Genomic DNA, 144,179 nt, shown 5'->3' on the forward strand with positions numbered 1-144,179 from the left:
GGGCCGTCCCAGTGCACCAGCCCCAAGCATCCAGCATCATGCATCGAACCTGGACTGGCAACTCGTTTCCTACATGATATTTTACATGTTTCATTGCCATTCTCCCAAATCTTCCCACCCTCTCCCTCTCCCACAGAGTCCATAAGACTGTTCTATACATCAGTGTCTCTTTTGCTGTCTCGTACACCGGGTTATTGTTACCATCTTTCTAAATCCCATATATGTGCGTTAGTATACTGTATTTATGTTTTTCCTTCTGGCTTACTTCACTCTGTATAATAGGCTCCAGTTTCATCCACCTCATTAGAACTGATTCAAATGTATTATTTTTAATGGCTGAGTAATACTCCATTGTGTATATGTACCACAGCTTTCTTATCCATTCATCTGCTGATGGACATCTAGGTTGCTTCCATGTCTTGGCTATTATAAACAGTGCTGCGAGGAACATTGGGGTACACGTGTCTCTTTCCCTTCTGGTTTCCTCAGTGTGTATGCCCAGCAGTGGGGTTGCTGGATCATAAGGCAGTTCTATTTCCAGTTTTTTAAGGAATCTCCACACTGTTCTCCATAGTGGCTGTACTAGTTTGCATTCCCACCAACAGTGTAAAAGGGTTCCCTTTTCTCCACACCCTCTCCAGCATTTATTATTTGTAGACTTTTGGATCGCAGCCATTCTGACTGGTGTGAAATGGTACCTCATAGTGGTTTTGATTTGCATTTCTCTGATCATGAGTGATGTTGAGCATCTTTTCATGTGTTTGTTAGCCATCTGTATGTCTTTTTTGGAGAAATGTCTATTTAGTTCTTTGGCCCATTTTTTGATTGGGTCGTTTATTTTTCTGGAGTTGAGCTGTAGGAGTTGCTTGTATATTTTTGAGATTAGTTGTTTGTCGGTTGCTTCATTTGCTATTATTTTCTCCCATTCTGAAGGCTGTCTTTTCACCTTGCTAATAGTTTCCTTTGATGTGCAGAAGCTTTTAAGGTTAATTAGGTCCCATTTGTTTATTTTTGTTTTTATTTCCAATATTCTGGGAGGTGGGTCATAGAGGATCCTGCTGTGATGTATGTCGGAGAGTGTTTTGCCTATGTTCTCCTCTAGGAGTTTTATAGTTTCTGGTCTTACGTTTAGATCTTTAATCCATTTTGAGTTTATTTTTGTGTATGGTGTTAGAAAGTGGTCCAGTTTCATTCTTTTACAAGTGGTTGACCAGATTTCCCAGCACCACTTGTTAAAGAGATTGTCTTTAATCCATTGTATCACCATATTTTTAAGTAACTTGTTTGTTTTTTCTTCTACTTTTTATTGAATTTTCCATTTGTCTGTTGAATACAGACAAAGCTTCAGTCATCTTCTAGCTTAATCATCTACATTTCCTCCTTTTTCCAGGGTAGTTATTGCACAATTTCAGTTAAATCAATAATAACTTCTAAATGTCATGACTGAAATAAATCAAGTAGTGTTCTGTAAGGATGTTCCTCTCTTTACAACTTTCTTTTGTTTTATTCTGGTGTTTAGTGCCCTCCTAGTGATGTTGTTTGCTTGCTAGCTTAGTTTTTTATATATCTATTTTCAATTCTTCTCAAATACTTCAAGAGATTTTTCAGTCTACCAGCATTGTTCCAATGTTCAGAGGTATAAGATGCTTATCTACTCCCTTCTAGACCATACAGACCTTCGTCTCAGAGCCCTCCATCCTCCTACATATTCTTAATTTGGGTTCCACTAGAAGCAGACCCTGAGATAAGAATGAAAGGATAAGTAGTTTATTTGGAAGGTTCAGGCAACACCCTATTCAGGAGATGAGTAGGGCAGTGAAAGGAAAAACAGCCAATAAGGGATGTGTCAAGCCACTTAGGATGCCAGCAGCCTAATGCCAGGGGAAACTGGTAAATAAGTTGAACTCACACCTCAGGAGAATCACCCAAAGGAGAGGGAGCTGGGGTAGTGATACTAACTTCCATCAGTTGTTAACTGAGAGCTGCTTCTGGGAGGTGTTCAGTTCAGTTCAGTCGCTCAGTTGTGTCCAACTCTTTGTGACCCCATGAACCGCAGCACACCAGGCCTCCCTGTCCATTGCCAACTCCCGGAGTCCACCCAAACCCATGTCCATCGTGTCAGTGATGCCACCCAACCATCTCATCCTCTGTCATCCCCTTCTCCTCCTGCCCTCAATCTTTCCCAGCATCAGCGTCTTTTCAAATGAGTCAGCTCTCTGCATCAAGTGGCCAAAGTACTGGAGTTTCAGCTTCAACATCAGTCCGTCCAATGAACACCCCCAGGACTGATCTCCTTTAGGATGGATTGGTTGGATCTCCTTGCAGTCCAAGGGACTCTCAAGAGTCTTCTCCAACACCACAGTTCAAAAGCATCAATTCTTCGGTGCTCAGCTTTCTTCACAGTCCAACTCTCACATCCATACATGACCACTGGAAAAACCATAGCCTTGACTAGATGGACCTTTGTTAGCAAAATAATGTCTCTGCTTTTCAAAATGCTGTTTAGATAGGTCATAACTTTCCTTCCAAGGAGCAAGCGTCTTTTAATTTCATGGCTTCAATTACCATCTGCAGTGATTTTGGAGCCCCGCAAAATAAAGTCAGCCACTGTTTCCCCATCTATTTCCCATGAAGTGATGGGACTGGATGCCATGATCTTAGTTTTCTGAATGTTGAGCTTTAAGCCAACTTTTTCACTCTCCTCTTTCACTTTCATTAGAGAAAAGGGAACCCTCTTACACTGTTGGTGGGAATGCAAACTAGTACAGCCACTATGGAGAACAGTGTGGAGATTCCTTAAAAAACTGGAAATAGAACTGCCTTATGATCCAGCAATCCCACTGCTGGACATACACACTGAGGAAACCAGAAGGGAAAGAGACACGTGTACCCCAATGTTCCTCGCAGCACTGTTTATAATAACCAGGACATGGAAGCAACCTAGATGTCCATCAGCAGATGAATGGATAAGAAAGCTGTGGTACATATACACAATGGAGTATTACTCAGCCATTAAAAATAATACATTTGAATCAGTTCTAATGAGGTGGATGAAACTGGAGCCTATTATACAGAGTGAAGTAAGCCAGAAGAAAAAACACCAATACAGTATACTAACGCATATATATGGAATTTACAAAGATGGTAACAATAACCCTGTGTACGAGACAGCAAAAGAGACACTAATGTATAGAACAGTCTTATGGACTCTGTGGGAGAGGGAGAGGGTGGGATGATTTGGGAGAATGGCATTGAAACATGTAAAATATCATGTATGAAACGAGATGCCAGTCCAGGTTCGATGCATGATACTGGATGCCTGGGGCTAGAGCACTGGGACGACACAGAGGGATGGTATGGGGAGGGAGGAGGGAAGAGGGTTCAGGATGGGGAACACATGTATGCCGGTGGCGGATTCATTTTGATGTTTGGCAAAACTAATACAATAATGTAAAGTTTAAAAATAAAATAAAATTAAAAACAAAAAACAAAAAACACTTTTAGAAAAAAAAAAAAAAGAAGCTCTTTAGTTCTTCTTCACTTTCTGCCATAAGGGTGGTGTCATCTGCATATCTGAGGTTATTGATATCTCTCCCGGCAGTCTTGATTCCAGGAGCTTTTGGGAGGTGTTACTTATCTCCATTTTTCCTGAAAATCAGAGTGTTTCCCCATCTATTTCCCATGAAGTGATGGGACCAGATGCCATGATCTTAGTTTTCTGAATGTTGAGCTTTAAGCCAACTTTTTCACTCTCCTCTTTCACTTTCATTAAGAAGCTCTTTAGTTCTTCACTTTCTGCCATAAGGGTGGTGTCATCTGCATATCTGAGGTTATTGATATCTCTCCCGGCAATCTTGATTCCAGGAGATTCTGGGAGGCGTTACTTACCTCCATTTTTCCTGAAAATCAGAGTGGCTTTAAACAGTCCTGGAAAAGCCTGGGCTTAAGGAAGCAGACTGACAGGTGGAAGTTGTCCAGGCTGAGCTGAAGTGGTAAGGCCTTAGTGATGGGACAGGATACTTAATGGTGTGCTACACACTTCAGCACATGGTGAATGCTCTCACACCTGCTTTTGTTACTTTCTCTGGTTCTTGGATCCATATTTTCCTCTCTCTTGAAGTTTCATTTTACAAAAGCCCATCCTTTTGGAACTGCCTGAGAAATGATGCATAGAAAGTAAAAATTTGGAACTTTGCATGTTTGAAACTGTCTTTACTGTCACATGTGATTTAGTTTGATTGTGTGTAGAAGGCTGGGCTAAAAATAATTCTTCCTCACATTTTAAAGGAATTTTTCTCTCATTGTAAATGAATTTCTCCTAATACTTGCAGTGTAGCTATTGAGAAGTCAGAGAACCTCCTGACTTCTGACCTGATTTTCTACACTCTCCTCTGGACTCTTTTAGGATACTCTCTTGTTGTCCGTGATGTTCTAAACTATCATGTTGCTGCAGTTTGCTGTATTTTGTCTATTTATTCATTTCCCCCATATTTGACTCATCTTTTCAGTCTATAAACTCATGTTCTTCTGGTCTGAGAAACTTTCTTATATGATTTCTTCTATAATAGTTCTTCACTCTTATCTCTGATTGAAGTCCAATTTGTCTGATAATTGGATTTCTTTGTTGATTGGTTGGTGATCTACCTTTGCTGTATTTCTGCCTTCATTCTTACACACCCAACCCTTTACACACTTCTTAGGAGATTTGCTTGGCTTTATATTCCAAACCTTTTGTTGATTTTCAGTTTCTTTTAAGAACATATAATAACGTTTTTCAAAGGATTTCTATTCTCTTTTTAAAAAAGTACTGCCTGTTTTTTCCTACCTAGATTCATTCTGTCTTCATGCAGCTATTTGTAATAGAGAAGTGTTATTTTTCTCCCTGAAAACTTTTATTAATGAACATGGTCTTTGAAGACTGACGCTTGAAGAATCTCATTTAAAGTTCTGTGTATATCAACAAATTTTGCTGACTGTAATCTTGCTTGCAGTCTGATGGTACAGGTGAGGTATTTACAATTCAATTGTTGTCATAACAGAGATTACTACATGTTTTTCTATTTTAACCACCACCCCCCCCTTTGATTTTAAGAAACAGAACCACTTCTGGTTCATCATTTTAAATATCAGCTGGACACATCACTTTTCACTAGGGCCTACCTATCTTGGAGCAACTTTCTAATGAATGCAACTTCCTAATCAATTACTTAGAAAAGAAACTGCTTGACAAAGTCATAGATACAGAGACTAAATAGGTGGTTACCAGAGGGGAGAGGGGTAGGGGAAGGAAATAAACAGATGAGGGGGATTAAAAGGTACAGGGTTTCCCTGGTGGCTCAGTTGGTAAAGAATCCCGCTGCAATGTGGGAGACCTGGGTTCGATTCCTGTGGTGGGATGATCCCCTGGAGATGGGAATGGCTACCAACTCCAGTTTTCTGGCCTGGAAAATTTCATGGACATTATAGTCCAGAGGGTCACAAAGAGCTGGACACAGCTGAGCGACTTTCACTTTCACTTTTAAAAGGTACAAACTTCCAGTTGTAGAATAAATTAGCCATCTGTATGAAATGTATAGTGTGGGGGAATATAGTAACTATGTTATATTTTTGTATAATGACATTTTCTAATTCTACTTATCATGGTGATCATTTTGAAATGTTTCAGTTCAGTTCAGTTGCTCAGTCATGTCCGACTCTTTGCAACCCCATGAATCATAGCAGCCAGGCGTCCCTGTCCATCACCAACTCCTGGAGTTCACTCAGACTCACGTCCATCGAGTCAGTGATGCCATCCAGCCATCTCATCCTCTGTCATCCCCTTCTCCTCCTGCCCCCAATCCCTCCCAGCATCAGAGTCTTTTCCAATGAGTCAACTCTTTGCATGAGGTGGCCAAAATGTTTAGAAATATTAAATTATCATGTTGTGTAACAGGAACACTATGATACATGTTGTGTACCATAATGTTGTTCTAAATCAATATACTTCAGAAACTAACAAAGAAAAAGAGATCAGATTGAGATGATTGGATGAAAGCAGTCAAGAGGTACACACTTCTAGTAAAAAGATAAATCTGTACTAGGGATGTGATGTGGGCTTTGCCAGTTGGCTCAGTGGTAAAGAATCTGCAGGAGACTCAAGAGCCACAGGTTCAGTCGCTGGGTCAAGAGGAAGAAATGGCAACCTGCACTGGTATTCTTGCCTGGAAATTTCCATGGACAGAGAAGCCTGGCAGGCTACAGTCCATGGGGTCACAAGGACTGAGCACATTCACACACAGGGATGTAAAGTACTACATAATAAATATAATGCATGTTGTATATGAAACATATGTTACATTGAAAGTGTTATATGCTATCACATATGCTGTATGCTATATATGAAAGTGTTAAGGGAGTAAATCTTCAGGGTTTTTACTCACAAGAAAACATTTTTTCTATTTAATTTTGTATCTATATGAGATGATGGATGTTCATTAAACTTACTGTGATAATCGTTTGGTGATGTATATAAATCAAATCATTATGCTGTACACTTTAAACCTACGCAGTAGTATGTGTTAATTATATCTCAGTAAACAATGTGAGAGTTGGACTGTGAAGAAAGCTGAATGCCGAAGAATTGATGCTTTTGAACTGTGGTGTTGGAGAAGACTCTTGAGAGTCCCTTGGACTGCAAGGAGATCCAACCAGTCCATCCTAAAGGAGATCAGCCCTGGGTGTTCATTGGAGGGACTGATGCTGAGGCTGAAACTCCAATACTTTGGCCACCTCATGCGAAGAGTTGACTCATTTGAAAAGAGCCTGATGCTGGAAGGGATTGAGGGCAAGGGGAGAGGGGACGACAGAAGATGAGATGGCTGGATGGTATCCCCGACTCGATGGACATGAGTCTGAGTGAACTCTGGGAGTTGGTGATGGACAGGGAATCCTGGTGTGCTGTGATTTATGGGGTCACAAAGAGTCGGACACGACTGAGAGACTGAACTGAACTGAAACTTGGGAAGGGGTGGGGAGTAAGAAGCTGCTTGCTCTTCACTTCCTTTGTCCCCAGAATCAGGGCTGAAATGCAGACATAGTGCTGGTGAGCGAATTTCCACCATGTTTAGGACAGCATCCTGTGGGATGCTGAAGCAACAAGGAAGAAGGAATCTGGTCTTTGGTTGAAGTGCTGCTCTTCATCCTGTTCACAGTGCCAGATGTCTTGTTGCTCACATCGTCTGCACTGTTTGCTGAACGCAGGGTGGGCAAGGTGCGAGCTTGGAGGATGCAAGAAGATGTGAGAACCGCAGGGACTGCAGGGGTGTTTGTTGGTTTTTTTTTTTTTTGCAGAGGTGTTTATTCTTTTCTGGCTGGCACAGCAGCTGTAGCAGCAGACATAACATAACACAGCTGCTCTCCTGGCTGACACAACAGCCATAACACAGTGTTCTCTCCTGGCTGATGCAGCAGCCCTGGCAGTATTCACACTATATTCTTTCCGCTTGTGCCTGACCCAACAGACACAGCCATGGCGCAGCAGTAATTCCTGCCACTTTATTGGTGGAGCTCATATATCTGCGCAGCACAAGGTAGTCGTGTGCAGGGCTATAAATGATCTCACTTCAAGTTTTCTATTTACAAAACTTGGGGCGAGAGAGCCTGAACACGCCATCTTGGCTAATTTCCCCACTGTTGATCATGTGGTCAGAACAGCTGACCATCCTAAATTCCTTTAATGCCTCCTCTTTCATGAAAGACAAATAAACTTCTGTCTACTTTGAGCCACTGAGCTTTCTGATGTCCTATTTCCTGACAAGTACAGGGTGAAAGTGAAAGTGGAAGTTGCTCCGTCGTGTCCAACTCTTTGCGACCCCATGGACTGTACAGTCCCTAGAATTCTCCAGGCCAGAATACTGGAGTGAGTAGCCTTTCCCTTCTCCAAGGGATCTTCCCAACCCAGGGATCGAACCCAGGTCTCCCGCATTGCAGGCAGATTCTTTCCCACCTGAGCCACAAGGGAAACCCAAGTACAGCGTAGGGACTCCCCAAATATTAGTGTTTATTAGTGTTTTCTCTGTTGCTGTCCCGTGTCTCCAGAGAAGCGGTTTCTGGTCTTCCGCCTACTTGTTTACTTGAACTTCTATCATGCAAGATGAAAAGGTTACTGCTTCTATATTCTCTTTGAATTCTGTTTTCTCCCTCCACCTCCTCGGCCTATCTCCATCACATTACTTTTGCACTATCAACACTGAGAGAACTTTCAGTCTTTCCTGAGATACTTGCTCCTTTTCTTAGAATGTAGAGGATTTGCATTTATCTCTTTGTTTTAACAGCGTTTTCCCTTCCACTATGATTAGTTCATCTTTGTGTTTCACTCAGAGGTTTGCTCATAGTGGTGCCGAATAATTATATTGTGAGTAAAAAGTGTATACAGTTATGTGAAATGTTAATTTGGTGCTAAAGTTTAGTTCAGCCTAAGAGAAGTTAACTACAGAGCCTCTGCTGCCAAATATTTTCTGACCACAGGAAAATGAACTACAACAAAGTGAATTATTTCTATTTTAGATTTAATAATCTTGGGGAGAAGTAAATTGGTAAACCATAGGTTCTGTCAAGCAAAATTTTAGCTAAAGGGAGACTATATTGATTGTGCTGACATTTTATATTTATGGGAACTAAAAAAAGGGCATGTTATTTTCTAAAATTCATCTGAATTCAGGAATTATTCTTCCTAGTTCTTTCACCAATTTTAGGCAAATAATAAATTTTCTGGTATGATAATGAGTCTATTAGCATAATTAAAAATTTGATGAATTCTCCTTCCTATGTTCAAAGTATATTGAAATATTCTACATGAGTTTACATAATTTAAAATTTTTATTTCCGAAAATACTTGTTTTTCTTAAAACCATTAGATGTCATCTAGCTCACCTGACAGGAGTTTGGGTATTATAAGTTTTAAATTATATCCATTTTTAATGTGTACCAAAATGTACATGTATCCATCTGGGTCTGATCTGGAAAGAAAGAAACGACACAGTGATTTAAATGGGGAAAGTTTAATATAAGGAATGATGAAATTTTGATACAAGAGAAATTTTAGGCTTTAAGAAAACTCTATATGTTTCGCTAGGGCGGCAGGAAGGTACTCAAGCAGGACAAACTTCAAAGGGGGCCCTTTTCTGATGTTTGGGTTTAGATCTTGTTGGAAAAGGCATAATTGTAACCTACTAGATGCCAGAGAAGTTCAGTAAGTTGCCTGAACCGGAGCTGGTCTGCAGAAACCAAACAAACCTTGGGAGTGCAGGCAGAGCGTAACTGAGCTGCAGCTGGTGACTATGCTTGTGGGGCTCCAGCTGGTCCGGGGCAGGACAGCATTCTTTGTTTGTGCAGGGGCTGCCCGTGGTAGCCAGGAGCATAGGTGTGCATAGTGACAGGGAACCCAGTTGCAAGCCTACAAGACAGAGATGGGTGTAGGCACATAGCAACTGGCAGCCAGGTGTGCAGACATGCATCAGAGTGCTGGTATGGCAAAAGGGCTGGCATAGCATCCCTGTCAGGAGAACCTATAGGAAGCTTGTGGCCAGGCCAATTCATGGCTGCAAAATTACCATGAAATTCTGCATTCTGGGCAAGGACCGGGGATGACTGCTGCTAGATAACCTCACACTCACAATGCTAACCTACTGTGAAGCAGCAGGAAACAGCTGGAGATACCTTCTTCCTACAATGTTCCTTTAGCACCCTCTACTGAGAAAGCTTATCATCATGCTCACTGCAAAGAGGAAATGTTCATTATCTCAGTTGTCTGTAATTGGAGTCAAAGGGCAATATAGTGAAAACTGGCAGAGGATTTATACCTTAAAGTTGCTAAAACAGAAATGTGAAGTCAAGACACTCCATGATTGCTTCAGAATTAAATCTATAAAGAAGGAAATGCTAGAAGAGAAGCAGAAAATTCATTAAAACTCAGGTTTATTTATTTATTTTAATTTTTGACTGCACCACATGGCATGTGGGATTGTAGTTCCCCAACCAGGGACTGAACCCATGCCCCCAGCAGTGGAAGTGAGGAGTCTTAACCACTGGACTGCCAGGGATGTCCCAAAACTTAGATTTATAATCTAAATGTTCCATCAAGGGAAAAATGAGAAATGGTTATATATTTTCTGTTGGTTGTTAAAACTAGACATATTTCTGACAGAGGGCCTTATTTACTCTTACTAAAACAGGTAATATTAAATAGAAAATTAAAATTGATCTCAGGTTACTTTATAAGAAACTGAACAACAGCATGGACAACACCATCACCAACTGCAAAGCTCTTCTTTCAATAGCCTTTTATAAAAACTGAGTTGGTTGATCTATTAAAGCATACGTTGAGATTGATGCATTTGAAAGAAGGTAAGCTACTGATATTCAGATAAATAGCTACTAAAGCTCTATTTTGAAACAAAGATAGACCATGGAATACATAGAGAAATGAATAAATAGCATCTCCATTAGATTTGTGGTTCCCCAATTTGTTGCATATGAGAATCACTAGGGCCATTTCAGGAATGTTTCAGATCCTTGAAGCCTTACCAGATGTATTTCTTTAGGGGATAGAGCCTGAGAATCTGGATTTTTAACCACCATAAGGCGTTTTGGGGGAACACCTGAGTTTTAATGAATAAAATAATAAATAATAAATGAATAAAATAATAAATAAACCTGAGTTTTAATGAATTTTCACCTAAATTTGCAATCTCTCCTTGAGGGCATCTGATAATTATTCACAGGTTGATACAGTGTTTCAAAGGCTCACCTCCCTTGACCTTGATCTTCCATCTTTTGAGTGCCCCGGGGGATCTGCTGTAACTTCTGATGCAACTGCTTCTCAGGTCAGCTTGTCCCTGCACCCAATCCTGTCGCCATCATGCCTTTAAGGCAATGTTCCTGAAAGGACTCCTGAATGACCCCTCTGCGTGCAGCCTCCATCTTTGAATCTATTTCTCAGGGAATGGAATGTATGAACTATTCATTGGTTAACCCAACCTATGAAATATCTCCTTTTCTGATTTACTTGTTCTTTGTCCATATTTTTATGTGCTAGTTCTATTTTTGGAATGATTTGTAAAAAAGTCTTTTCTCTTTATAGTGTTAAGTCTTAATTTGTTATATATGTTTTAATTATTTTATTATCTTTTCTACTGTTTGAGGTGTGAATGGTGTAAAAATTATACTTGAGTTAAGCATTTTCCCCTTTGTTTTCACCTTTGATATTGTGTTTAAAAACTTTATACCCCCCAAAATATGTGATTCTCCATGGACATTGAGAATGCTCCCAAAAGAAAAAAAATCCATAGATAAAGGAAAAAACAAAAAATTCATAGATAAAAGCAATCTTCAAGGATTGCCTACAATTAGATCCATAGAAAAGGACATGTCAGAAAAGTGAATAGTGAACAAAATGACAAAGGGATAGAGTGAGAATCAGAAGGAACAGACTGGGGATTCTAACTGTTACTTCTGAAGTTTTGCTATAAAGAAGAAAATATTAAAGATCTCATCAGCAAACGCATAAATGCCCTCACACTGAAATTACAAAGCCCTGAGAGGATCTGGCTCCAGCAAGAGGGCACTTATAGTCAGAACACCTTTGCCATGGGTAATATTTGAGGATACAAATGTTTAGTGATGACATTTGTATCATGCTTTAATCACAAGCAACAAATTTGGCCTCAGACAACAATCGATGTACCTATGTGATGGTTTTAATCAAGTCCTCACTTTCGAATCCAAATCTTTCAAGAGTGTTTGGGAACTAAGACAGTATAGATGCTCCTACTCAGCACGTAGGAGCTGCTGCTGCTAAGTTGCTTCAGTCGTGTCCGGCTCTGTGCGACCCCATAGACAGCAGCCCACCAGGCTCCCCCATCCCTGGGATTCTCCAAGCAAGAACACTGGAGTGGGTTGCCATTTCCTTCTCCAATGCATGAAAGTGAAAAGTGAAAGTGAAGTCACTCAGTCGTGTCTGACTCTTAGCGACCCCATGGACTGCAGCCGACCAGGTTCCTCCGTCCATGGGATTTTCCAGGCAAGAGTACTGGAGTGGGTTGCCATTGCCTTCTCTGAGCATGTAGGAGACTCTGGTTCAATATCATAGTATTTCTTATCTATTCAGTTTCTATCCACCTCCGAAATATATCTTCAATTTACTTCAGAAAGGCTCCAATTCTGTCTGCCACAACTTTGTCTTACATGATTTTGTTATGCCTCCATCATTGTCCTATCACTTCCCCCTAACCCCAACCATCACCACTCTCTTGATGTGTAAGTGGTCACTCCCTTTATATTATTTATGAAATAAGTATGCATCCTTAATTACTAGCTTGCACGCTCAGTCACTTGAGTCATGTCCGACTTTTTGCAACCCCACGGACTGTAGCCCACCAGGTTCCTCTGTCCATGGAATTTTCCAGGCAAAAATACTAGAGCGTGTTGCCATTTCCTTCTCCAGGGGATCTTCCCAACCCAGGGTTCAAACCTTCGTCTCCTACATTGGCAAGTGGACCTTTAACCACTGAGTTACCCAGTAAGTCCAATTACAAGCTTGGGGTTGATTTATTTCTTTTTATTATTGGGATCATACAATATGTATTATGGGCTCAGGTGGCTCAGTGGTAAAAGAATCCACCTGCCAATGCAGGAGACACAAGAGACACAGGTTGGATCCATGGGTCAGGAAGGTCCCCTAGAGGAAGCCATGGCAACCCACTCCAGTATTCTTGCCTGGAGAAACACATGGACAGAGGAGCCTGGTGGGCTACAGTCCATGGGGTCACAGAGAGTCAGACATGACTGAAGCGACTTAGTACACACATTCATGCACTATCTCAATTGCTGCTGGTGAGATGAGCTTTAAGGTGGATTTTATTTATGCATTGTTTAAACTTAATTATAGGAGCTAGTTCTTCATCTAACACTCTGAGTTAGGAGTAGCAGGTTTTAATGCTTTCATTTTTCAGCAAATAAAATCCAGACCCCAGGACAGGAAGATATCATAGATCCAGCTTTCCTAGCCTCCAGTTCTACATTTTTTTTCCCCAGTGAACACTGTTCTTTTTTGGTTAGGTCATGGGAATCATCCTTCTAATTATCCCTCATGGGCAAGGTAAGCAAAGGGAACAATGAACTATTATGACATGTTATCAATTTGAAGACTGGTTAAGGGGAAGGAGGAAATTAAATATCTACTGACACTTTTCTCTGCAGTTAATCATTTGCAAGGACAATTAACGGTTACTTCTTATCTGCGCCAACTGCTCATTTTTACCTGACCAGACAGCCACCAATCACATTGCTGGAACTCAGAGGATTTTCAGCTGAGCACTTGCTTGAAAGGCAAGGATGTTGTGATAAATTCTGTTGTAGAGAGGGTTAAGAATATCTGAGATCAAAGGTAACTCATTCTGAGAGAAAGAAATCAAGGCAACACTGTGGAGTCTGTTTCTTGTTCAGAAACCTACAGGTAAGTAATTTACTAAGCACTCAGATTACCTTAAGGAAGAGACTGATGTTTTTGTCTGAGGAGTGAAGGCTTCAAAGGATAAGGCAGAGAGAAATAATCAAGTGTCTGTTCATCAGAAATCCTTTCAGGATTCCTATGTTTTGTGGTAGAAATAAAACAGTTTGTGGGACTTGAAAAGTATTTAAAATTTTTTGAAGACTTGCCTACCAACGAAATAAATTGGAAAGTAAATCAGGAGTGTAAGATGCTATTTTTACTGATTCTAAAATATGTGTGTTTGTTGGTTTTTTGCCTATGTCTCACGTCTGGGAGAAGAAGCTGGAAGTAACTCAGATTTGCTGGAAAGACAACAGGGGTCCAGTGAGAAAGTAGGACATAGAAGGTCTGGTTTTCAGAGCCTGCATTCAGCAAATGTGTTAGGTTTCTCTTTGGAGATTTCATCTACCTGTCATCAGTCTTTGAAAGCAAAGATTTGTAGATAATAAGTGGATACTGGTAACCCTCTATTCAGTCTTTGAAGCGTGAAATCATAGTCTTCCTCACCTCTTTTCTCTCCTCACTTTCCGTAATTGGCATTGTTCTCTTCTGCCTTGAAATTCTCTTCTACCTTGGTTGAGCATGGCATACTTGCATTTTGGTTGTGAATTCATTCATTTCACCCACTCCTTTCCTTGGCTGCATCTGTTCTGACTTAAACTGGTAGTAAAAGGAGAGTGAAAGTAAAGTAGCTAGAATAAGCAGAAGCATTAAAACAAAACAAAACACCAAAACTCAGAATGGATCTCAGACAAGCAGAACTAAAACTGTGAAACACTTAGAAGAAATTATAGGAATAAAATCTTCACATTGAGTTAGGCAATGGTTTCTTCAATACATAAGCAACAAAATTAAAAAATAAATTAAAAATTCATCTAAATTAAAAACATTTGTGCTCCAAAAGATACTATCAATAATAAGTAGAAATCCCACAGGATGACAAGTGGCTTGTATCCAGAATATATAAAGACCTCATACAACTTAGAAACAAAAAGACAATTAACCCAATTAGAAATGAGCAAATGATTTTTAATAGAGATTTCTTTAAAGAAGATATCCGTATAATAATTAGCACATAAAAATATTCAACATCATTAGACATTAGAGAAATGTAAATCAAACCCACAATGAGGTACCACTTCATACATACTAAGGTGGCTAAATTAAAAAAGACAACCAATTTCAAGTGCTGAGGGATAATGCAGAGAAATTGAAGCCCTCATTCACTGCTGCTGGGAATGTAAAATGATGCAGTCACTTTGGAAAATTATTTGGCAGTTCATCAGTATATTAAACCTAGAGTCACTGTATGATCCAGCAATTCTAGTCCTAGAAAAAAGGGAATACACCCAATAAAAAAATTAAAACAAGTGTATATGCACAAAAATGTACATGAATGTTCATAGCAGAATTATTCCTAATAGCTCAAAAGTGGAAACAACCCAAATGTCCATCAGCTAAAGGATGGAAAAACAAGAGGTGGAATAGTCATAGAGCAGAATACTATTCAGTTATAAAAAGGAATGAAGTACTAAAGTTATGATATCAATGAACCCTAAAACATTATACTAAGTGAAGAAAGCCAATCACAAAATCCCATACACTATATGATTCTATTTATATGAAAAGTCTAGAATAGACAGATCCACAGAGATGGAAGGTAAGTTAGTGGTTGCCAGGGCCTGGGAGGGAGATAGACATTGGGGGGTGACTGCTAATGGATATAGCACTTCTTTGGGAGTGATAAAAATATTCAAAAATCAGATGGTGGTAATGGTTATACAACTCTGTGAATGTACTGAAAGCTGTGAATTTTATGCTTGAAGTAGGTGAAATTTGTGGTTTGTGAATTATTTCTCAGTAAATGTTTTTATAAAATGATTACATGTGGGATGAAAGAGGGTAGAATAAGGTTTTTATTTTATAAGATTTTTATTAACATACATGCCCCATAAAAACCAGAGATAGCTGGGCTCAGAGATCCGTGAATGATTCATGGATGATGGTCAGAGTCAGGAAGCTGATGAGCTCCTCCCAGGAAGACAGTTAAGGTGAGGGAAGAAGCAGCCCAGAATAGAGCTCTATGGATGCCCCATGGTCTGGGTATGGCACTGGGTTTCTCTATTACCATGAGCCATAGCGAAGGCCAGACCAAGGCTTCTGGCTGAAATCCAGCGTGCCTTCCTCTGCACCAGGGCTGAGTTAAAAACTCCTGGAATTGTAGCCACCAGTCGTTATAAGTTTAGATCATTATTGTGATGATGTTTTGTCTTCTAGGAGTTCACCTTCCAGCAGAGTCACATGCTAATTCCAGTTCTGTCCCTGTCTTCCCTAGGTTTAACAACTGCCAGCACCATGGCAGTTTCAGTGACTATGCCAAGCCCTTTACAGAAAATATTCTTATTTAATTTTCTCAATAATTGTCAGAGAATTGTGTAGTTTTTATAGAGGAAATTTGGGCTTAGCTGAGTATCTTGCCATGGGAACACATTTCCCATGTGGTGGAACCAGGAGTAAAATCCACATGGCCTGGGCCTGATTCCAGAGCTCACACGTGTGTACTGGCCACACACTGTCCTCCTCTGTAGATAACACTTTGGCTGTGGCCTTGATACGTTGAGATAAAAGGAGTGAAATCATTTCCCATCATTTTCCATTTGCCATCATTGCCTAACTTGGCTGTGAGCTGCAGAGAAAGGAGAAACATTTTTTATTACTCTCTCTCACTCTCCTTTTACTGGTCTTACGCCATTGCTCTCCATTAACTGGTTGATGACATTGACTCAGGTTAAAGATGGGGAAGGGGAACCTTGGAACCTACAATGAAATCACCTGGTAGTATCTTACTAAAATAAAGAGATGCTGGTTCAATCCCTTGGTTAGGAAGAGCTCCTGGAGAAGGAAATGGCAACCCATTCTTGCCTAGGAAATCCCATCTGTCCATGGGGTAGCAAAAGAGTTGAACACAACTTAGTGACTAAACAACATCTTTAAGATAAATACAATCTGACCACACACACACACACACGGATAGAAATGGACATGAAGCATTTTTTCCTCTTTAAAGCATATTTTGTCATAAATTTAGAAATATTTGTTCAGCATCTTTTCTGTGCAAGGCGGTCATAAGTGAGGGTTTTCACCCTCTCACTTCAAGGAGTTTATGGTTTAGCTGAAACACAGACTTTTGACTTTAGCTGTAATCCAAGTTGCAATTAAAATAGAATTATGAGCACTGAGCGCTGAAGAATTGATGCTTTTGAACTGTGGTGTTGGAGAAGACTCTTGAGAGTCCCTTGGACTGCAAGGAGATCCAACCAGTCCATTCTGAAGGAGATCAGCCCTGGGATTTCTTTGGAAGGAATGATGCTCAAGCTGAAACTCCAGTACTTTGGCCACCTCATGCGAAGAGTTGACTCATTGGAAAAGACTCTGATGCTGGGAGGGGTTGGGGGCAAGAGGAAAAGGGGACGACAGAGGATGAGATGGCTGGATGGCATCACTGACTCGATGGACGTGAGTCTGGGTGAACTCTGGGAGTTGGTGATGGACAGGGAGGCCTGGTGTGCTGCGATTCACGGGGTCACAAAGAGTTGGACACGACTGAGCGACTGAACTGAACTGAACTGAAATTGTAACTGGAATATGGAAGCTGGAATTTTGGATAGGACCAGTGTTTGAGATGTGTCTGGAAAATGGGTGGGATTTAATGGAGGAAAGGGTGAAAGAGCAGATGATGTAGACAGGTAAGATGTGAACTAGTAAGACAGTGGAAAAGTGTTTGAAAATTTCAGAATATATTGAAGAATACAAATAATTTCAATTGAAGATAGTCATGAGAATATACTTAACATCATTTTAAGACTGTCCAATGCACTGATCACGTGTCAGAGCTAGTGTTGTTAGAGTCTATTATTTACAATGAGTGTATTCAATGCATATATTTTCCTTATAAACTTAAGTACAAATATGGAGTTATTTAGAGGAAATTTTCATTTTAAAGTGTCATTACAAAAATTTAAAGCCATTTACTTTTTTTGCCAACATTTTAGTATTTTAAGATTTTTTATTCCTTTCATTAAATGACCAGTTTACCATAGCTAGCAAATTACTGGCTTACTGACAAACTACAGTTTTTTCTTTTTCTTTGGGAAGATTTAAATATTTTTGAATAGTCCTGTGAGCTTGGAGTTGTTTGGTTTTCATCATGTACAAATTGTCTTGTGACAGCTCCCTCTGCCTTAGAGGAAGGTGGTAAGGAGACATCCCAGATGGCGACTGGACAAAGGTGGTCAGTGGTCCCGCCTCTCCTGGGGCTGTCCCAGTTTTAGTATGGAAAGCCTCACATCCTAGAAGACCCCCTCAGTCTCAAGCAAACAGATGGTGACCCTGTGTCGCAGAAGTGGGATGGTGTGAATGCCTCAGAGACTTAGATTTCTATTTCTGCACACTTGCAGAACAGGCTGACTCATTCCATATATATTCAACATTACTTGTTATAGACAAATTTGCTATTATGTTGATTTAATTTTTGGCAGAATTGAAGTCATGAATAGAGCATGTGGAATGAGGCAGGAGGATTGGGTACACATGCAGGAGATAAGTTTGGAGGAGTGGTGTGATTGCAAGATTTAGGAAGTTAGTGTGATTTGAGTCTTCACTCAATCAAAGAGCTAAGCCGCTGCTAAAATAGAAAGCTAGTAGAAAGTTGCTCTGTATCACTGGTGGCTCAACCTGGTGCTCTGTGACAACCTAGATGAATGGAATGGGCTGTTCAAGAGGGAGGGGGCTATGTATACTTATGGCTGATTCATGTTGTTGCATGGCAGAAACCAACACAATGTTGTAAAGCAATTATCCTCCAATTAAAGATTTAAAAAATGAGCAAAGCATGTGAATAGATATTTCACCAAGGAAGAGATCAGATCAGATCAGATCAGATCAGTTGGTCAGTCGTGTTCGACTCTTTGCGACCCCATGAATTGCACCACGCCAGGCCTCTCTGTCCATCATCAACTCCCGGAGTTCACTCAGACTCACATCCATTGAGTCAGTGATGCCGTCCAGCCGTCTCATCCTCTGTCGTCCCCTTCTCCTCTTGCCCCCAATCCCTCCCAGCATCAGAGTCTTTTCCAATGAGTCAACTCTTCACATGAGGTGGCCAAAGTACTGGAGTTTCAGCTTTAGCATCATTCCTTCCAAAGAAATCCCAGGGCTGATCTCCTTCAGAATGGACTGGTTGGATCTCCTTGCAGTCCAAGAGACTCTCAAGAGTCTTCTCCAACACCACAGTTCAAAAGCATCAATGCTTCAGCGCTCAGCCTTCTTGACAGTCCAACTCTCACATCCATACATGACCACAGGAAAAACCATAGCCTTGACTAGATGAACCTTTGTTGGCAAAGTAAGGTCTCTGCTTTTGAACATGCTATCTAGGCTGGTCATAACTTTCCTTCCAAGGAAAGTAAGCGTCTTTTAATTTCATGGCTGCAGTCACCATCTGCAGTGATTTTGGAGCCCAGAAAAATAAAGTCTGACTCTGTTTCCACTGTTTCCCCATCTATTTCCCATGAAGTGATGGGACCAGATGCCATGATCTTCATTTTCTGAATGTTGAGCTTTAAGCCAACTTTTTCACTCTCCACTTTCACTTTCATCAAGAGGCTTTTGAGTTCCTCTTCACTTTCTGCCATAAGGGTGGTGTCATCTGCATATCTGAGGTTATTGATATTTCTCCCGGCAATCTTGATTCTAGCTTGTGCTTCTTCCAGTCCAGCGTTTCTCATGATGTACTCTGCATATAGGTTAAATAAACAGGGTGACAATATACAGCCTTGACGTACTCCTTTTCCTATTTGGAACCAGTCTGTTGTTCCATGTCCAGTTCTAACTGTTGGTTCCTGACCTGCATACAGATTTCTCAAGAGGCAGATCAGGTGGTCTGGTATTCCCATCTCTTTCAGAATTTTCTACAGTTTATTGTGATCAACACAGTCAAAGGCTTTGGCATAGTCAATAAAGCAGAAATAGATGTTTTTCTGGAACTCTCTTGCTTTTTCCATGATCCAGCAGATGTTGGAAATTTGATCTCTGGTTCCTCTGCCTTTTCTAAAACCAGCTTGAACATCAGGAATTTCATGGTTCACGTATTGCTGAAGCCTGGCTTGGAGAATTTTGAACATTACTTTAGTATCGTGTGAGATGAGTGCAATTGTGTGGTAGTTTGAGCATTTTTGGCATTGCCTTTCTTTGGGATTGGAATGAAAACTGACCTTTTCCAGTCCTGTGGCCACTGCTGAGTTTTCCAAATTTGCTGGCATAATGAGTGCAGCACTTTCACAGCATCATCCTTCAGGATTTGGAATAGCTCAACTGGAATTCTATCACCTCCACTAGCTTTGTTCATAGTGATGATATACAGATGGCCAATGAGCAGATGAAAAGTTGTACAGCATAATTAATCACAGGGGGACACAAATCAAAACCACAGTGAGATTCCATTGCACATTCATGAGGATGACTGTCATCAGACAGACCAACAGTGACAGGTCTTGGTGAGGATGGAGAGAAATTGGAATCCCCCAAGCTGCTGGTGGGAATGTGACATGGTGTAGCCATCATGGAGAACACTTGGGCAGTTCTCTTCAGAACTCAAACAACTTACCACATGACCTAGCCATTCCATTCCTAGGCATCCTCTAGAAGAACTGCAAACACCTGTCCTCACAATGACTTGCACACCATGCACACAGTAGCTCTAGTTTCAACCCCACATGGAAAAAGACCCAAATGCCTATTGATGGATGAATGGATGAACACATTCTGATGCAGTCATATAGTATTATCCAGGAATACAAAGGAAGCAGCCAATATAGCACAAATACACACAACAATATGCATATATCTCATAATAATTCTATGTGAGTGAGAAACCAGACAATTAAGAGTATACCTGTATGTTTCTGGTCACACAGCTTTCTAGAAAATGCAAACTATCCTTCAGTGACAGACAGCAGGCCAGAGGTTGCTGGGGAAGGGTGCAGAGGGAATAGGAAGAGGCTGGAGGGCTGGATGACGAGGGGAAGACTGTGGTTGATGGTGTAGAAGTGGCTTCACAGGTGCCACATGGGTTAAACTACCAGATTGCACATTCGTACATAGGTTTATTGCATACAAAATACACCTAAACAAAATGTTCAAAGGAGGGAGGAAATCATATGTAGCAGCAATCATTTCTTTTATGGATTCAGGATCTCATGACATTTTTCTCCTAGTATATTTTTGAAAGAATGGGCAAAGATTTCTTAGGAACAACATCTCAGATAGTTTCATTTTTCATGTGCATATTATTCCATTTGGAATTTGTTTGAAATACTGTGAGATAGAAATCCAGCTATTTCCCCCAATTAGGTCAACACTATTCATTGTAAAAATTCATCTTTCTACCCTTACTTGAAAAGCTACCTTTATCCCATAACAAAGTGTGTATACATTTGGAAAAAAAGAGAGTTAAGCTGCTGTGTACAATGTGAGAGGTACCATAAGCTTCCCCCCGTAGCAAGGAGCACAGTGACAGCTTTGGGGAAAATAGAGAGAAAACTGCTTTGACTTAAGTGGGCATCTGCTGACAATTAGTATAATTAAGGGTTAATGGTAATATGAAACCATCTCAATCTATGTCAGTTTTTAGAGTAAAAAGTGAAATTTTGGATTTTACTGAAACTTAATTTCATATATCAGGCTTCCCAGGTGACTCAGTGGTAAAGAGTGATAAACAAGTAGGAGATGCAGGTTCAGTCCCTAGGTTGGGAAGATCCTCTAGAGAAGGAAATGGTAACCCACTCCTGTATTCTTGCCTGGGAAATGCCACTGACAGAGAAGCCTGGCAGGCTACAGTCCATGTGATTGCAAAGAGTTGGAGGTGACTTAGCGATTAAACAACAACAATTTTATATATCGCTTTAGATAAAAGGACTATTTCTTAAGTAAACTAAGAGTATTTGAGGTTTTATCCCCCAATTACGGGGTAAATATGGCCCAATAGGGCCGGCCATTAAAGACGTCTGATTAATGAAAGACCAGAACCAAGAAAAACACCAGGAATGCCTCTCCCCTTTCCTCCTTCCTTCCTTTCTCCCCCTCTCCTCTCTTTCCCTCTCTCTCTCTTTCCTTTCTTTTTGGTGGCAAAACCAATGCTTTTAAAAGTTTGAATTGACCCAAAGGATTACTGTTCTTGTTGATAGCTGCCATAAGAAACGTACATAGCTACAGATAGATATATAAGTTCGTAAATAATAGATAGATCAATAGGTGTAACTCCTTTCCTCTGTCTCATCATTTCTCACTTTTCTTTCATTTGCTTCTACTTGCCTAATTCCTGTGCCATTTCCTTGTTCAGAGCATTTCCACTGGTTTATCTGGCCAATTGCAATAATTTTCTTAATCTCCCTGTCCTCTCTCTCTGCCTCTTTCAGTCTATCTTGTTCACAGCTGTCATAGTGATCCCCAAAGCAAAGCAAATCATGTCACTTAAATCAGTAGCTGTCCATTTCCTAACCAAACTCCTAACCTTGGCACTGAAAACTCAATAAATCCCAGTTCTAATCAGTCCTATCTTTCACCATTTTGTCTCTATCACACATTCCTTACCTGCCAAAAAAATGGGAGCACTAATTACTGTTGCCCAGAAATAATCTTTATCTTATATACCTCACTGTTATGTTTTTCTATATCTTCATTTTTGTTTTATTTTTTAAATTTTATTTTATTTTTAAACTTTAAAATATTGTATTAGTTTTGCCAAATATCGAAATGAATCCGCCACAGGTATACATGTGTTCCCTATCCTGAACCCTCTTCCCTCCTCGCTCCCCATACTATCCCTCTGGGTCGTCCCAGTGCACCAGCCCCAAGCATCCAGTATTGTGCATCGAACCTGGACTGGCGACTCATTTCATACATGATATTATACATGTTTCAATGCCATTCTCCCAAATCTCCCCACCCTCTCCCTCTCCCACAGAGTCCATAAGACTGTTCTATACATCAGTGTCTCTTTTGCTGTCTCGTACACAGGGTTATTGTTACCATCTTTCTAAATTCCATATATAGGCATTAGTATACTGTATTGGTGTTTTTCTTTCTGGCTTACTTCACTCTGTATAATAGGCTCCAGTTTCATCCACCTCAATAGAACTGATTCAAATGAATCCTTTTAATGGCTGAGTAATACTCCATTGTGTATATGTACCACTGCTTTCTTATCCATTCATCTGCTGATGGACATCTAGGTTGCTTCCATGTTCTTGCTATTATAAACAGTGCTGCGATGAACATTGGGGTACATGTGTCTCTTTCCCTTCTGGTTTCCTTAGTGTGTATGCCCAGCAGTGGGATTGCTGGATCATAAGGCAATTCTATTTCCAGTTTTTAAAGGACTCTCCACACTGTTCTCCATAGTGGCTGTACTAGTTTGCATTCCCACCAGCAGTGTAAGAGGATTCCCTTTTCTCCACACCCTCTCCAGCATTTATTGCTTGTAGACTTTTGGATGGCAGCCATTCTGACTGGTGTGAAATGGTACCTCATAGTGGTTTTGATTTGCATTTCTCTGATAATGAGTGATGTTGAGCATCTTTTCATGTGTTTGTTAGCCATCTGTATGTCTTCTTTGGAGAAATGTCTATTTAGTTCTTTGGCCCATTTTTTGATTGGTTCATTTATTTTTCTGGAGTTGAGCTGTAGGAGTTGCTTGTATATTTTTGAGATTAGTTGTTTGTCAGTTGCTTCATTTGCTATTATTTTCTCCCATTCTGAAGGCTGCCTTTTCACCTTGCTAATAGTTTCCTTTGTTGTGCAGAAGCCTTTAAGTTTAATTAGGTCCCATTTGTTTATTTTTGCTTTTATTTCCAGTATTCTGGGAGGTGGGTCATAGAGGATCCTGCTGTGATGTATGTCGGAGAGTGTTTTGCCTATGTTTTCCTCTAGGAGTTTTATAGTTTCTGGTCTTACGTTGAGATCTTTAATCCATTTTGAGTTAATTTTTGTGTATGGTGTTAGAAAGTGTTCTAGTTTCATTGTTTTACAAGTGGTTGACCAGTTTTCCCAGCACCACTTGTTAAAGAGATTGTCTTTAATCCATTGTATATTCTTGCCTCCTTTGTCAAAGATAAGGTGTCCATATGTGTGTGGATTTATCTCTGGGCTTTCTATTTTGTTCCAGTGATCTATATTTCTGTCTTTGTGCCAGTACCATACTGTCTTGATAACTGTGGCTTTGTAGTAGAGCCTGAAGTCAGGTAGGTTGATTCCTCCAGTTCCATTCTTCTTTCTCAAGATCGCTTTGGCTATTCGAGGTTTTTTTTGTATTTCCATACAAATTGTGAAATTATTTGTTCTAGCTCTGTGAAGAATACCATTGGTAGCTTGATAGGGATTGCATTGATTCTATAAATTGCTTTGGGTAGTATACTCATTTTCACTATATTGATTCTTCCAATCCATGAACATGGTATTTTTCTCCATCTATTAGTGTCCTCTTTGATTTCTTTCACCAGTGTTTTATAGTTTTCTATATATAGGTCTTTAGTTTCTTTAGGTAGATATATTCCTAAGTATTTTATTCTTTCCATTGCAGTGGTGAATGGAATTGTTTCCTTAATTTCTCTTTCTGTTTTCTCATTATTAGTGTATAGGCATGCAAGGGATTTCTGTGTGTTGATTTTATATCCTGCAACTTTACTATAATCACTGATTAGTTCTAGTAATTTTCTGGTGGAGTCTTTAGGGTTTTCTATGTAGAGGATCATGTCATCTGCAAATAGTGAGAGTTTTACTTCTTCTTTTCCAATTTGGATTCCTTTTATTTCTTTTTCTGCTCTGATTGCTGTGGCCAGAACTTCCAAAACTGTGTTGAATAGTAATGGTGAGAGTGGGCACCCTTGTCTTATTCCTGACTTTAGAGGAAATGCTTTCAATTTTTCACCATTGAGTATAATGTTTGCTGTGGGTTTGTCATATATAGCTTTTATTATGTTGAGGTATGTTCCTTCTACTCCTGCTTTCTGGAGAGTTTTTATCATAAATGGATTTTGAATTTTGTCAAAGGCTTTCTCTGCATCTATTGAGATAATAGTATGGTTTTTATTTTTCAATTTGTTAATGTGGTGTATTACATTGATTGATTTGCGGATATTGAAGAATCCTTGTATCCCTGGGATAAAGCCCACTTGGTCATGGTGTATGATCTTTTTAATGTGTTGTTGGATTCTGATTGCTAGAATTTTGTTAAGAATTTTTGCATCTATGTTCATCAGTGATATTGGCCTGTAGTTTTCTTTTTTTGTGGCATCTTTGTCAGGTTTTGGTATTAGGGTGATGGTGGCCTCCTAGAATGAGTTTGGAAGTTTACCTCCCTCTGCAGTTTTCTGGAAGAGTTTGAGCATGATAGGTGTTAGCTCTTCTCTAAATTTTTGGTAGAATTCAGCTGTCAAGCCATCTGGACCTGGGCTTTTGTTTGCTGGAAGATTTTTGATTACAGTTTCAATTTCCGTGCTTGTGATGGGTCTGTTAAGATTTTCTATTTCTTCCTGGTCGAGTTTTGGAAAGTTGTACTTTTCTAAGAATTTGTCCATTTCTTCCACATTGTCCATTTTATTGGCATATAATTGTTAATAGTAGTCTCTTATGATCCTTTGTATTTCTGTGTTTTGTGTTGTGATCTCTCCATTTTCATTTCTAATTTTATTGGTTTGGTTTTTCTCCCTTTGTTTCTTGATGAGTCTGGCTAATGGTTTGTCAATTTCATTTATCCTTTCAAAGAACCAGCTTTTCACTTTGTTGATTTTTGCTATGGTCTCTTTTGTTTCTTTTGCATTTATTTCTGCTCTAATTTTTAAGATTTCTTTCCTTCTACTAACCCCGGGGTTCTTCATTTCTTCCTTTTCTAGTTGTTTTAGGTGTAGAGTTAGGTTATTTATTTGACTTGTTTCTTGACGTATGCCTGTATTGCTATGAACTTTCCCCTTAGGACTGCTTTTACAGTGTCCCACAGGTTTTGGGTTGTTGTGTTTTCGTTTTCATTCATTACTATGCAAATTTTGATTTCTTTCTTGATTTCTTCTGTGATTTGTTGGTTATTCAGCAGCGTGTTGTTCAGCCTCCATATGTTGGAATTTTTAATAGTTTTTCTCCTGTAAATGAGATCTAATCTTACTGCATTGTGGTCAGAAAAGATACTTGGAATGATTTCTAGTTTTTTGAATTTACCAAGGCTAGATTTATGGCCCAGAATGTGATCTATCCTGGAGAAGGTTCCATGTGCGCTTGAGAAAAAGGTGAAATTCATTGTTTTGGGATGAAATGTCCTATAGATATCAATTAGGTCTAACTGGTCTATTGTATCGTTTAAAGTTTGTGTTTCCTTGTTAATTTTCTGTTTAGTTTCTCTATTCGTAGGTGTGAGTGGGGTATTAAAGTCTCCCACTGTTATTGTGTTATTGTTAATTTCTCCTTTCATACTTGTTAGCATTTGTCTTAACATATTGCGGCGCTCCCGTGTTGGGTGCATATATATTTATAATTGTTATATCTTCTTCTTGGATTGATCCTTTGATCATTATGTAGTGACCATCTTTGTCTCTTTTCACAGCCTTTGTTTTAAAGTCTATTTTATCTGATATGAGTATTGCTACTCCTGCTTTCTTTTGGTCCCTATTTGCATGGAAAATCTTTTTCCAGCCCTTCACTTTCAGTTTGTATGTGTCCCCTGTTTTGACGTGGGTCTCTTGTAGACAACATATGTAGGGATCTTGTTTTTGTATCCATTCAGCCAGTCTTTGTCTTTTGGTTGGGGCATTCAACCCGTTTACATTTAAGGTAATTACTGATAAGTATGATCCCGTTGCCATTTACTTTATTGTTTTGGTTTCGAATTTATACATCGTTTTTGTGTTTCCTGTCCAGAGATTATCCTTTAGTATTTATTGGAGAGCTGGTTTGGTGGTGCAGAATTCTCTCAGCTTTTGCTTGTCTGAAAAACTTTTGATTTCTCCTTCATATTTGAATGAGATCCTTGCTGGGTACAGTAATCTGGGCTGTAGGTTATATTCTTTCATCATTTTAAGTATGTCTTGGCATTCCCTCCTGGCTTGAAGAGTTTCTATTGAGAGATCAGCTGTTATCCGTATGGGAATTCCCTTGTGTGTTATTTGTTGTTTTTCCCTTGCTGCTTTTAATATTTGTTCTTTGTGTTTGATCTTTGTTAATTTGATTAATATGTGTCTTGGGGTGTTTCGCCTTGGGTTTATCCTGTTTGGAACTCTCTGGGTTTCTTGGACTTGGGTGATTATTTCCTTCCCCATTTTAGGGAAGTTTTCAACGATTATCTCAAGTATTTTCTCATGGTCTTTCTTTTTGTCTTCTTCTTCTGGGACCCCTATGATTCGAATGTTGTAGCATTTAATATTGTCCTGGAAGTCTCTGAGATTGTCCTCATTTCTTTTAATTCGTTTTTCTTTTTTCCTCTCTGATTCATTTATTTCTACCATTCTATCTTCTAATTCACTAATCCTATCTTCTGCCTCTGTTATTCGACTATTTGTTGCCTCCAGAGTGTTTTTAATTTCATTTATTGCATTATTCATTATATATTGACTCTTTTTTATTTCTTCCAGGTCCTTGTTAAACCTTTCTTGCATCTTCTCAATCCTTGTCTCCAGCTATTTATCTGTGATTCCATTTTGATTTCAAGATTTTGGATCAATTTCACTATCACTATTCGGAATTCTTTATCAGGTAGATTCCCTATCTCTTCCTCTTTTGTTTGGTTTGGTGGGCATTTATCCTGTTCCTTTATCTGCTGGGTATTCCTCTGTCTCTTCATCTTGTTTAAATTGCTGAGTTTGGGGTGTCCTTTCTGTATTCTGGCAGTTTGTGGAGTTCTCTTCATTGTGGTGTTTCCTCGCTGTGTGTGGGTTTGTATATCTTCATTTTTAACATAAAATGTCTTGCATCCAATGCTCCAATTTCATAGCAGTGTCTGCCACCTCAGATGTATCCATGTCCATAAAGCCCACTCCCATTTCTTTACCTGCAATTAACTGTTCTCCTGAGCATGCTCCTGAAACAGATATATGCTATCTTTTATTGCAAATATTTGTGCTTAATGTTTTATCTTCTACACTCAGTTGTAATCTCCTTGAAGGGATGGTTCCCATGAGATTTTTTGTAGCCCTTTACATGGGGAAATTCAATAACTATTTATTAAGATGAGTTCTTCCAACAGAGAGATATTGAGGAAACATCAGATCATGCATCTTCCAAGAGTTCCACATGGGGTCCTTGATACAAAAAGGAAAATGGCAGCCAGGCCCTTCTCTGGGCTGTGGAAAGTCTCTGATCCAACTCTGTTACAAATGACCTTGGTCGCTGGTCTGTTGGCTTCTGTTCTTGGTGAGTAATGGGAAAATGAGGTCAGATTGTCACCATACAACTGAGTTCATCAGCATATCCTATTTTAACAGTTGTCTAAAAGATACCCATCCTTAACACTGTGGAGAGTATTTGACCACTTGAAATTTAGGGAAATTTATTATAACCCCCTGCCTTCCCCCAGCACTAAAGGTTTATTATGGTCACTTTTAATACTCCTTTTTAGAGCTTTCTCTCCAGGGACTCTTCAAAAGATCTAACCTTCATTGCCTGTGTGGTTCTTTAGAAAGTAGTGAATTGGTGTAATTATGCTGGGGCTCCCATCCCTTTATTTAATTATTCCAAGGGAGGTAGAATTAAGGCTTTACTTTTTAAGGATTTAATGGATCTCTACCTTGTGATGCTTTTTGAAAAACATTTTATTTTCAGATACATAGTCTATTTAAAACCATGTGTAAAATAGATAGCTGGTGAGAAGTTGCTACATAACCCAGGGAGCCAAACCTGGCATTCTGTGATGACCTGGAAGGGTGGAATGAGGGGAAGGGATACATATATAACTATGGCTGATCGCATTGTTGTACGGCAGAAACCAATACAACACCATGAACAATTTTCCTCCAATTAAAAAACAAGTTTAAAAAAGAACTAGTAGAGGGAAAAAAAGAAAAAACAAAAAACAAAATCCCAAGGGTCCAAAAGGACATATGGAAATGTCTTCTCATTTCTGACTCCTGAGCCAACTAATCTTATATAATGCTATTATTGCTAAAATATATATTATTTCTCGGGCAAGAAGATAGGATTACATGGCAAGGTATAAATGCCAGTGTTCTGAATATGTAGATTGGGGAATCTAATAGAATGATGAAATTCAGGTCTGTTTGTCCATTTTCTGACAAATTATCACATTTACGGGAGAGGAAGGATGAATTTTTTCTGCCTTTTTCCATTATTGTCATTGTTATCGAACAACAAACATGCTTTATGGATTGTTTACTATGTTTTCAATGAACAGCAGAGTAATAGGAGTCATGATAAAGAGGAGCATGATCTCTGCTCTAAAAGTCCTATTACTGAATAATTGAGGTGCTATGTCTTAATCTATAACTTGATTCTCCTTGTCATTTTGGTATCCAGGAGATTGTGGTCCTCCACCTGATTTACAGTTTGCTTCTCCAGACAACAAGGTGAATAACAAAGACTTCAAAACTGGAACTACACTGAAGTACACCTGCCTTCCTGGTTATAGCAGAATCAGACCAAGTTCAGTTACTTGTAATGACAGAGGCTCATGGGACTATCGTGTCTTTTGTGCTAGTAGGTATCAAAGTTTATTTTTCTCACCTGTCAGTTCAGTCACTCAGTCATGTCTGACTCTGTGACCCCATGGACCGCAGAACCCCAGGCTTTCCTGTCCAACACCAATGCTCAGAGCTTGCTCAAACTCATGTCCATCGAGTCAGTGATGCCATCCAATCATCTAGTTCTCTGTCATCCCCTTCTCCTCCTGCCTTCAAGCTTTCCAAGCATCAGGGTCTTTTCCAGTGAGTCAGTTCTTCCATCAGGTGGCCAAAGTATTGGATTTTCAGCTTTAGCATCAGTCTTTCCAATGAATATTCAGGACTGATTTCCTTTAGGATTGACTGGTTGGATCTCCTTGCAGTCCAAGGGACTCTCAAGAGTCTTCTCGAACACCACAGTTCAAAAGCATCAATTCTTTGGCTCTCAGCTTTTTTTATAGTCCAAGCTGTATATCCACTGTACTTTTTTTTTTTGGGGGGGGTGGGGGGGAGTTCTCTTAGAACTTAATAAATTCTTTAATTCAAAGACTACTTTGATGAAAGTAGTCTTTAAAATTAACATTACCTATAGTAATTGGAGCCAGTATTTGGAGCCAGTCAGTTGGAAATATACACAGATATTTTGTTAACAGTAAAAATAAAGAATATTTTCCTTTCTTTTGTTTCCTTGTGACCAAGGACAGATATTTTTAGAACATACTTTACATGGATAACTTGTCATCCTTTATTATCACAATGATCTAACTAAGCCATCAAATATAAGCATATTTTTTCTTCTTTTAAAAATTTTTAAAATATTCAAAAAATGGGATAAATGTTTACTTTTATTTTTCCTCAAAATATAAAGTTCAGTAAGTCAGGTGATGTATGGCAAAACCAATACAATATTGTAAAGTAATTAACCTCCAATTAAAATAAATACATTTATATTAAAAAAAATTTAAAAAGAAATAAGTTTTGAAAAAATTTTCTGTGTTTATGTGGAAGTAGCAGTTAAAGCCAATCAATCAGATTCCCCCCATTACTGCTATTCAGTAATTGTAATCAGTCATTAATTTCATTTTCCTTCTAGAGAAGCAATGCAGAAACCTAGGAGACTTACCAAATGGGAAAATAGAAGTTAAGACAGATTTTCTTTTTGGTTCAACTGTAGAATTTAGCTGCTCAGAGGGGTAAGTATAAGGCAATCCGAAGCAATACTTTTCCTTGCAATTAATTTTTTATATGTAGATAATGCATTCACATATTTCAAAAATAAAATGATATGGAAAAGTATCATCCAGAATTCTTACTTCCCGTCCATCTCATTCCTCTCTGCCCACTGACAGGCAGTGACTTTAGTTTCTGATTTATCTTCTTAGTTTTTACATGTGTAAATACAAATGAGTACTTTATCACACAGAAGACAGCTGACTATCCATGTTAGTTTAAACCTTGCTTTTATTTTGTTCACTTAACAATATTGCCATGGATTGAATGTTTGTATCCTTCCCAAATTTGTATGTTGAACCCTGATTTCCAGTGTGATAGTATTTGGAGATAAGGCCTTTGGAAGTTAATGAAGTCATAAGAGTGGAGCCCGCATTATGGGATTAGGCCCAATATAAGACGAAACACAGAGCTAGTTTCCTTTCTGTTTGTCTGCATCATGTGAGGACACAGCAAGATGACTGCCACTTACAATCCAGGAAGAGGGTTCTTGCTGGAACATGATCATGCTGGTGTCCTGATCTCCAACTTCCAGAACTGTGAGAAATAAATTTCTGTTGTTTAAACCATCAATCTATGATATTCCATTATAGCACCTTGGACTAAGATACATATGTACTGGAGATCTCTGATATTCATGTGCTGTTTCTTCATTCTGCGCATATATGTTTACAGCTGTATAGTTTTTCAGTGGATGAATCATAGCTTATCATAGTTTATTTAATGGTTCCTATTGATAGAATTTGTGAGTTTCTATTCTTGTGTTATTACCTACAATGCCCTGATGCATAATTTTCTGTACATGATATTTTGCATGCATGCAGTTATGTCTGTAGGAAAAATTCCCAGAAGTAGGATTACAGGATCACAGAGATGATACTTTAAAATATTGATAAATATTGCTAAATTTCTCTTCACAGACTTTGTTCAATTTTGTAATGCAAACAAACATCTATTTTCCCACCATCTCTTCAATTGAGGATTGCCCATTCAGATTAGAAAATAAAACTTCCTTGTAGTTTTAAAAAACTTATTGAGATGTGTAGGTTGATATGTAGTCACAAGAAACAGCAAAGAGAGATTCTATACATTATTGTTCCAGTTTGTCCCAGTGGTACTGTCTTCCATGACTGTAGTACAGTATCACAATCAAGAAATCGACACTGATATAATTCATTAACCTTATTCAGGTTTCATTTCTCTCTGTGTGTGTGTGAGAATTTATTGCTGAGACTATATTTCATGGTATGAAATTTGTTTAGCCATTCACCTGTTGAAAACATTTGCATATAGGTTTTGTGTGTGTGTAAATGTGAACTTACGTCTTCATTTTTTTCTGGGGTAGATACATAGGTGGGTCATATAATAGTCATAGATTTAATTTTTAAAGGAAATTGCCTGTTTTCCAGAGATGTCGAACCATTTTATGTTCCCATCAGCAATGTCAGACTAATCCGTACCATCCACATCAGCATTTGATGTTGCCAATTATTTTAGACACTTCGATAGGTGTGGTGATATCTCACTGTGGTTTTAGTTTGTATTTCTGTCATAGACATTGATGTTGAACTTCTTTTTATGTGCTTATTTGCCATTTGTATCTTCCTCCGTGATTGTTGCTCAGTCATTCAGTTGTGTCTGACTCTGCAACCCCATGGACTGCAGCACACCAGGCTTCCCTGTCCTTCACCATCTGTGGGAGTCTGCTTAAACTTATGTCCATTGAGTCAGTGATGCCATGCAACCATCTGATCCTCTGTTGTCCCTTTCTATATCTGTTCATATCTTTTGCCCATTTTCTAACTGGATTATTTAGCTTTTTACCATTGAGTTTTCAGATTTTTTAAAAAATATATTCTGTATACTCTTCCTTTGTTGGATATATGATTTGCTAATGTTTTCCTCTAGTTTGTAGTTTGATTTCTCATCCTTTTCACAGATCTTTCACAGAGTTAAGGTTTTTAATTTTGGTGAGGTGCAACTTTTCAATTTTCTTTTAGGCATCATTTTATTGGTGTCAGGTCTAAGAATTTATCATTTAGTCTTTGATACTGTGTGCTTGTGTGGATCTATTTCTGGGTTTTCATTTTGTTCCACTGGGTCTATTTTTCTGCCAACACCACACTGTCTTAATTACTATAGCTACATAGGAAGTCAACGTTGGGTAGAGAAATTCCTTTCACCCCCTTTTTGTTTTTCAAAATTGTTTTAGGTATTCTAGGTTCTGTGTATTTCCATATAGCTTTTAGAATAAACTTCTCTATGTCCACAACAAACTTTGCTAGAATTTTGGTAAGTCTTGCATTCTGTATAGAATTTGACATCTTTAAAATGTCTAGTCTCCCAATTCATGAATACAATGCTCTTTTCCATTTACTTAAGTCTTTTAAAATTTCTTTTTCAAAATTTTGTAACTTTTAGTGCATATTTTATATACATATTTTATTATATTTATATCTATATTTGTATCATTTTCTTTGGAGCAATGGTAAATGGCATTGTCTCTTAAAGTTTGATTTTCTCATATCTGTTCTTGGTATATAGTAATATGATTGATCCTGTGTGTTGATCTTTGTCCTGCTGTCTTACTGAACCCACTAAACTAGTTCTGAAAGATTTTTGTTTTGTTTTTGTAGGTTGCTTGTGATTTTCTACTTAAACATTAATGTCATCTATAAATAGAAACTTTTTTTTTCTGCCTTCACAATGTGTATGTCTTTTATTTATTTTTCTTTCCTTATTGTGCTAGCTAGAACTTCTAATTCTATGTTGAACAACCACGGTGACTGTGGACACCCTTGCCTTATTCCCAATCTTGGAGAAAAGCTTCTATCTTCCACCATTAAGTATGTTAGTACAGGCTTTTTTTTTTTCTTTTTTAATAGATGCTCTTTATTGAGAAGTGCTCCTCTATTCTTAGTTTACTGAGAGATTTTATCATGAAAGGTTATGGATTTTTAAAAAATGTTTGTTATTCATCACTGTGCATATGATCACATAATTTTTCTTTCTTTCTTTTTTTTTTATCCTGTTGGTATGATGGGCTACATTGACTAGTTTTCAAGTTTTAAAACTGTTTACCTCAAATAAGTTTCATTTGGACATGATGCATCATTGTTTTTACAAATTCTTGGGTTGATTTTCTAATATTTTGTTGAGGATTTTTGTGGATACTTTTAAGAGAAATAAATTGGTCTATATTCTTTTTTTTGTACTATGTCTGAATTTGATATATGAGTAATTATAAGCATTATAAAGTGAGTTAAGAAGTGTTCTTTTCTCCTCAGTTTTCCAGGAGATATTGTGGAAAATAATTTTTTTAAAAATATCTGACAGAATTCTCCTATAAAACTATCTGGGCTTATATATTTCTTTTTCTGTACTCTTAATTATGAAGTCAATTTCTTTAATAGTTCTAGGATTACTCAAATTGTTTATTTTGACTTTGTTGCATTTTGTACTTTTCAAAGAATTATTCTTTTTCTTTTAAGATGTTGAATTTATGAGAATAAAATTGTTCATTCCTTTATTCTTCCTTCAATGGCTTCAGGATCTGTAGTGAAATTCTCTGTTTCATTTCATGATATTGCTGACTTCTGTCTTCTACCTTTATCAATCTTATAAGAGATTTACCAATTTTATCATTTTTTTTAGAGTCAGCTTTTTGTTTAATTATTTTCTTATTGTTTTCCTGTTTTATTTATTTTTTTTTTTTAATAGATTATAGTACACTTGGATTCTTCTACTCATAGCCTAAGTTTGTTTGGAAGCAGATGGTAGTTAGGAGTTTGGTATAACGTATAGAAGATTTTAAAGGTTTTACATGAAAGTTGATTTCTAGCTGGGTGATCAATAAACCCTTGTCCTAGTCAAGGCAGAGGCCACCTGCATAGGCTATGACCTTCTACTCTTTTTGTTCATTGATAATCCCAGTTTAATCCATGATTCTTTGTTGAAAGCAGCTGAAAGTGTTTCACACTATCCAATATTATTCCCCTAAGCTTTTCTTTTTCCTTCCTTCCTTCTTTCTTTCTTTTTTTTTTTTTTTAATTTTTTAAAAAAATCACATGCTCCCCATCCTGAACCCTCCTCCCTCCCAACCTCCCCATACCATCCCCCTGGGCCTTCCCAGCGCACCAGCCCCAAGCATCCAGCATCGTGCACTGAACCTGGACTGGCATCTCGTTTCATACATGACATTTCACATGTTTCAATGACATTCTCCCAAATCTTCCCACCCTCTCCCACAGAGTCCATAAGACTGTTCTATACATCAGTGTCTCTTTTGCTGTCTCGTACACAGGGTTATCGTTACCATCTTTCTAAATTCCACATACATGCGTTAGTATACTGTATTTATGTTTTTCCTTCTGGCTTACTTCACTCTGTATAATAGTCTCCAGTTTCATCCACCTCATTAGAACTGATTCAAATGTATTCTTTTTAATGGCTGAGTAATACTCCATGTTTTCCTGTTTTAAACTTACTGATTTCTGCTTTTGTTTCCTTTTTCCTCCTTGCTTTGGGTTTATGGCTTCTTCTTTTTTCATGTTTCTTGAAGTAGGAATTTCGATTCCTGATTTGAGAACTTTTCTATTTTCCAATGTAAGCATTTATTGCTATGAAACTCCATTTCAGCACTGATTTATCTGTGTTCTACACATTCTCTTATGTTATAGTTTCATTTTTATTCTGTGTATTTAATTTCCTTTGAGATTTCCCTTTGACCATGGATTATTTAGAACTGTGCTATTTAATTTTCAATTGTTTTGAGATTTTTCTCTTGTCTTTCTGTTATTTGTCTCTAGTTTAATTCCATTACAGTCAGAAAATATACATTGCATGATTTAAATTTTTATATGTCTGCTGAGATTTATTTCATGGTCCAGGATATAATTTTTCCTGATGAATTTCTCTGGGTGCTTGGGAAAATGTGTATTCTGCTGCTGTTAAATGGTTTCCCTGTAGTCTTAATGTGCACTTTTCTATTTACAAGTGATGTTGAGCATATTTCATATATCTGAAAGATGTTCAGCTGATGCTGAAGCTGAAGCTCCAGCACTTTGACCATGTGATGAGAACAAATGACACATTGGAAAAGACCCTGATGTTGGGAAAGATTGAGGGCATAAGGAAAAGAGGGCGACAGCGGATGAAATGGTTGCATGGCATCACCGATTCAATGGATATGAACTTGGGCAAACTCTCGGAGATGGGGAGGGACAGGGAAACCTGGCGTACTACAGTCCATGGAGTTGTGAAGAGTTGGACACAACTTGGCTACTGAACTACAACAAAAAGATATCTATATTTTTTCTTTTTAAATGTCAATGAATTACAGTATTTTTTTCTCACTGTGTCATCTTTCCTTTGACTTGTCATCCTTTCCTTTCACTTTCCTTCCTCTTTCTTGCCAAGCAAAATGTATGTGCCATATCTGTTGAACTTATCAATCTTTTTTTTTTTTTAAAGGCTTTTGGATTTGAGTTATAGTCAAAAGGCCTTCCTTGCTTGAAGATTGTAATTATCCACAATTATTCAACTACTTTTATGGTTTAATGTTTTAATTCAGAGTTCAGAGGCACTAGCCAATTTTATCTTTCCTTAGGTGGATTTCATATTGTCTTGCCACCATTTATTAAAGTCCATGATTAATTCTCTGGTTGGCTTCCCTGGTGGCTCAGATGGTAAAGCGTCTTGGAGACTGGGATTCGATCCCTGGGTTGGGAAGATCCTCTGGAGAAGGAAATGTCATCTGAAAATAATGATACTATTATTTTTCCTTTCTAATTTTTTTTCAGCATTTTTAAACCATATATATTTTTTGATCTGTTTTAGATTTACAGAAAAATTATGAGGATAGTGCAGCTACCTCCCATATGCCCTATACCAAGTTTCCTCTAGTGTTAACATTTAACATCAGTGTGACACCCTTGTTACAACTCTTGAAGCAGTATTGAGACATAATCATTAGCTGAAGTCTGACCTTTATTCAGATTTCATTCAGTTCAATTCAGTTCAGTCACTCAGTCATGTCCGACTCTCTGTGACCCCACAAATCGTAGCACGCCAGGCCTCCCTGTCCAACACCAACTCCCGAAGTTCACTCAGACTCACGTCCATCGAGTCAGTGATGCCATCCAGCCATCTCATCCTCTGTCATCCCCTTCTCCTCCTGCCTCCAATCCCTCCCAACATCAGAGTCTTTTCCAATGAGTCAACTCTTCGCATGAGGTGGCCAAAGTACTGGAGTTTCAGCTTTAGCATCATTCCTTCCAAATAAATCCCAGGGCTGATCTCCTTTAGAATGGACTGGTTGGATCTCCTTGCAGTCCAAGGACTCTCTAGAGTCTTCTACAACACCACAGTTCAAAAGCATCAACTCTTCGTCACTCAGCCTTCTTCACAGTCCAACTCTAACATCTATACATGACCACAGGAAAAACCATAGCCTTGACTAGATGGACCTTTGTTGGCAAAGTAATGTCTCTGCTTTTGAATATGCTATCTAGGTTGGTCATAACTTTCCTTCCAAGGAGCAGGTGTCTTTTAATTTCATGGCTGCATTCACCATCTGCAGTGATTTTGGAGCCCCCCAAAATAAAGTCTGACACTGTTTTCACTGTTTCTCCATCTATTCCCCATGAAGTGATGGGACCGGATGCCATGATCTTCATTTTCTGAATGTTGAGCTTTAAGCCAACTTTTTCACTCTCCACTTTCACCTTCATCAAGAGGCTTTTTAGTTCCTCTTCACTTTCTGCCAAAAGGGTGGTGTCATCTGCATATCTGAGGTGATTGATATTTCTCCCGGAAATCTGGATTCCAGCTTGTGTTTCTTCCAGTCCAGCGTTCTCATGATGTACTCTGCATATAAGTTAAATAAGCAGGGTAACAATATACAGCCTTGACGTACTCCTTTTCCTATTTGGAACCAGTCTGTTGTTCCATGTCCAGTTCTAACTGTTGCTTCCTGATCTACATACAGATTTCTCAAGAGGCAGGTCAGGTGGTCTGGTATTCCCATTTCTTTCAGAATTGTCCACAGTTTATTGTGATCCACACAGTCAAAGGCTTTGGCATAGTCAATAAAGCATAAATAGATGTTTTTCTGGAACTCTCTTGCTTTTTCCATGATCCACGGATATTGGCAATTTGATCTCTGGTTCCTCAGTCTTTTCTAAAACCAACTTGAACATCAGGAAGTTCACGGTTCACGTATTGCTGAAGCCTGGCTTGGAGAATTTTGAGCATTACCTTACTAGCATGTGAGATGAGTGCAATTGTGCGGTAGTTTGAGCATTCTTTGGCATTGCCTTTCTTTGGGATTGGAATGAAAACTGACCTCCTTTTCCAGTCCTGTGACCACTGCTGAGTTTTCCAAATTTGCTGGCATAATGAGTGCAGCATTTTCACAGCATCATCTTTCAGGATTTGAAATTGCTCAACTGGAATTCCATCACCTCCACTAGCTTTGTTCGTAGTGATGCTTTCTAAGGCCCACTTGACTTCACATTCCAGGATGTCTGGCTCTAAGTCAGTGATCACACCATCGTGATTATTTGGGTCATGAAGATTTTTTTTGTACAGTTCTTCTGTGTATTCTTGCCACCACTTCTTAATATCTTCTGCTTCTGTTAGGTCCATACAATTTCTGTCCTTTATCGAGTCCATCTTTGCATGAACTGTTCCCTTGGTATCTCTAATTTTCTTGAAAAGATCTCTAGTCTTTCCCATTCTGTTGTTTTCTTCTACTTCTTTGCATTGATCGCTGAGGAAGGCTTTCTTATCTCTCCTTGCTATTCTTTGGAACTCTGCATTCAGATGCTTATATCTTTCCTTTTCTCCTTTGCTTTTCACTTCTCTTCTTTTCACAGCTATTTTTAAGGCCTCCCCAGACAGCCATTTTGCTTTTTTGCATTTCTCTTCCATGGGGATGGTCTTGATCCCTGTCTCCTGTACAATGTCACGAACCTCAGTCCATAGTTCATCAGGCAGTCTATCTATCAGATCTAGGCCCTTAAATCTATTTCTCATTTCCACTGTATAATCATAAGGGATTTGATTTAGGTCATACCTGAATGGGCTAGTGGTTTTCCCTACTTTCTTTAAGTCTGAATTTGGTAATAAGGAGTTCATGATCTGAGCCACAGTCAGCTCCTGGTCTTGTTTTTGTCGTCTTTATGGAGCTTCTCCATCTTTGGCTGCAAAGAACATAATCAGTCTGATTTCAGTGTTGACCATCTGGTGATGTCCATGTGTAGAGTCTTCTCTTGTGTTGTTGGAAGAAGGTGTTTGCTATGACCAGTGCATTTTCTTGGCAAAAGTCTATTAGTCTTTGCCCTCCTATTAGTACCACTTTTCAGTTTCAGGATTCTATCCAGGATAACATGTTACTTTTAGTTGTCACATTCCCTTGGACTCTTGGCTGTGATAAGTTCCGAGTGTTTCGTTGTTTTGGGTGACCTTGTCAGTTTTCAGGACTACTGGTACTTTGAGGATGCCCCTCTGTTGGAATTAGTCTGATGTTTTTCATGGTTAGACTGGAGCTGAACACAGAAGTTGGCAGTCAGTGGATCAGGGTTAGGTACTACTGTTTGCTCTTAGACTCAGTATCCTTTTTCTCATTATTATGCTAGCAATTTTATCTCACATAAAATACTTATACTGGCCTTTGCTTTCTTCTTCTCGACTTTAGCAGAAACAACTCTAATATTTCCCGCCTAAGTTTGGTAGGGCTCTGTCTCCACTGTTTCCCATTATATTGGACATTTTTGCTAAGAATGCTTGATTTTTTTCAAATGTCATTTTCTTCTTAGATTTATTCATGTATATATTAATCTGATCAGGCTGTCACAGCAATAGAAATTTATTTTTACAGTTCTGAAGCCTGGAAGTCCTAGATTTAGGTCTGATAGCATTCAGTCACATGGCCTTCCCTCTGCACATGCATGAGGTTGAGAGAGAGTGAGCTCTGTGATGTCTCTTCTTATAAGAACTCTAATGCTAGTGAATCAGGGCCCCTCCTTTATCACTTAATTTAGCCTTAATTACTTCCTTACTCCAGATACAGCCATACTGGGGTTGAGGGTGTCAATATATGAATTTTGGGAGGACACATATATTCAGTTCATAACAATATATTGTATATTGATATGTTTCCTAATTTTGAAGATTCCTTTCATTTTTTGTATAAACCTATTTGATTATGGTATGTTTCTCTTTTGAAGTGTTTTTAAATTTTGTTTATTTTATTCAGGAACTTGTTATTGATATTCAGGATATATTGATATATAATTTTTTTTTTAAGTAACAAGTTCTGGAAGAATTACTGAGACTTGTTTCAAGGGCAAGAATAACAAGATGATATATAATTTTTTTTTAAAGTAACAAGTTCTGGAAGAATTACTGAGACTTGTTTCAAGGGCAAGAATGACAAGATGATAATCAGGAAGTTAGTGATTTATGAGAGTAAGCCAAACTCTAGTGCCAGAAGAATGATTCAAATTAGAGGTCAAAATTGTTTTGTTAATCAGCAATTTATCTGGATCTTCTATTCAAATGAAACTATATAGGAAACTCAAGTATATTTTTACTCTTTTGTATTGCTTTATTTGTAGCTTGTTAGATAAAGAGTTTAAGTGGAGTTCTAAGATTCTGAATGCAAACCTTGACATTTACTTTTTTTTTATGATGAATATATGCCCTGTAGAAAAAGCTTAGTAATATGGTTTAAAAAATAAGTAAGTAAAAGAAAAATGGAAAAATAAGTCTTTCTCCTTGATATGATGAAATTTAACTCCACATTGGCCTAAATGGTAATTAGTAATCAAGAGATCATTATTTTTTCATTTTTAATGTTGAATAAAATTTCTTTTCATCCAGACCTTATTAACTGGAAATTTACACTTAGAATAAGACAAATTCCACTAAAATCTCTGGCCTCTCTTATTCAGATATTTCTTGATTGGCTCAGCTACTAGTCATTGTGAGATCCAAGATAAAGGAGTTGACTGGAGTGATCCTCTCCCTCAATGTATAAGTAAGTAAAGACTCCTTATGACTTGACTATAAACCTAAACCATGTTAGGTAATAAAACACCTGTGCCTCTTTATTGCTTATTGTACACTCCATTAGAATTTGCATCACGAGCGTTAGATTTGTAAGTATGCCTTCCCTCATTATTTCTTCCTCTTCATTCATCTCAGTTGTCAAGTGCAAGCCTCCTCCAACCATCAGCAATGGGAAGCACAATGGTGGAGATGAAGATTTCTACACATATGGCTCTTCTGTCACCTACAGCTGTGACCCTGACTTCTCAATGTTAGGCAAAGCCTCCATTTCTTGCAGAGTGGAAAATAAAACAATAGGTGTCTGGTATCCAAGCCCTCCTACTTGTAAAAGTAAGTGACAATACTGAATGTATTAAAAGAAATGGAATGATTCAAAGACAAACTAATCAAGGCAAAGTTAAATTAATTCACTTGTTCAGCTACTCATATGCTATTATTAGTCAGAAAGCATAGGCTATACTGCAATAATAATCAATACCAAAATCCCCAGATTTTTTTAACAGTAAAAACTTTGTTCTTTGTTTGGTTTTTGTTTGTGTGTGTGTGTATATATATATATATATATATACACATATATCAGTCAGTCAGTTCAATCACTCAGTCGTGTCTGACTCTTTGCAACCCCATGGACTGCAGCATGCCAGGCCTCCCTGTCCATCACCAACATGTAAATGTATGAAAGTGAAAGTGAAGTTGCTCAGTCACGTCCGTCTCTTTGTGGCCCCATGGACTGTATGTAGCCTACTAGGCTCCTCCGTCCATGGGAGTACTCCAGGCAAGAGTACTGGAGTGGGTTGCCATTTCCTTCTCCAATGTAAATGTATACATATATACACATTTTAATTTTTTTTTAGGCTCCTTGTTAGTGCACAGCTCACTTGGGAAATCCTCTAGAGGGCAGTCATTTACATGGTAATCCAGATTGTTTATATCTTCTGACAACTCCCTCACAAAACATCCAAAATCTCATCTGTTCTGTACATCTGCATCTAAATTCCTGTTCTGCAAACAGGCTCACCTGTACCATCTTTCTTGATTCTGCTGCTGCTGCTAAGTTGCTTCAGTCGTGTCCGACTTTGTGCGACCCCATACACGGCAGCCCACCAGGCTCCCCCGTCCCTGGGATTCTCCAGGCAAGAACATTGGAGTGGGTTGCCATTTCATTCTCCAATGCATGAAAGAGAAAAGTGAAAGTGAAGTTGCTCAGTCGTGTCTGACTCTTAGCGACCCCATGGACTGTAGCCCATCAGGCTCCTCTGTCCATGGGATTTTCCAGGCAAGAGTACTGGAAAATGGGTACATATGCATTAATATACAATATTTTTGTTTTTCTCTTTCTAACTTATTTCACTCTGTATGACAGACTTTAGGTTCATCCACAGCACTACAAATGACCCAATTTTGTTCTTCTATTTTTTGGCTGCAGAAAATAGCACAACATTGTAAAGCAATTATACGCCAACAAATAAGTTAAGGAAAACCACAAAACTTCCACAATCAGTTCATCAGGGGATGTGAACAAGTAGACAGTCCTGGGCTCATATGTTCTTTGACTTGGAAGTAAAATATCTTGCTTTTCATTAAAAATTTTGGCCAAACTAGTCCTTTGTTTCTGCCTAGTATAAATGAAATAGGAAATATAGTTTTCTGTTTCCCTGGAACAACTAGAAATATGGGTGGACACCACACTTGTAATGTTAACCACGTATGTATACAGGGCACACAAAGTCATACCAACGTTAGCAGATCAAAAGTAAAAGATAAGCATAGAAGATATTTTACCTTTCATTTCTAAAAGCCATGCCAGGATCAGGAATGACTCATCTTACTGGTATAAAACACCTCTAATTGTGGCATTTAATGGACTTTAACAACACAGTGTCATTTACTGTTTTGATTTAGTACAATGCTGGGGCTAAAGAGATAATTGTGAAGAGTTCGAAATGCCTAGAGTCTCACTGCAAGAGCTGGAATTGACAGGACCTGAGGCTGGAAAGTTTGCAGGGCTAGGTTATGAAGGACCTTGTCTGTCTTCAGAACTTCAGAACAGACAGAATGTCTGTGAAGGGCAGACATTGAAAGGCTTTAACCAGGGGAGTAAATGTGCTGCATTTTAGAAGGAGAAGTCTGGCTATAGAGTGAGCAACAGTTTGAAGTGGGACAGAACTTAACCCATAGACATCTGCTGCAGCTATCCAGCCAAGTAGTGAGGCTGGTTTCAGCCGAGGCAATGGCAGTTGGCCTGGAGAGAAGTTGAGAAATGCTGAAGGAATTAAAAGTGGCAGGACTGACAGGTCTTGATGACTGATGGCTGTGGGGTGGTGGGGGAGGGGGGATTCGTTCTGTGCTTGTGATCTGGGATGCCCTGGCTGCTCTACATCGCAACCATCACATCAATTCTATTGGCCACTGAACATGAAAGTGAAAGCTGCTCAGCTGTGTCTGACTCTTTGCAACCCCATGGACTGTATAGTCCATGGAGTTCTCCAGGCCAGAATACTGGAGTGGGTAGCCTTTCCCAACTGGCCACTGACCCACCACCAAAATCATCCAGGAGTGTAAGCCATTAGAAGAGGAAGATTTTGGGGTCTTTGGAATTTGGGTTTTAGATATTGATTAGAAGTTTTTGAGATATAATTGACACATAATATTAATTTCATATGTACATCATAGTGGTATGATATTTGTGTATATACAGTGGAATTGATCATAATAAGGCTAGTTGACATCTTTCACCATACATAGTTACAAAATAATTTCTCTTGTGATGAGACTATTAAGACTCTACTCTCTTTGCAACTCTCAAATATGTATTGCAGTGTTATTAACTATAGGCACCAGGCTGTAGATCACATCCCCATGACTCATTTATATATCTGGAAGTTTGTACCTTTTAACCCACATCACTCATTCCCATTGCACATTCCCACGTCTGGCAACCACCAATCTATTCTTTGTAATGATGAAATGGGTTTTTCAAATACTTTCTTCTTTGATGAGAAATATTAGGACTTTATCCACATGGACTAATATGACAGGACCTCATTTTGCTGAGATTCCTAAGAATTAAAAGCACATACATAAAGCTTTAAAATATTTTCTTTGTATGTACTTGATGTAGGCTTGTATCAAGTCTCCCTGAGAACTATATATCAATAGTAATCACATCATTATCGCCATTTCTCTTTTATTTATTTTTTCTTTTTTTGTATATTCTTGCCTCCTTTGTCAAAGATAAGGTGTCCATATGTGCGTGGATTTATCTCTGGGCTTTCTATTTTGTTCCATTGATCTATATTTCTGTCTTTGTGCCAGTACCATACTGTCTTGATAACTGTGGCTTTGTAGTAGAGCCTGAAGTCAGGTAGGTTGATTCCTCCAGTTCCATTCTTCTTTCTCAAGATCGCTTTGGCTATTCGAGGTTTTTTGTATTTCCATACAAATTGTGAAATTATTTGTTCTAGCTCTGTGAAGAATACTGTTGGTAGCTTGATAGGGATTGCATTGAATCTATAAATTGCTTTGGGTAGTATACTCATTTTCACTATATTGATTCTTCCAATCCATGAACATGGTATATTTCTCCATCTATTAGTGTCCTCTTTGATTTCTTTCACCAGTGTTTTATAGTTTTCTATATATAGGTCTTTAGTTTCTTTAGGTAGATATATTCCTAAGTATTTTATTCTTTCCGTTGCAATGGTGAATGGAACTGTTTCCTTAATTTCTCTTTCTGTTTTCTCATTATTAGTGTATAGGAATGCAAGGGATTTCTGTGTGTTGATTTTATATCCTGCAACTTTACTATAGTCATTGATTATTTCTAGTAATTTTATGGTGGAGTCTTTAGGGTTTTCTATGTAGAGGATCATGTCATCTGCAAATAGTGAGAGTTTTACTTCTTCTTTTCCAATTTGGATTCCTTTTATTTCTTTTTCTGCTCTGATTGCTGTGGCCAAAACTTCCAAAACTATGTTGAATAGTAATGGTGAAAGTGGGCACCCTTGTCTTGTTCCTGACTTTAGAGGAAATGCTTTCAATTTCTCACCATTGAGGATAATGTTTGCTGTGGGTTTGTCATATATAGCTTTTATTATGTTGAGGTATGTTCCTTCTATTCCTGCTTTCTGGAGAGTTTTTATCATAAATGGATTTTGAATTTTGTCAAAGGCTTTCTCTGCATCTATTGAGATAATCATATGGTTTTTATTTTTCATTTTGTTAATGTGGTGTATTACATTGATTGATTTGCAGATATTGAAGAATCCTTGCATCTTTGGGATAAAGCCCACTTGGTCATGGTGTATGATCTTTTTAATGTGTTGTTGGATTCTGATTGCTAGAATTTTGTTAAGGATTTTTGCATCTATGTTCATCAGTGATATTGGCCTGTAGTTTTCTTTTTTTGTGGGATCTTTGTCAGGTTTTGGTATTAGGGTGATGGTGGCCTCATAGAATGAGTTTGGAAGTTTACCTTCCTCTGCAGTTTTCTGGAAGAGTTTGAGCATGATAGGTGTTAGCTCTTCTCTAAATTTTTGGTAGAATTCAGCTGTGAAGCCGTCTGGACCTGGGCTTTTGTTTGCTGGAAGATTTTTGATTACAGTTTCAATTTCCGTGCTTGTAATGGGTCTGTTAAGATTTTCTATTTCTTCCTGGTCCAGTTTTGGAAAGTTGTACTTTTCTAAGAATTTGTCCATTTCTTGGACGTTGTCCATTTTATTGGCATATAATTGTTGATAGTAGTCTCTTATGATCCTTTGTATTTCTGTGTTGTCTGTTGTGATCTCTCCATTTTCATGTCTAATTTTATTGATTTGATTTTTCTCCCTTTGTTTCTTAATGAGTCTGGCTAATGGTTTGTCAATTTTATTTATCCTTTCAAAGAACCAGCTTTTGGTTTTATTGATTTTTGCTATGGTCTCTTTTGTTTCTTTTGCATTTATTTCTGCTCTAATTTTTAAGATTTCTTTCCTTCTACTAACCCTGGGATTCTTCATTTCTTCCTTTTCTAGTTGCTTTAGGTGTAGAGTTAGGTTATTTATTTGACTTTTTTCTTGTTTCTTGAGGTGTGCCTGTATTGCTATGATCTTTCCCCTTAGGACTGCTTTTACCGTGTCCCACAGGTTTTGGGTTGTTGTGTTTTCATTTTCATTCGTTTCTATGCAAATTTTGATTTCTTTTTTGATTTCTTCTGTGATTTGTTGGTTATTCAGCAGCGTGTTGTTCAGCCTCCATATGTTGGAATTTTTAATAGTTTTTCTCCCGTAATTGAGATCTAATCTTACTGCATTGTGGTCAGAAAAGATGCTTGGAATGATTTCTATTTTTTTGAATTTACCAAGGCTAGCTTTATGGCCCAGGATGTGATCTATCCTGGAGAAGGTTCCATGTGCGCTTGAGAAAAAGGTGAAATTCATTGTTTTGGGATGAAATGTCCTATAGCTATCAATTAGGTCTAACTGGTCTATTGTATCGTTTAAAGTTTGTGTTTCCTTGTTAATTTTCTGTTTAGTTGATCTATCCATAGGTGTGAGTGGGGTATTAAAGTCTCCCACTATTATTGTGTTATTGTTAATTTCTCCTTTCATACTTGTTAGCATTTGTCTTACATACTGCGGTGCTCCCATGTTGGGTGCATATATATTTATAATTGTTATATCTTCTTCTTGGATTGATCCTTTGATCATTATGTAGTGACCTTCTTTGTCTCTTTTCACAGCCTTTGTTTTAAAGTCTAATTTATCTGATACGAGTATTGCTACTTCTGCTTTCTTTTGGTCCCTATTTGCATGGAAAATCTTTTTCCAGCCCTTCACTTTCAGTCTGTATGTGTCCCCTGTTTTGAGGTGGGTCTCTTGTAGACAACATATGTAGGGGTCTTGTTTTTGTATCCATTCAGCCAGTCTTTGTCTTTTGGTTGGGGCATTCAACCCATTTACGTTTAAGGTAACTACTGATAAGTATGATCCCGTTGCCATTTACTTTATTGTTTTGGGTTCGAATTTATACACCATTTTTGTGTTTCCTGTCTAGAGAATATCCTTTAGTATTTGTTGGAGAGCTGGTTTGGTGGTGCAGAATTCTCTCAGCTTTTGCTTGTCTGAAAAACTTTTGATTTCTCCTTCATACTTGAATGAGATCCTTGCTGGGTACAATAATCTGGGCTGTAGGTTATTTTCTTTCATCATTTTAAGTATGTCTTGCCATTCCCTCCTGGCTTGAAGAGTTTCTATTGAAAGATCAGCTGTTATCCTTATGGAATTCCCTTGTGTGTTATTTGTTGTTTTTCCCTTGCTGCTTTTAATATTTGTTCTTTGTGTTTGATCTTTGTTAATTTGATTAATATGTGTCTTGGGGTGTTTCTCCTTGGGTTTATCCTGTTTGGGACTCTCTGGGTTTCTTAAACTTGGGTGATTATTTCTTCCCCATTTTAGGGAAGTTTTCAACGATTATCTCCTCAAGTATTTTCTCATGGTCTTTCTTTTTGTCTTCTTCTTCTGGAACCCTATGATTGAATGTTGTAGCGTTTAATATTGTCCTGGAGATCTCTGAGATTGTCCTCATTTCTTTTAATTCGTTTTTCTTTTATCCTCTCTGATTCATTTATTTCTACCATTCTATCTTCTAATTCACTAATCCTATCTTCTGCCTCTGTTATTCTACTATTTGTTGCCTCCAGAGTGTTTTTAATTTAATTTATTGTATTATTCATTATATATTGACTCTTTTTTATTTCTTCCAGGTCCTTGTTAAACCTTTCTTGCATCTTCTCAATCCTTGTCTCCAGGCTATTTATCTGTGATTCCATTTTAATTTCAAGATTTTGGATCAATTTCACTATCATTATTTGGAATTCTTTATCAGGTAGATTCCCTATCTCTTCCTCTTTTGTTTGGTTTGGTGGGCATTTATCCTGTTCCTTTATCTGCTGGGTATTCCTCTGTCTCTTCATCTTGTTTAAATTGCTGAGTTTGGGAGTCCTTTCTGTATTCTGGCAGTTTGTGGAGTTCTCTTTATTGTGGCATTTCCTCGCTGTGTGTGGGTTTGTACAGGTGGCTTGTCAAGGTTTCCTGGTTAGGGAAGCTTGTGTTGGTGTTCTGGTGGGTGGAGCTGTATTTCTTCTCTTTGTTCAGTCGCGCTGTGGGGAGGGAGGGAGGGATGCTGCAAACAAATGACACTGGTGTGCGCTCGCAGTGCCTCAGCCACACTGGGTCTGCCCCCGCTCACGGCGTGTGTAGCCTCCCTGCCCACTCTGCTCGGGCTCTAGGTTGTTCCCGCTGGGAACAATCCGAGGCTGGCCCTGGGTTGCATGCACCTCCCAGGTCCAAGCCGCTCAGGTTCAGGCACTCAGGTAGTTCTCAGAGGCGCAGACTCAGTTGGGCCTGCGTTTTGTGCTCTTCCCAGGTCCGAGCAGCTCAGGTGATGAGGTGTTTGGCGAGCGCCAATGCTGCGACTTAACGCCTCCCCGCCACTCGGTTATCTGGGTGTAAAACCGGTGCACCTTCTCAGGCAGATGTTGACCGTCCGGACCCCCAATAAGTTTTAGTTAGCAAAGAAGCCTGCTTACAGTTTTATAGATAATGTCTCTCTGGGGCTGCGATTGCCCCCTTCTGGCTCTGGCTGCCTGTCACCGGAGGGGGAAGGTCTGCAGCCGGCTATCTCTGTTTAGTCCTTTGTTCCGTGCCCGGGCTGGCGGTGTCCTAGGTTAGGGCCGGCTTTTCGCATGGTAGATATCCCACAGTCTGGTTTGCTAGCCCAAATTATTTTGCTCAGATAGTGCTCAGGGTATTCAGGCCAGATTCTTACTCTCAGCAATGCAGCCCGCGCCGTGCCTCCCTGCCCAGCCCCCGCTTGCTAATGGCGGATGCAGGCGTCTGCGCTGCTTCTCCGCTGGGGGAGTTACTGTAGGGCTCGCAATCTGCGAATTTTAATTGTTTATTTATTTTTTCTCCCTGTTATGTTGCCCTCTGTGCTTCCAAAGCTCGGCACGGATTCGGCAGTGAGAAGGTTTCCTGGTGTTTGGAAACTTCTCTCTTTTTAAGACTCCCTTCCCCGGGACGGAACTCCGTCCCTCCCTCTTTTGTCTCTTTTATTGTCTTTAATATTTTTTCCTACCTCCTTTTGAAGAGTTGGGTTGCTTTTCTGGGTGCCTGATGTCCTCTGCCGGCATTCAGAAGTTGTTTTGTGGAATTTACTCGACGTTTAAATGCTCTTTTGATGAATTTGTGGGGGAGAAAGTGTTTTCCCCGTCCTACTCCTCCACCATCTTGGCTCCTCCCTCCGCCATTTCTCTTTTATAACTCATATGTCTTTTTTATGCTTCATTAGATATAGTCTGTCACGGACCACGAGTTCGAAATGGAATCATTCTGTCTGGATTTGGACCCATCTATCACTACAAAGACTCTATTCTGTTCAGCTGCAAGAAAGGTTATATCCTCAATGGAAACAATTTAATCCATTGTGATGCTAATAATGAGTGGCATCCTTCTCCTCCCACTTGTGAACTCAGTGAGTATGCACCAAAGGGATTTTCATAATTGGCATCTAAAGTTATCCAGGAATATGGGTGTAGCATGCTCACAGGCACAAGCCCACTTAAATCCCAAGAGTCATTTTACATTAAATTAGTACATTTCTCTAGTTTTCTCATGTCAGGAGAAAGGTTTTTTCCTTTCTTTTTTTCCTTTTCCTGCTAGTAATCTCTTTGTGTTATCTGAGGGTTTTCTATACATATACATCAAACAGTTTTGAGCCAAGTGACATCACAGACATGGCAGATTTATTTATTCCTTACAAAATATTTCAGTAGACACTAGTAAATTGTCTCATCCTAACAAAATAAACATATTCTGAGAATTTTTTGAAAGATGGAGGTAAAATTCCTTCAAGATATTCCATTTTAAAATTTGCACAGAGATGCTGTATGGGCTAATGTTGGCCTTGATACCTTGAAGTTTTAAATACATACAGCTCAGTCATAAGGTTAATGATACTTATTGCTAAGAATTATTAAGTACTTTATATCAAGCATTGTTTTAAGTACATGACATCAATTAATTCATTTAGTATTTACCATGATCCTAAGAGGTGGATATCACTTTTTTAAAAATCACATTTTAATGATGACAGAACAGAGTGATTAAGTAACTAGCACAAGCTTACATAGTTATTTGGCAATGGAAGCCACTGCTACATTGTGATATATTCATTTCTTTCTGCCATTAGGAGAAATAGGTGATGATTTACATATGTAGTGACAAAATTTAATAAATATGTGATTTAACAGATCTGTACCCTTTCTTCAATCCATATATACCTTTGGCATCATATCCATTAGGGAATAAAAGCAGAATCCAATGTTATGTGAAACAAGGTTTAAGCTCAAATCAGAAGTTCCTGGTGACAGTGTTATAGTATCTGTATAGTATCTGGGGAACACAACAACTCTTATTCTAATTCCCTTTTAGGCAAGGAGAATCAGGCAAACACTTTGTTTATTTAGCAGCAAACTTGTGCTGTGTATCCTCAGTGATCTCTGATGCTCCCATGCTGAAGTACTTTGACATGGAAGGAGAACTAAGTTCCTGGAGGTTGACCCAGTAATCTAGATATTGCCCCTTTCTGCACCATGGTGTGTTGCCTCAATAACATCCTCTGGTTTGCTGTGTGCTTTGAGTGCTTGGCAATAGTCTATCAGAGGTTGATGCTGCCAAGTCTGTTCCTAGAATTCCCATCTAACCTTTGCCATCTGTTTCTCCCTCAGTTAATATGAGCTACCTTTTCTGGGGATAGGGGCGGGTGTGTGCCAGGCTTATTGGGTCAGTCTGCCAACCCCCAAAACAGGTTTCTTTCATCCTTGCATTTTTTTCATGATCAGATAGTTGTATTGGGTTACCAGACATTCCTCATGCTGTCTGGGATGGAAAAGACAACAAGCTAAAAAATCAAGAGGTATTTGAAGTTGGGACCGAGTTGAAATATCAATGCAAGTTTGGCTACAGACCTATTCCAGATGAACCTCTGACTTTTACTTGTCAGAAAAATTTCACGTGGACACCATCCAAAGGGTGTGAATGTAAGTAAACTTTGTTTTGTGTACTCTAATTTGTGGTATCTTCTTTTCCACTGAAAATGTTGAGCATGTGCTCGGATTTTGTACTTTACTGGTTACAATTGATTTCTTAAAATGTATGCTTTGAAATACTTCCAGAGTTAATGTGTTGGATCTTTGCAAATTAGTAGAGGAGCTATTTTAAAGGTCATCCTGAAGACTGGGAGAGCTAAAAAATCATGTCCTTCATGATTTTTCGAAGGGCCTCTGCCCCTTCGAATTCAGCATCAAATGAAAAATCAACTTGGGTATCAAATATGGGTATCACCTTTATAATTGGTAACCCTCTAGGGCAGCTGTCATTTATACAGTAATCCAGATTGTTTAGATCTGTAACAACTCCAGTGTAAAACCTCAGTGGTCAGTTTTGCAGGCAAAATGAACAAGGAATCAAAAATCTTTGACCTGGAAATGGTATATCTTACTTTTCATTAAAGCCTTTTGGCTAGTCTGGTCCCTTTTTGGGGCTTCCCAGAAGGTGCTAGTGGTAAAGAATCCATCTGCCAATGCAGGAGATATAAGAGATGTGGGTTCAACCACAGGGTGGGGAAGATCCCCTGGAGGAGGGCATGACAACCCACTTCAGTGTTCTTGTCTGGAGAATCCCATGGACAGAGGAGCCTGATGGACTTCATGGGATATGTCCATAGGGGCACAAAGGCACACAACTGAAACCACTTAGCTCACACACACACACACACCCGCGTGCACACACACGGAAAGAATACCCTATCGCTGCCTAGTGAAAAAGAAATAAAAAATATAGTATTCTGCTTCTTCTGAAGCAACTGAAAATATCAATGGACATCACACTAATGATGTCAATGGGCCTACAGGACAAAAAAAAAAAAAAAAAAAAGGAAAAATCATACTGACATTAGTAGATCAGTAGTAAAAGGCAAGCAGAGAAACCATGTTCACAATCTTCTCTGGAAAAATCAGAAGGGAGGTTATGTAAATTTCAGTGATGACTTGGCTTCCTGGTCTAAAACTTATCTTTACAGCAATTAACATCACAGTGTCATTTACGTCTTCATTCAGTACAATGCCAGGCCAAGAGAGCATTTTTGTTTTTTAGTCACTAAGCTGTGTCTGACTCTTTGGGACCCCATAGAATGTAGCAGGTCAGGCTTCCCTGTCCTTCACTATCTCCCTGAGTTTACTCAAATTCATGTCCATCAAGTCAGTGAGGCCATCCAACCATCTCATCCTTTGTCACCCACTTCTCCTTTTGCCCACAATCTTTCCCAGCACCAGGGTCTTTTCCAATGAGTTGGCTTTTCTCATCAGGTGGTCAAAGTATTGGAGCTTCAGCTTCAGCATCAGTCCTTCCATGAGTATTCAGGGTTGATTTCCTTTAGGATTGACTGGTTTGATCTCTTTGCTGTCCAAGGGACTCTCATATGTCTTTTCTAGCCTGCAAGTGACCTGAGACTGGAAAGTTAGCAGAATTAGGTTATGAAGGAACCTGTGTATGACTCTCAGGAGTTCAGTATGAAGATGAAGGGGAGACAGTGAAAGTCTTTAGCCAGGGGAGTAAATGTGCTGCATTGTAGAAAGAGAAGTCTGGCTATAGGTGGGCAATAATTTGAAGTGGAACAGAACTTAACCCATAGACTTCTGCTGCAGCTATCCAGCCAAGTAGTGAGGCTGGTTTCAGCTGAGGCAATGGCAATAGGCCTGAAGAGAAGTTGAGAAATGCTGAAGGAATTAAAGTGGCAAGACTGACAGGTCTAGATGACTGACCAGCTGTGGGGTAGCAGGGGAGGGGGAGGTTTGTTCTTTGCTTGTGATCCCTGATGCCTCTACATCACAACCCTCATGTCATTATTATTGGCCACTGACCCACCACAACAGAAACAAGACCAAGAGCTGACTGTGGCTCAGACCATGAACTCCTTATTGCCAAATTCAGACTTAAATTGAAGAAAGTAGGAAAACCACTAGACCATTCAGGTATGACCTAAATCAAATCCCTTATGATTATACAGTGGAAGTGAGAAATAGATTTAAGGGTCTAGATCTGCTAGATAGAGTGCCTGATAAACTATGGACAGAGGTTCTTGACATTGTACAGGAGACAGGGATCAAGACCATCCCCATGGAAAAGAAATGCAAAAAAACCAAAATGGCTGTCTGGGGAGGCCTTAGAAATAGCTGTGAAAAGAAGAGAAGCGAAAAGAAAGAAAAGTAAAGATATAAACATCTGAATGCAGAGTTCCACAGAATAGCAAGGAGAGATAAGAAAGCCTTCCTCAGCGATCAATGCAAAGAAATAGAGGAAAACAACAGAATGGGAAAGACTAGAGATCTCTTCAAGAAAATTAGAGATACCAAGGGAACATTTCATGCAAAGATGGGCTCGATAAAGGACAGAAATGGTATGGACCTAACAGAAGCCGAAGATATTAAGAAGAGGTGGCAAGAATACACAGAAGAACTGTACAAAAAAGATCTTCACAATCAAGATAATCACGATGGTGTGATCACTCACCTAGAGCCAGACATCCTGGAATGTGAAGTTAAATGGGCCTTAGAAAGCACCACTATGAACAAAGCTAGTGGAGGTGATGGAATTCCAGTGGAGCTCTTTCAAATCCTGAAAGATGATGCTGTGAAAGTGCTGCACTCAATATGCCAGCAAATTTGGAAAACTCAGCAGTGGCCACAGGACTGGAAAAGGTCAGTTTTCATTCCAATTCCAAAGAAAGGCAATGCCAAAGAATGCTCAAACTACCACACATTTGCACTCATCTCACATGCTAGTAAAGTAATGCTCAAAATTCTCCAAGCCAGGCTTCAGCAATACGTGAACCATGAACTTCCAGATGCTCAAGCTGGTTTTAGAAAAGGCAGAGGAACCAGAGATCAAATTGCCAACATCCACTGGATCATCGAAAAAGCAAGAGAGTTCCAGAAAAACATCTATTTCTGCTTTATTGACTATGCCAAAGCCTTTGACTGTGTGGATCACAATAAACTGTGGAAAATTCTGAAAGAGACGGGAATACCAGAGCACCTGATCTGCCTCTTTAGAAACCTATATGCAGGCCAGGAAGCAACAGTTAGAACTGGACATGGAACAACAGACTGGTTCCAAATAGGAAAAGGAGTACGTCAAGGTGTATATTGTCACCCATATTTAACTTATATGCAGAGTACATCATGAGAAATGCTGGGCTGGAAGAAGCACAAGCTGGAATCAAGATTGCTGGTAGAAATGTCAATAACCTCAGATATGCAGATGACACCACCCTTATGGCAGAAAGTGATGAGGAACTCAAAAGCCTCTTGATGAAAGTGAAAGTGGAAAGTGAAAAAGTTGGCTTAAAGCTCAACATTCAGAAAATGAAGATCATGGCATCCGGTCCCATCACTTCATGGGAAATAGATGGGACAACGGTGGAAACAGTGTCAGACTTCATTTTTCTGGGCTCCAAAATCACTGCAGATGGTGACTGCAGCCATGTAATTAAAAGACGCTCACTTCTTGGAAGGAAAGTTATGACCAACCTAGATAGCATATTGAAAAGCAGAGACATTACTTTGCCAACAAAGGTCCTTCTAGTCAAGGCTATGGTTTTTCCAGTGGTCATGCATGAATGTGAGAGTTGGACTGTGACGAAAGCTGAGCACTGAAGAACTGATGCTTTTGAACTATGGTGTTGGAGAAGACTCTTGAGATTCCTTGGACTGCAAGGAGATCCAACCAGTCCATTCTGAAGGAGATCAGTCCTGGGATTTCTTTGGAAGGAATGATGCTAAAGCTGAAACTCCAGTACTTTGGCCACCTCATTTGAAGAGTTGACTCTTTGGAGAAGACTGATGCTGGGAGGGATTGGGGGCAGGAGGAGAAGGGGACGACAGAGGATGAGATGGCTTGATGGCATCACTGACTCGATGGACGTGAGTCTGAGTGAACTCCGGGAATTGGTGATGAACAGAGAGACCTGGCGTGCTGTGATTCATGGGGTCACAAAGAGTCGGACACTACTGAGTGACTGAACTGAACTGAACTGACCCACCTCTTATCTTCATTACTGCCACCATATTTGGCCTCAGGTCAAATGACAGGGAGGGAACACAGCCCCGCCCTTCAACAGAAAATTGGGGTAAAGATACTGAGCATGGCCCTGACCATCAGAACAAGACCCAGTTTCTCCCTCAGTCAGTCTCTCCCATCAGGAAGCTTCCATAAGCCTCTTATCCTTCTCCATCAGAGGGCAGACAAACTGAAAACCACAATCACAGAAAACTAAGCAATCTTATCACATGGACCACAGCCTTGTCTAACTCAGTAAAACTATGAGCCATGCCTTGTAGGGCCACCCAATGGACGGTTCATGATGGAGAGTTCTGACAAAACATGGTCCACTGGAGAAATGCAAACCACTTCAGTATTCCTACCTTGAGAAGCTCATGAACAGTACGAAAGGCAAAAAGATAGGACACTGAAAGATGAACTCCCCAGGTCGGTAGGTGCCCATCATTCTGCTGGAGATCAGTAGAGAAATAACTCCAGAAAGAGTGAAGAGATGGAGTCAAAGCAAAAACAACAACCATTTATGGATGTGACTGGTGATAAAAGTAAAGTCTGATGCTATAAAGAGCAATATTGCATAGGAACCTGAAATGTTAGGTCCATGAATCAAGGCACATTGAAAGTTGTCACACAGTAGAGGGCAAGAGCAGAGAAGGCAATGGCACCCCACTCCAGTACTTTTGCCTGGAAAATCCCGTGGACGGAAGAGCCTGGAGTCCATGGGGTCGCCTAGGGTCGGACATGACTGAGCGACTTCACTTTCACTTTTCACTTTCATGCACTGGAGAAGGAAATGGCAACCCACTCTAGTGTTCTTGCCTGGAGAATCCCAGGGATGGGGGAGCCTGGTGGGCTGCTGTCTATAGGGTCGCACAGAGTTGGACACGACTGAAGTGACTTAGCAGCAGCAGAGGGCAATAGTGAACATTGATATTTTAGGGATCAGCGAACCCAAATGGGCTGGAATGGGGGAATTTAACTCAGATGACCATTATATCTACTACTGTGGGCAAGAATCCCTTAAAAGAAATGGAGCAGCCAACACAGTCAACAAAAGAATCCAAAATGCAGTACTTGGGTGCAATCTCAAAAATGACAGAATGATCTCTGTTCATTTCCAAGACAAACCATTAAGTATCACAGTAATCCAAGCCTATGCCACAACCAGTAATGCTGAAGAAGCTGAAGCTGAATGGTTCTATCAGGCAAGTGTATGCTCCTTGGTTCTGTCTTGTCACAACAAAGCTTTGGAGTGATGGACATTAAAGCCCTCGGGGTGCCACAGCTCTCAGGTCTTGGACAGACCATGTTACAGCTCTCAGGTCTCAAACAGACTGTGTTATAGCTCTTAGACAAATCAGGGTTACAGCTCTATTTTACTTAGAAGATAGCAGGATCCATCCTCAAAGCGTGAGGGCATGCCAACCCAAAGACGTGAAGAGAAAAGAGTGGAGGAGTGCACCAGCGTGCTGGAGACAGAGAGACAGAGAGAGAGAGAGCCCACTGGCTCCTCTTTTTATATGTTTTTCCCTCCCCCTGGGGCTGCCCTATGCAAATTGGGCTAGCCAGGAGTGCTGTTTGTTTACCCGAAGGCCTCACTCTGGTCCTTGGACCTTCTTTTGACCTTCCTTTGTTCTATTTTCGTGGGCTTTTCCCTTCCTTGTCTTTTAGCCACTGCCATTCTGGACTCCTGTTTCCTATTCTAACTACCTGACAGTTCTATGAAGACCTACAATACCTTCTAGAACTAACACCCCAAAAAGATGTCCTTTTCACTAGAGGGGATTGAAATGCAAAAGTAGGAAGTCAAGAAATACCGGGAGTAATGGGCAAATTTGGCCTTGGAGTACAGAATGAAGCAGGGCAAGGGCTAACAGAGTTTTGCCAAGAGAATGAACTGGTTATAGCAAACACCCTCTTCCACAACACAAGAGAAGGTTCCACACATGCACATCACCAGATGGTCAATACCAAAATCAGACTGATTATATTCTTTGCAGCCAAAGATGGAGAAGCGCTATACAGTCAGCAGAAACAAGCCCAGGAGGCATGACTGTAGCTTATAGCATGAACTCCTTATTGCCAAATTCAGACTTAAAATGAAGAAAGTGGGGAAAACCACTAGACCATTCAGGTATGACCTAAATCAAATCCCTAAAGACTATACAGTGGAAGTGAGAAATAGATTCAAGGGATTAGATCTGATAGACAGAATGCCTGAACAACTATGGACAGGGGTTCATCATTTTGTACAGGAGGCAATGATCAAGACCATCCTCAGGAAAAAGAAACGCAACAAGGCAAAATGGTTGTCTGAGGAGGCCTTACAAACAGCTATGACAATAAGAGAAAAGGAAAGGAAAGTGAAATCACTCAGTGGTGTCTGACTCTTTGCGACCCCATGGACTGTAGCCCACCAAGCTCCTCTGTCCATGGGATTCTCCAGGCAAGAATACTGGAGTGGGTTGCCATTTCCTTCTCCAGGGGATCTTCCTGACCCAGGAATTGAACCCAGGTCTCCTGCATTGCAGGCAGATGCTTTAACCTCTGAGCCACCAGGGAAGCCCCAAATGATAAAGGAAAGGAAAGTGAAGAAAATAAGAGAAGTGAAAGGCAAAGGAGAAAAGAAAAAGATATACGCATTTGAATACAGAGTTCCAAAGAATAGCAAGGAGAGATAAGAAAGCCTTCCTCAGTGATCAGTGCAAAGAAATAGAAGAACACAATAGAATGGGAAAAACTAGAGGTCTCTTCAAGAAAATCAGAGATACCCAAGGGAAATTTTCATACAAAGATAGGCACAATAAAGGACAGAAATGGTATGGATCTAACAGAAGCAGAGGATATAAAGAAGAGGTGGCAAGAATACACAGAAGGAAAAAGAGATCTTCATGACCCAGATAACCCTGGTGGTGTGATCACTCACCTAGAGCCAGACATCCTGGAATGTGAAGTCAAGTGGGCCTTAGGAAGCATCACTACAAACAAAGCTAGTGGAGGTGATAAAATTCCAGTTGAGCTATTTCAAACCCTAAAAGATGATGCTGTGAAAGTGTTGCACTCAATATGCCAGCAAATTTGGAAAACACAGCAGTGGTGACAGGACTGGAAAATGTTAGTTTTCATTCCAATCCCAAAGAAATGTAATGCCCAAGAATTCTCAGACTAGCACACAACTACAATCATCTCACATGCTAGCAAAGTAATGCTCAAAATTCTCTAAGCCAGGCTTCAACAGTACGTGAACTGTGAACTTCTAAATGTTCAAGCTGGATTTAGAAAAGGCAGAGGAACCAGAGATCAAACTGCCAGCATTCATTGGATCATCAAAAAAAAGCAAGAGAGTTCCAGAAAAACATCTACTTCTGTTTTATTGACTATGCCAAAGCCTTTGACTGTATGGACCACAACAAACTGTGGAAAATTCTTAAAGAGCTGGGAATACCAGACAACCTGACCTGCCTCTTGAGAAATCTAAATGCAGGTCAAGAAGCAAAAAAAAAAAAAAAAAAAAAAACCAATACAATATTGTAAAGTAAAAAAAAAAATAATAATAATTAAAAAAATTAAAAAAAAAAGAAGAAGCAACAGTTAGAACTGGACATGGAGCAACAGACTGGTTTCAAACTGAGAAAGGAGTACCTCAGGGCTGTATACTGTCAACCTGCTTATTTAATTTATATGCAGAGTACATCATGGGAAATGCTGGGCTGGATGAAGCACAAGCTGGAATCAAGATTGACGGGAGAAATATCAATAACCTCAGATATGAAGATGACATCACCCTTATGGCAGAAAGTGAAGAACTTAAGAGCCTCCTGATGAAAGTGAAAAAGTTGGTTTAAAATTCAACATTCAGAAAACAAAGATTATGGCATCTGGTCCCATCACTTCATGACAAATAGATGGGGAAACAGTGGAAACAGTGGCAGAGTTTATTTTTTTGAGCTCCAAAATCACAGCAGATGGTGACTGCAGCCATGAAATTAAAAGACACCTGCTCCTTGGAAGAAAAATTTATGACTAACCTACATAGCATATTAAAAAGGAAAGACATTACTTTTCCAACAAAGGTCTGTCTAGTCAAAGCTATGGTTTTTCCAGTAGTCAGGTATGGATGTGAAAGTTGGACTATAAAGAAACCTGAGCACCAAAGAATTGATGCTTTTGAACTGTGGTGTTGTAGAAGACTCTTGAGAATCCCTTGGACTGCAAGGAGATCCACCCAGTCCATCCTAAAGGAAATCAGTCCTGAATATTAATTGGAAGGACTGATGCTGAAGCTGAAACTCCAATACTTTGGCCACCTGATGCGAAGAACTGATTCATTCAGAAAAGACCCTGATGTGGGAAAGATTGAAGGCAGGAAGAGAAGGGGATTACAGAGGATGAGATGGTTGGATGGCATCACTGACTCAATGGGTATGAGTTTGGGTAAACTCCAGGAGTTGGTGATGGACAGGGAGGCCTGGCGTGCTGTGGTCCACGGGGTCGTAAAAAGCCAGAAACGACTGAGCGACTGAACTGAACTGAACTGAAGGGTGTTTTGTGATATTATTGACATATAATATTATTTTAGGTGTACCTTATACTGATTTGATATTTGTGAGTATAGTTAAATGATTGTAATAAACCTAGTGAACATATATCACCATACATAGTTACAAAATAATTTTTCCTATGATGAGAACTTTAAAGTCATGTACTCTAAGCAACTTTCAAATATACATATATTACAGTGTATTAACTATAGACACTGTGCTGTACATTATATCCCCATAATTTATTTATAACTGAAAGTTTGTACCTTTTGATCCACTTCATTCATTTGTCCACTTTGCATTCCCACCTCTGGCAACCACAAAGCTACTATCTGTAACTAAGAAATTGCTTTTCAATTTTTTAATGAAAAATATATAGGACTTTATCCACCTCGAGTAACATGACCAGACCTCACTTCACTCAGGTTCCTAGGAACTAAAAGGGTATCGTGCATGCTTAGTTGCTAAGTCATATCTGACTCGTTGAGACTTTGTGGTCTGTAGTCCACCGGACTCCTCTGTCCATGGGATTTCCCAAGCACAAATACTGGAATGGGTTGTTATTTCCTTCTCCAGGGGACTTTTCAGACCCTGAGTTGAATGCCCATCTCCTTTATTGGCAGGCAATTTCTTTACCACTGAACCACTTGGGAAATCCACTAAAAGGATATACATAAAGCTTTAAAATGTTTTCTTTATAGTTACTTGATGTAGGCTTGTATCAGGTCTCCCGGAGACCCATGTATCAACAGTAGTCACATCATTATCACCATTTCTTTTATAACTCAGATGTCCTTTTTATGCTTCGTTAGATATAGTCTGTCATGGACCACAAGTTCAAAATGGAATCATTCTGTCTGGATTTGGACCCATCTATCACTACAAAGACTCTGTTCTGTTCAGCTGCAAGAAAGGCTATATCCTCAATGGCAACAAGTTAATCCATTGTGGTGCTGATGACGAGTGGCATCCTTCTCCTCCCACTTGTGAACTCAGTGAGTATGCACCAAAGGGATTTTCATAATTGGCAACTAAAGTTATCCAGGAATATGGGTGTAGCATGCTCACAGGCACAAGCCCACTTAAATCCCAAGTCATTTTACATTAAATTAGTACATTTCTCTAGTTTTCTCATGTCAGGAGAAAGGTTTTTTCCTTTCTTTTTTTCCTTTTCCTGCTAGTAATCTCTTTGTGTTATCTGAGGGTTTTCTATACATATACATCAAACAGTTTTGAGCCAAGTGACATCACAGACATGGCAGATTTATTTATTCCTTACAAAATATTTCAGTAGACTAGTAAATTGTCTCATCCTAACAAAATAAACATATTCTGAGAATTTTTTGAAAGATGGAGGTAAAATTCCTTCAAGATATTCCATTTTAAAATTTGCACAAAGATACTCTATGGGCTAATGTTGGCCTTGATACCTTTAAGTTGTAAATACACACAGATCAGTCATAAGATTAATGATACTTATTGCTAAGAATTATTAAGCATGTTGTATCAAGCATTGTTCTAAGTATATGACATCAATTAATTCATTTAGTATTTACCATGATCCTAATAGGTAGATATTACTTTTTTAAAAATCACATTTTTTAAATTTAATTTAATTTTATTTTTAAACTTTACATAATTGTATTAGTTTTGCCAAATATCAAAATGAATCCGCCACAGGTATACATGTGTTCCTCATCCTGAACCCTCCTCCCTCCTCCCTCCCCATTTTAATGATAACAAAACAGAGTGATTAAGTAACTAGCACAAGCTCACATAGTTGTTTGGTGATAGAAGCCATGGCTATATTGTAATTTATTCATTCCCTTCTGCCATCATGAGAAGTTAGGTGATGACTTACATATGTAGTGACGAAATTTGATAAACATGCAATATGACAGACCTGTATCCCTTTTTCAATCCCTATGTACCTTTGACAACATATCCAGTAGGGAATAAAGAATCCAATATTATGTGGAACAAGGTTTAAGCTCAAATCAGAAGTTCTTTGGTAACAGTGTTATAGTATCTGGGAAACACTACAATTCCTATTGTAATTCCACTTTAGGCAAGGAGAACCAGGGGAACATTTGGTTTATTTAGCAGCAAATTTGTGCTGTGTATCCTCAATGATCTCTGATATTTCCCATGCTGAAGTGCTTTGACATGGAAGGGCAACTAAGTCCCTGGAGGTTGACCCAGTACCCTAGATATTGCCCTTTTCTGCACCACAGTGTGTTACCTCAATAATATCCTCTGGATTGCTGTGTGCATTGTCAGTGTCAATCCGTTCAGTCACTCCGTCATGTCGATCCCATAGGCTGCAGCATGCTAGGCTTCCCTGTCCGTCACCAACTCTTGAAACTTGCACAAACTCATGTCCATCCAGTTGGTGATGCCATCCAACCATCTCATCCTCTGTGTCTGCTTCTCCTCCTGCCTTCGATCTTTCCCAGCATCAGGGTCTTTTCCAATGAGTCAGTTCTTCTCATCAGGTGGCCAAAGTATTGGAGTTTCAGCTTCAGCATCAGACCTGCCATGAATACTCAGGACTGATTTCTGGTTGTTTCTCCTTGCAGTCCAAGGGACTCTCAAGAGTCTTCTCCAACACTGCAGATCAAAAGCATCAATTCTTTGGTGCTCAGCTTTCTTTATAGTCCAACTTTCACATCCATACATGACTACTGGAAAAACCATAGCTTTGACTATAGAGACCTTTGTTTGCAAAGTAATGTCTCTGGTTTTTAATATGCTGTCTAGGTTGGTCATAGCCTTTCTTCCAAGGAGCAGGTGTCTTTTAATTTCATGGCTGCAGTCAACATCTGCAGTGATTTTGGAGCCCAGGAAAATAAAGTCTCTCACTATGTCCATTGTTTCCCTGTCTGTTTGCCATGAAGTGATAGGACCAGATGTCATGACCTCATTGTTTGAATGTTGAGTTTTAAGCCAACTTTTTCACTCTCCTCTTTCACTTTCATCAAGAAGCTTAAGAGAACTAAACTTCATTTTCTGCCATAAGGGTGGTGTCATCTGAATATCTGAGGTTATTGATATTTCTCCTGTCAATCTTGATTCCAGCTTGTGTTTCATTCAGCCCGGCATTTCGCATGATGTACTGGCATGTAAGTTAAATAAGCTGGGTGGCAATATACAGACTTGACGAACTTCTTTCCCAGTTTGGAACCAGCCTGTTGCTTCTTGAGCTGCATACAGATTTCTCAGGAGGCAGGTCAGGTGGTCTGATTTTCCCATCTCTTTAAAAATTTTCCTTAGTTTCCTGTGATCCACACAGGCAAAAGCTTTGTCATAGTCAATAAAGCAGAAGTAGATGCATTTCTGGAACTCACTTGCTTTTTCAATGATCCAGTGGATATTGGCTATTTGATCTCTGGTTTCTCTGCCTTTTCTAAATCCAGCTTGACTATCTGGAAGTTCATGGTTCATGTACTGTTGAAGCCTGGTTTGGAGAATTTTGAGCTTTACTTTGCTAGCGTGTGAGATGAGTGCAATTGTGTGATAGTTTGAGCGTTCTTTGGAATTGGCTTTCTTTGTGATTGGGGCTTCCCTGATATCTCAGTTGGTAAAGAATCCACCTGTAATGCAGGAGACACTGGTTTGATTCCTGAGTCATGAAGATCTGTTGGAGACGGGATAAGATACCCACTCCAGTATTCTTGGGCTTCCCTTGTGGCTCAGCTGGTAAAGAATCTGCCTGCAATGGGGCAGACCTGGGTTCTATCCCTGCTTTGGGAAGATCCCCAGGAGAAGGGAAAGGCTACCACTCCAGTGATCTGGCCTAGAGAATTCCATGGACTGTAAAGTCCATGGAGTCCCAAAGAGTTGGACCTGACTGAGTGATTTTCACTTCACTTTCACTTTCTTTGGAATTGGGATGAAAACTGACCTTTTCCAGTCTTATGCCCACTGCTGAGTTTTCCAAATTTGCTGGCATATTGAGAGCATCACTTTCACAGTATCATCTTTTAGGATTTGAAATAGCTCAGCTGGAATTCCATCACCTCCACTAGCTTTGTAGTGATGTTTCTTAAGGCCCACTTGACTTAATATTCCAGGATGTCTGCTTCTAGGTGAGTGATCACACCATTGGGGTTATATGGGTCATGAAAATCTTTTTTGTACAGTTCTTCTGTGTATTCTTTTTAATATCTTCTGCTTCTGTTAGGTCCATACCATTTCTGTCCTTTACTGTGCCCATCTTTGCATGAAGTGTTCCCTTGGTATCTCTAATGTTCTTGAAGAGACCTCTAGTCTTTCCCATTCTATTGTGTTCCTCTATTTCTTTGCACTGATCACTGAGGAAGGCTTTCTTATCTCTCCTTGCTATTCTTTGGAACTCTGCATTCAAATGGGCATATCTTTCCTTTCCTCCTTTGCCTTTTGCTTCTCTTCTTTTTTCAGCTATTTTAAAGACCTCCTCAGACAACCGTTTTGCCCTTTGCATTACTTTTTCTTGGGGATGGTCTTGAGTGTGCAATGACTGCTTGGCAATAATCAGAGATTGATCCTTCCATGTCTCTTCCTGGAATTCCCAATTAGCCTTTGCCATCTGTTTCTTTCTCAACTAATATGAGTTACACTTGTTCTGGCAACGGGGAGACAAGGTGTGCAGAGTTCATTGCATCTGACTGCCAACCCCCAAAACAGCTTTCTTTCATTCTTGCACTTTTTTCATGATCAGATAGTTGTACTGGGTTACCAGACGTTCCTCATGCTATCTGGGATGGAAGAGACAACATGTTAAGCAATCAAGAAGTATTTGAAGTTGGGACCGAGTTGAAATATCAATGCAAATTTGGCTACAGACCTATTCTAGATGAACCTCTGACTTTGACTTGTCAGAAAAATTTCACATGGACAACATCTAAAGGATGTGAATGTAAGTAAATTTTGTTTTATGTACTCTTATTTGTGGTATCTTCTTTTCCATTGAAAATGTTGAGCATGTGCTCGGATTTTGTACTTTACTGGTTACAATTGATTTCTTAAAATGTATGCTTTGAAATATTTCTAGAGTTAATGTATTGGATCTTTGAAAATTAGTAGAGGAACTATTTTAAAGGTCATCCTGAAGACTGGGAGAGCTGAAAAATCATGTCCTTCATACTCTGCCCCTTTGAATTCAGCATCAAATGAAAAATCAACTTGGGTATCAAATATGAGTATCACCTTTATAATTGGTGATAAAGGGCAGCTGTCATTTATGTGGTAATCCAGATTGTTTAGATCTGTAACAACTCCAGTGTAAAACCTCAGTGGTCAGTTTTGCAGGCAAAATGAACAAGGAATGAAAAATCTTTGACCTGGAAATGATATATCTTACTTTTCATTAAAGCCTTTTGGCTAGTCTGGTCCCTTGTTGGGGCTTCCCAGAAGGTGCTAGTGGTAAAGAATCCATCTGCCAATGCAGGAGATATAAGAGATGTGGGTTCAATGACAGGGAGTGGAAGATCCCTGGAGGAGGGCATGACAACCCACTTCAGTGTTCTTGTCTGGAGAATCCCATGGACAGAGGAGCCTGGTGGATTTCATGAGGTGTGTCCATAGGGTCATAAAGGCACACAACTGAAACCACTTAGCGCACACGTGCGTGCGCACACACACACACACACAGAATACCTTGTTGCTGCCTAGTGAAAAAGAAATAAAAAATATAGTATTCTGCTTCTTCTGAAGCAACTGAAAATATCGGTGGATCCACACTAGTGATGTCAGCAGGCCTATAGGATGAAAATAAAATCATTCCAACATTTGTAGGTCAATAGTAAAAGGCAAGCAGAGATATCATGTTCACCTTCTTCTCTGGAAAAGCCAAAAGGGGATGTTATGTCAGATTCAGTAATGACTCGGCTTCCTGGTCTAATACATATCTTTTACAGCAGTTAAAAATGCAGTGTCATTTACTGTTTTGATTCAGTACAATGCTGAGGCAAGAGAGCATTGTTGTTGTTCAGTCACTAAGTCATGTGTGACTCTTTGGGACCCCATAGAGTATAGCTTTTGGGGTTTCCCTGTTCTTCACTATGTCCCTGAGTCTACTCAAACTCATGTCCATTGAGTCAGTGATGCCACCCAACTATCTCATCCTTTGTCATCCCCTTCTCTTAACCTCAATCTTTCTCAGCACCAGAGTCTTTTCCAATGAGTTGGTTCTTCCCATCAGGTGGCCAAAGTATTGGAGCTTCAGCTTCAGCATCAGTCCTTCCAGTGAATATTCAGGGTTGATTTCCTTCAGGATTGACTGGTTTGATCTCCTTGCAGTCCAAGGGACTCTCATGTGTCTTCTTCTAGCTTGCAAAAGCTGGAATTGACAGGACCTGAGGCTGGAAAGTTTGCAGGGCTAGGTTATGAAGGACTGTGTGTGTCTTCAGGAGTTAAGAATGTATGTGAAGGGCAGACATTGAAAGGCTTTAACCAGAGGAGTAAATGTGCTGCATTTTAGAAAGAGAAGTCTGGCTGTGGAGTGAGCAACAATTCGAAGTGGGACAGAACTTAACCCATAGACATCTGCTGCAGCTATCCAGCCAAGTAGTAAGGCTGGTTTCAGCTGAGGCAATGGCAGTTGGCCTGAAGAGAAGTTGAGAAATCCTGAAGGAATTAAAAGTGGCAGGAGAAGGCAATGGCACCCCACTCCAGTACTCTTGCCTGGAAAATCCTGTGGGCGGAGGAACCTGGTAGGCTGCAGTCCAAGGGGTCGCTACAAGTCGGACACGACTGAGCAACTTCACTTTCACTTTTCACTTTCATGCATTGGAGAAGGAAATGGCAACCCACTCCAGTGTTCTTGCCTGGAGAATCCCAGGGACGGGGGAGCCTGGTGGGCTGCCATCTATGGGGTCGCACAGAGTCGGACACGACTGAAGCAACTTAGCAGCAGCAGCAGCAGGACTGACAGGACTGGAAGACTGACGGCTGTGGGGTGTCGGGGGAGTTGGGGTTCATTCTGTGCTTGTGATCTGGGATGCCCTGGCTGCCTCTACATCACAACCATCACATCAACACTTTTGGCCACTGACCCACCACCACAATCATCCAGGAGCGTAGGCCATTAGAAGAGGAAGATTCGGGGTCTTTGGAATTTGGATTTCAGGCTTTAGATATTGCTAAGGGTTTTTTTTTTTTTTTAAGATATAATTGACTTATAATACTAATTTCAGGTGTACATCAGTGATTTGATATTTACATAAATACAGTGAAATGATCATAATAACTTTAGTGAACATCTATCACCATACAAAGTTACAAAATAATTTTTCTTATGATGAAATGTTTTAAGTTCATTCTCCAAACAACTTTCAAACATATATTACAGAGGTATTAACTTCAGGCACCATGCTGTACACTACATCCCCATGATTTATTTATAACTGGAATTTTGTACCTTTTGACCCTTCATTCCTTTTGTCCACTCTGCATCCCCACCTCTGGCAACCACCAACCTATTATCTGGAACTAAGAAATTGTTAACTAGAAACTAGAAGGATATCATCCATTCTTAGTTGCTAAGTCGTTTCTGACCCTTTGCGACCCTTTGGTCCATAGCCTGCCAGACTCCTCTGTCCATGGGATTTCCCAAACAAGAATACTGGCATGGGTTGTTATTTCCTTCTCCAGGGGATCTTCCAGACCCTGGGGTTAAATCCCTGTCTCCTTCATTGGCAGGTGGTTTCTTTACCACTGAGCCACTTGGGAAGCCCACTAAAAGGATATACATACAACTTTAAAAAATTTTCTTTGTGTGTTCTTGATGTAGGCTTGTATCAGGTCTCCTGGAGACCCATATGTCAATAGTAGTCACATCATTATCACCATTTCTCTTTTATAACTGAGATGTTCTTTTTATGCTTCTTTAGATATTGTCTGTCATCCACCTCAAGTTCCAAATGGAAACATTCTCTCTGGATTTGGACCCATGTATAATTTCAACGACTCTGTTCTGTTCAGTTGCAAGAAAGGCTATATCCTCAATGGCAGCAATTTAATCCATTGTGGTGTTGATGACGAGTGGCATCCTTCTCCTCCCACTTGTGAACTCAGTGAGTATGCACCAAAGGGATTTTCATAATTGGCATCTAAAATTATCCAGGAATATGGGTGTAGCATGCTCACAGGCACAAGCCCACTTTAATCTGAGTCATTTTACATTAAATTAGTACTTTTTTTCTAATTTTCTCATGTCAGGAGAAAGGTTTAATTTATTATTTTTTTCTGCTAGTAATTTCTTCATGTTATCTGTCTGAGGATTTTGTGTACCTATAACATGATTTTGACAAGTGACATCATAGATATTGCAGATTTATTAATTCCTAACAAAAATATTTCAGTAGACACTAGTGAAGTGTCTCATCCTCATGAAATAAACATATCCTGAAAATTTTTTGAAAGATGAAGGTAAAATTGCTTCAAGATTTTTCTTTTTAAAGTTTGCACATAGATGCTCTATGGGCTGATGTTGGCCTTGATACCTTGAAGTTGTAAATACATACAGATAGATTGTTAACATTCATAAAACACTTTATATCAAGAACTGCTCTAAATATATAACTTTCAATTAATTCAATTACTTAATATTTACTGCATATTCAGTCTCGGGTTAGGAAGATCATTGGAGGAGGAAATGGCAAAAAATTCCAAGGACAGGGAAGCCTGGTGGGTACAGTCCAAAGGATTTCAGAGTCGGACACAACTGATTGACTAGACACACACACATGATCCTAAGAGGTAGATACTACCTCTTTTTAAAATTTTAAAATTCCGTTTTAATGATGGGAAAAGAAATGAGTAAGTTACCAGCACAAGCTGAGTTAGTTAGGGGTGGAAGCCACTGCTACATTGTGGTTTATTCAATCCCTTCTGCCATTACAAGGAATTAGGTTACATTTTACATATGTAGTGAAAAAATTTGATAAGTATGCAAATTGACAGACGTGTTGTTGTTGTTCCATTGCTAAGTCATGTCCATTGACTTGCAACCCATGGACGCCGCATGCCAGGGTCTTCTGTCCTCTACTATCTCTGGGAATTTGCTCAAATGCAGTCAGTGATGCTATCTAACCATCTCATCCTCTGCCACCCAATTCTCCTTTTGCCTTCAGTCTTTCCTAGTGTCGTGGTCTTTTCTAATGAACCAGCTCTTAACATAGGTGGCCAAAGTATTGGAGCTTCAGCTTCAGCCACAGCCCTTCCAATGAATATTCAGGGTTGATCCTTTAGGATTGACTCATTTGGTTTCCTTGCAGTCCCAGGGACTCTCGAGTCTTCTCTAGCACCACAATTCGAAAGCAGCAAAATTTTAATAGAAGGAGCAAACAGCCTTCTCTATGGACCAACTCTCACACCCATATATGACTACTGGAAAAACCATAGCTTTGACTATGTGGACCTTTGTTGGCAAAGCAATGTCTCTGGTTTTTAATATGCTGTCTAGGTTTGTGATAGCTTTTCTTCCAAGCAGCAGGCATCTTTTAATTTCATGGCTGTAGTCCCTGACCACAGTGATTTTGGAGCCCAAGAAAATAAAGTCTGTCACTGTCTCCATTGTTTCCCCATCTATTTGCCCATGAAGTGATGGGACCAGATGCTGTGATCTTAGTTATTTGAATGTTGAGTTTAAAGTCAGCTTTTTCACTCTCTTCTTTCACCATCATCAAGAGGCTCTTTAGTTCCTCTTTACTTTCTGCCATTAGAGTGGTATCATCTGCATATCTGAGGTTGTTTTGATTCCAGCTTGTGATTCATTTAGCCTAACATTTTGTATTATGTACTCTGCATATAAGTTAAATAAACAGGGTGACAATATACAGCCTTGTCATTCTCCTTTCCCAATTTTCAACCATTCCATTGTTCCTTGTCTGGTTGTAACTGTTGCTTCTTGACTCACATACAGGATTCTCAGGAGACAGGTGAGGTGGTTAGATATTCCCATCTTTTTAAGAATTTTCCGCAGTTTGTTGTGACCCATACACTCAAAGGCTTTCACATAGACTATGATGCAGAAGTAGATGTTTTTCTGGAACTCCCTTGCTTTCTCTATGATGTACTGAATTCTGTCAATTTGATTTCTGGTTCCTCTTGCCTTTTCAAAACCCAGCCAGCACATCTGGAGGTTCCCAGTTCACATACTTCTGAAGCCTAGCTTGAAGGATTTTGAGCATAACCTTGCTGGCATGTGAAATGAGCACAGTTGTTCGGTAGTTTGAACATTCTTTGGCACTGCCCTTCTTTGGGATTAGAATGAAAACCGAGCTTTTCCTGTCCTATAGCCACTGCTGAATTTTTCAAATTTGCTGGCATATTGAGTGCAGCACTTTAACAGCATCATCTTTAGGATGTTAAATAGCTCAGTTGGGATTCCATCACATGCACCTAGCCTTGTTCATAGTAATGCTTCTTAAGACCTAAGGCACACTTGACTTCACACTCCAGTATATCTGACTCTAGATGAGTGACCATGCCATCATGGTTATCAGGGTTGTTAAGACCATTTTTGTATAGTTCTTCTGTGTTTTTTTGCCATCTCTTCTTAATCTCTTCTGCTTTTGTTAGGTCCTTACCATTCTTGTCCTTTATTACACCCATCCTTGCATATGTTCCCTTGGTATCTCCAATTTTCTTGACGAGATCTCTCGTCTTTCCCATTCTATTGCTTTCCTTGATTTCTTTGCATTGTTAATTTCAGAAAGCTTTCTTATCTCTCCTTGCTCTTCTCTGGAACTCTGCATTCAGTTGGGTATGTCTTTCACTTTCTCCCTTGCATTTTACTTCACTTCTTCCCTCAGCTGTTTGTAAGGCCTCCTCAGATAACCACTTTGCCTTTTTGCATTTATTTTTCTTTGGGATGGTTTTGGTCACTGCCTCCTGAACAATGTTATGAATCTCTGTGCGTAGTTTTTTGGGCATTCTCTCTACCAGATCTAACCCCTTGGATCTATTCATCACCTTTACTGTGTAATCATAAGGGGTTTGATTTAGGTCATACCTGAATGACTTAGTGGTTTCCCCTACTTTCTTCAGTTTAGGCCTGAATTTTACAACAAGGCGCTCATGCTCTGAACCACAGTCAGCTCCAGGTCTTGTTTTTTCTGTCTGTATAGAGATTCTCCATCTTTGGGTGCAAAGAATATAATCAATCTGATTTCGGTATTGACCATAAGGTGATGTCCATGTGCAGAGTCATCTTTTGGGTTGCTGGAAAAGCTGTTTGCTATGACCAGTGTGTTCTCTTGACCAAACTTGTTAGCCTTTCCCCTGCTTCATTCTGTACTCCAAGGCCAAACTCACCTGTTATTCCAGGTATCTCTGGACTTCCTCTTTTTGCATTCTATGAAGAAAAGAACATTTTTTTTTTAATTTAAATTTACTTATTTTAATTAGAGGCTAATTACTTTACAATATTGTATTGGTTTTACCATACATCAACATAAATCTGCCACGGGTTTTTTGATGTTAGTTCTAGAAAGTGTTGTAGGTCTTCATAGAACCAGTCAGCTTCAGCTTCTTCAGCATTAGTGATTGGGGCATAGATTTGGATTACTGTGAAACTGAATGGTTTGCCTTGGAAACAAACTGAGATCATTCTGTTGCTTTTGAGATTGCACCCAGGTCCTGCATTTCACACTCTTTTGTTTGACTATGAGGGCCACTCCATTTCTTCTAAAAGATTCTTGCCCACAGTAGCAGATAGAATAGTCATCTGAATTAAGGTCTTCCCTTGTGGATCAGCTTGTAAAGAATCTGCTTGCAATGCGGGAGACCTGGGTCCTCTCCCTGGGTTTGGAAGATCCCCTGGAGAAGGGAAAGGCTACCCACGCCAGTATTCTGGCCTGGAGAATTTCATGGACTGCATAGTCCATGGGGTCATGAAGAGTCGGACACAACTGAGTGACTTTCACTTTCTGAATTAAATTCGCCCATTGCCGTCCATTTTAGCTCACTGATTCCTCAGATATCGATGTTCACTCGTCTATCTCCTGTTTGACCACATCCAATTTACCTTGATTCATGGACCTAACATTCCAGGTTCCTGTGCAATAGGTCCTTTATGGCATTGGACTTTACTTTCATCACCAGACACATCCACAGTGGAGTGTCATTTCTGCCTTGGACCAGCGACTTCATTCTTTCTAGAGCTATTAGTAACTGCCCTTCACTCCTCCCTAGTAACATACTGAAAAGCTTTTGCCCTAGAAGGCTTGTCTTCGGGTGTCATATCTTTTTGCTTTTTCATACCGTTCCCGGAGTTCTCATGGCAAGAATACTGGAGTGGATTGTCACTTCCTTCTCCAGTAGTCCACTTTTTGTCAGAACTCTTCACTAGATGCCCTTTTTGTGTGGCCTCACATGGCATGGCTTATCATTTCATTGAGTTAGGCAAATCTTTTCACCAAGAGAACAAGGCTGTGTTCCGTGAAGGGGCTACATGACAGACATGTATCCTCTCTTCAATCCATGTGTGTCTTTGGCATCATATTCAGTAGGGGAGAAAAGCAAAATCCAAGAGCTAAGTGGAGGCAAAGTTCAAGCTCAAGTCATGAAGTTCCTGCTGCCAGTGTTATAGTATCTGGGGGACACTACAACTTCTATTGTAATTCCCCTTTAGGCAAGATCTGGGCCTCCTTACCTGGTCTAGGGAACATAGACTCAGGAGTTAGGTCCTGCCATAGAAGGAAGAAAGCCTTGACCAGAAATGTAGAGACTTTTTCATAGATGAGACACTCCCATTGTCTCTTCCTCCACCTCCTTTTCCTTTGGGAAAAGTGAGCAAGGAGGTGAGGGATCGGTGGATGCTCTTCTGGTCTTAGATGGGAATGTTGGGAAATGAGGAAAATTACTCCATTCAGACTACAAGAATTCTGTCATTGTGTAAGTGACATCAAGGAGACCCAGACTACATGGATTCCATAGAGTTAGATTTTAACATATTATGTAGAGACAAATAATGAGCAGTCCTGGTTTAGATCAACCTATTGAGAAATCAATATTCAAAATCAGGAATTAACTAAATACACTTGAAAAGAATGATATTCATAATATGACTATGATTCTATTGGGAACATAGGGCATATTTTATTAATAAAAAAACAAAATTAAAAGCATATTTAAAGAAGAATAGGAGGGTGAATAAATAGCATCTTTGGAGGAATCTACCATAATGAATAGAAAAAACAGCTAATATATTAGTTTCTCATATATAAATAGAGGCTCACAGATGCTTAAAAATCAACCTGTTTTCTAAGTTAGGTTTAAAGTTTCAATGACCGCTATGTTAAAAACAAAAAACTTTTTACCGTCTATAAATCATAAAATGAAAAGTTGTATATCCAAGTTGTCACAAATGTGCTATATCCATATATTTGTAATTGGTGATATTTATGGGTAAATTATAACCTGATATAAATGTCAGGTATTACTATGACGTTTTAAGGCTTATTTTGAAAAATTAAGAAGTTTGACAGATACAGAGATAATTCTAGATTTATTTGCAATTAGAGAGCTAGAGTATTTTATTCTAAATTATTTAAAAAGAAATCTAGTGTGGAAAAGTGTTATCTGAGAGAAAATTACTACAGCTTTAAAAAGTATATTTATTTGATGCATATTAATATATGTACATTTGTGTCTGTGTGTGTATGTATAACTGACTACATTATACACCTGAAACTAACATAACATTGTAAATCAAATACATTTCAATTAAAGTAAAATAAAATAAATATGTATTTATTACATTTCCCTTATGTCAGCTTTTTAGAACATTTCAAATTAGGTATTTTTTTACAGCTTTATTTTTTTATTGACATGCAATAAAATACATACATGTAGAATATGTAAGTCTATCAATTTGACATATGTATGCACTTTTGAAATTATCAGTACAATCAAGATAATGAACATATCAATCTGTCTGAAAAGTTTTCTCATGCTTCTTCCTCAAGCCCTTCCCTCACTGTCCCCAAAAATTCATTGCTCTGCTCACATTGGCTCGCATTGGTTCATAGATTGGCTCACATTTTCTAGAATTTTATACAGATGAAATAATATGCTTTTTTATAAGGCTTTTTTCATTCAGCACAATTATTTTCAAATTGATAGATGTGATTATGTACATCAATAATTTATTCCCTTTTATTGCTGAATAGTATTCCATGGTATAAATATCCCATAGATGTTCAGCTATTTCCTTACTGAAGGACACATCAAGGGAAAATCTTTCTACTTATTTACATATTTACCATTTCTGATGCTCTTCATCCTTTGTGTAGATACAGATTTCTATCTGGTATCATCTTCCTGTTGCTTGAATTACTTCCACCAATATTTCCTATAATTTAGACATGCTGGTAATGAATTCTTTTAGGTTTAAACGTTTGAAAAAAAATTTAGTTTGCCTTTGTATTTGGAAGATATTTTTTCTGAGTAGAGAATTCTAGATTGTTTTTTTTCTTTTGCTACTTTAAAAATATTGCTTCTATTGTCTTCTTTAAAAAAAAAACTTATTTATTTGGCTGTATCAGGTCTTAGTTGCAGCAAGTGGGACCTTCGCTGTGGCATGTGGGATCTTTTTGTTGTGGTGGTCAGGTTTCTCTCTGATATTGCATGTGGGCTCCCAAGTGTGCAGGCTCAGTAGTTGTGGGGTGTGTGGGGGGAGCTTACTTGCCCCATTGCACTTGGGATATTAGTTCCCCAAACAGGGATTGAACCTGAGTCCTCTGCATTGAAAGGCAGATTCTTAACCACTGGATCACTGGGGAAGTCCCTATTATCTTTTTTTTTTCTTTAACTTTTGTTGAAGTATCATTGGTTTTTAGCATTCTATGTTTGATGTATGCAATAGTGTATTTCAAATTTGGCATATACTACAGCATGCTCACCACCAGAATTCGAGTTTACACTCATCACCATACAGTTGATCTCTTTCCCAATTTTGCCCTCCCCCCACCTCTTTTCCTCTGGTAGCTACTACTCTGTTCTCTGCATCCACATGTTTGTTTTATTCATATAGTTTGATTGGTTTTTATGTTTTGCATATAAGTGAAACCATACAATACTTTTTATCAACAAGATGTTTGTCAGCCTTGTTCTTTGCTCCTCTGTATTTAGGGTGTCTTTTTTCTTTCAGTTCAGTTCAGCCGCTCAGTCGTGTCTGACTCTTTGCGACCCCATGAATTGCAGCACGCCAGGCCTCCCTGTCCATCACCAACTCCCAGAGTCCAACCAGACTCATGTCCATTGAGTCAGTGATGCCATCCAGCCATCTCATCCTCTGTCGTCCCCTTCTCCTCCTGCCCCCAATCCCTCCCAACATCAGAGTCTTTTCCAATGAATCAACTCTTCACATGAGGGGGTCAAAGTATTGGAGTTTCAGGCTCAGCATCAGTCCTTTCAATGAACACCCAGGACTGGTCTCCTTTAGGATGGACTGGTTGGACCTCCTTGCAGTCCAAGGGACTCTCAAGAGTCTTCTCCAACACCACAGTTCAAAAGAATCAATTCTTCAGCGCTCAGCTTTCTTCACAGTCCAACTCTCTCATCCATACATGACCACTGGAATTAGAAAGATTAAAAAAAATTTTTTTTATCTTTGATTTTAGGAAATTTGATTATGATATGTTGTATCTTCATTCAGTTTTCTTTTTGTTTATTGTCACTGGAGTTTATTGAGTTTATTTAATTTTGGTTAATAATTTTCACAAAACTTGATAAATTATAACCATTATTTACTCAAATATTTTCCACCTCTATTCCCTTCTTTCTTTCAGGATCTCTGCTTATGCATATATGAAACCATCTGAAATTGCTTCACAATTGATTGTAGCTCTGATTCTTTTTTCCCCAGTCTTTTGATGTTTGGTATTTCATCTTTTATAATTGTTATGTGTTCAAATTTCTTAATCTTTTCCTTTGGTATGTCTAATATAATGTAAATCTGACTAAATTTTTTTTCTTTTTTTACTTTTAAATACTCATCTGTTAAGTGAGACCTCTCAACTACAAGTTTTTATTTCTATAAGTTTAAGTTGGGTCTTTTAAAATATTTATTTTATTTTATTTATTTATTTTTTTACTTTACAATATTGTATTGGTTTTGCCATACATCAACATGCATCTTCCATGGGTGTACACGTGTTCCCCATCCTGAACCCCCCTCCCACCTCCCTCCTCATACCATCCCTCTGGGTCATCCCAGTGCACCAGCCCCAAGATTCCTGTATCCTACATCGAACCTGGACTGGCGATTCATTTCTTATATGATATTATACGTGTTTTAGTGCCATTCTCCCAAATCATCCCCTGCCTCCCTCTCTCACAGAGTCCAAAAGACTGTTCTATACATCTGTGTCTCTTTTGCCGTCTCGCATACAGGGTTGTTGTTACCATCTTTCTAAATTCCATATATATGTGTTAGTATACTGTATTGGTGTTTTTCTTTCTGGCTTACTTCACTCTGTATAATTGGCTCCAGTTTCATCCACCTCATTAGAACTGATTCAAATGTATTCTTTTTAATAGCTGAGTAATACTCCATTGTGTATATGTACCACTGCTTTCTTATCCATTCATCTGCTGATGGACATCTAGGTTGCTTCCATGTCCTGGCTATTATAAACAGTGCTGCGATGAACATTGGGGTACACGTGTCTCTTTCCCTTCTGGTTTCCTCAGTGTGTATGCCCAGCAGTGGGATTGCTGGGTTGTATAGAGGTGGTCTTAAAATATTTTTAATGTCTCCACTTATCATGTTCAATCTCTCATCTATATATTTAAATATATGAAATATAGTTATAATAACCATTTTAGTATCTTTATTTTCTAACTATATCACATGTCACTTTAGGGTTTGTTTCTATTGATTGATTGAGTTTTCTCTTCATTATGTGTTATATTTTCTTTGCCTCTTTGTATTTATAGTAGTTTTAAAGTTGAATACCAGACATTTTGAATGTGATGTTTTGGTGCTGGATATTTTTGAATTTGTTGAAAATATCTTTGAATTTAGTCTGGGATGCAGTTAAATTATTTGGAAGCTGATTATCTTCAGTCTTGCTTTTTAGCTTTGTCTAGAGGGATCAGAGAAGCCCCCTGCAGAGACAATATTATTCTGATTATTTTATCAATTCCCCACAAAACATGAGGCTTTCCAGTCTATCTGGTGGTAAAATGAGCTATATTCAGGCCTGAGTGAATACAGATATTGTTTTCTCTGCTTTTTGGGGTTCTTTGTTGGTTATTTGCTTACATGCAGCTGAAACTTAACATGTAGCTGAAAACTTGAAGGGGATCCTTTGAAGATCTGCAATGCTCTGTCTCTGACCAGACATTTTCTCTTTGTCACTCTGCCCTGTGAACACTGACCTCTCTGGACTTCCATCTCTATTTCATTAACTTCTTAATAACCTTCAGGGAGAGGTGGAGTTTTTGCCTTGGTTCTCCCCTCTCTGTGCTGAAGCCTGAAAACTCTCAGACTGTGACCATCAAAGAGCTTTTCTCATTTGCTTCCTCACTACTAGGGACCACTGTCTTCTTACTGCTTGATACTTTATGTCAAAAAACATTATTTCACTTAGTTTGTCTTTTCCCCCTTTGCCCTTTTTAAATTGTTCCAGGCTGAGAGTGAATCCTATCCTTGTTATTCCGTCTTGATCAGAAGCAGACATCCAAATAAAGGTTCTAAAGTATTCTTTCTCTTCAATTTTACAACAAAAGAAGAAAAAACCCTGACCTCAGGCAATGACTAAATTTCATCCTGTGTATTACCTCTAAAGCTGATATAAAACTCTGAAAATATTTATTTCTTCATCCTTGAGAATAGAGAGAGAGGTATATATAAGTCAATAAAGACCTGCCAAGAGGTATATGTTAATAGGCAGTTCCAATCATTCTGGATGTGGTAACCCCAAGGAAGATCACAAAAAGATGAATTAAGAATTTATTATTGTTCATGAAAAAATGTTGAAAATTAAAATTTTATACAGGCTTCCTTTAGCACCTAAGTTTTCAACATTTTTGTTGAAGAGTAACACACAGAAGAGAGCACAGCAAACACACCCATGTAACCACTGAGAGGTATCCCCATGGCGTTAGCCAGTCGTCAGTCACTTTCCTATCCAAAGGTAAATGTTCGGCTGACTTACAACATATATTTTAGAGCTTTATATAAACAGAATGGTTTGGTGTTTGTACTTTGCTTCTTTTGATCACATTATGTTTGTGATATTCATATTCTGGATTGAAGCTCTGGTATGTTTCTTTGTATACCTGTTTATTACTCCCTTGTAACATATATATAATTGAGTTATTCATTCTCTTCTTGATGGGCATTTGGGTTGTTTCCAGTTTAGAGTTATTAAGAATAATTCTGCTTTTAGTATTCTTGTATGTCTTTGGGTGCACAGATGTATGCTGGATAAACATGCAGGAGTGAAACTGCTATGGCATAAGTATAAATGTTCATAAATAGTAGATAATGTTAAAGTTTTAAAATAGTGGTCTATATGACCTCAGTCCTTTAAATTTATTGAGACTTCTTTTATTGCAAAAGCATGAAGTAATTTTTTGCAAATGTTTAGCATGTACTTAAAAAGTGTATTTTGCAATTTTGGGGTGCAAATTTGAAATTTTTGAATTTGCTAATGATGCTATTCAAATATGCATCCATTTCCATGCTGACCTCTTGTCTATTTTATCAGTTCCTGAGACAGGTTTGCATGTCTCCCTGATGATTTTCTTAAACATGAGCATAATTTTTTATTTGTCAGAGGTATACTGCTCAACACAAGGGATGGAGACTGTTAGAATCACAAGTGAAAAGAGAGGTTTTCCTGTTAGGAGTGAGTATACCAATGAGGACCATATTTCATATACATGTGATGGAGGCTATTACCCTGTTTCTCCTGATGGAAAAAGTGTATGCCAAGAAGATGGCACACGGAAGCCTGAAATGCCAGCATGTAAAAAAGTTAAGAATAGTGAGAGAGCTTTTCACAAGTATTCTACAGACTTCTCAAATGGTCCCACTTGGTTCCACAAATGATCATAGTACTTAATACCAGGTGACTTTGGGGTTGTTCTTTTAAAAAATATTGTGCAAAAGTGGTTGCAGATACTATACCTATCACTAGTGCCATGCAAGGAGCTATAGAACAAAGTTTATCAGTTGGAAAACATAAACAAAAAGTCTTAGAAGAAAAGTTTTCTTGCAAGAGAAAATAGCGGAGTTGATAAAATCCCCCTCAAAGTCTCATTTTCTCATTTTTCCTGCATATATACTGTGTAAGCACTGTGCCCGATGTTCCAGTAAAGAGAGACACCATCCTACAAAGCTCTGTATTTTTAAGTCAAGAGGGCAAGAAGCATTTATAAACTTCTGTAACAATGGAAGCTCCCACGTTGAGGAATTAACTTAGGGGAGCCTTTGATGTCTAGTGACTTTCTTGCTCTAACTCAGCCTTGCTGATCCATCTGATAGTTTAAATGCCAGAAAGCAGAAGAAATGAGTACCTAGGGCTATAAAGATCTGTCTCTAATCAGGTTAAGAAACGAAATGTCATCATTGTGAAAGATTCTTCACACCAACACGATAGAGATTATTGGGTACCATAGTTTGGGTTACTCTGAAAGCCAAGCTTGACAAAATGACTGGAGTACCAGTGGTTCATTTTGGATGTGCTCGGCTCCAAAAATGGGAACTAGGATCTTGGGGAGCAGGCGTGCAGGATGACATGGAGACAGGGAAAAAAGGAAAAGATAAGTATCGTAAACAGTAGGTGCTCAGTTCTTTGAGACAGCTAAGTATAAGGAATGCCTTTTAAAATTGTCTGTCTGAAGGGTGGGAAACTGAGGTGTTTATCCACTGCTTTCTGTCTCCCATAGTTTAGGGTTGCCCTGAGGGCAGTAACTGCCCCCTCTTCAATTCCAGTCATAGTTCTCCAGCTTCAGAGAAGGCCCAAGGCAGGCAAACTGAGATTTACTGTGAATGCTTTCTGTAGAATACCATCCATTATGTCCATGGTATTTTCATGATTTTTCTAACAATTTCATTTAGCTCAGGAAGATTATGAGGCCTGAACAATGAAAAGTACATACCTAAGACCATATGTAGATCAAGGCTGGCAGCGGGTGTAGCAACTAAGAGCAAAGTTTCTGCTGCCTAAAAGGATGTGACACTGAGGAAATTATTTTACAGTTTCTTTGTAGTATCTGATCAGAGTTGTAGTGGGAATTAAATGAGATAAGGCATGTAAAGGATTTAGCACATGACTGACAAAAGGACTTGCTCAACAAATGTTAATTATTACTACTGTAATTTGTATTATTGCTATTATAATACTATTGTATTATGAAAATGAAAGATAATATAGAACAACTTGAAAGACCTGAGTGTAACTTATGAACAGACTTTCTCATCATTCTGATTGTTAAATGCTGTTATATTGCCTTTTATTGAGAAACAGTGTGCTCAAAAATATGTTTCCCTTACAGTTACGTGTTTGAAACCCAAGGTAGAAAATGGAAAGCTGTCCGTGGATAAGGAAAAGTATGTTGCATCTGAGAATGTCACCGTCCAGTGTAACTCTGGGTTTAGTTTGGTCGGTCCCCAGAGTATCACTTGCTCAGAGAATACCACCTGGCACCCAACCGTGCCCACATGTCACTGGGTAAATTGCACCCATGTATGTCCCTGTATGTCCCTTTCAAACCTTAAAAATTATGCCTCCCCCAAAGCACTTATCCCAGCCAGCACAGGTGAGATCTGACTTTGTCAAGCTGTATAAACAACTCACTAAAAGTACCACCACTTTCCACCTTGAAGCACTGTGGTGAGCTGGCAGAGGCAACTTTCCCTGCTAGATTTGGTGGGTTCCCATAGTCCCAGGTATCCTTACCCTTGGCTCTACATTTTATATAATAAATGCTGCTTGCTCCATTCCTTATTGGTCATTAGAATCATTCCTCAGTTATCCTTTCGGGGGTGCTCTAGGTCTCCTTTGCATCTCTGCATCTTTTCTGCTTCACCTCTGCTTGGCTGCTGCTCAGAACAGGTTTGGGCTTGGCCTGAATGGTCACCTTTGCTAGGATGCAATCTTTCTTGATATTCTACTCATCTATCCATCCACCAGACAAGCTTGCATTTGTTAGTAATGCCTCTTAAATCCTCCCGACCCCTTTGCCTCCTCTTTTCTTTAAATCACTTTTAGGAAGTCTGTGAGCAAGTGCACACAGGCAGACACTTCAGGCAGTGTCTCCCAAGCCTGCAGGATATGAAAACGACCTAGAGTTGTATAAACTGTCTTTAAGGACCAGACGTTTTTTATTGAAGGATACCCTGGCCAGCTCACCAATTCTTCCAGCCATTTAAGTAGAATATGCACATTTGTGTAGGTCAGGGCTTTGAATTAGGCAGATGCCCTGTACCTTTACTTCCCTCATAGCCCGGTTGGTAAAGACTCTGCCTGCAGTGCAGGAGACCCGGGTTTGATCCCTGGGTCAGGAAGATCCCCCTGGAGAAGGAAATGGCAACCCACTCCAGTATTCTTGCCTGGAGAATCCCATGGACAGAGGAGCCTGGTGGGCTACAGTCCATGGGGTCGCAAGAGTCAGACACGACTTAGCGACTAAACCCCCTCCCCCCCAACCTCCCGTACCTTCAAAAACTGCCTCCTGGACTGGGCCTTTCCCTGACAGCAGCAGCATTCTAGGTGCTTGGCTATCCTCAGCTGCGTGGCCCCCCATGCTCAGTGTGCCTCTCTTCTGCAGGCCTTTGGCAGCGGGAGATCTCCGGGCCCTGGAGCCAGAGCTGATCCCACTCACCTGCAAAGCCTTCAGGGTGGAGGGAAGGTTTTTTGAAAATCATTCTGAGGTGGCAGCTTTAAACTAGTGACAATCAGCCCCCATGTGCACTTGCTGCCTGATAGGAGCTCCTCTTAAACAATTGGAAGGAGAGAGTCAAGTTTAAGAGCATCACTGAGACATTCCCTTAAAAAGAGGAAAGAAAGGGGTTATTTTTGCCTTTAGATCAATGTACAGAGTCCTGGTCAACAAATGTGCTGTTCCTTAAGCACCATCACTTACTGTAATAAGTGTCTTGGCTTGGAGAGCTGGGATTATGGTGATTGCTACTGAAAATGTGTAATTTTCGATTATCTAGACTTTTCTGATTCAAATATTTAATCTTCTGGACTTGAAGCACTGGTTGATTAAATAAGCATTTTTCAAATATCACATTGTCTCTGTTGTTGTTACTGTGCCATGTCCGTTGTTCCACGCACAGCAAACCAAAGCTTACAAGGAGAACAAATCTCAAATCCACTTCTCTGAAGGCACAGGGCTTGGGTATTTGTGAAATAAAGAATGAAGAAGCTGGGAGGGTATGAGGCACAGGGAGTATGTGGAGTATGGGGAAAGGTGATTGGGAAAAGGCATAGTAATTGTCATTTACACAAGTATACCTAAGCTATGGGCCTCTGCAAGTTCAAAATGTCATCAAATGGACACTGGTGCATGCCCAGTTGGAGGGTCAGTGGTCCTATCTAGTGTCAACCAGCTTAGGTCCACCCAGATGCAACTGACTCCACATCCCTGGAAAACAATGGGCAAACATCTGATTGTTTTGGCTACATGCTGCTTAGAGGACATGCAAGTCTTTTGTTGTAACAATTAAAATGACCTCCTTTATATCTAGGGCTGATTCATGTTGATGTATGGCAAAAACCAACACAATATTGTGATTATCCTTCAATTAAAAATAAATAAAATTTAAAAAATGACCTTGACTAGATGAAATGGATTTAACTAATGACTACTCATGGGTTCACAAGTCATCTTGGTTAGTATGTCACATAGAATATGACACATTTCTAGTACAAAAATCCACAAATATCTGCAACTAAGTTCTTCTTCTTCTTCTTCTTTTTTTTTTTTTTGGTACCTCAGAAAGAATGCAAACCAGGAAATTCAAAGGTATTTATAAGTTACTTTTGCTTGAATGCTTTTACTCCACATCTAAATATATCCAAACTCTACCTACTCTTTATGAACAGAATAGGGCACAAAGCATTTTGGATTCTCAAAGTAAAACATTTATGTAACTAGAAACCAAAGCAATGAAACAACAACAACAACAACGCTGAAAGTGCAGAAGTCCTTTATTGCTCGCTTGTTAGTTACTAACTCACCACTCTATCCCTGCAAAGGATTCCACTATGCTCACTTTTAAGAGCACAAATTGGTTTATGTTATTTAACTTTACAGAAGTGGAATAATACATTGTGTATTCTTTCTTTCATGACTTTTCCCACTAAATATTGTATGTGTGAGATTCATCTATCTTGTATGTAGTTAAGGTTCATTCATTTCCATTTCTATTAAGTATTTCATTGTTGTATGATTATATCACAATTTACATATTTATTCTATTTTTAACGGACATTTATTTTCAGTTTTCTTGGCTATAAACATCTTTTCATGTGTCTTTTGCTGAACGTATGTATTCTTGTTGCACAAATACCTAAGGATGGAATTGCTGGATCATGAGAGGTATGTATGTCGGAGAAGGCGATGGCACCCCACTTCAGTACTCTTGCCTGGAAAATCACATGGATGGAGGAGTCTGGTAGGCTGCAGTTCATACGGTCGCAAAGAGTCAGACACGACTGAGCGACTTCCCTTTCACTTTTCACTTTCATGCATTGGAGAAGGAAATGGCAACCCACTCCAGCGTTCTTGCCTGGAGAATCCCAGGGACGGGGGAGCCTGGTGGGCTGCTGTTTATGCGGTCACAGAGTTGGACACGACTGAAGTGACTTAGCAGCAGCAAGAGGTAGGTATGTATTTGTTCAGCAGTTTTCCAAAGTGGCTATACCAAATTGCATCCCTCCCTACACCCCCCACTCCCTACTTCAATCTCTGCCAGAACCTGTCTGCTCACCAATGCAAGCTGTGTTCCTTTTCTTCCCTTCCATTTTTACATCTCTGTTCCTTTAATGATGCTTTCTAGAATTACTTATCAGATAGATTTCTTGCACTCAATTCCGGTGTCAAGAACTACTTGTTGTCAGACTAAGGCAAACAGCAAATTCTTATTCATTCATAAATTTTGTTTATTCAGCAGGTGTTGAGGTGATCTTTTCATGGAGAGTTGGGCTTAAAATTTTTTTTAAGACCTATTCCTGTCCTTCCTACCCTTTATTTAAGAAAATAAATACGTATTTTCTTCACTCTTTTGCATAAACTTAGAATTTCTGAACTGAAAATATTAGATCACATCTACTTCTAGTTCAGTTCAGTTCAGTCGCTCAGTCGTGTCCGACTCTTTGTGAACCCATGAATCGAAGCACGCCAGGCCTCCCTGTCCATCACCAACTCCCGAAGTTCACCCAGACTCACGTCCATCGAGTCGGTGATGCCATCCAGCCATCTCATCCTCTGTCGTCCCCTTCTCCTCCTGCCCCCAATCCCTCCCAGCATCAGAGTCTTTTCCAATGAGTCAACTCTTTGTATGAGGTGGCCAAAGTATTGGAGTTTCAGCTTTAGCATCATTCCTTCAATCCCAGGGCTGATCTCCTTCAGAATGGACTGGTTGGATCTCCTTGCAGTCCAAGGGACTCTCAAGAGTCTTCTCCAACACCACAGTTCAAAAGCATCAATTCTTTGGCGCTCAGCTTTCTTCACAGTCCAACTCTCACATCCATACATGACCACTGGGTGGCGGGGTGGGGGGGGGGGGCAGGGAATACTATCTACTTCCAAACCCTTCTTTAAACATATGTGGAGACTGAGGCCTGCGGTTTGTTTTTGTTTAGTTGCTGTAGGGAGAGAGAAATTAGCCAAGATGGCATGGTCAGGCTGTCTCGCCCCTCCTTTTGTAAATAACCACTATGTAACAGCTGAGATCATTTATAGCACTGCACATGTGTGCGTCAGGAGGCACTCGCTACAGCTACTTTGTGCTGTAAGGATACGGGAGCTCCACTTGGAAAGTGGTGGCATTACTGCTGCGTCATGGCTGTGTCCATTGGGTCAGCCATGAGAGGGGAGAATATAGCGAGTCTACTGCTGTGACTGCTGCATCAGCCAGGAGAGAATACTGTTATGGCAGCTGTGCCAGCAGGAGAGAGGTTGTGTTGTGTTAGGTTATGCTATGGCTGTTGCCTGTAGGGAATAAACGTGTCTGCAGTTCCTGCCAACTCCCCCAATCTTCTTCCAACCTCTTAGCTGGAGTCTTGCCTACCCTGGTTTCAGTGAATAGTGCGGGCAGTGTGAACAGCAAGATAACTAGCACTGTGAACAGGATGAAGAACAATACAATTGGCATGGTCTGCAGGATACCCAGCGGGTAGAGGAGCCTGATGCTCCTCAGAAGAAGAGTTGGCAGGATACACAGTGGGTAGGGGAGCCTGAGGTTCCCCTGAAAGGAGGAAGCCAGTGGCCGGCATACAGAATGTGGTACTTTGTTAAACAACCCAATCAAAAAGTGGGCCAAAGAACTAAATAGACATTTCTCCAAAGAAGACATACAGATGGCTAACAAACACATGAAAAGGTGCTCAACATCACTCATTATCAGAGAAATGCAAATCAAAACCAATATGAGGCACCATTTCATGCCAGTCAGAATGGCTGCGATCCAAAAATCTACAAGCAATAAATGTTGGAGAGGATGTGGAGAAAAGGGAACCCTCTTACACTGTTGGTGGGAATGCAAACTAGTACAGCCACTATGGAGAACAGTGTGAAGATTCCTTAAAAAACTGGGAATAGAACTGCCATATGATCCAGCAATCCCACTACTGGGCATACACACCGAGGAAACCAGAATTGAAAGAGACACATGTACCCCAATGTTCATCGCAGCACTGTTTATAATAGCCAGGACATGGAAGCAACCTAGATGCCCATCAGCAGATAAATGGATAAGAAAGCTGTGGTATATATACACAATGGAGTATTACTCAGCCATTAAAAAGAATGCATTTGAATCAGTTCTAATGATGTGGTTGAAACTGGAGCCGAAGTAAGCCAGAAAGAACACCAATACAGTATACTAAAGCATATATATGGAATTTAGAAAGATGGTAATGATAACCCTGTATGTGAGACAGCAAAAGAGACACAGATGTATATAACAGTCTTTTGGACTCTGTGGGAGAGGGAGGAGGGGGATGATTTGGAAGAATGGCATTGAAACATGTATAATATCATATAAGAAACAAATTGCCAGTCCAGGTTTGATGTAGGATACAGGATGCTTGGGGCTGGTGCACTGGGATGACCCAGAGGGATGGTATGGGGAGGGAGGTGGGAGGAGGGTTCAGGATTGGGAACATGTGTACACCCGTGGGGGATTCATGTTGATGTATGGCAAAACCAGTACAATATTGTAAAGTAATTAGCCTCTAATTAAAATAAATAAATTAAAAAAAAATAAATAAATAAAAAGAAAAAAAAATCCCTAGAGTAGTGGGGATATGTCAAAGAAGACAGGAATGAGCTTTCAATGGCCAAAACTATAACAAGATGAGCAATGTAATAAATTAAGTTCAGCTTTTGGGATTATACCGCAAAGTATAAAATGAATACCTATGGGTCCATACTCACATAAATAAATGACTGAATACATGTGAGACAATAGACAAATTTCCCATGCAGAATTTCAGATAATTGACATAGGTAATTCTGCTCTCAGGGAGGTGGAGTGTAACTCCCTGTTCCTGAAGAGTGAGTCATAGTGACTTCCTTCCAAAAAGTACAACACTATGGAGAGGGAGAAAAAGACTAACTTGGCAGTGGAATAACCTGACAAACACTACTTCAGCCAGGTTGTCAAGGTCAACATAAACAGGGATAACCATACTGATTGTATCACGCGATGAAAAGGACACTCCACCTAGGCAGTCTTCCTTCCCCAAAATCTATGAAATGAAAGTGAAAGTGAGTGGAGAGTCAATGAACTGTGAATTAAAAATATTTACTAAAAAAAACAAAAAACAAAAAACAACTTATAGAAAGTTTCAAAGATCAAAATTCAAATTTTCCATGAACTGGCCACTATTTACATATTATTTACATTGTATTAGGTATAAGCAATCTAGAGATGATTTAAATATATGGGAGAATGTGTGTAGTTTAGATGCAAATCCTAAAATACTATGTTACTTTTTATAAGAGACTTGAGCATCTGTGGATTTGAGTATCATATTGTTGGCAATTTGTTCATTGGCTCTCTGCTTGCAAAACCCATGGATAGGAAAAGGTGACTGTATAGAGTACTTATCTTTGGAGTCTCCAGATATACAATTATGTCATCAGCAAATAAAGTTAATGCTGAGGGAGGAGTTAAGATGGTGGAAGAATAGGACCGGGAGACCACTTTCTCCCCAACAAATTCATCAAAAGAACATTTAAACGTCGAGTAAATTCCACAAAACAACTTCTGAATGATGGCAGGACATCAGGCACCCAGAAAAGCAGCCCATTGTCTTCGAAAAGAGGTAGGAAAAAATATTAAAGACAAAAAAGGAGACAAAAGAGGGAGGGACGGAGCGCCGTCCCAGGAAGGGAGTCTTAAAAAGAGAAGTTTCCAAACACCAGGAAACACTCTCACTGCCAAGTCTGTACCGAGCCTTGGAAGTACAGAGGGCAACATAACAGGAAGGAAACATAAATAAGCAATTAAAACCCACAGATTATGAGCCCAACGGTAACTCCCCCAGAGGAGAAGCAGCGCAGACACCTATACCCGCCACTAGCAAGAGTGGGCTGGGCAGGGAGGCGCGGGCTACATCGCTTAGAGTAAGGATCTGGCCTGAATGCCCCGAGAGCTATCTGAGCAAAATAATTTGGGCTAGCAAACCAGACTGTGGGATAACTACCACGCGAAAAGCCAGCCGTAACCTAAGACACCTCCAGGCCCGCGCACGGAACAAAGGACTGAACAGAGATTGCCGGCTGCAGACCTTCCCCCTCCGGTGACAGGCAGCCAGAGGTGGAAGGGGGCAATCGCAGCCCCAGAGAGACATTATCTATAAAACTGTAAGCAGGCTTCTTTGCTAACTAAGACTTCTTGGGGTTCTGGATGGTCAACATCCGCCTGAGAAGGTGCGACGGTTGTACACCCAGAAAACCGAGCAGCGGGTAGGTGATAAGTCACAGTGACCACGCTCGCCAAACACCTCATCACCTGAGCTGCTCGGACATGGGAAGGGCACAAAACGCAGGCCCAACTGAGCCTGCGCCTCTGAGGACTACCTGAGTGCCTGAACCTGAGTGGCTTAGACCTGGGAGGTGCATGCAGCCCAGGGCCGGCCTCGGATGATTCCCGGCAGAGCAGCCCAGAGCCTGAGCAGTGTGGTCAGGAAGGGTACATGCGCCGTGAGCGGGGGCAGGCCCAGTGTGGCTGAGGCACTGTGAACACACGCCAGTGTTATTTGTTTGCAGCATCCCTCCATCCCCACAGCACAACTGAACAAGTGAGCCTAAAAAAAAAAAAAAAAAAAGTGTCCACCACCGTCCCCTTTGTGTCAGGGTGGAAATCAGACACTGAAGAGACCAGCAAACAGAAGAAGCTAGAACAGAGGGAATCACCTTGGAAGCGACAGGTGCAATAGATTAAAACCCTGTCGTTAGTACCGACTACATAGGAAGGGGCCTATAGATCTTGAGAAATATAAGCCGGACCAAGGAACTAGCCAAAAATGAACTGACCCCACAATACCCACAACAACACCAGAGAAAGTCCTAGATATATTTTTACTATTTTTACGATCATTCATTCTTTCTATTTTTTTTTAAATTTAAAAAAAAATTTTAAGTCCTCTATTACTCCTTTAATTTTCACTTTATAACCTACTATTACTTTGCAAAAAAAAAAAAAAAAAAAAAAAAAAAAAAAAAAAAGGGCCCTATTTTTTTTAAAAGCAAACTTCATATATATATTTTTATAATTTTTGTGACTTTTTTTTTTTCTTTCTTGTTCTCTTTTTTCTTCTTCTTTCCTTTAACATTGTATTTTGGAAATTCCAAACTCTACTCTAGATTTTTAATTTTTGCTTTTTGGTATTTGTTATCAATTTTGTACCTATATTTTCTTTATATTTTTGTGACTTTGTTTGTTTTTTTTTCTCTTTCTTTCTCTTCTTCTTTTCTTTAACATTGTATTCTTGAAATTCCAAATTACACTCTAGATTTTAAATTTTTGCTTTTTGGTATTTTTATCAATTTTGTACCTTTAAGAACCCAATCTTCAGTACCCATTTTTACTGGAGAGTGAGATTACTGGCTTGACTGCTCTCTCCCCCTTTGGACTCTCCTTTTTCTCCACCAGGTCACCTGTGTCTTGTCCCTAACCCCTCTCTGTGAATTTCTGTGTGTTCCAGACAGTGGAGAACACTTAGGGAACTGATTACTGGCTGGATCTGTCTCTCTCCTTTTCATTCCCCCCTTTTATCCTCCTGGCCACCTCTGTCTCCTTCCTCCCTCTTCTCTTGTCTGTATAACTCTGTGAACATCTCTGAGCGGTCCAGTTGTGGAGTGCACATAAGGAAGTGATTACTGGCTAGCCTGCTTTCTCCTCTATTGATTCCACCTCATCTCATTCGGGTCACCTCTAACTCTCTCCTCCCTCTTCTCTTCTCCATGTAACTCTGTGAACCTCTCTGTGTGTCCCTCACTGTGGAGAAACTTTTCATCTTTAACCTAGATGTTTTATCAATGGTGTTGTATAGAAGGAAGTTTTGAGACTACTGTAAAAATAAGACTGAAAACCAGAAGCAGGAGGCTTAAGTCCAAACCCTGACTCCAGGGAACTCCTGACTCCAGGGAACATTAATTGAGAGGAACTCATCAAACGGCTCCATACCTACACTGAAACCAAGCACCACCAAGGGCCAAAAAGTTCCAGAGCAAGACATACCAAGCAAATTCTCCAGCAACACAGGAACACAGCCCTGAACTCCAATATACAGGCTGCCCAAAGTTACTACAAAACCATAGACATCTCATTACTCATTACTGGACACTTCATTGCACTCCGGAGAGAAGAAATCCAGCTCCACCCACCAGAACACCGACACAAGTTTCCCTAACCAAGAAACCTTGACAAGCCACCTGTACAAACCCATACACAGTGAGGAAACTCTGCAATAAAGAGAACTCCACAAACTGCCAGAATACAGAAAGGACACCCCAAACTCAGCAATATAAACAAAATGAAGAGACAGAGGAATATCCAGCAGGCAAAAGAACAGGATAAATGCCCACCAAGCCAAACAAAAGAGGAAGAGATAGGGAATCTACCTGATAAAGAATTCTGAATAATGATAGTGAAAATGATCCAAAATCTTGAAAGCAAAATGGAATCACAGATAAATAGCCTGCAGACAAGGATTGAGAAGATGCAAGAAAGGCTTAACAAGGACCTAGAAGAAATAAAAAAGAGTCAATATATAATGAATCTGCAATAAATGAGATCAAAAACACTCTGGAGGCAACAAATAGTAGAATAACAGAGGCAGAAGATAGGATTAGTGAATTAGAAGATAGAATGGTAGAAATAAATGAATCAGAGAGGAAAAAAGAGAAACGAATTAAAAGAAATGAGGACAATCTCAGAGACCTCCAGGACTATATTAAACGCTACAATATTTGACTCATAGGAGTCCCAGAAGAAGAAGACAAAAAGAAAGACCATGAGAAAATACGAGGAGATAATAGTTGAAAACTTCCCTAAAATGGTGAAGGAAATAATCATCCAAGTCCAAGAAACCCATAGGGTCTCAAACAGGATAAACCCAAGGAGAAACACCCCAAACACATATTAGTCAAATTAACAAAGATCAAACACAAAGAACAAATATTAAAAGCAGCAAGGGAAAAACAACAAATATCACACAAGGGAATTCCCATAAGGATAACAGCTGATCTTTCAATAGAAACTTTTCAAGCCAGGATGGAATGTCAAGACATACTTAAAGTGATGAAAGAAAATAACCTACAGCTCAGATTACTGTACCCAGCAAGGATCTCATTCAAATACGAAGGAGAAATCAAAAGCTTTAGAGACAAGCAAAAGCTGAGAGAATTTAACATCACCAAACCACCTCTCCAACAAATACTAAAGGATATTCCCTAGACAGGAAACACAAAAAGGGTGTATAAACTCAAACCCAAAACAATAAAGTAAATGGCAACGGGATCATACTTATCAGTAATTACCTTAAACGTAAATGGGTTGAATGCCCCAACCAAAAGAGAAAGACTGGCTGAATGGATACAAAAACAAGACCCCTATATAGGTTGTCTACAAGAGACCCACCTCAAAACAGGGGACACATACAGACTGAAAGTGAAGGGCTGAAAAAAGATTTTCCATGCAAATAGAGACCAAAGGAAAGCAGGAGTAGCAATACTCATATCAGATAAAATAGACTTTAAAACAAAGGCTGTGAAAGAGACAAAGAAGGTCACTACATAATGATCAAAGGATCAATTCAAGAAGAAGATATAACAATTTTAAACATATATGCACTACCATAAGAGCACCGCAATATGTAGGACAAATGCTAACAAGTATGAAAGGGGAAATTAACAATAACACAATAATAGTGGGAGACTTTAATACCCCACTCACACGTATGGATAGATCAACTAAACAGAAAATTAACAAGGAAACACAAACTTGAAATGATACAATAGACCAGTTAGACCTAATTGATATCTATAGGGCATTTCACCCCAAAACAATGAATTTCACTTTTTTCTCAAGCGCACACGGAACCTTCTCCAAGATAGATCACATCCTGGGCCATAAATCTAGCCTTGGTAAATTCAGAAAATTTGAAATCATTCTAAGCATCTTTTCTGACCACAGTGCAGTAAGATTAGATCTCAATTACAGGAGAAAAACTATTAAAAATTCAAACATGTGGAGGCTGAACAACACGCTGCTGAATAACCAAAAAATCACAGAAGAAATTAAAAAAAAAATCAAAATTTGCATTGAAAAGAATGAAAATGAAAACACAACAAACCAACACCTGTGGGACACTGTAAAAGCAGTCCTAAGGGGAAAGTTCATAGAAATACAGACATACCTCAAGAAACAAGAAAAAAGTCAAATAAATAACCTAACTCTATACCTAAAACAACTAGAAAAGGAAGAAATGAAGAACCCCAGGGTTGGTAGAAGGAAAGAAATCTTAAAAATTAGGGCAGAAATAAATGCAAAAGAAACAAAAGAGACCATAGCAAAAATCAACAAAGCTAAAGGATAAATAAAATTGACAAACCATTAGCCAGACTCATCAAGAAACAAAGGGAGAAAAACCAAATCAATAAAATTAGAAATGAAAATGGAGAGATCACAACAGACAACACAGAAATACAAAGGATCATAAGATACTATTATCAGAAATTATATGCCAATAAAATGGACAACGTCCAAGAAATGGACAAATTCTTAGAAAAGTACGACTTTCCAAAACTGGACCAGGAAGAAATAGAAAATCTTAACAGACCCATCACAAGCACGGAAATTGAAACTGTAATCAGAAATCTTCCGACAAACAAAAGCCCAGGTCCAGATGGCTTCACAGCTGAATTCTACCAAAAATTTAGAGAAGAGCTAACACCTATCCTTCTCAAACTCTTCCAGGAAATTGCAGAGGAAAGTAAACTTCCAAACTCATTCTAGGAGGCCACCAACACTCTAATACCAAAGCCTGACAAAGATGCCACAAAAAAAGAAAACTACAGGCCCATATCACTGATGAACATAGATGCAAAAATCCTTAATAAAATTCTAGCAATCAGAATCCAACAACACATTAAAAAGATCATACACCATGACCAAGTGGGCTTTATCCCAGGGATGCAAGGATTCTTCAATATCCGCAAATCAATCAATGTGATACACCACATTAACAAATTGAAAAATAAAAGCCATATGATTATCTCAATATATGCAGAGAAAGCCTTTGACAAAATTCAACATCCATTTATGATAAAAACTCTCCAGAAAGCAGGAATAGAAGGAACACACCTCAACATAATAAAAGCTATATATGACAAACCCACAGCAAACATTATCCTCAATGGTGAAAAATTGAAAGCATTTCCCCTAAAGTCAGGAACAAGACAAGGGTGCCCACTCTCACCACTACTATTCAACATAGTTTTGCAAGTTTTGGCCACAGCAATCAGAGCAGAAAAAGAAGTAAAAGGAATCCTAATTGGAAAAGAAGAAGTAAAACTCTCACTATTTGCAGATGACATGATCCTCTACATAGAAAACCTTAAAGACTCCACCAGAAAATTACTAGAACTAATCAATGAATATTGTAAAGTTGCAGGATATAAAATCAACACCCAGAAATCCCTTGCATTCCTATACACTAATAATGAGAAAACAAAGAAATTAAGGAAACAATTCCGTTCACCATTATAACGAAAAGAATAAAATACTTAGGAATATACCTACCTAAGAAAACTAAAGACCTCTAGATAGAAAACTATAAAACACTGGTGAAAGAAATCAAAGAAGACACTAATAGATGGAGAAATATACCATGTTCATGGATTGAAAGAATCAATATAGTGAAAATGAGTATACTACCCAAAGCAATTTATAGATTCAATGCAATCCCTATCAAGCTACCAACGGTAATCTTCACAGAGCTAGAACAAATAATTTCACAATTTGTATGGAAATACAAAAAACCTCGAATAGCCAAAAAAATCTTGAGAAAGAAGAATAGAACTTGAGGAATCAACCTGCCTGACTTCGGGCTGTACTACAAAGCCACAGTCATCAAGACAGTATGGTACTGGCACAAAGACAGAAATATAGATCAATGGAACAAAATAGAAAGCCCAGAGATAAATCCACGCACCTATGGACACCTTATCTTTGACAAAGGAGGCAAGAATATACAATGGATTAAAGACAATCTCTTTAACAAGTGGTGCTGGGAAATCTGGTCAACCACTTGTAAAAGAATGAAACTAGAACACTTTCTAACACCATACACAAAAATAAACTCAAAATGGATTAAAGATCTAAATGTAAGACCAGAAACTATAAAACTCCTAGAGGAGAACATAGGCAAAACACTCTCTGACATACATCTCAGCAGGATTCTCTATGACCCACCTCCCAGAATATTGGAAATAAAAGCAAAAATAAACAAATGGGACCTAATTAAACTTAAAAGCTTCTGTACAACAAAGGAAACTCTAAGCAAGGTGAAAAGACAGCTTTCAGAATGGGAGAAAATAATAGCAAATGAAGCAACTGACAAACAACTAATCTCAAAAATATACAAGCAACTCCTACAGCTCAACTCCAGAAAAATAAATGACCCAATCAAAAAATGGGCCAAAGAACTAAATAGACATGTCTCCAAAGAAGACATACAGATGGCTAACAAACACATGAAAAGATGCTCAACATCACTCATTATCAGAGAAATGCAAATCAAAACCACTATGAGGTACCATTTCACGCCAGTCAGAATGGCTGTGATCCAAAAGTCTACAAGCAATAAATGCTGGAGAGGGTGTGGAGAAAAGGGAACCCTCTTACACTGTTGGTGGGAATGCAAACTAGCACAGCCACTAGAACAGTGTGGAGATTCCTTAAAAAACTGGAAGCAGAACTGCTTTATGACCCAGCAATCCCACTGCTGGGCACACACACTGAGGAAACCAGAAGGGAAAGAGACACGTGTACCCCAATGTTCATCGCAGCACTGTTTATAATAGCCAGGACATGGAAACAACCTAGATGTCCATCAGCAGATGAATGGATAAGAAAGCTGTGGTACATATACACAATGGAGTATTACTCAGCCATTAAAGAGAATACATTTGAATCAGTTCTAATGAGGTGGATGAACTGGAGCCTATTATACAGAGTGAAGTAAGCCAGAAAGAAAAACACCAATACAGTGTACTAATGCATATATATGGACTTTAGAAAGATGGTAATGATAACCCTGTATATGAGACAGCAAAGAGACACTGATGTATAGAACAGTCTTTTGGACTCTGTGGGAGAAGGAGAGGATGGGATGATTTGGGAGAATGGCATTGAAACATGAATAATATCATATATGAAATGGGTCACTAGTCCAGGTTCAATGAACGATACTGGATGCTTGGGGCTGGTGCACTGGGACGACTCAGAGGAATGGTTTGGGGAGGGAGGAGGGAGGAGGGTCCAGGATGGGGAACACGTGTATACCTGTGGCCGATTCATGTTGATATATGGCAAAACAATACAATATTGTAAAGTTAAAAAATAAAATAAAAAAAGAGCTTAATTTGGAAATCATAAAAAAATAAAGTTAATGCTGCCTCTACTGCTCTATGTATTAAAAATAAATTTAAAAAGAATGTTAGAATGATGTTAGATTTACAAAAAGTGAAGATAGTTTCCATATATCAAAAAGTTCCCAAGTATCACGCATAGTGGTGTCCTAGAACAAATCTTCCTCAGAAATCAAGGGAGCGATGTATTTTCAGGGAATTGAGCTAGAAAGTAGGATAAAAATAATAATATATAAAACAGTGTTCCTTTATACTAACAACCAATTACATTTATAATGGAAGACACCATTTATAATAGCTAGAAACAGATAAATATTAAGAATATATTTAAGAACAAATACGCAATTACTATTTTAAGAACATTCTGAAATTCTACAAAAAACTCAATGCAATGCATGACAAAATAGAAAGTTATCACTTTGGGGAGTATGAAAAGATTTTATACAGATATCAATTGTTGCCAAATTATTCTATAATTATGATAAGATTTCAAGAAAAATAGTAATATGATAGGTGTGAGAAATAAGTTAATCCTAAAATATATGTAGAAAAATAAACATGTAATAAGAGGCAGGACATAAAAAAAAAAAGAATGTGGTACTTTGTGACGGTGACCCTCCCAGCTTTGGCGGAAAACTGGGAAGTGGTGAATGGGTCACCAAATAGCACTGGAAAGGCGCTACAGGAGGTGAGTTCCTGATTGCTGTACAACGTGTCTCGGACCTCTGCTGGCATTGTGGGGTGGATTTTCTGACTATCCTGAAGGAGAATATGGATCGCGCCATAGGCGATGCTGCACCAGTGTTCAAAGTGCAGAGACTCTTGAAGAACTAGAGCAATGCATATTGGTGTCAGAGCAAGAACCTTGTGGCCTTGAGGAACCCAGCATCTCTGACTGCGAGGTGGTAAGTGATGGTGATGATGAACGTTATGACACTGTGGGCCCCCGCGTGGCAGCAAGGGCCATGGTACAGCAGAAAGTGAAGCGTGAGCAGCCTATGGCCCAGGGAGGACATCCTCAAGGGGCCCCCAGTGCGACTGAGTTCACCACGTATCAACCATATACTCAGGAGGATGGTCAACTCGGGTAAGAAGTTTCAGCAAATGCACAGGGAACCCTTGGCAGCATGGATTTTGCGACTTTGTTATGCAGGGGTGGGCCCAGCAACTGTGGGGGTTTTTGTATGTCCTAACTGAGAGAAATAGAGGGATGGAATGCAAGATATCATTTTGAAAGTGTGAAGACCCTCAAAGGGGGCCCGAACTTGCAGGGGTCCCACCTGGGTGACGCGGTTGAGCATGTGGGCGGATTTGCTCAGAGGTGTACTGTAAAGGCTGTGTCCTCAGATTTAGAAAAGTATAATCATGTGGGTGGGCTGTGAATGCCACAAAAATCCCCTCCTTGAAGGGGTGGGCCTGGTGCCTGTGGGGTGTTTTGCAGATCCTTAATGAGAAATCCCGCAGGGATGGAGGTGCCCCCGCCGAGGCTTTTATGCAATTTCACAGGGCGAGATGGTGGATTGGACTTGGCTGTGAAAAGAAGAGATGTGAAAAGCAAAGGAGAAAAGGAAAGATATAAGCATCTGAATGCAGAGTTCCAAAGAATAGCAAGAAGAGATAAGAAAGCCTTCTTCAACGATCAATGCAAATAAATAGAGGAAAATAACAGAATGGGAAAACTAGGGATCTCTTCAAGAAAATCAGAGATACCAAAGGAACATTTCATGCAAAGATGGGCTCGATAAAGGACAGAAATGGTATGGACCTAACAGAAGCAGAAGATATTAAGAAGAGATGACAAGAATACACAGAAGAACTGTACAAAAAAGATCTTCACGACCCAGATAATCACAATGATGTGATTACTGACCTAGAGCCAGACATCCTGGAATGTGAAGTCAAGTGGGCCTTAGAAAGCATCACTACGAACAAAGCTAGTGGAGGTGATGGAATTCCAGTTAAGCTGTTCCAAATCCTGAAAGATGATGCTATGAAAGTGCTGTGCTCAATATGCCAGCAAATGTGGAAAACTCAGCAGTGGCCACAGGACTGGAAAAGGTCAGTTTTCATTCCAATCCCAAAAAAAGGCAATGCCAAAGAATGCTCAAACTACCGCACAATTGCACTCATCTCACACGCTAGTAAAGTAATGCTCAAAATTCTCCAAGCCAGGCTTTAGCAATATGTGAACCGTGAACTTCCTGATATTCAAGCTGGTTTTAGAAAAGGCAGAGGAACCAGAGATCAAATTGCCAACATCCGCTGGATGATGGAAAAAGCAAGAGAGTTCCAGAAAAGCATCTATTTCTGCTTTATTGACTATGACAAAGCCTTTGACTGTGTGGATCACAATAAACTGTGGACAATTCTGAAAGAGATGGGAATACCAGACCACCTGATCTGCCTCTTGAGAAATTTGTATGCGGGTCAGGAAGCAACAGTTGGAACTGGACATGGAACAACAGACTGGTTCCAAATAGAAAAAGGAGTTCATCAAGGCTGTATATTGTCACCCTGTTTATTTAACTTACATGAAGAGTACATCATAAGAAACGCTGGACTGGAAGAAACACAAGCTGGAATCAAGATTGCCGGGAAAAATATCAATAACCGCAGATATGCAGATGACATCACCCTTATGGCAGAAAGTGAAGAGGAACTCAAAAGCCTCTTGATCAAAGTGAAAGTGGAGAGTGAAAAAGTTGGTTTAAGGCTCAACATTCAGAAAACAAAGATCATGGCATCCGGTCCCATCACTTCATTGGGAATAGGGCTCCAAAATCACTGCAAATGATGACTGCAGCCATGAAATTAGAAGACGCTTACTCCTTGGAAAGAAAGTTATGACCAACCTAGATAGCATATTCAAAGGCAGAGACATTACTTTGCCAACAAAGGTCCGTCTAGTCAAGGCTGTGGATTTTCCTGTGGTCATGTATGGATGTGAGAGTTGGACTGTGAAGAAAGCTGATCACCGAAGAATTGATGCTTTTGAACTGTGGTGTTGGAGAAGACTCTTGAGAGTCCCTTGGACTGCAAGGAGATCCAAAGCATCCATTCTGAAGGAGATCAGCCCTTGGATTTCTTTGGAAGGAATGATGCTAAAGCTGAAACTCCAGTACTTTGGCCACCTCATGCGAAGAGTTGACTCATTGGAAAAGACTCTGATGCTGGGAGGGATTGGGGCAAGAGGAGAAGGGGACGACAGAGGATGAGATGGCTGGATGGCATCACTGACTTGATGGACGTGAGCCTCAGTAAACTCTGGGAGCTGGTGATGGACAGGGAAGCCTGGTGTGCTGCGATTCATGGGGTTGCAAAGAGTCGGACACGACTGAGCGACTGATCTGATCTGATCTGATGGAAGACAGAGGCACTCCACATGCAGTGGGTGGCTCTTCTAGCCCCACGAGGGCGAGGACTGCAACATGAGTTCAATGTGATTGGGCTTTGCTGTGTTTTGGGGATGTAACTGTTCATTGTTGTTGCTAATGCTGTTGCAAGATGTAAATCCAAGGGTCAGTGTTACTTGCCAAGGGAATATCACAGAAGACGAACTGCTCATAGAATGTGAGGCGAGAGACCCTGAAGGGTTGAAGTATGGGGAGAGAGTAAGTTAGCCAAGATGGCAGTGGTCAGACTCTCTTGCCCTTTGTTTTGTAAATAATGACTATGGAACAGCTGAGCTCGGAGAAGGCAATGGCACCCCACTCCAGTACTCCTGCCTGGAGAATCCCATGGGCAGAGGAGCCTGGTAGGCTGCAGTCCATGGGGTCGCTGGGAGTCAGACATGACTGAGCGACTTTCACTTTCACTTTTCACTTTCATGCATTGAGAAGGAAATGGCAACCCACTCTAGTGTTCTTGCCTGGAGAATCCCAGGGACGGGGAAGCCTGGTGGGCTGCCGTCTATGGGGTCGCACAGAGTCAGACACGACTGAAGCGACTTAGCAGCAGCAGCAGCAACAGCTGAGCTCACTTACAACACTGTGCGTGAGCATCATGACGTACTTTCTTGGTCAGGAGCTACTCTGTGCTGTAGGGATATGTGAGCTCCACCTAGAAAGCGGCAGCGTTACTGTCAGCCGCCAGAAGAGAGAATACAGTGAATCTCCTTCTATGGCTGCTGTGTCAGCCAGGAGAGAATACTGTTATGGCCGCTGTGCCAGCAGGAGAGAGGTTGTGTTGCGTTAGGCTTTGCTATGGCTGTTGCCAGGAGAGAATAAATGCATCTGCAGTTCCTATTGGCTCCTTCAGTCTTCTTCCAGCCTCTTAGCTGGAGCCTTGCCTACCCCGGATTCAGCGAACAGTATGCACAGTGAAATACAGAGAGACAATTGGTGTCATGAGCAGGATCAGAGGTACAGTTGCTAAGTTGTGTCTGACTCTTTTGTATCCATGGACCATGGGGTTCCCTGTCAAGAAAAAAAAAAAAAAAAAAGAAAAGAAAATTGGAGTGGGTTACCAGTTCTGTCTCCAGGGTCTTTTCCAACCCAAGGATCAAACTCATGTTTCCTGCTCTGCAGACCAATTCTTTACCACTGAAGCACCGGAGAAGCCCCTGAGGCCTTTGAAAGTGAAAGTAAAAGCTAGTCATGTCCAAATCTTATGACTCCATGGACTATACAGTCCATGGAATTCTCCAGGCCAGAATACTGGAGTGGGTAGCCTTTCCCTTCTCCAGGGGATCTTCGCAACCCAGGGATCTAACCCAGGTCTCCTGCATTGCAGGCAGATTCTTTACCAGCTGAACCACAAGTGAAGACCCTGAGGCCTGTTACTGAGTCCTATTTGAGCCTTAATTCTTGGTAGATCATACAGGGATCTAGTCTCCAGAGAGAAGGGCAGTCTGGGGTCTTTCCCACCATAGTAGAAACAGAAGGCTCCTAGACGTAGTCTTCTAAATGATAGGTACTGGATTCCGTGCAGGAAAACTTTGTAGTCTAATTCCATTAGATAGAAAATAGTTTGGCATAGTGAAAAGGCCTGGGGATTTAAATTAGTCTTGGGTTCAGAATCTGACTTGGCCACTGATGAGAAAGGTTTTAGGATGTATACTCAGTTTTCCTGGATCAATTTCCTCATTTGTAAAATGTGGCTATACCATCTGTGTTATAGTATTGCTTTAATACTGTAAATTAACTGCAATGACTTATGTAAAACTTTGGAATATGATTAATAAGCAGAAACTTTTCTGAAAAATAACAACCTCCTGTTAAATTATTTAAATTATCTATTTTATCTGACATATCTGGCATACTTAATTTAATTTAGTCCTCTTTGTAAGACGACTGAATTGTGCTGTCATCAATATTTTGGAGGAGCTTACCCATTTATTTCTGGGGACTGTTCCTCTTTATTTTTGAGAGCTAAGCAGCTTGATTGTTACATGACTCTTTTTGCACTCTTTACAGCTCATCTGAATAGTGAAGGTCATTTGGGGACATTTTCCAGTGTTCACCATATTCTGTGAATGAATATCCATGTATTTTCAAGCCGATGTATCTTCATACATATAGAGGTATCTTCAAGCACATGGTCCAAGGTCCAACATGAAATTCAGGTTAATAACTTCACCTATGCCCTTTGCAGATCCTGGAAAAAGAAATTATCTGAGTGACAGACTCCTTTTTTAATGGATCAGTCTTAACTAGTCCTGGGGTTAACAAAAAAGCCTTTTACAACTTACCATCTAGTGCATTTGTCAGAGATACATTGCTGGGCTGGAAGGTCTTTCAGTTCAATTAAGTTCAGTTCAGTATCACAGCACGCTGGGCCTCCCTGTCCATCCAACTCCTGGAGTCCACCCAAACTCATGTGCATTGAGTCGGTGATGCCATCCAGATATCTCATCCTCTGTCGCCCCTTCTTCTCCTGCCCCCAATCCTCCCAGCATCAGAGTCTTTTCCAATGAGTCAACTCTTCTCATGAGGTGGCCAAAGTTTTGGAGTTTCAGCTTTAGCATCATTCCTTCCAAAGAACACCCAGGACTGATCTCCTTTAGAATGGACTGGTTGGATCTCCTTGCAGTCCAAGGGACTCTCAAGAGTCTTCTCCAACACCACAGTTCAAAAGCATCAATTCTTGTGTTCAGCTTTCTTCACAGTCCAACTCTCACATCCATACATGACCACTGGAAAAACTATAGCCTTGACTAGATGGACCTTTGTTGGGCAAAGTAATGTCTCTGCTTTTGAATATGCTATCTAAGTTGGTAATAACTTTCCTTCCAAGGAGTAAGTGTCTTCTAATTTCATGACTTCAATCACCATCTGCAGTGATTTTTGGAGTCCCCCAAAATAAAAACCTAGTGACATGCAGAAATTCTTGAAATTGTCATGCCCATTTATAAAGCTTAATTCTTTATCATTTAATTTTCCTTTATTTGTGCTATAAAAAACTACTCTAAGAAGTTTCCCTTTGCTTTTCGACCAGTGTAACCCCAAAGTTGATTAATTTGGTGCCAAAGATACTCAAGGAAACTTAAAAATTGAGGGACTAATTGTTGTTTGGTCTGTATTTTTGTCTTTTCACAATTATAGACTTTATTCCAATTAGTCTTGTGAAATATTTAAGAAGAGACTTTATAAATCTGTTTTTAATCCTATCTTCCTATTGAGAATTCACACTAGTGAATGAAGATTTGATACCTCTGAGGGATGGCAGAGAATACACTTTGGCATCTCACCCTGTTCCATAAAGAAACTGGCAGACTGTATCATTTGCCCAGTTTTTCTTGATTCTTCCAAGAGGAATGATGTTTATGGGTAGATAAGCCAACAAGTGCTCCCCACAACAGTGAGAAAGTCATGGGGTTATGATTGTAAAGACCCACAGACCCTGGAGAGCTCTCACGACACACTATTATCATTCTCCTTAAGACTTGAGCTTTATTGAATTGCACCCTCAAGTCCTATCCAGTACTTGGTCTCCTCAATTCTGCTTCTTCCTTTAGTAACTCACAGCAGTGGACTTCCTAGCCTGAGTTCCTTGAGTCAGGCACCAACTTACCACTGACTTAGAGCTTTACTTCAGCCTGATTCAGGGTCTGAGAACACTGAGTCTTAGTGCTGTGTTTCTGAGATTCTTTACCATGTCCCCAAGTTGCAGAGAATTTTTCCAGCACTGTGTCTCCTTGGGGTCCTATCTCTATTGCATTGCCCACCTGTCCCTGTGCGCGGTAAGTACAGAGGTGATAAGGAAGAGGGAAAGTTTAAACTAAGGTAGGAAGAAGAATTTCTTATTAAGAATTCATTAAATATAACCAATCATAGGTTATATTAATTTCAATATTAAATAATTAATAATTAAATAATTTTAGTCCTTTTGATACAGGGCATAATTACTTAGAAAGCAAAATATTGCAAGCCCTTTGGGAGCTGATATAGCCACAAGAGAAACTTTTAATTTTTATATTAAGTGCTTATATTTAGTGGCTAAACCTAAATTCTTAGCTATTACTTGTGGATGCAGAACTTGAATTCTGATATTTTCTGTTCTCTGACTAAAATGTACTTCACAGAATGTAATAATTAAATAAAATTTTTCTAAAAAGAAAAAAAAAGAATTAATTCTTAAATAAGGTTCATTATTTTCTGTTTCATCAAGGTTGTGTAGAAAATTTTTGCCATCCAGAAAGTAAACTTTTATATCATTGAAAATAATGAGTGAGATTGTTAGAGTAAAATTAGGAAGCACTGTATAAACTAAAAACATTATATAAATGAAAGATCTTGCATTGCAAACTAGGTATAATTGTTCCTAACTAATGAGCACTGAAAAGAATTGCAAGGATTTGCAGGCCCCACTAGGGTGCAGTTCAGTTCAGTTCAGTCACTCAGTCATGTCCGACTCTTTTTGTAATCCCATGGCCTGCAGCATGCCAGGCCTCCCTGTCCATCACCAACCCGGAGTTTACTCAAACTCATGTCCATTGAGTCAGTAATTCCCAACCATCTCATCCTCTGTTGTTCCTTCTCCTCACTCTCCAGAGAGTAAAGAAGAGCTGAAATTCCTCTTGATGAAAGTGAAAGAGGAGAGTGAAAAATTTGGCTTAAAACTCAACATTAAAAACAAGATCATTGCATTCAGTCCCATAACTTCATGGGAAATAGATGGGGAAACAATGGAAGCAGTGACAGACTTTATTTTCTGGCTCCAAAGTTACTGCAGATAGGTGACTGCAGCCATGAAATTAAAAGACGCTACTCCTTGAAAGAAAAGTTATGGACCAACCTAGATAGCATATATTAAAAGCAGAGACATTACTTTGCCTACAAAGGTCCATCTAGATCAGCCCTTGGATTTCTTTGGAAGGAATGATGCTAAAGCTGAAACTCCAGTACTTTGGCCACCTCATGCGAAGAGTTGACTCATTGGAAAAGACTCTGATTCTGGGAGGATTGGGGCAAGAGGGAGAAGGGGGCGACAGAGGATGAGATGGCTGGATGGCATCACTGACTCGATGGACGTGAGCCTCAGTAAACTCTGGGAGTTGGTGATGGACAGGAAGCCTGGTGTGCTGCGATTCATGGGGTTGCAAAGAGTCGGACACGACTGAGCGACTGATCTGATCTGATCTGATGGAAGACAGAGGCACTCCACATGCAGTGGGTGGCTCTTCTAGCCCCACGAGGGCGAGGACTGCAACATGAGTTCAATGTGATTGGGCTTTGCTGTGTTTTGGGGATGTAACTGTTCATTGTTGTTGCTAATGCTGTTGCAAGATGTAAATCCAAGGGTCAGTGTTACTTGCCAAGGGAATATCACAGAAGACGAACTGCTCATAGAATGTGAGGCGAGAGACCCTGAAGGGTTGAAGTATGGGGAGAGAGTAAGTTAGCCAAGATGGCAGTGGTCAGACTCTCTTGCCCTTTGTTTTGTAAATAATGACTATGGAACAGCTGAGCTCGGAGAAGGCAATGGCACCCCACTCCAGTACTCCTGCCTGGAGAATCCCATGGGCAGAGGAGCCTGGTAGGCTGCAGTCCATGGGGTCGCTGGGAGTCAGACATGACTGAGCGACTTTCACTTTTCACTTTTCACTTTCATGCATTGGAGAAGGAAATGGCAACCCACTCTAGTGTTCTTGCCTGGAGAATCCCAGGGACGGGGAAGCCTGGTGGGCTGCCGTCTATGGGGTCGCACAGAGTCAGACACGACTGAAGCGACTTAGCAGCAGCAGCAGCAACAGCTGAGCTCACTTACAACACTGTGCGTGAGCATCATGACGTACTTTCTTGGTCAGGAGCTACTCTGTGCTGTAGGGATATGTGAGCTCCACCTAGAAAGCGGCAGCGTTACTGTCAGCCGCCAGAAGAGAGAATACAGTGAATCTCCTTCTATGGCTGCTGTGTCAGCCAGGAGAGAATACTGTTATGGCGCTGTGCCAGCAGGAGAGAGGTTGTGTTGCGTTAGGCTTTGCTATGGCTGTTGCCAGGAGAGAATAAATGCATCTGCAGTTCCTATTGGCTCCTTCAGTCTTCTTCCAGCCTCTTAGCTGGAGCCTTGCCTACCCCGGATTCAGCGAACAGTATGCACAGTGAAATACAGAGAGACAATTGGTGTCATGAGCAGGATCAGAGGTACAGTTGCTAAGTTGTGTCTGACTCTTTTGTATCCATGGACCATGGGGTTTCCCTGTCAAGAAAATCGGAAAAAAAAAAAAGAAAAGAAAATTGGAGTGGGTTACCAGTTCTGTCTCCAGGGCGTCTTTCCAACCCAAGGATCAAACTCATGTTTCCTGCTCTGCAGACCAATTCTTTACCACTGAAGCACCGGAGAAGCCCCTGAGGCCTTTGAAAGTGAAAGTAAAAGCTAGTCATGTCCAAATCTTTGCGACTCCATGGACTATACAGTCCATGGAATTCTCCAGGCCAGAATACTGGAGTGGGTAGCCTTTCCCTTCTCCAGGGGATCTTCGCAACCCAGGGATCTAACCCAGGTCTCCTGCATTGCAGGCAGATTCTTTACCAGCTGAACCACAAGTGAAGACCCTGAGGCCTGTTACTGAGTCCTATTTGAGCCTTAATTCTTGGTAGATCATACAGGGATCTAGTCTCCAGAGAGAAGGGCAGTCTGGGGTCTTTCCCACCATAGTAGAAACAGAAGGCTCCTAGACGTAGTCTTCTAAATGATAGGTACTGGATTCCGTGCAGGAAAACTTTGTAGTCTAATTCCATTAGATAGAAAATAGTTTGGCATAGTGAAAAGGCCTGGGGATTTAAATTAGTCTTGGGTTCAGAATCTGACTTGGCCACTGATGAGAAAGGTTTTAGGATGTATACTCAGTTTTCCTGGATCAATTTCCTCATTTGTAAAATGTGGCTATACCATCTGTGTTATAGTATTGCTTTAATACTGTAAATTAACTGCAATGACTTATGTAAAACTTTGGAATATGATTAATAAGCAGAAACTTTTCTGAAAAATAACAACCTCCTGTTAAATTATTTAAATTATCTATTTTATCTGACATATCTGGCATACTTAATTTAATTTAGTCCCTCTTTGTAAGACGACTGAATTGTGCTGTCATCAATATTTTGGAGGAGCTTACCCATTTATTTCTGGGGACTGTTCCTCTTTATTTTTGAGAGCTAAGCAGCTTGATTGTTACATGACTCTTTTTGCACTCTTTACAGCTCATCTGAATAGTGAAGGTCATTTGGGGACATTTTCCAGTGTTCACCATATTCTGTGAATGAATATCCATGTATTTTCAAGCCGATGTATCTTCATACATATAGAGGTATCTTCAAGCACATGGTCCAAGGTCCAACATGAAATTCAGGTTAATAACTTCACCTATGCCCTTTGCAGATCCTGGAAAAAGAAATTATCTGAGTGACAGACTCCTTTTTTAATGGATCAGTCTTAACTAGTCCTGGGGTTAACAAAAAAGCCTTTTACAACTTACCATCTAGTGCATTTGTCAGAGATACATTGCTGGGCTGGAAGGTCTTTCAGTTCAATTAAGTTCAGTTCAGTATCACAGCACGCTGGGCCTCCCTGTCCATCCAACTCCTGGAGTTCACCCAAACTCATGTGCATTGAGTCGGTGATGCCATCCAGCCATCTCATCCTCTGTCGTCCCCTTCTTCTCCTGCCCCCAATCCCTCCCAGCATCAGAGTCTTTTCCAATGAGTCAACTCTTCGCATGAGGTGGCCAAAGTTTTGGAGTTTCAGCTTTAGCATCATTCCTTCCAAAGAACACCCAGGACTGATCTCCTTTAGAATGGACTGGTTGGATCTCCTTGCAGTCCAAGGGACTCTCAAGAGTCTTCTCCAACACCACAGTTCAAAAGCATCAATTCTTCGGTGCTCAGCTTTCTTCACAGTCCAACTCTCACATCCATACACAACCACTGGAAAAACTATAGCCTTGACTAGATGGACCTTTGTTGGCAAAGTAATGTCTCTGCTTTTGAATATGCTATCTAAGTTGGTAATAACTTTCCTTCCAAGGAGTAAGTGTCTTCTAATTTCATGGCTTCAATCACCATCTGCAGTGATTTTTGGAGTCCCCCAAAATAAAAACCTAGTGACATGCAGAAATTCTTGAAATTGTCATGCCCATTTATAAAGCTTAATTCTTTATCATTTAATTTTCCTTTATTTGTGCTATAAAAAACTACTCTAAGAAGTTTCCCTTTGCTTTTCGACCAGTGTAACCCCAAAGTTGATTAATTTGGTGCCAAAGATACTCAAGGAAACTTAAAAATTGAGGGACTAATTGTTGTTTGGTCTGTATTTTTGTCTTTTCACAATTATAGACTTTATTCCAATTAGTCTTGTGAAATATTTAAGAAGAGACTTTATAAATCTGTTTTTAATCCTATCTTCCTATTGAGAATTCACACTAGTGAATGAAGATTTGATACCTCTGAGGGATGGCAGAGAATACACTTTGGCATCTCACCCTGTTCCATAAAGAAACTGGCAGACTGTATCATTTGCCCAGTTTTTCTTGATTCTTCCAAGAGGAATGATGTTTATGGGTAGATAAGCCAACAAGTGCTCCCCACAACAGTGAGAAAGTCATGGGGTTATGATTGTAAAGACCCACAGACCCCTGGAGAGCTCTCACGACACACTATTATCATTCTCCTTAAGACTTGAGCTTTATTGAATTGCACCCCTCAAGTCCTATCCAGTACTTGGTCTCCTCAATTCTGCTTCTTCCCTTTAGTAACTCACAGCAGTGGACTTCCCTAGCCTGAGTTCCTTGAGTCAGGCACCAACTTACCACTGACTTAGAGCTTTCACTTCAGCCTGATTCAGGGTCTGAGAACACTGAGTCTTAGTGCTGTGTTTCTGAGATTCTTTACCATGTCCCCCAAGTTGCAGAGAATTTTTCCAGCACTGTGTCTCCTTGGGGTCCTATCTCTATTGCATTGCCCACCTGTCCTGTGCGGTAAGTACAGAGGTGATAAGGAAGAGGGGAAAGTTTAAACTAAGGTAGGAAGAAGAATTTCTTATTAAGAATTCATTAAATATAACCAATCATAGGTTATATTAATTTCAATATTAAATAATTAATAATTAAATAATTTTAGTCCTTTTGATACAGGGCATAATTACTTAGAAAGCAAAATATTGCAAGCCCTTGGGAGCTGATATAGCCACAAGAGAAACCTTTTAATTTTTATATTAAGTGCTTATATTTAAGTGGCTAAACCTAAATTCTTAGCTATTACTTGTGGATGCAGAACTTGAATTCTGATATTTTCTGTTCTCTGACTAAAATGTACTTCACAGAATGTAATAATTAAATAAAATTTTTCTAAAAAGAAAAAAAAAGAATTAATTCTTAAATAAGGTTCATTATTTTTCTGTTTCATCAAGGTTGTGTAGAAAATTTTTGCCATCCAGAAAGTAAACTTTTATATCATTGAAAATAATGAGTGAGATTGTTAGAGTAAAATTAGGAAGCACTGTATAAACTAAAAACATTATATAAATGAAAGATCTTGCATTGCAAACTAGGGTATAATTGTTCCTAACTAATGAGCACTGAAAAGAATTGCAAGGATTTGCAGGCCCCACTAGGGTGCAGTTCAGTTCAGTTCAGTCGCTCAGTCATGTCCGACTCTTTTTGCAATCCCATGGCCTGCAGCATGCCAGGCCTCCCTGTCCATCACCAACTCCCGGAGTTTACTCAAACTCATGTCCATTGAGTCAGTAATTCCCCCAACCATCTCATCCTCTGTTGTTCCCTTCTCCTCACTCTCCAGAGAGTAAAGAAGAGCTGAAATTCCTCTTGATGAAAGTGAAAGAGGAGAGTGAAAAATTTGGCTTAAAACTCAACATTAAAAAACAAAGATCATTGCATTCAGTCCCATAACTTCATGGGAAATAGATGGGGAAACAATGGAAGCAGTGACAGACTTTATTTTTCTGGGCTCCAAAGTTACTGCAGATGGTGACTGCAGCCATGAAATTAAAAGACGCTTACTCCTTGAAAGAAAAGTTATGACCAACCTAGACAGCATATTAAAAAGCATAGACATTACTTTGCCTAAAAAGTCCATCTAGTCAAAGCTATGGTTTTTCCAGTAGTCATGTATGGATGTGAGAGTTGGACTATAAAGAGCTGAGCCAGAAAAATTGATTGTTTTGAACTGTGGTGTTGGAGAAGACTCTTGAGAGTCCCTTCCAACCAATCCATCCTAAAGGAAAACAGTCCTGAATATTCATTGGCAGGACTGATGCTGAAGTTGAAGCTCCAATACTTTGGCCACCTGATGCTTAGAACTGACTCACTGGAAAATACCCTTATGCTGGGAAAGATTGAAGTCAGGAGGAGAAGTGGATGACAGAGCATGAGATGGTTGCATGGCATCACTCACTAGATGGGCATGAGTTAGAGCAAGCTCCGAGAGTTGGTGATGGACAGGGAGGCCTGATGTGCTGCAGTCCGTGGGGTCGCAAAGAGTCAGACACGATTGAGTGACTGAAATGAACTGAAATGAACACTTGTCTTTGTATCAGTTCCCTTCCCAGATTAGTCTGTCTGTGCTCAGTGGTGTCTGACTCTCTGCAACCACATGGACTGTAGCCTGCCAGGCTCCTCTGTCCAAAGGATTCTGCTGGCAAGAATACTGGAGTGGGTTGCCATTTCCCAGATTAGTACTTGTTTGAATCTGCCCTTTGGAACTCAGGGAAGGTCATGGTGGTTGGAGGTGTGTTCCTTATAAGAAACCAGGGACAAAAAAGCTTCCCTGCCCAGAAGCCCCACAAGATCCTGATCAATTTCATGCAGAAGAAAAAATGCTTACAACTGTGCAATTATGGTCAGATGTGAACCCACAGTTCAAAAAAGGGAAATGTTCAATAAAGATGGCACAAATTCTAATTAGGTCCCATTTGTTTATTTTTGCTTTTATTTCCAATATTCTCGGAGGTGGGTCATTGAGGATCCTGCTGTGATGTATGTCGGAGAGTGTTTTGCTTACGTTCTTCTCTAGGAGTTTTATAGTTTCTGGTCTTACATTTAGATCTTTAATCCATTTTGAATTTATTTTTGTGTATGGTGTTAGAAAGTGTTCTAGTTTCATTCTTTTACAAGTGGTTGACCAGTTTTCCCAGCACCAAGAATGTCATTGAAACATGTGAAATTCTTTTCCAGGTTCATGCTGGATGTGGTTGACCAGTTTTCAGGAGCACCATGTGATTTTTTTTTGTAAAATAAAATAAAATTGGAGATTGTCTTTAATCCGTTGTATATTCTTGCCTCCTTTGTCAAAGATAAGGTGTCCATATGTGCGTGGATTTATCTCTGGGCTTTCTATTTTGTTCCAGTGATCTATATTTCTGTCTTTGTGCCAGTACCATACTGTCTTGATGACTGTGGCTTTGTAGTAGAGCCTGAAGTCAGGTAGGTTGATTCCTCCAGTTCCATTCTTCTTTCTCAAGATTGCTTTGGCTATTCGAGGTTTTTTGTATTTCCATACAAATTGTGAAATTGTTCTAGCTCTGTGAAGAATACCGTTGGTAGCTTGATAGGGATTGCACTGAATCTATAAATTGCTTTGAGAAGGAAATTGCAACCCACTCCAGTGTTCTTGCCTGGAGAATCCCATGGATGGAGAAGCCTGGTAGGCTGCAGTCCATGGAGTCGCACAGAGTTGGACACGACTGAAGTGACTTGGCAGCAGCAGCAGTATACTCATTTTCACTCTATTGATTCTTCCAATCCATGAACATGGTATATTTCTCCATCTATTAGTGTCCTCTTTGATTTCTTTGACCAGTGTTTTATAGTTTTCTATATATAGGTTTTTAGTTTCTTTAGGTAGATATATTCCTAAGTATTTTATTATTTTCGTTGCAATGGTGAATGGAATTGTTTCTTTAATTTCTCTTTGTATTTTCTCATTATTAGTGTATAGGAATGCAAGGGATTTCTGTGTGTTGATTTTATATCCTGCAACTTTACTATATTCATTGATTAGTTCTAGTAATTTTCTGGTGGAGTCTTTAGGGTTTTCTATGTAGAGGATCATGTCATCTGCAAACAGTGAGAGTTTTACTTCTTCTTTTCCAATTTGGATTCCTTTTATTTCTTTTTCTGCTCTGATTGCTGTGGCCAAAACTTGCAAAACTATGTTGAATAGTAGTGGTGAGAGTGGGCACCCTTGTCTTGTTCCTGACTTTAGGGGAAATGCTTTCAATTTTTCACCGTTGAGGATAATGTTTGCTGTGGATTTGTCATATATAGCTTTTATTATGTTGAGGTGTGTTCCTTCTATTCCTGCTTTCTGGAGAGTTTTTATCATAAATGGATGTTGAATTTTGTCAAAGGCTTCCTCTGCATCTATTGAGATAATCATATGGCTTTTATTTTTCAATTTGTTAATGTGGTGTATCACATTGATTGATTTGCGGATATTGAAGAATCCTTGCATCCCTGGGATAAAGCCCACTTGGTCATGGTGTATGATCTTTTTAATGTGTTGTTGGATTCTGATTGCTAGAATTTTGTTAAGGATTTTTGCATCTATGTTCATCAGTGATATGGGCCTGTAGTTTTCTTTTTTTGTGGCATCTTTGTCAGGCTTTGGTATTAGAGTGTTGGTGGCCTCCTAGAATGAGTTTGGAAGTTTACTTTCCTCTGCAATTTCCTGGAAGAGTTTGAGAAGGATAGGTGTTAGCTCTTCTCTAAATTTTTGGTGGAATTCAGCTGTGAAGCCATCTGGACCTGGGCTTTTGTTTGCTGGAAGATTTTTGATTACAGTTTCAATTTCCGTGCTTGTGATGGGTCTGTTAAGATTTTCTATTTCTTCCTGGTCCAGTTTTGGAAAGTTGTACTTTTCTAAGAATTTGTCCATTTCTTCCACGTTGTCCATTTTATTGGCATATAATTTCTGATAATAGTCTCTTATGATCCTTTGTATTTCTGTGTTTTCTGTTGTGATCTCTCCATTTTCATTTCTAATTTTATTGATTTGGTTTTTCTCCCTTTGTTTCTTGATGAGTCTGGCTAATGGTTTGTCAATTTTATTTATCCTTTAAAAGAACCAGGTTTTGGCTTTGTTTCCTCTGCCTTTTCTAAACCCAACTTGAAATCTAGAAGTTCTCAGTTCACAAATGCTGAAGCCTAGCTTGGAGGGTTTTGAGTAAAACCTTACTAGCATGGGAGATGAGTTCAATTGTCTGGTGGTTTGAACATTCTTTAGTACTGCCCTTCTTAGGAAGTGGGATGATATTGACCTTTTCTAGTCCTGTGGCCACTGCTAGGTTTTCCAAATTTGCTGACATATTGAGTACAGCACTTTAATAGCATCATCTTTTAGGATTTTAAATATCTGCTGGAATTCCATCACCTCTGCTAGCTTTATTGGCAGCAACGCTTCCTAAGACCCACTAGACTTCACATTCCAGGATATCTGGTTCTAGGTGAGTGATCACAGTATTTTGGTTATCTGAGTCTTGAAGATCTTTTTGTATAGTTCTGTGTATTCTTGCCACCTCTTCCTAATATCTTCTGCTTCTATTAGATGTCAGTGGGAAGCTGACATCTTAAATAGTTTAAAGACATTGTTATGTATCCTTGAGGCAGACCAAGACTGCCTCAAGGCTCTATTGTTTCTTGGGTGCCCCTCCCTTGTCTTTTCATCCCTTCCTTTCCCAAATTAATATTTGCTAGAATCTGCCCTTTGGAATTCGGGGAATGTCATGGAGGTTGAAGGTGTGTTCCTTACAAGAAACCAGGGACAGAAGGGCTTCTGTGCCCAGGAGCCCCACAGGATCCTGATCAATTTCATGCAGAAGAAAAAAAATGCTTATAACTGTGCATTCATATGGTCAGATCCGAATCCACACTTTAAAAAAAGAAAATGTTGAATAAAGCTGGCACAAATTCTATAGCTCCTGACTTCTCACTAAAGCCAACTGCTGACTTCTTAAAGATAGGGAGGGGTACAAAGCTCAGCACCCAGTAGCTTTCAGTCTCTATCTGCTAAACGAATGAAAGGAAAGAAAATCAGATCTTGAGATGAGTGTCATTTTTTCCCTCCTTACATTTTTGCAGTTTAAGTGTTGGAACATTACTAAAGAAGAACAATCTAGAGGCAGATGAAATTACTAAATTTAACTTTGATTTCTCCTCTTGGAAATCTACTTAGTTCTTCTGAAGTGTGTGTGAACTGAGAAAAGTTTCCAATACTAGAAATTTCTACTTTGGCACTTTTTAACCTAGAAGTTCCCATCCACTGCTCAGTTGTGAGTATGTTGATCTCAGGACCCCCTGGTTGAAACATTTGGGCACCCTCCCAGGACACCTGGTACTAGTGAAATGACCCTGTTATTGTGCTGCTTATGGATCAATCACTTGGTCAGAGAACAAGCTTGTCTTTTGTCCCAATATCAAGGATGCTTCTAATATCATAGCATAATAGGGTTTTGGATATCCTCAAGGACAGATTTCCTCCTTGGATAATGGAAATTAGAACAATGAACTTCACAGGGGGATAAATATTAGTAACTGTTGTGACTTCCATCAAGAAAGAGGAACTATACCATTGTTCATTCTCTACCATGCATGCCTTTTTCATAATTTGCTTTTACAATGTAAGTTTAGAATTTAAGAAATGTGTAACAGTGGTGATTTGTCTGATCTGATGTTTTTATGTGTTGTATTTTTTTTTTTTTAACCTAGCTTCGTTTGTACAATTTGAAAAAAGGAAATGAACTTGCAGTGAAAATCCTTTCCTGCAGCATCATTAAGTTGGAAAAATGAAACAAAACACACACACACACCAACAAAAAGCACCTGAGGTTAAAAACATGTATATACTGAATGTTTTTTAAGTGGATAAGTTTGTTAAAAAATACTGCTTATTAGTCCAACTTTCTCTTTATCCCCCATTATTTGTTCCCATTCTTTGACTTTGCTGGTTTCCCTCCCTTTTCTGAATCAATGAAAATGGTCCACATCTAATAGATAAGCTAGACATTTCAATTATTACCTTTTGTTTCTTGGTATTTATTCTTTTTTCTTCCTTTCTTTCTGGTCCATGTGCCTTCACCTACTACATTATAAAACCTGCTCAAATCTATTTGAACCTGCCTTTCAGAGTTACATCTTTTCATCCTTCTCTACCTTCCTTACTCTGGAACATCATCATGCCACCTAGTCTTGCTTATTCAGTAGAGTTAACATGATGCCATTGATGTTCTGTATCAATGTGCTGTTCTATGGGTGCCTACATGGCCATGATATTTTCAGACTCTCTTATGACAAGGACAGAAGTGTTATCACAGCCAAGGACTAAAAATGCAGATGGATGATCTTGACCTTTCCATATGTATGCACACTTCTTGTGATGTTCTTTTCTGACAGGGATGGCAAAGAAGGCCTCTGCTGAATCAGTGGCCTTACCTACCAGAAGACATATTAATTTGCTCTAGCAAAGATACCACATGTGGTACAGTGGCTGCAATGCTGTTGCGTTTTTAGTAGTCTACTGTAATTCTCCAGAACCCGAATTTTTTGTAGTAGACCAACTTATGAAATACAGGGGATATGATGACCCCTCTTGCATCTTTAATTATTTAAGAGTAGCACATATTTCTCCATTTCCTCTACACATTGGTAAATGATATTTAAAAGAACTTATCTTCTTTGCCTCCAAGGGGAGGATATAGGTCATATCAATGACTTCTACTTGGTTTTCTTGGATAGGACCGTCTTAACCCATAGGCCAAGGACCAATATGGGGATTATGCCAGTGACCAATTTTGTCTATCTGGCCCACACTTTCAAAGATAATGGAAATGCCCACCAAGTGGTTTAATAAGGGAACCTTGATGGTTCCAGGTATCTATGTCAACTCAAACTCTATGTCCAATAATACTTGGATTATTATGCACTTCTCATCTGTGCATAATTGCTTATGTAAATGGACACAGGTCCTCTCGGAAGACTGGGGAACTCATTACTGTGCATATGTCTCAAGTTGTTGTAGTCTCCTTAGTCGTGGAAACTTTTTTCTTCACTTAGTGATCTCCAGACCTGAGATTATTAATAGCACAGGTCCAGAAACTAAGCAACAGATTGTAATTTTTAATGGACCAAAGGCCATCAGCCTCCTGATCATCCATCCTTTATTTCTTTCCATGGTACAGATTGAGTAGTATCTAGTTGGCTGCTCATCTGTTTTCACCCTAAGGAATGTCATGTTCTATTAACTATCTTCCTAATCTCAGTCTGGTTGTATCTCTAACTTGCCACTCCTTATGATGATTACATTTACTTAGCTTCTAAAGCCTATGAGCACCACTCAGATTGTGACTGCTAAGAGTGAACCTTGTTCTTTAACAGTCTTCCCATCATCAGCTCTGGTCTCTGATACAGTGCTCCTCTCATTATGATATTCCTTCTGTCCTTGGTAAATGTATCCTCCAGGTCTTCCCAGACAACATAATCACTTGGTGGGGTTTCCTGCATGTGTGTGGCACATCTACTCCAGCATACTCACTCTTCTGAATCACTTAATCACTCTCTCTACCACTTGCCACAGCAACTCCAGCATTTGAACCTCATTGTTGGCATCACATTTTCCATGCCTCAAGGAGGCATCTTAGGATAGTACTGTAGATACTATTGTCCATCAGTTTAACATTTTACTGACATTTCCAAAAGTGTCAAGTGTTAGTTGCTCAGTCGTGACTGACTCTCTGCAACCCCACCAGGCAGCCCACCAGGCTTCTCTATCCATGGATTCTCCAGGCAAGAATACTGGGGTGGGTTGCCATTCCCTTCCCCAGAGGATCTTCCTGATCCAGGGATCAAACCCAGGTCTCCCTCACTGCAGGCAGATTCTTTACCATCTGAACCACCAGGGAAGGCATTTCCAATGACCTGTTTTATTTAAACTCCTCATGCAGTGTTTGTGGGTCCTGACTGTTCTCTTTCACACAGGTGCTCAGAACTGTGTCGTGTCTATTGTGCCAACATGCAAGCCATCATTCTTATTCTTTCTATAAGCTCTTTCTGAACTATTTTAGAGGACAGTGAGTATATTCTTGGGAAGATAGATGGACTGGTCTTATTGGGAGAAATGAGTCAGAGATTGCAGATTTATTTTGCATCTTTAGTTTCTCCCAGAAATACATCTCTGCATTTAGCACAAAAGCAGTGGAATGTGACACCAGCACAGTGTGACTTTGACTTAATTCCATCTTCCTGTCAAAATGGCTCCTAAATAGTGTCAAGTTTAGTGAATTTCCAAAAAAATGAAGCCAATCCTAAGTGCTTGTCAGTCCATTGTAACCTTTCTATGGTTCCCCAGCCTCAGGCCTTCATGAAGGCAGCTCGAGTCCTGTGTTTGGCTGAGTGATTGGATGGGTAGAGAAGACAGAAGGACAGATGGAAGCTTCCTTTGAACCACAGAGATACTAGGAAGTGTTATATGCATTCTACATGCTGACCTTCTTTTACTTTTATGTCTCACCTCAAGATTGTGAATCCCCGCCTGTCATTGCCCATGGACAACGTAAAATAGTCTCTAACTTCTTTACATTTGATCACCAAGCTGTATATGAATGTGATGAAGGGTACATCCTGGTTGGAGCGAAAGAACTCTCCTGCACGTCTTCAGGCTGGTCACCTGCAGTCCCTCAGTGTAAAGGTAACTCTGGCTCCCTCTTCATTTTAAGGGGGCGGGGGTGGGACTATCATCAAAGGATTGAGAGCACAGTTTCTTTCCTGTGAGAGGCAGCAAAAAAACCATTTGATTTGATTTATTGAAAATAATTACTATGGTCTGATGGTATCCAAAGCAAAAAGTACAGAGGGCACACAGAACATTAATTTCCCCTTCTTTTCCAGGTACAAAATTCAGCCTTTGTGAGGCATCTCCATTTGTCAGTTTCTTGTATAATTCCAGAAATAGTCTACAGATGGTACATTCTATCTGCATGTAGCTGTGGCCTGCAGGAAAATTTTCATGAAAAGTTGGTCTAGAATGTAAGCCCTAGTGGACTAATGCCAAGCATTGTGAAATCACAAGTATTTCTATCAGTGCCAGTGCAGGGCACTAGCTGCTCACAATGTAGCTGTGTGGTGAGGGACTCTTAATTTTCCAGCTGTTATGGGGACATGAGGTCAAAATGAGGTCTGATTATTGCATGCACAGAGGTTTAATATCATTTCATCATCAACAACTTCGGGGATGATTTGCCACCATCGTCTCCTTTGCACACAGGAGAATAATAAGCAAGAGGGAAAAATTTTCCTCTATTGTCTTACAGGAATCAAGATACAAGAGACAGCTGATTTGATAGTTGAAGACTTGGGGTCACATGCCCTTTTTATTGGAGAAGGCAATGGCAACCCACTCCAGTACTCTTGCCTGGAAAATCCCATGGACGGAGGAGCCTGGTAGGCTGAAGTCCATGGGGTCGCTAAGAGTCGGGAATGACTGAGCGACTTCCCTTTCACTTTTCACTTTCATGCATTGGAGAAGGAAATGGCAACCCACTCCAGTGTTCTTGCCTGGAGAATCCCAGGGACCAGGAAGCCTGGTGGGCTGCTGTCTATGGGGTCGCACAGAGTCAGACACGACTGAAGCGACTTAGCAGCAGCAGCCCTTTTTATATTGTTAGGCTATTTAAAATAGTTATATGTCCTTCAGCAAGTCACTTAACCTCTCTGTATGTCACTTTCTCTTAGATAAAATAGTGAGACTTAAATAAGACGATCACATAAAGATCTACCCCAAAGTCTGATAAAGTACTATCCCAATGCTCAATAAATATGCTAACGAATATTATTTTTCTTCTCAAGATTAAAAAAAAGGTAAAACAATTAGCAACACTTAAATACAGTTCATTCTTAGTACCCTAGGCTTGCATGTTTTTTCTTAGATCTGTGTATTGCTTAAGGTTATGTTTCCATTGCAGCATTGTGTCTGAAACCAGAGATAGAATATGGAAGGTTATCTGTGGAGAAGGTTAGATATGTTGAACCTGAAAGAATTACTATCCAGTGTGAGTCTGGCTTTAGTGTGGTTGGTTCTGAAAATATCACTTGCTCAGAGGACAGAACCTGGTACCCGGAGGTGCCCAAGTGTGAGTGGGTAAGTCACACAATTTGAGGTAATTTTTGTTTTATTAAACCCCAAAGCAGTGTCCTGCCAGCAAAGGTAGTACCTGACTTGTCAAGATTCATTCATTCAAAGGAACTCTCATTTTCGCTTTGGAGCCTTCTGGTCCGATAGGAGATGCAAAGTTTTCCTGCTCTCACTTGTGATCAGAGAAAACTGAGCCCCTTTGGAGTGGAGGGTCTCAGAGCTGGTAGTAGTGACTCCCAACTTTTCTAGAGGATTTGATATACTCTTGTCCCATTTCTGGATGGTCAGAAGTAGTGTCTGTTCCCACAGAAGCTTTCTGGGAGGCTGTCTCAGAGCAGAGTTATATTCCTCTCAGGAAGATGATGGTGGGAAGCAAGGTGTTTCTGGTTTTCCTGCTCCCCCACCAGTCCTGGGGTGTGTCTTGGTCCTGAATCTGTAACCCTGCCTGTTTCTACATGAACTGTGCCCCCTAACAATCGGGAGAGAAGTCTTTCAAGCATACTTATCATGTGTTTCTCTTTTAGGAGTATCCTGAAGGCTGTGAGCAAGTAGTCACAGGCAGGAAACTCTTGAAGTGCCTCTCAAGCCCAGAGGAGGTGAAATTGGCCCTGGAAGTGTACAAGCTGTCCCTGGAGATTGCACTCCTGGAGCTTCAGATAGATAAGCCAAAGGATGCCTCTTAGTGGTAATCACTGTAATGTTTCTCAAGAGAGAGAGGAAAACGTTTCTTGCTACCTTCATTCCAATATGGATCACCTGAGTTAACCACCTCTACCATTTCTTTTACACCACCAATTGTGGTAATAATTATCTAGAAAGGATAATTTTGTTAATATTTAGTGCCTTGAGATTGTGGAGTTATTGATGATTTTCTGACTCATGTTTTCCCTTTTCTGGACACAGAATACACATTTTTTAATTAAAAATTAGCATATCCAACATCATTTTGTCTTTGTGTTTAATTTTGTAAAATAAGGTCTGTGAACACACACATACATGAAGTTGATACGTTTACTTTTTATTGCCGGGATCTTGGACGTAGGGACTTGGGTTCACAGCAGTACATTTCCATGGATTGCCTTTACTCCACAATTCCATGTATATAGGTTACTCAGGAGCTCAATATTTAGATTAAACATCAACACACCCCAAAATTCTTGTCCACTGTCTGCACTTTGAGGAAGTCAGGTCCTTTTGTGAGCCCCCATGCACTTGGCCTCTGCCTCAGTCATGCTCCCTCTTGGCTTTTGCCTTACAGGAAGGGGATTCCTGTCTGTCTTGGTCTCCTGACCCTTTCCTCAGAACAGACTCTGAAAGCCTGGTGAGTGGAATCCCGCCTGGCAGCCACATTTGTGCTCCCAAATCCTCAAAATGATTGGTCCCATTTTCTTTATTAGAAGTGTTAAAATGGCTCGAGCAACCACCCCCCACATGAGAAGATGCCCTGTGTCAATCACCCTTATATCTTGGGGTGTTTGGAGGCTTTTATTCTTTGCATTTATCACTTTTCTTAACTCTTGCATCCTCTGATATCTCTCTCCCACTCATATCTTGGCTCCTTGTCCCATCTATTTTGTACATAGAACTCTATGGGGAATGTTGGCCTCATTGGTTTAACTTTCCCAAGTGTACTCCAATCAGGCAAAGTTGTATAGCAGGCTTTCCTTAACCCTTAGATGCTACAGAGGATCTTGAATGCTTAGAGAAACCTACTTAATAGAGAAGGTATTTATTCATTGTCTTAAAAGCTGTCACCTGCTCCTGCTACTAGGAATTATTTTGGCTGATATTTATTTTGGTTCTCCTGAGTCACAGACCTGTGAGTGTCTAGTTTCTGATCCAGGAAAGCACTGTGAGAGAAAGGTAATGAGATGGAGAAGGGAGGACAGCCTAAAGAGGCAGCAAGTTTGACGGGATCATTGTTGTTGCCAACAGGACCTACACTATGCCGAGTGTATGGAACAAATGTGTATGGAACAAAACTGAGAACCTGCTCCTGATGATTGAGATTTGAGGAGTTTTTAAAAAAAAAATCTAGTTGGATTATAGCTGGTTTACAATGTTTTGTTAATTTCAGGTGTATAGCAAAGTGATTCAGTTATACATATAGATATATATATGTATCTATCTATATCTGTTTCTATCTATACAGATATATATTTCTCTGTATCAGTTTCTTTTCTTTTATACGTTGTTAAAAAATACTGAATATAGTTCCCTGTGCCATACAATATGTCCTTGTTGGTTTTCTATTTTATATATCAGTTTAGTTCAGTCACTCAGTCCTGTCCGACTCTTTCCAACGCCATGGACTGCAACATGCCAGGCTTCTCTGTCCATCACCAACTCCCAGAGCTTGCTCAAACTCATGTCCATTGAGTCAGTGATGCCATTAAATCATCTCATTCTCTCTCATCCCCTTCTCCTCCTGCCTTCAATTTTTCCCAGCATCAGGGTCTATTCCAGTGAGTCACTTCTTGACATCGTGTGGCTGAAGTATTCGAGCTTCAGCTTCAGCATCAGTCCTTCCAATGAATATTCAGGACTGATTTCCTTTAGGATTGACTAGTTTGATTTCCTTGCTGTCCAAGGGACTCTCAAGAGTCTTCTCTAACACCACAGTTCAAAAGCATCAATTCTTCATGCTCAGCTTTCTTTATAGTCCAACTCTCACATCTGTACATGACTACTGGAAAAACCACAGCTTTGACTAGACAGACCTTTGTCTGCAAAGTTGTGTCTCTGCTTTTTAATATGCTGTCCACGTTGGTTATAGCTTTTCTTCCAAGGAGCAGTTCAGTTCAGTTCAGCTCAGTTGCTCAGTTGTGTCTGACTCTTTGCAACCCCATGAATCGCAGCACACCAGGCCTCCCTGTCCATCACCAACTCCCAGAGTTCACTCAGACTCACGTCCAAGGAGCAAGCATCTTTTAATTTCATGGTTGCAGTCACCATCTGCAGTGACTTTGGAGTCCAAGAAAATGAAGTCTGTTACTGTTTCCATTGTTCCCTCATCTACTTGCTGTGAAGTGATGGGACCAGATGCCATGATCTTAGCTTTTTGAATGTTGAGCTTTAAACCAGCTTTTTCACACTCCTCTTTCACTTTCAGCAAGAGGCTATTTAGTTCCTTTTTACTTTCTCCCATAAGGGTGATGGCATCTGCATATCTGAGGTTATTGATATTTCTCCTGGCAATCTTGATTCCAGCTTGTGCTTCATCCAGCCTGGCGTTTTGCATGATATATTCTGCATAGAAGTTAAATAAGCAGGGTGACAACATATAGCTTTGAGATTCTCCTTTCCCAATTTTGAACCAGTCTGTTGTTCCATGTCTGGTTCTAACTGTTGCTTCTTGACCTGCATGCAGATTTCTCAGAAGGCAGGTAAGGTATTCCCATCTTTTGAAGGATTTTCCAGGTTGCTGTGATCCACACAGTCAAAGGCTTTGGCGTAGTCAATGAAGCAGAAGTAGATGTTTTTCTGGAATTCTCTTGCTTTTTCTATGATCTGATGGATGTTGGCAATTTGATCTCTGGTTCCTCTGTCTTTCCTAAATCTGCTTGAACATCTGATAATTCTCAGTTCACGTACTGTTGAAACCTTTCTTGGAGAATTTTGAGCATTACTTTGCTGGCATGTGAGATGAGTGCAATTGTGTTTGAGCATTCTTTGGCATTGTCTTTCTTTGGGATTGGAATGAAAACTGACCTTTTCCAGTCTTGTGGCCACTGCTGAGTTTTCAAAATTTGCTGGCATATTGAGTGCAGCCTTTTTACAGCGTCATCTGTTAGGACCTGAAATAGCTCAGCTGGAATTCCATCACCTCCACTGCTGCTGCTGCTGCAGCTAAGTCGCTTCAGTCATGTCCGACCCTGTGCGACCCCATAGACGGCAGCCCACCAGGCTCCCCCGTCCCTGGGATTCTCCAGGCAAGAACACTGGAGTGGGTTGCCATTTCCTTCTCTGATGCATGAAAGTGAAAAGTGAAAGTGAAGTCGCTCAGTCGTGTCTGACTCTTAGCGACCCCATGGACTGCAGCCTACCAGGCTCCTCTGTCCATGGGATTTTCCAGGCAAGAGTACTGGAGTGGGTTGCCATTGCCTTCTCTGTCACCTCCACTAGCTTTGTTCCTAGTGATTCTTCCTAAGGCCCACTTGACTTCACATTCCAGGATGTCTGGCTCTAGATGAGTGATCACACCATCGTGGTTATCTGGGTGATTAAGATCTTTTTCGTATAGTTCTTCTGTGTGTTCTTGCAACCTCTTCTTAATGTCTTCTGCTTCTGTTTCTGTCTTTTATTTTGTCCATCTTTGCATGAAATGTTCCCTTGGTATCTCTGATTTTCTTGAAGAGATCTCTAGTCTTTCCCATTCTGTTGTTTTCCTCTATTTCTTTGCACTGATCACTGAGGAAGGCTTTCTTATCTCTCCTTGCTTTTCTCTGGAACTCTGCATTCAGGTGAATATATCTTTCCTTTTCACTTTTGCCTTTTACTTCTCTTCTTTTCTCAGCGTTTGTAAGGCCTCCTCAGGCAACTGTTTTGCCTTTTTGCATTTCTTTTTCTTGGGGATGGTCTCGATCACAGCCTCCTGTACAATGTTACAAACCCCTGTCCATAGTTCTTCAGGCATTCTGTCTATCAGATCTAGTCCCTTGAATCTATTTGTCACTTCCACTGTGTAATCATATGGGATTTGATTTAGGTCATACCTGAATGGTCTAGTGGTTTTCCTTACTTTCTTCAATTTAAGTCTGAGTTATATATAGTAGTATGTGTATGTTAATCTCAGACTCCTAATTTATCCCTCACCCCTCCTTATCCTTTGGTAACCATAAATTTGTTTTCTACGTCTGTGGGTCTCTTTTTGTTCTGCTTATAAGTTAATTTGTATAAATCTTTTTCAGATTTCCCATATAAGTGGTATCATATGATATTTTCTTTTTCTGTCTGGCTTATTTCACTTAGTATTATAATCTCTAAGTCCATCCCTGTTGTACAAATGGCACTATTTCATTTTTCTATGGCTGAGTACTATTCCATTATATAAATATACCATATCTTTATCAATTCATCTGTCAATGGATATTTAGCTTGATTCCATGTCTTGGCTGTTGTGAACAGTGCAATAATGAATATTGGGGTGAATTAGTCTTTTTGAATTATGATTTTCTCTAGATATATGCCCAGGAGTGAGATTGCAGGATTATATACACAAAAATCTGGTGCCTCTGTATATTAACAATGAAAAATCAGAAAGAGAAATGAAGGATACAACCTCACTTATTGCATCAAAAAGAATAAAACACCTATGAATAAATCTATCTAAGGAAGGACAAGATCTGTACTCTGAAAACTATAAGACACTGCCAAAAAGAATAAAAGATGACATAAACTGAAGGAAAGATATATTTTTGGATTGGATGAATCAATATTGATTGTACTACCCAAGGCAATCTCTATAGTCGATGAAATCCCCATCAAATTACCAGTGTCATTTTTCATAAAACTAGAACAACACATTTTAAAATTTATATGGAAACACAAAAGACCCCAAATAGCCAAAGCAATCTTGAAAAAGAAAAATGAAGCTTGGAGGCTCCTTGATTTTAGAATATGCAACAAAGTTACAGCAATTTAAAAAGTACTGGCATAAAAACAGACATGTAATTCAATGGAACAGGATAGATATCTCAAAAATAAACCCATGCGCCTATGGTCAATTAATCTACTACAAAGGAGGCAAGAGTATACAATGGAGAAAAGACAGTCTTTTTAAGAAATGGTGCTGGGAAAACTGGATAGTGATATATGAAAGAATGAAATTAGAACATTCTCTAACAACACACACAAAACTAAACTCAAAATGGATTAAAGACCTAAACATAAAACTGGATACTATAAAACTCCTAGAGGGTACATAGGCAGAACTTTGACATAAAATGCAGCAGTATCTTTTTGGATTCCTCTCCTAGAGTAAGAGAAATAACAAAAATAAACAAATGGGATCTAATTAAACTTAAAAGCTGTACACAGCAATGGAAACTGTAATGAAAAGACAACATACAGAATGCAAGAAAATATTTGCAAATGACTTGCATGATAGGGGATTAATCTCCAAAATATACAAATAGTGCATACAGCTTAATAAAAAAAAGAAACTGAACCCAATCAAAAAAATATAGCTTACAGTGAACGGTGTCAGATTCGTGGTCTCTGAAGGAGAAGAATTCACTCTGGGACCAAAGATGTGGCCTCAGTCATTCAGAGGTTTATGTAGCAGAGATTTTATTAAAGTGAAAGGATAAAGAAAATCTTCCAGCAAAAGGCACTGGAAGGGGATAGAAGAGTACCCACCATCACTAGTTTAGGTGGGGCATTATATACTCTTTTAGTGGACTGCTAAACATAGGTCAAAGAAATACCTCGAGGCTGTGAAAGTTTTACCAGGCTCCTCTCCCACAACATACATCTTGCAATAACATCAATACAAGATTAACCAAGGGAAACAGTCTCAGGATAAGATGTCTCTGGATGAGATATTTTGTATCCATATAATCAAAGGCATAGGTTTTTGAAGAAAAATAGGTTTCCAAATAAGATATATTGGTTTGAATTATAATCATTAACATAAAGCCTAATAAAAACATTTCCATGAGTAAGATGTATTGTTTTGCTGAATAATCATTAGCTCTGGGCATAAAGTAAGCTAATTTCAGGTGAAATAGTTTGTTACCATAGCAACCCAGAGCTTAAGAAAAACATCCTATGTGACTAAGGTGAAGGAAAGTAGAAAAAAATGTTTGCCCCCTCCTTCTCAAGGGCGCTGGACTTCCTATCAACCAACCTAAGAATAAACTCTCTCAGTAGGCAGAAAATCTCAATAGACATTTATTCAAAGAAGAGATACAGATGCCCAAAGGTCAGATGGAAAGATGCTCACCACTGCTAATTATTAGAGAAATGCATATCAAAACTACAGTGAGGTATCACCTCACGCAGCTAAGAGGGGCCATCAATAAGAAGTCTATAAATAACAAATGCTGGAAAAGGTGTGGAGAAAAGGAAACACTCATATATTGTTGGTGGGAATGTAAATTGGTACAGCCCCTAGGGAGAACAGTATGGAGGTTCATTAAAACAGCTTAAAAATGGACCTGAGGTATTTGTCCAACCCCTCTTCCCTCATTGGAACAGGCTTGCTCCAGCAACACTATCTTCCAAGACATCTGACTTGCACTGTGGATGCCAGCTGAGCACCCTCCTGAAAATGCCAACAGTGGAAGGCATGATATCTAAAGGGCTGTTTGCAGTGACCCCCAGGGTAGGAATATGAGTGGAGCACAGATGGCCTATTGTACAGCTAGCTGTCTTTTCTATATGGCTATGTAGACATCATACAGAAAAGTGATATGATATGTTGTGATGATCCTGTTCATCACTTTTTATCTCTTTTCAATCTCTCACTTCCCTTTATCAGACCTCTGCGTTGCATGTTTTTGCTGGCTCTTGCACAATTCTTTGAGTTTCCCTTTTTCGTTTGGGGCATAAGGATACCAGATGAGTCCCCATAGTGCCTCAGATGATTCCCAATTGATCATCTTTCTGCTCTCACTAAGTGTTTTGTGCATTTCCAACATCATTTCTCTACTTTTATCATTGAACATAAAATTGAGAGTGGAAGAGACTGTTTAGAATGTAGGTGAGACTAAGTGGCCTAGAAAAGCCTCATCAGAAGAACTAACCAGAGGGTTCAATGTGATGCTCATTGATAGTTGGTGAAAGGGAAGGAAAGGAACCTGGATAATTTAATTTAAAATATTAAAAGTAACTTTTAGAACATATGGAAAATAATTCCTATTGCCTTATCAGGAGGTGGGCAGATTTACTACATGGAAAAAAAAAAAAAAAGCAAGAAATGAATTGCCAGCATATGTTAGCAGGGTCAGCATAATTGTGAGAAAAAGAAATTCAAACAGATGTCCATTTTAAGTCTGTGACTTCTTGAGTGGTGTTTTCCATGTACTTACTAAGTCTGTATGGCTTGGAGGAGAGGGTGTTGACTAGTTCCTTAAGGTTAGAGATAGATAATTATAAGGCACTTACTGTTTCACTTACTGGCTCTCATTAATTCTCACCTCCCACCGAAAAGAGTGACTATACCCTTCTTCCCAGCCCCCTTCTCTTGCTACCAAGCGTCAGAAAATTTTTTAATCATTAATAATATTTTTTAAGCAACACTTCCTTGCTTATTTTCTTTTAATTGCTTTTGAATTAGTTTTATATCTTAAGCAAGGCATTTCATTGCTTATTTACATCAGAATAAACTTTTTAGAGAGGAAGATGAAAAACCATTTAATATTTTATATTGTAGCATATCAGTGTATTCTGCAGCAAAAACTCACTTGTGAGTTCATCTAGTGATAGATAACTGATGTGTTAGGTGTTATATATTCAGAAATACTTGGTAGATTTTATATAGGTGCTTAAAATATGCTTATGAGTATTTAAGAAACTGAGTGAGATAAAGAGAAGACAAGGGAAGGTGGCCCAAAAGAGCTGCATCGTTAAGCCACCTACCTCTGTGGGTGACTGGAATCTAAACCCACGGGGAAGCTATAAAGGTGTGTCAAACATATACCTGAGGGTTCTCTCTCTCAATGGCAAGGGATGAGATATTGGTACAATGTCTTCCATCCCTCACAGATGTTAAGGTTTGCCTTTAGGAAGTGCTAATTGCCTGATACTTTTGACCTGTTTTGCAAGCTGTCAGAGTAGCCTTCATAGGCTCTGAAAAAAGCCTGGACATAACAAAGCAGATACACAGGCTTTTAAAAATTGTTCAGAGTGTGCTGAAGTGGTAGGGCTCTGGTGATACTGACAGGACTTTGACTCTGTCTGTTATACTCTTCGGCAGAAGTGGATACTCTCATGTCTGTATACTTGCCTCCCTACTCTGTCTAAGCTTCTTGGCTTCATGTTCTCCTCTTTATTAATTTATTTCCTCATTTTCCTGGAGTACGTCTTCAAGGAGCTGCTTAGGAAATGATACATATGTGCTAAGTCACTTTAGTCATATCTGACTCTTTGCGACCCCATGGACCACAGCCCACCAGGCTCTTCTGTCCATGAGATTCTTCAGGCAAGAATACTGGAGTGAGTTGCCATGTCCTCCTCCAGGGGATCTTCCCTACCCAGGGATAGAACTCATGTCTCCTCTGTCTCCTGCATTGGCAGGCGGGTTCTTTACCACTATTGCCATCCTCAAGGAGCTGCTTAGGAAAATGATATAAAGTAAGGCATTGAGTTCCTGCATGTTTAAAGTCTTTTCATTTGAACATGTGATTGATAACTCTGCTGAATGTAAAAAACTAGATTTAAAATAATTTTATTTTAGAACTTTTAAAGATAGGATCTTCTTAAGTGTGATAGTTTCCAACACTGTGATGAAAAAGTCAGAAGTCATTTTAACTATTACTTGTATAGGACTTTTTCATATCTAATCTTCTGTAAGGACACTTGTATTATTTTCTTTCAGTGACATTTTGTATAGCTTCTATATATTTGGTATATTTTCTTCATATTTCTCTTATCCATTTTTTTTTAATTTATGGGTATTCTATTAGTAAGATAACAAACCTCTTTATCAATCCTATAATTTTCTTTCTGTCTCCTATACCATCATTTCTGACTCATCCCTCCCCCACAGTCTTTGGGGATATTTCCTTGATGTTATGCTTTGATAATTTTATTGATTTTATAAAATGTTCACAGCATTTTAAAAAGTATTCTATTCTTTAGATATGTGTGGGTTACTCGCATGGTTCAGAGAATACTAATAACAGTTTCTTTGGAATTTCTATTCATCACAAATATCTGTTGATAGTAATTTTGGATTGTATGTTCATTTTCAAGGGTGAGGCCCACAAAAACTGATTTAGGTTCTAGGTACATGGGGAAATTAGGCAGAGAGCTATTTTTTTCTTGGTGGGGGCTATAATGGAGGTGTTGTTTCGTAGTATTTCCTGCCTCCTGTAAATAACAGAACTACTCTTACCCCTTTAAATATTAGCAGGGCAAATGGCTCCTCAGCTAAACTTCCCTTGGAACAATCTCCCACTGGGTGCGGCTTCCTACTCACTTTCCTGAGAAGGAAGCTGCTTACTTTCCACTTCCTCTTTCACACTCTGAGGGCTGAAATACTGACAGGGTGCTAGTGAATGAACTTCCACCATGCTCATGGGGACAACATGCTTGGAGATGTTGGAGCAACAGAGGAAGGGGCCTGATCCCTGATAACCTCTTTGGACAAGCTGCTGACCAATCTGAATACACTTCTGCCTGAACTACTACCCTTGTTTCAACTGCTTAGTTTTACCATAATAATAATAGCATAATTCAGGAGACTCTCCAAGCATCAGTGTTTATTGGTATCCTCTCTGATACCATTCAGTTTCTTCCAAGAAGGATCCTCCAGTCTCTTGCTGGCTTCTTTATTAACTTGAACTTCTACCAAGCAAGATGAGATTATTGCTTCTCCCTAAGCCCCTCAACTCATTTCCACTGCAACATTACTTTCCCATATTTAGCACTAAGATTGTTTTCTTTCTTCCTTGAAATGATTGCTCCCATCCCTAGAAAGTAGAACAGTTGCATTCATCTCCTTGTTTTAAATGGAATTGTTCATCTTAAGTTCATCTTTATATTTCCATTAGAGGTTTGCTGATAGTATGTGCTGAATAATGTATGTCATGAAGAAAGAGTCTATGAAGTTACATGACATGCTAATTTGGTACTAACACAGCCGAACAAAAGATCAATGAAAAATTTTCTACCACTGAATATTGTTCTCTGACTGTAGGGAAACAAACTGTAAGTATATGCCATTCTTTCTTCAGGTTTAATAAGAGAACCTGGGAGAAGAAAGCTGATAAATCAGAGTCTTTCATATGTAACATTTTATATGAATGGAAACTGAATTGAGCTGCCATTTTGCTGCCTCCTTAGGGAAGCAAAGGGTCACGAAAGGAGCAAGATTTCCTTAAAATTCCTCTGATCTAATAGTGAATGTGAATAGCTCCTAATCATGTATTCCCATCATTTTTAGCAAATCATAAACATTCTGATACTGATAGTTTTAGGTTTAAAGATAAAATGAACTATCATTCATTATAACACTTATACATAACAAATGATGTGTATTTATATAACTGAAATTTTTTCTTGCTAAGGAGTTTTATTAAGTAGTTTTCTTTTTTTAAAGGTTAAGCACATTATGCAGTAAAAACAATAATTTCAAAATTAAACAGGAATATATCAGTTTATATTAATAGTAGCTATACATAATTTAAGCTCGCTACAGTAAAAATGAAAAGTTAAAGTCATTAGAGATAGAAGTAAATTTACCAAAATTTAATTTACATAGTAATTTTGATTGAACTTATTTTCAGTGTCAGCTACAAATTTCCACTTGCCATGGGTACTTGTAGAGGTACTCCAAGGATTAAATCATGTGCTGCTACAGTTGCTGGCCTTCAACACCGCTGAAAGGAGTTCAGGGTGGAGAGCAAAAATGAGGCACTCTGTGCTTGGGAAAATTGGCAGGACAGGTCTTCAGATAGATATTTTCAGGAGCTGATTTTATGAGCCCAATTCTTGTATCACCCCATATCTAGAAAAGCATTAAACTCCTTCATGGTGACGACTATTCCTTGTGACTAGCAAAAGCTTCACGAGACCAGTAGAAACCTGGGAAAATATGTGTTTGATTGCATGCATTCCCCCTTTACCAAAATCACACAAATACTGACCTTTCCCCTGCCTCTTAGGAGCAGATTCTCAGAGCTACCTAAGGTGCTGTTTCCTGGGCTGTAGTCCTCATTCCCCTCAAATAAAACTTAATTTGCAACTCTCATATTGTGAATTTTTTAAAAGTCAACATCAAGCAAAAGTGGGAAATATAATGGATCAAATATTTAAATCATTGTTAAAAAATTATTGTATAGGAGAACTTTTTTTGGTCTGATATAAAAATAGAAAAGCAGTTTATTGCTGGGGTTATTTTATAAGGAACAGTGACTAACATAATAGATTATGCCTTGAACCTCAGCTCATGAGTTTTTAAAAAAGCTGAATATATCACCCCTTTATAACAGCAGTCCCCAACCTTTTTGGCACCAGGGGCCAGTTTTGTGGAAAGCAATTTTTCTATGGCGGGGGGTGATGAGACGCACGGACAGTTCAGGTAACGTGACCAGTGGGGAGCAGATGAAGCTTCCCTTGCTTGCCTGCCGGTCACCTGTTGCTCACCTCCTGCTGTGTGACCTGTGGGTGGGGTGTGTGGGGAAGGAAGCTGGGGACCACTGCTTTATAAAACTGAGATGATATATTAAAATCTGAGTTAGCATTAACTCATTGCAAGGAGTTAAGTGACTGTGGTTCAGGCAGGTATGTGTTAGAGATAGAGTTCTATAACAAAGATTAGACCCTGGTATATAAATAGAGGAATGAATGCATATTATACTAGCTAGTAGTTCTCAACTTAGTTTTATATTTATGTCTATGACCCATTTTGAAATAATATTTGCATATGGTAAAAGTTAAGAGTCAAACTTTTTTTTTTTTTTTGCATATGAATGGCCAATTGCTCTGGTACCATTTGTTGAAAAGTCTACTCTTCTTCTTGCTGTACCTTGGTACTTTTGCTTACAATCAATCAACTATACCTGTATTAGTGAATTCCTGACTTTATTTTTTCCATTGATCTTGTCAACCACAAGCTGGCACTTGCCATAGGCACTTGCCATCTACCTCTACCAGGATTAAATCGTGTGCTGCTATAGTTGCTGACTTCCAACACCCCTCTAAAGGAGAACAGAGTGGTGAACAGAAATGAAATGAGGCACTCTGTGCTCCCAGAAAACTGGCAGGGCAGGTCTTCAGATAGTTAGATATTCTCAGGAGCTGATTTTATGAGTCCAGTTCTTGTTCAGTTTAGTTCAGTTGCTCAGTCATGTCCGAACCCTTGTGACCCCATGGAATGCAGCATGCCAGGCTTCCCTGTCCATCACCAATCCCAGAACTTACTCAAGCTCATGTCCATCGAGTTGGTGATGCCATCCACCCATCTCATCCTCTGTTGTTCCCTTCTCTTCCCACCTTCAGTTTTTCTCAGCATCAGGATCTTTTCAAATGAGTCAGTTCTTCACATTAGGTGGCCAAAGTATTGGAGTTTCAGCTTCAACATCAGTCCTTTCAATGAATATTCAGGACGGCTTTCTTTTAGGATTGATTGGTTGGATTGCCTTGCTGTCCAAGGGACTCTTAAGAGTCTTCTCCAACACCACAGTTCAAAAGCATCAATTTTCAATGCTCAGCTTTCTTTATAGTCCAACTCTCACATCCGTACATGACTACTGGGAAAACTCAGAGAAGGCGATGGCATCCCAGTCTAGTACTCTTGCCTGGAAAAGGCCATGCAAAGAGGAGCCTGGTAGGCTGCAGTTCAGGGGTCACTATGAGTTGGATACAACTGAGTGACTTCACTTTCACCTTTCACTTTCATGCATTGGAGAAGGAAATGGCAACCCACTCCAGTGTTCTTGCCTGGAGAATCCCAGGGACAGGGGAGCCTGGTGGGCTGCCATCTATGGGGTTGCAGAGAGTCAGACACGACTGAAGTGACTTGGCAGCAGCCCTGGGAAAACCATAGCTTTGACTAGACTGACCTTTATTGGCAAAGTAATGTCTCTGCTTTTTAATATGCTGCCTAGGTTGGACATGGCTTTTCTTCCAGGGAGCAAGAGTCTTTTAATTTCATGGCTGCAGTCACTATCTGCAGTGATTTTGGAGCCTCCCAAAATAAAGTGTCTTACTGTTTTCATTATTTCCCCATCTATTTGTCATGAAGTGATGGGACCAGATGCCATGATCTTAGTTTTCTGAATGTTGAGTTTTAAGCCAACTGCTTCACTCTCCTCTTTCACTTTCATCAAGAGGCTCTTTAGTTCTTCTTTGCTTTCTGCCATAAGGGTGGTGTCATCTGCACATCTGAGGTTATTGATATTTCTCCTGGCAATCTTTATTCCAGCTTTTGCTTCATCCAGCCTGGCATTTTGCATGATATACTTTGCATATAAGCTAAATAAGCAGGGTGACAATATACAGCCTTGATGTACTCCTTTCCTGGTTTGGAACCAGTTTGTTGTTCCATGTCCATTTCTAACTGTTGTCTCTTGACCTGCATACAGATTTCTAAGGAGGCAGGTCAGGTGGTCTGGTATTCCCATCTTTTGAAGAATTTTCCATAGTTTGTTGTGTGTGATTCACACAGTCAAAGGCTTTGGCATAGTCAATAAAGCAGAAGTAGATGTTTTTCTGGAGTTCTCTTGCTTTTTTTGATGATCCAACAAATGTTGGCAGTTTGATTTCTGGTTCCTCTGCCTTTTCTAAATCCAGCTTGAACATCTGGAAGTTCATGGTTTGTGTACTGTTGTAGCCTGGCTTAGAGAATTTTGAGCATTACTTGGCTAGGATAGGAGATGAGTGCAATGGTGTGGTAGTTTGAACATTCTTTGGCATTGCCTTTCTTTGGGATTGGAATGAAAACTGACCTTTTTCGGTCCTGGGGCCACTGCTGACTTTTCCAAATTTGCTGGCATATTGAGTGCAGCCCTTTTATAGCATCATCTTTTAGGACCTGAAATAGCTCAGCTGGAATTCCATCACCTCCACTAGCTTTGTTTGTAGTGATGCTCCCTTAAGCCCACTTGACTTCACATTCCAGGATGTCTGGCTTTAGGTGAATGATTACACCATCGTGGTTATCTGGGTCATGAAGATCTATTTTGTACAGTTATTCTGTGTATTCTTGCCACCTCTTCTTAATATCTTCTGCTTCTGTCAGGTCCATGGTATGGACCTTTATTCTGTCCTTTATTGTGTCCATCTTTGCATGAAATTTTATGAGTCCAATTCTTGTATTTCCTCATATCTAGAATAACACTAAAATCCTTCATAGTGACTACTGCTTCTCATGATTAGAAGAAGCTTCACAAGACAAGCAGAAACTTTCTTAAAAAACATGCTTGATTTCATGTACTCCCCCTTTACCAAAATCACATATATACTGTCCTTCCCTCCTACCTCTGTGCAACAGTTTCTCAGAGCTGTTGGAGGTTCTGTCTCCCAGGCTGCAGTCCTCATATTGCCCCAAAGAAAGCTTAACTCACTACTCTCATATTGTGCATATTTTCAAAGTCAACAGTTATAATGACTGATGAAGTGACCTGAACTCTATGAGTATCTGGAGCTTTGGTTCCAGAAACAGCCCCTGGTACCCATCCATCTCCTCAGAGAGTCCAGATGAATTTGGTAAGTCTCTCCTGGTTCTCAGATCTAGCATATTTGTTGATGATCCTGAATTTTATTTGGCAGTGGAGAAGGTTGCCTGCCCCCTCCCAGTTGAAAGATACTGGAGGGTGGCAGTTGAAATATACTAGGGCATACCCACTTATGGCCTAGACATTGAATGGGGCTCAGTTGAAAATACAGAGGAATTACCACTCAGTTGAAAGATACTTGGATGGGGAGCTGGCTGAAAGATACCAGGGAGGTCTGGTTGAAAGATAATGAGGAATATCCAGGGCTCAGTTGAAAGATATCAAGGTTGCTCAGTCATAGAAGACTGAGTGGTATGTGCTGAGTAGTACATACCTGATCTAATGATTTTTCTCAGTCCAGCTGCCTTAATAAAGTTTTATGGAATAAAGGTGAAGATATTAATGAGAGCTTTGCTCTGAAGAAAAGGAACAAGACTCTTCCTAGCCAGTTATGGTTTTCTCAGGTGACTGAGAAATTTATGGGAGTGGTGGAGGCCAAGTCATCATATCATGCAGTGCTCCTACAGGGAAACCCACTCATTAATTAAAACACTTGCTATCCAGGGGTCACAGATAAGAATTGGCCATTCAGATAACGAAGTTGTTGTACACATACACAGTGGAATATTGCTGTTGCCACCAAGTCACTTCAGTCATGTCCAGCTCTTTGTGACATTATGGACCATAACACACCAGGCTCTTCTGTCCATAGGATTCTCCAGGCCAGAATACTGGAGTGGGTTGCCATGCCTCCTCCAGGCAATGGAATATTACTCAGCTATAAAAAGGGAACACATTTGAGTCAGTTCAAATGACCTACAGCCCATTATACAGAGTGAAGCAAGTTGGAAAGAAAAAGACAAATGTTGTATATTAATACATATATATGGAATCTAGAAAGATAGTACTGATGATCCTACTTCAGTTCAGTTCAGTTCAGTTGCTCAGTCATGTCTGACTCTTTGCAACCCCATGAATCGCAGTACACCAGGCCTCCCTGTCCATCACCAACTCCTGGAGTTCACTGAGACTCACGTCCATCGAGTCAGTGATGCCATCCAGCCATCTCATCCTCTGTCGTCCCCTTCTCCTCCTGCCCCTAATCCCTCCCAGCATCACAGTCCTTTCCAATGAGTCAACTCTTCGCATGATGTCACCAAAGTACTGGAGTTTCAGCTTTAGCATCATTCCTTCCAAAGAAATTCCAGGGCTTATGTCCTTCAGAATGGACTGGTTGGATCTCCTTGCAGTCCAAGGGACTCTCAAGAGTCTTCTCCAACACCACAGTTCAAAAGCATCAATTCTTCAGTGCTCAGCTGTTTTCACAGTCCAACTCTCATATCCATACATGACCACAGGAAAAACCATAGCCTTGACTAGATGGACCTTTGTTGGCAAAGTAATGTCTCTGCTTTTGAATATGCTATCTAAGTTGGTCATAACTTTCCTTCCAAGGAGTAAACGTCTTCTAATTTCATGGCTGCAGGGCAGCAAAGGAGACACAGACATTTTGAACACAGTGTGGGAAGGAGAGGGTGGGATGATTTGGGAAAATAGCATTGAAACATACACATTACCATGTGTAAAATAGATAGCCAGTGGGAGTTTGATGTGTGACACAGGAAACCAAAGCTCTGGGACAACCTAGAAGAGTAGGATCGGGAAGGAGGTGGTGGTGGTGGGGGAGTGGGGTGGTTCAAGAAGGAGGGGACATATGTATACCTAATGCTGATTAATGTTGATGTATGGCAGAAACAACCACAATATTGTAAAGTAATTAGCCTCCAATTAAAATAAATAAATAAATAGAAATTAAGTACAAAAAAAAAAAAAAAGAATTGGTCATTTGGTGACCTGAGAACCTGTGGTGGTCTTGAACTGCTGAATGGAGGTACTGAGACACGTAAGAGGGCTGAAGCGGCTCTGGGGTGACTCCAAGAGGAGTTAAGCTCACAAAGAGCACACTGGCCTACCACACAATCTCACTAGTGAATTTCATCTATGACAAATTCAACTAAAAACGGGAAATAGAGCCTGTCAAACAGAAACAAGGAACGTGAGAAAGCAGACTCTAACACTCCATCTAGTGCTACAAGACTTGTACTTGAAACTACATACCAAATTGGGGAAATTACACTAAAGGAGATCTTTATCTAAAATGCCCAAACTGGAGGACTTTTGATATTCCAAAATTGTTATTTTGACGTGCACAGTTAGAAAAAGCCGGTTGTAAAATCAAGCAGACTGAATGGAATGTTTACTTTGGCATCTAGAAGCTTCTAAAAGAGGAAACAATAATGTAACTTCTTTGCAGGATTCCAACTAGAAATTGCTTGAAACTGTGTCAGAACTAAAACAGGTGGCTAGCCCTGACACTGCCTCTCCCTCTGCTCCTTCTGTGAATCCTCTCCTATCTGAACTGCCTGGCCCAGATGCCTTTTTCTCTTCCAACTCTTCTGCCTCCTGCTGCTCCCTTTTCCCCAGCAAAGGAGGATTAAATACAAAAAGGCAGAACTGATTATAGCTTCCTTGCAGGGAAACTATTGCAGGGAGAAATGTATCATCCTCGGTTCTAATCTATACACCTTGGACTCGAACAGAATTTAAGGCCTTAGCCAAGGAATTTCCCAGTCCAAGTCAGGATCCTTTGGGATTTACTAAAGAATTTGAATTAACCATCCAGGCCTACAAGTCTGGGGTTTCAGATAGATATAAACTAATACAGCTGTTAGTTTGTGAAAGCAAAGCAAGGGAATGAATATAGAAAGCAGTGTGGAAATGCCCCTTAATGGACTTTGAACCACATAGTCCAGAGATTTGTACTGAAGGAAATAGCTCGAAAATTGCTCAAACCTCTCCCAGCACTTTCTTCAAAAACCATAAAGTGGACAATGATTCAACAATGCAAGCAAGGATTGAATGAATAGATCCAGGCTATTATGGGAGATTGTGGGGGGCAGGGGGACTTTTTGCAATATTCAGGCTTGACACCTGAATCATTCTCTAATCACCAAAATGATTCTTGCTTAACTGCACCTTTTTAGAAGGTCTAGATGAGGATTTGGTTACTCTGGTCAAAGGACACAATTTATGTTATTCTGCTTTGCCTGGGAGTCAGCGTGAGGAACTCCGCCCGTGGCAAAGGTCATGAGGAAGGAGGCCGAGCATATGCAAAGGCGGGATCGAGCCTCAGGAGTCCCCCTGGAAATTCTTGAGCATCTACCCCCAAAACCAGAGTCTGTCTACTTTACTGCTTTGTGCTCTCACCTACACCTCTGACTTTATGGGGGGCTGTCCCCCACCACCTCTCTCGGAGAAGGAATTAACTTAGAGCTCTAGTTAATAAAGTTCCTGGGCATGACAAGAGTGTTTTAGTTCAGAAACTCCTTTGGAAGTTTTCTAGCCTGCCTGAATAAGTTCTTCTGGCCACATGTGATTGTTCAGAGCCTCCCAACCGTGAGAGGCATGAGATGTTCTAAACTGTCTAAATACAGATTCCTTTGAGCAGTTAAAAGATTGATTAGAAATTGTATTGGTGAAGGGTTTTTCATTTGTTGGGCCAATGTTTGCTGCTAAGTTTCCATATCCCTTACCTACTGTGTCCCGGGGAGTGTATTGATTAATATAATGGGTATATAGGAATGTAAGTAATAGCTTTAATGTTTGTAACCTTGGACCCTTGAGTTAATTCTTTTCTTGTTATAGCCCACCACACTTTTGCCCTATAGAAATGCAACTTTATCTAATGCTTTTGGAGGTTGGCACCTGACTTTAGAATAATCACCTTTAGAGAAAAATAAGTTTTCTGAAGAAAGGGTCATAAAATGTTAACAGGCTTCCTGGCCAGAAGATGATGTAAATCACCAAAACTTTTGCATATGATAAGTTTGCAGGAAGAAAGCCTGGCTTACTGCTGACTCTACCCCTTCCCCCATTATGTACAACTTAAGGTATAAAAACTACTTTGGAACATAAAGTGCAGGCCTTGTTCACCAAAGCTTGGTCTCCCCATGTCGTTCTTTCTCTCACCTTCTGGCTGAATTCCCATCTGGAGTGTGAAGTCTCGTCAAGTCTACTAATTTTGCCTGAGCTTCTAAGATCTGACCAGGGAGGCCTTAGTGTCTCCTCTCCTTCTGGAGAATGGGAGGATGCCTGCGGCCTATGTAGGTGACGCAAACTCCTTGTCTTGGCGTTTTATTGGCTTTCCACGTAAACCAAGTTATTCAGCCTCTTTTCTTCACTAAATTTCTTCACTGAGCTATCCCTATTTAACCACTCTTTATATCTTAAATTCTATCGTATCCTGATCACCGAAGCCGTCTCCCCTTCGAATTCCCTGGATCCACTGGGGCTGGACCCTGGCACTGCTTTACATGCCAACACCCATAAAGTAATGCTCAAAATTCTCCAAGCCAGGCTTCAGCAATATGTGAACCATGAACTTCCAGATGTTCAAGCTGGTTTTAGGAAAGGCAGAGGAACCAGAGATCAAATTGACAACATCCACTGTATCATAGAAAAAGCAAGAGAGTTCCAGAAAAACATCTATTTCTGCTTTATTGACTGTGCCAAAGCCTTTGACTGTGTGGATCAAAATAAACTGTGGAAAATTCTGAAAGAAATGGGAATACAAGACCATCTGACCTGCCTCTTGAGAAACCTATATGCAGGCCAGGAAGCAACTGTTAGAACTGGACATGGAACAACAGACTGGTTCCAAATAGGAAAAGGAGTACGTCAAGGCTGTATATTGTCACCCTGCTTATTTAACTTCTATGCAGAGTACATCATGAGAAACGCTGGACTGGAAGAAGCACAAGCTGGAATTAAGATTTCCAGGAGAAATATCAATAACCTCAGATACACAGATGACACCACTCTATGGCAGAAAGCAAAAAAGAACTAAAGAGCCTCTTGATGAAAGTGAAAGAGGAGAGTGAAAAAGTTGGCTGAAAACTCAAGATTCGGAAAACTAAGATCATGGCATCTGATCCCATCAGTTCATGACAAATAGGTCGGGAAACAATGGAAACAGTGAGAGACTTTATTTTGGGGAGCTCCAAAATCACTGCAGGTGGTGACTGCAGCCATGAAATTAAGACACTTGCTCCTTGGAGGAAAAGTTATGACCAACCCAGGCAGCATGTTAAAAAGCAGAGACATTACTTTGCCAATAAAGTTCAGTCTAGTCAGAGCTATGGTTTTTCCAGGAGTCATGTATGGATGTGAGAGTTGGACTATAAAGAAAGCTGAACTCCGAAGAATTGATGCTTTTGAACTGTGGCATTGGAGATGACTCTTTAGAGTCTCTTGGACAGCAAGAAAATCCAACCAGTCCATCCTAAAGGAAATCAGTCTAAGGACTGATGCTGAAGCTGAAACTCCAATACTTTGACCACTTGATGCGAAGAACTGACTCATTGGAAAAGACCCTGATGTTGGGAAAGATTGAAGGTGGGAGGAGAAGGGGACGACAGAGGATGAGATGGTTGGATGGCATCAGTGACTCAATGGACGTGAATTGGAGTAAACTCTGAGAGGTGGTGATGGACAAGGAAGCCTTGTGTTCTGCAGTCCATGGGATCTCAAAGAGCTGGACACGACTGAATGACTGAACTGAACTGAAGGTTGTGTTTCCTTTGCTCTAATGTTGATTTGAATCATTTCTAGTGATTTTTTGGGTGGCTTCCCCAGCAGCTCAGCAGTAAAGAATCCACCTGCCGTGCAGAAGCCGCCAGAGACATAGTTTAATACCTGGATTGAGAAGATCCCCTGGAGGAGGGCATGGAAACCCACTCTAGTGTTCTTGCCTGGAGAATTCCATGGACAGAGGAGCCTGGTAGGCTACTTTCCACAGTGTCACAAAGAGTCAGACACAACTGAAGTGACTTAGCACGGACATAGTGATTTTCTTAAGGACGTGAAACATACCTCAGTAATATAATTTAATGACCTTGTTCTCTAAAATGGGAAGAGTCCCTCCCTCTGAATAGCTGGTTAAACTAGCTCATTCTTATCTACCCTTCTCTTTCCCCATTCAAGACTGCAGAATGTTTCTTAGTATCGCACATGGATCCTATGAAGATGTGAGTTCATTTTTATCCTTTACTACTGTGATGCAGGATAAACGTGATGAAGGATATATTTTGGTTGCAGAAGAAAAAAATCACCTGAAGAAATTCACATTGGTCATCTCCAGGGCCTCAGTGTAAAGGTAACTCCACTTTACTGATGGCCCTTGCTAAGACAGTAGGACCATCGTGTATATTCTGACAGTATGGTTTCCACTCAGCCAGAGCCAGCACTTACTTAATTTTTCTCTCCAGCAATGATATGTATACAATAACATTAATATTATCATTATTAATTTTATTATTATAATAATACAATACCCGCAGTTAAAGGACAACTCTCAGCATGCAGGCATAATTTATTATTAGTGTTTCTCACTCCGCCAATATTCTTTACTACTGTATGATCTTATTCTGAGAATCACAAAATGATCATATTTGTCTTTCTATTACAGCTTTCTGTCTGAATCCAGAGGTAGAAGATGGAACTTTTTCTGTGGACAAGGATCAGTATGTTGAGCCTGAAAACGTCACTGTCCATGTGACTCTGGCTTTTGTAAGGTCGGCTCTCCAAATATCATCTGCTCAGAGAATGGAACGTGGTACCCAGAAGTGCCCAAGTGTGAGTGGGTAAGTGGCACACCTCAGGTGTTCTATCACATTCTATAAATGGTAACCTGCTCCAGAGCACTGTCCCAGCTGACAATGATGAGGTTTGACTTGTATTAGGACTCATTTCTGAGCTCTTTAAATCAATTTCAGCATCAGCACTTTTACTCTCAAAGTACATGTTGAGCTCTTAAGGCAAATTCTAATTCCCTTATTTTATAGCAAGATGGACCAAGCCCCTAGATAGGAGGGTTCCATAGATACAGGTATTTCTACCACAAATGTTATGATTTTGCATAGACATCAGATCCATCCCTTCAGCTGATCCTGAAGAAGTTCCCTAGGTATCTTTGGCAGTGCTGTTTCTTCTCTGTTTAGATCATTTCACTGCTGTTTTAAGAGCAGTGCTGGTCAGATCTTAAGATGAATACTTTGCTGAGATGTACAAAGTATCTTTTGATTTTTTGCATCAGTGCTATGGAAGGTCTTGATATTCCAACTTTACTGTTATTGGTAGGCATCCTGAAAGAAACATACTTTCAGTTTGGAAAGAAACCGCTCAAACCATCCTTTATCTCTTTCAGGAAGTTTGCATGGGCTGTAAGCAAGTGCTCACAGGCAGGAAACTCATGCAGTGTCTCCCAAGTCCTGAGGATGTAAAAATGACCCTGGAGGTATATAAACTGTCTCTGGAGATTGAAGGACTGGATGTACAGACTTGAAGTTGAGCACCTGTTAAAAATCAGTACATCTCTTTCCCTTCCCTTCCCTTAAAAAACAGAGAATGGGGTACATTTTTCTCATTAGCAACTCTACCGTTCCTTCAGTGCTATTATTTACTGAAAAAATACCTGTATTTGAAAGATCTTTGATATTTTTTGATGCCACTGATAGTGTGGAACTATTGGTGGTTGATATTTTCTCTCATCTTAAACTTCTGTTTCCCTGGTTTTGGTCATATGGCAGAAATAAATAATCACCTATCAAGAGTCCAGTGTCTTCGTTTTTACTTTTATTCTCTTGTAATGAGAAATTAAGGATGTACATCAATCACTTCCTAATGTTTCTCTGGTTAACATTCTTTTCTATTTTACATACTAGCACCTCGTATGAGAGATGTACTTATACTACACTTTCACTTCCTACTCATTCTTCAGTGCCCAGATCAAAAGCACATCTTCCTCTGTCTTCTGCTTTCTCTCTCTCTGTTGATCCCCAGTGTTTTTCTCAGTTCCTCTTTATATTTAATGTACACTTGGTTCTGCTTGGCATTCAATAATAACTAACTTGAACACTTTTGAAAGTCTGTATGCAACCTAAGTATTCCTCTTGGGCATGCCCAAATCTTCCAATCTAGTGTAATCACTCTTTAATATTTCAGTTAAAATAGCTTTAATGTTTCTTTTAAGACAGGTTCTCCAGAAGCAGATCCCTAGAAAAGAATTTATGTGCAAGTGATTTATTAAGGAACTTCTCCGAGTTCTCCAAGGAGAAATAGGAAAAGGAGTAGAGTAAGCAGGATGGAAGGGGCTTCCCTTGTGGCTCAGCTGGTAAAGAATCTGCCTGCAATGCAGGAGGCCTGGGTATGATTCTTGAGTCGGGCAGATCACTTGGAGAAGGGGTAGGGTACCCACTCCAGCATTCATGGGCTTCCTTGGTGGCTCAGACAGTAAAGAATCTGCCTATGATGCAGGAGACCTGGGTCTGATCCCTGGGTTGGGAAGATCCCCAGGAGGAGGGCACTGCAACTCACTCCAGTATTCTTGCCTGGAGAATCCCATGGACAGAGGAGCCTGGCGGGCTACAGTCTATGGGGTTGCAACGAGTCAGACAAGACTGAGAGACTAAGCACAAGCAGGATGGAACAGAGAAGGCACCTAGTAGGGCGACTAGGCAAAGTCATATGGAGGATGGCTTAGCCTTAACCCGAAAGGGAATCCTGGACTATAAGTTTGTGTATATTCTGTCCCAATTCCAGGTAAAGGAACTGGGCTTTCATTCTGCTATACCAGTCAGTTATTGGTGGAGGGACATTCTGTGGACACACAAGCCTCCAGGGCATCCAGCTCTCTCTGTGTGACTTCATAGCTGGCTAGCAGACTGCGGCAAGTCCTCCCCAAAGAGTAGGAGGCAAGACCCTAAGAAATCAGAGCACACAGAGGCCTGCAGAGGAGAATACAGAAATGGGCAAAGGGTCTGAGGGCCTGGGTGGAACTTTCAATGCTTATCCCACATATGTCTCTCTTACAGCTTTGGATATTCTTGGAAGCCTTATAATTTCTGATGGTCACCTCTTCTTCCAATTTTTCGCCTCCCCAAATGTCATTCTCACTCATACTTAGCTACTATGACTAGCCTCTGGTTCGCCACCGGATCTTGATCAATTATAGAGAACATGTCTCTTTTCTTTGATTTCTTCAAAATACCAGTCACATAAGAAAGTTGCATAGCAGACTTTTACTAACATTTTAGAATTAACAGAGTGATGTCTGTATGTCTACATAGACTGGACTTTCATATTGAATATTACATAACTGTAATCTTAAAAAACTGTTGCCTTCCCCTGCCATTAGGAACCTCTTCTGGCTGACTCTGCATGACTCTGCCAGCCCCCAGGCTTTTCTGGTCTAATGCTTTCCCTCTTCAAATCACACCTTCTCGCATTTCATGCGTTCTTGTTCTCACTGCTCCAGAACCCCATTTCTCTTTACTTTATTAAGAAAAGCATTTTAGCAATCTGTCTTTCCCTAGTTTCAGGGAGTTCATATCCAAAAATCCATGAATGTACTCAAATAATCAAAGGTCTATCCATTCCAAGTCTGGGAGCCAAGCTATTGAGAAGACTCAGAGGCATCTCTGAAGCCTGAGGCTCCTCTGTCTCCCCTGCTGTCTCTACTCAGGGCACTGTGAGGACCTTTTCACTTATGTGAATTATGCCACAATCTTTTCATTTGTTAGTTCTAAATTAATTATACATAATTATAACTATAGAAGCAACAGAAGGAAAACAAGAATTCAACCTTGCAAAAAGATTTATAAAAAGTCAGGTTATTTCCTTTTCTATCTCAGTGTTACTCTGTTTTGAGCTTTTCTGATTAACTTAGTCACTCTGAAGAAAGAATGCACTCATTATATCATATGAATTTTTATCTCTAAGCATATATTTTGATTTCCTGCTATAAAATTGATCAATCTAGCTCCCATTTTCCCTCTCCTCTCTTTCTCCATTGGTAAGTCTCATTTAATTTTATGTATTTTTAGTGATTAATTTTCTTTAAGACTCTAAATAACATATTTAAACCTCTATTATTTATGTAACTTTTAGTTTTGATAATTTACTCTTTTATCAAACTAGTACAAGCAAATAATAAGTAATCCAGAAAACATTTCAATAAAAACCCTAAAATTTTGATCCACTCAATCCCACCCTTTGGTCTCATTCACCCAAAATAATCACTTTCAACTCCTTTAGCTCTGTCTTATGATATTTCACTACATGTTTCCCAAAATATTCTTATTATACTTACATTTATTATTTTTAAACATCATGTATTGACTTACTATTAAGAGAGAATAGAGTTTAGAGTGTTATCCTTTACATTATTTGTAGTAGTATCTTTCCTCACAGTGCAGGAATCTTACTCCTTTGGTTAAATTAGTATTCAGTATGAACACTATTTTGATTAAGCAAATCTTGATCTTTGCTAAGCCAAGGTAAGCTCAGTTGTAAATAATTATTTAATGAGCTTAAATATTTATTTACAATGATTTAATTTTTATGGCATTAATAATTTATCTTGATTTGTTTGTTTGTTTAGTTTTCTACATTTCTATTGTTGCTTCTTGCTACATGCGCCAAAAGCTCTGTCATGGTCTAGCAATCTATTTCTTAATGCTCATACATGTCAGATGTTGTTTTAATTCCATGCATTTCTACTGTTACTCCTGGAGACTTTCTTCCCAGCCTCTCTTTTCAGTGATTCTGAAATAAACAGTTTATGCTTAAATCCTAGGTCCTCCCTTTGTTGTTCTCTTTATTACTTTGATTCCAAGTCTTTGTTTTGATTTATTTCCTCATTTTTGCTGGAACATATCCTTCAAAAGCTGCATAAGAAAGAGTATCTGGGAAGTAAATTTCTGAGTTGTTACATGTTTTAAAATATCTTTTTCCCCACTACCCTCATACTTATAGATTGCATGTAGAAGTTTGGGTTCTCTCAGAATTTTGAAGGCATTTCTCCATTGCCATGCCCCTTCCAGTTTTGCTATGGAACAATCCATGATATTCCAGTCCTTGATACAGTGTTGATTTTTCTCTCTCTCTGGGAAATATTGAGGCTTCCCTAGTAGCTCAGATAGTAAAGTATTCGCCTGCAATTCAGGAGACCCAGGTTTGATCCCTGGGTCAGAGAGATCCCCTAGAGAAGGAAATGGCAACCCACTCCAGTATTCTTGCCTGGAGAATTCCAAGGACAGAGGAGCCTGGAGGGCTAAGTCCATGAGGTTGCAAAGAGTTGGACACGATTGAGTGACTAACACACACTGAAAAATATTAGTATTTTCTTTTTTATCCCTGTGGCCTTGCTGTAAGATGTTTTTCATGCATTAACTTGGGTACTTGTCAGAAATTTATGATCTGTAAACACATGTGCTTTAGGTCAGGGAAAACTTTTAGAATATTTTTCTGTTATTTTTGGTTTTAATTTTCTCTTATCTCCCTGATCCCTCCCCTAGAACTCCCTCTAATAAAATATTGTTTTAACTATTTTTTTCTGTTTTACTTCCCGTATTTTGTTTGTTATGTTCTACTTTTGGGAATATTTTCCAGACCTTGTATTTTAAGATTTTTATTGAAGTTTAAAATCTATCATATTTTAATTTCTAATAACTTGCTCTTGTTTTCTGCATTTTTAAAAATGTATCATTATGTTCTTTCTTCAGATTCAGTATGATTTTTTTC

General features: G+C 39.7%; 1 protein-coding gene and 1 long non-coding RNA gene across 2 annotated transcripts; both read left to right on the top strand.

Annotated features, from left to right (window-relative positions):
• Positions 1 to 27,885: 27,885 nt before the first annotated feature.
• LOC102272644 (C4b-binding protein alpha chain) lies at positions 27,886 to 118,095 on the top strand. Its single transcript, XM_070384789.1, has 12 exons — positions 27,886 to 27,979; positions 29,099 to 29,278; positions 30,335 to 30,434; positions 40,428 to 40,513; positions 40,681 to 40,875; positions 48,874 to 49,056; positions 63,942 to 64,139; positions 79,739 to 79,845; positions 106,838 to 106,994; positions 115,543 to 115,713; positions 116,987 to 117,162; positions 117,681 to 118,095. Exons 1-12 carry the CDS (start codon positions 27,886 to 27,888, stop codon positions 117,837 to 117,839), a joined length of 1,806 nt encoding a protein of 601 aa, XP_070240890.1. The 3' UTR covers positions 117,840 to 118,095.
• A 20,565-nt stretch (positions 118,096 to 138,660) lies between these two features.
• LOC102272358 (uncharacterized) lies at positions 138,661 to 139,959 on the top strand. Its single transcript, XR_011467187.1, has 3 exons — positions 138,661 to 138,753; positions 139,066 to 139,240; positions 139,804 to 139,959. It is a non-coding gene; the product is annotated as an uncharacterized lncRNA (long non-coding RNA).
• The last annotated feature ends 4,220 nt before the right edge of the window (positions 139,960 to 144,179 follow it).

The sequence above is a fragment of the Bos mutus genome, chromosome 16, assembly GCF_027580195.1.
Source record: "Bos mutus isolate GX-2022 chromosome 16, NWIPB_WYAK_1.1, whole genome shotgun sequence".
NCBI classification, from domain to species: domain Eukaryota; kingdom Metazoa; phylum Chordata; class Mammalia; order Artiodactyla; family Bovidae; genus Bos; species Bos mutus.

Bases quoted from the DNA above. Each gene is read 5' to 3' on its own strand.
- LOC102272644 (XM_070384789.1), top strand. From the start codon at position 27,886: ATGGCAGCCAGGCCCTTCTCTGGGCTGTGGAAAGTCTCTGATCCAACT. The intron at 40,514-40,680 runs GTAAGTAAAGAC...CATTCATCTCAG, and splicing joins TCCTCTCCCTCAATGTATAA to TTGTCAAGTGCAAGCCTCCT. The intron at 115,714-116,986 runs GTAACTCTGGCT...TTTCCATTGCAG, and splicing joins TGCAGTCCCTCAGTGTAAAG to CATTGTGTCTGAAACCAGAG.